General features: G+C 40.3%; 1 protein-coding gene, 1 non-coding gene and 1 pseudogene across 2 annotated transcripts; 2 read left to right on the top strand and 1 right to left on the bottom strand.

The window, feature by feature from the left end:
* The first annotated feature begins 18,116 nt into the window (after positions 1-18,116).
* Trnas-gga (transfer RNA serine (anticodon GGA)) lies at positions 18,117-18,200 on the top strand. The gene is given in 2 exon segments: positions 18,117-18,156; positions 18,166-18,200. It is a non-coding gene; the product is annotated as a tRNA-Ser (tRNA).
* A 24,858-nt stretch (positions 18,201-43,058) lies between these two features.
* LOC126185091 (SH3 domain-containing protein 19) lies at positions 43,059-143,087 on the top strand. Its single transcript, XM_049927891.1, has 7 exons — positions 43,059-43,308; positions 43,543-43,630; positions 57,069-57,192; positions 90,152-90,940; positions 112,824-112,901; positions 133,413-133,601; positions 140,374-143,087. The coding sequence occupies exons 2-7, from the start codon at positions 43,545-43,547 to the stop codon at positions 140,506-140,508; spliced, it is 1,401 nt and encodes a 466-aa protein (XP_049783848.1). The 5' UTR covers positions 43,059-43,308; positions 43,543-43,544; the 3' UTR covers positions 140,509-143,087.
* Positions 81,910-82,027, bottom strand: LOC126185785 (5S ribosomal RNA; annotated as a pseudogene).
* Positions 143,088-144,179: the final 1,092 nt, after the last annotated feature.

The raw sequence follows: 144,179 nt of genomic DNA, 5'->3' as shown, positions 1-144,179 counted from the left end.
TCAGAAACGGCTTCCTTACATTTAAATCAATACTCGATGTTAACAAATTTCTCTTCTTCAGGAATGCTTTCCTTGCCATTGCCAGTCTACATTTTATGTCCTCTCTACTTCGACCATCATCAGTTATTTTGCTCCCCAAATAGCAAAACTCCTTTACTACTTTAAGTGTCTCATTTCCTAATCTAATTCCTTCAGCATCACCCGACTTTATTCGACTACATTCCATTATCCTCGCTTTGCTTTTGTTGATGTTCATCTTATATCCGCTTTTCAAGACACTGTCCATTCCGTTCAACTGCTCTTCCAAGTCCTTTGCTGTCTCTGACAGAAGTACAATGTTCATCGGCGAACCTCAAAGCTTTTATTTCTTCTCCATGGATTTTAATACCTACTCCGAATTTTCCTTTTGTTTCCTTCACTGTTAGCTCAATATAGAGATTGAATAACATCAGGGAGAGGCTACAACCCTGTCTCACTCCCTTCCCAACCACTGTTTCCCTTTCATGTCCCTCGACTCTTATAACTGCCATCTGGTTTCTGTACAAATTGTAAATAGCTTTTCGCTGCCTGTATTTTACCCCTGCCACCTTCAGAATTTGAAAGAGAGTGTTCCAGTCAACATTGTCAAAAGCTTTCTCTAAGTCTACAAATGCTAGAAACGTAGGTTCGCTACTATGTACAACATTTTCGTGCAGCAACAAACAGTCGATGACTTTATACGGTTTACGCTAGTGATGTACAACGCGGACCAACGTGCTTCGTCAGTGGTATCGGATATAATTGTGCAACCCGCACCACAACAAGCTTACGTCACCCTCAAGACGGCGTTAATTTCGCGTTGCACAAAACCTGTGGATCAGCGGATAACACAGCTGCTGTACCCCGAGAAACGCGGTGACAGGTCGCCTTCAGACTCTTACCGGCATTTACGTGCTATGGTGGACCTTCTGTGTTCTCAAACACATTACCTGTGCACATCTGGCAACATCTACATATATACACCGCTAGCCACCAAGCGGTGTGTGGCGGAGGGCACAATTCGCGCCAAAGTCATATTCCCCCGCCGGCCTGTGTGCCCGAGTGGTTCTAGGTGCTACAGTCTGGAACCGCGCGACCGCCACGGTCGCAGGTTCGAATCCTGTCTCGGGCATGGGTGTGTGTGATGTCCTTACGTTAGTTAGGTTTAAGTAGTTCTAAGTTCTAGGGGACTGATGACCTCAGAAGTTAAGTCCCATAGTGCTCAGAGTCATTTGAACTATATTCGCCCGCTCCTCCCCCGCCCCCTCCCCCCCTTTCTGTTCCACTCGCGGATCGGGCGAGGGAAAGACTACTGTCTGACCGTCTCAGTACGAGCTCTTATTTCCCTTACCTTTGAATGGTGATCATTGCGCGATTTGGATGTTGGTGGTAATTATATATGCTCTACATCCTCGGTGAAGATCGGATTTCGGAATTTAGTGAGCAACCCCTTCTGTTTAGCGCGCCGTCTATCTGCAAATGTGTCCCACTTCAAACCTTCTAATGGATCTGTAACGCTCTCGCGATGGCTAAATGTACATCACGAATCTTGCCGCTCTTCCTTGGTCCTTCTCAATCTCTTGAATCAGACTCAACTTGTAAGGGTCCCATACAGACAAACAATACTCCAAGACTAGATGAACTAACGTATTGTAAGCTATTTCCTTTGTTGAAGGACTGCATTGCTTCAGGATTCTACCAATAAACCGCAATCTAGAGTTCGCCTTACCGTTACTTGTGTAATCTGATCATTCTATTTGAGATCATTTCGAATAGTCACACCCAGACACTTGACGGACGTTACCGCTTCCAAAGACTGGGCATTTATTCTGTACTAGTACATTAATGGGGATTTTCGCCTTGTTATACGCAGTAGGTTACACTTACTAATATTGAGAGATAAATGCCAGTCATTACACCACGCATTTATTTTCTGCAAATCCTCATTGATTTGTTCATAACTTTCGTGTGATACTACTTTCCTGTAGACTACAACACCATCGGTAAACAGTCTAAGGCCGCTGTCAATACCATCAACCAGATCGTTTATGTAAATCGTACAAAGCAGAGGACTTATTACGCTGCCCTTGAGGACACCTGAAGTTACGCTTGTTTCTGTTGAACACCCCGTTCAGGACGACATACTGCTCCCTGTCTGTTAGAAAACTTTCTACCCAACCGCATGTGTCATCGGATAGACCGTGAGCGCGCACTTTTTGTAGCAAGCGAGAGTGCGGAGCTGAGTCGAACGCCTTTCGAAAGTCGAGAAATATGGCATCAACCTGGGAACCGGTATCTAGATCCTGTTCTATATCATGCACGCGTGACGGCTGTTTCCTAAAACCGTGCTGGTTTCTGCAGACGAGCTTCTCAGAGTCTAGAAAGGTAATTATGTATGAACACAAAATATGTTCCATGATTCTACAACAAATCTATGTCAGTGAAATTGGCCGGTAATTATGTGCATCCGATTTTCTACCCTTTTTATAGATTGCTATGAACTGGGCCTTCTTCCAGTCCCGTGGAACTTTCCGCCGTTCCAGTTATCTCTGATAGATGACGGATAAGAATGGTGCTATATTTGTAGAATAGTCAACAAAAAATCTTATGGGGATACCGTCTGGGCCAGATGCTTTCCTGGCGTCTAAGGATCTTAACAGTTTTACAATCCCAGATACACTAAACACTATGTCAGCCACGCTTTCGTTTGTTCGACAGTTGAAAGGGGGAATGGTGCTGCAGGCCTCTACCGTAAACGAGTTTTTGAAAGCTAGGTTTAGAATTTCGGCCTTCTATTTATCATCATCAGTTACATTACCTGCACTGTCTGCAAGAGAAGGTATTGAATTATTTGTAGCGTTCACACATTTTATGTACGACCAAAATTTTTTGGGGTTATTTTTAGAATCTGCAAATAAAATATTGCTTTCAAATTCGTTAAAAAGATCTCTGATTGTCCTTCTGACAGCTGCTTTCATTTCGCATAATTTCTGTTTGTCAGCGGGGCAGTGACTTCGTTTAAAACGACTGTGCAAAATTCTCTGCTTTCTCAGGAACTTCCTAATATGTTTGTTGTACCAAGATGGATCCTTTCCCTCCCATATACTTTTGCTAGGTGCATACTTCTCTAGTACATGGCAGTGATGGGATGGCGCGGCGCGGCGACTCGAGCACACCGAGAATTCAAATGGCTCTGAGCACTATGCGACTTGACTTCTGAGGTCATGTGTCGCCTAGAACGTAGAACTAATTAAACCTAACTAACCTAAGGACATCACATACATCCATGCCCGAGGCAGGATTCGAACCTGCGACCGTAGCGGTCGCCTGGCTCCAGACTGTAGCGCCTAGAACCGCACGGCCACGCCGGCCGGCCACCGAGAATTCCTGGAGCCTCTAGTTCTCAAGCAATTCTCGAGAAGCTCACGAGAAACGGCTCGGCGGCGTGTGCCGCTGCGCGCCAGTTGGCCGCGACAACATACGCCACGCCACTGTTTTATGAATTGAATGCCGCCGCTAGACAAACACGCTAGCTGCTCGCTGTGCTCGTAACTAGTATGTCTCAGGTTTCATTCGAGTAAAGTTGTTATTCAGATCAATATGGACACTCGAAAACGAACATCGTGCTGCTGGCAATACTTTACGGAGGATGGAGATAACGTTACTTGCAACATTTGTCATAAAAATCTCCGTAATGTATCAAATAATACAACGGGCATAATTAGACATCTTAAATTGCACAATTTATCGAGCAATAAAACAGCGACGTTCGTGGATATAGAGGCTCATTCTTCCAATAGTGCGAGGCAGACAAAATATCCAGGTATGTATGATACAAAAGATGAATTCCGTGCAAAAGTTCGGATAGTGTCCGAAGCGGTCCGCCACGCTTAAAAAACATTGATTTTTTAATCGTACTCCGATAACATACAACATACCCCAAAATCAAACCTATACTATCCTAGCTTTTGCATGATACGATATTTAATTTTATTGGACTAGCTGTCGAGCATAAAGTATCCCCTTGCAGGAGTACTGATCTAAATCTTACGTTTCTCTTCATAGAGGGAAGTAAACAGCAACAACAGCTAGATGAAGCACTAGAGGTCATGATAACAGACGATTTTCAACCGCTTTCAATTGTCGAGGACACTGGTTTTCGACGTTTTGTTTCACTGTTGCACCCACAATACTCGATACCAAATCGAAAAAGTTGCGCCTCATGATTGGGGACGATTACCATAAACAGAAAGAGGCTGTAAACCTGGCCGTGGAAGACTCTACTTGTGTTTCTTTAACGACCGATATTTGGACCTCACTCAATAGTGAGGCATATATTGCTGTAACTGGTCATTTCATTAACACTAATTGGTGCCTGAAAGCTTTAGCTCTCGAGACATTCCGTTTCCCGGAAAAGCATACAGCGCTAAATATTACTGAGGCGTTAGATAACGTGATTTCGAAATGGAACATTGAAAACAATGTTGTAAGCATCACAACTGACAACGCCAGTAACATGACGGCAGCCGTACAACTTATTCACAGTGGCAACATAGATATGCAACATGTGCCTTGTTTAGCACACACCATCAATTTAGTTGTGAGAAGTTCTTTGAACAGCAACAGTGAGCTCTGCATAATGCGGGAAAAGGCCAGAAAAATCGTTAGCTATTTTAAAACAAGTTGCAATGCTAATGAAAAACTCCACGAGATCCAGGATCTAACGAAAAAACATGTTCATAAATTGATTCAGGAAACCGAAACCCAATGGAACAGTACGTTTTATACGCTACAATGTTTAGTGGAGCAAAAGGAATGCATTGCAGCCTGTTTATCATCTTTGTATTCAGGTGTAGAGGACCTCACAGCTGACGAGTGGCGAATTTTGAGCGAATGTTTATGTGTACTGGAGCCATTTGAAGTGGTAACAAGTGAAACCTCAACTGAAAACTATACCTCTCTTTCGAAAACTATTCCAGTAATCAGACAGCTAATCCTAACCGTATGCAATGTGAAGTGGGCTACTACGACAGTGCAAGAGCTACAGCAACATTTACACAACTCTCTAATAGCCTGGCTAGGATTAGTAGAAACAAACAAAGTACCGTACATGCCGTTGCCCCAGTTCTCGACCCAAGATTCAAAACGTTACCATTTACGAATCCCATTCATCCAAAACATACCGTTGCAATCCTAATTGCAGAGTGCACAAACGTGGTAGAGACCATACGATCTACTCATTCGGCTGCTAACGACACTAGCCACGAGTACCATTTCGTACAAAACGCCAGTAGTTCCTTATGGGCTTCTTTTGATGAAGAGGTTTCCAATAAAAATCTAATGAAAAGCGTTTGTGATAGCATAGACCTGGAGGTACAATGATATTCGGAAGAACAGTGCCTACAACACACGGATAATCCTTTACACTACTGTAAAAAAATTAAAACAGTTACCCAAGTCTAGCTGTCGTGGCAAAAAAAAAAAATCGTGCAATAACTGCAACTTCTGTTCCCAGTGAAAGAATATTTTCTAAAACAGGACTACTTATAAACAAACAAAGAAACAGACTAAAAGGCCAGTTGGTTAACAAAATCATATTTCTAAACAAAAATCGACGACAGTCCAGCAATGGCATGTAAAAATGCCGTCTGCTGAACAACTTTTGTTTCCTTTCTTTGCGGGCTGGAGTGGCCGAGCGGTTCTAGGCGCATCAGGCTGGAACCGCGCGACCGCCACGGTCGCAGGTTCGAATCCTGCCTCGGGCATGGATGTGTGTGATGTCCTTAGGTTAGTTAGGTTTATGTTGTTCTAAGTTCTAGGGGACTGATGACCTCCAATGTTAAGTCCCATAGTGCTCAGAACCATTTGAACCATTTTTTCCTTTCTTTCTTCAGTAAGTAAACGCATGTACGCAGTTTCTGTATATAAAAGGCTATAGCACTTCTCTTTTGCATTTAAGCATGCATGCATACATGCAGAATGTAGAAGGTAATTTATTTTGTAAGAATAAAGCTTCTGTATCATGCGAGTTCTGTGCTTTGTTTTAAACAACAGTTCTATGATTTTTGTCTTATGAGACATATACTAATACTTCAGTACACATTAATAACGGTAGTACAGTTGATATCAATCATAGAATTTCAAAGTTTTCCGTGTACGTACGTACGACTGCTGCGGCTTAGTGCTTCGTGTACTGAAGGTTTGCGCAGTTTCTCAGAGAGCGCAGCACTGTCAACTTCTCGAGCGTACCCGAGACATTCTCGAGAAATTGCCTTCGCGTCACGCGTTTCTCGAGCGCGATCATAGCCCATCCCTAGTACATGGTGGACAATACCTTTAAATTTCGACCAAAGATGCTCAATATCTTTGTGTCCCGCGGTGAATGCTTGGAGCTGACTATGCAGATATTCATTAATGACACTTTTATTTGCTTTCCCAAACAATGAAACTCTACACTGTATCTTTGGTTTTTTGCAAATTCCACTGACATAGAAGCCACAACGGCATTATGGTCGCTAAAGCCTTCTTCTAGATTAACTTCCTCAAAAACATCAGGTCTGTTTGTCGCCAAGATATCTAATATGTTCCCATCTCGAGTTGGTTTTCTAACCAATTGCTCAAGGTTGTATGTTGAGAGCGCTCCTAGAATAACTTCACACGAATCTTTGCTTCTGTCCCCTGTGATAAACGTGTAATTTTCCCAGTCAATGGATGCCAGATTAAAGTCTCCACCTGTAACTAATGGATAATTTGGATATTTATTTCCTGTGTACTCAAGACTTTTCCTGAAACGTTCTGCGACGTTTGTTGCGGATACTGGTGGTCTGTAAAAACATCCTAATACAAAGTCAGTCCTTGTCTGATTGACAGCTTTATCCAGACTATTTCACAGTCCGACCCAGTATCGATCTCAACTAGGTTTAAACAGCTTTTAACTGCAATGAACACACCACCTCCCATAGCATCAGTCCTATCCTTCCTAAACATTGTCCAATTCGAGTTCAAAATTTCACTGCTTTTTATGTCTGGTTTCAACCAGCTTTCGGTACCTAATAAAATATTGGCACTGCTACTGTTTATTTCGGAGAGTAACTCGGGGATCTTGCTACAGACTCTTCGACAATTTACTAACATGAGATTAAGCATAATTAAATCTTTTGGAATGACCTGTTTACGCGAACAAACCATTTTTATAGTTGGCACACCCACACCAGTGTCATGAAATGGCAACAGCAGTTAACTTCGCGGGTGCACTTAACCTAATTGTGTACGAGGAACGGCCATTAGACGAGTTGCTGCGCATGGCCGATAGAGCACACTCCCTGCTCGACTCGCACGCCACAGTGACCGCCGCCGCAGCCACCCTCGGCTAACGACTCCCGCTGAGCTCTGCCGGAGCCAACTGAGTACTGACGCGTCGCCTCCAGCTTGTGACGCCACGACTGCACGACGATCGCCGGACACGACCGAAGATTTCCGATCTCTCCGCGCTGCCATCGATCAACTGACCGCCCAGCTACAGCGGTTACCATGCGACTTTGTGGCGGCTGACACACACACACACACACACACACACACACACACACGCGTCCTCGACAGCTGACGCACGCGCTGCGTCACGTAAACAACGGTACCAGTTATTGCTGGTTCCACCAGCGCTTCGGCGCTCAAGCTACGAAGTGTAAGGCGCCGTGCTCGCACCCAAACATGCCCCACGGCCGACTTTAGGTGCAGCCGACCGTAACAACGAGCAACTGCGCCTATACTCACAGATGCATGGGAGGAGGACACCTCCGTTTCAGTACGAGCCTACGTTATGCAGATCGACTTCTCCCACAGCTGTCAGGCACGCAGCTTTACAAAGACTTTTTGTTCCTGATCGCTCTGCGGGATGGATGTTTTTGGTTGACACCGGCTCACGTGTCAGCACTCTGCTGTAAATTCCTTTCCTTCAAACAAGCGTGCTGAAGAGACCACTTTGAAAGCAGTCAACGATTCAGTCATCCACACATATGGACAGAAAATACTGGCAGTGGACATTGGGCTACGGTCCATTCTGCCAATGGATGGACTATCCCGGGAATACAAGGACATCTGACCTCTACAAAATGGCTCTGAGCACTATGGGACTTAACAGCTGAGGTCATCAATCCCCTAGAACTTAGAACTACTTAAACCTAACTAACCTAAGGACATCACACACATCCATGCCTGTGGCAGGATTAGAGCCTGCGACCGTAGCGGTCGCGTGGTTCCAGACTGAAGCGCCTAGAACCGCTTGGCCACCACGGCCGGTTCTGACCTCTCATGCATGCCCAAGAGTAGACAACTTAAGCGCGCCCACCTGGTTTGGCCCTGAGCACTATGGGACTTAACTTCTGAGGTCATCAGTCCCCTAGGACTTAGAACTACTTAAACCTAACTAACCTAGGGACATCACACACATCCATGCCCGGGGCAGGATTCGAACCTGCGACCGCAGCGGTCGCGCCATTCCAGACTCTAGCGCCTAGAACCTCTCGGCCATTCCGGCTTGCGCGCCCACCTGGGAGGAGACCATAGCGACGAAGGAATCTGACCTGGAATTGGCCCAAATGACATCAAAACAGTTGATGGCACAACAACAGGCTCCCACTGCTTCAACCCCAAAGGCAACACCCAAGCCATGACATGTAACAAGAAAGAACAGGGCAAAGCATGAGACGGTGCACCACATCCGTACAACTCCAGGCCCACCAGTTTCCTCACGTGTTCACAGGCTTGCACCTGATTGTTTGTGAGAAACCAAGACCATTTTCAAAGAGATGCTACAAGAAGGAACTATACGGACATCTGGCAGTCCATGGTCCTCTCCTCTGCACCTTGCCCATAAAAAAGAATGGGTCATGGCGCCTGTGCGCTGATTATCGAGCTTTGAATGCCCAAATTGTTCCAGACAGATACCCTGTGCCACATATGCAGGATTTCACCCATTCACTGGCAGGGGCGACCATATTCAGTGTTTTAGATTGCCGTAAAGCTTATAATCAGATCCCAATGGCAGAGCAGGACACACCAAAGACTGCAGTCACAACCCCATTCAGGCTGTTTGGATTTTTGGTGATGCCATTTGGGCTGAAAAATGCTGCCCAAACATGGCAACGGTTTCTGGACAGCGTGGTAAGAGGGCTACCTATTGTTTTGCTTATCTAGACGATATTCTGGTGTTTTATGAGAACATTTCTGACCATCAGAAACACGTAAACGAGGTGCAAAGCAGGCTTAGTGCTCATGGAATAAAACTTAACAGGGACAAGTGTGTGTTTGGGGAACCCGTGGTGATATTCCTGGGTTATAAAGTGTCAGCTCAGGGCATTTTCCCACTGCCAGAGAAGCTTGAGTTGTTGCGTACCCTACCACGGCCTCAAAACTACCACAATCTCTGACGATTCCTAGGAATGATAAATTTCTATCGTCGCCACCTCCCCGGAACAGCAGCTATCCAGACACCATTGAACAATGCCTTGACCGGACACAACAAAATTGGCAAGCGCCCACTCCCTAGGACACCTGAAGTGGACTCTGCTTTTGTGGCTCTGCAAAACAGCCTGCATGACACAGTGGGGCTTGCACATTCCACACCAGGAGCTCAGCTAGCCCTGGTAGTGGATGCAAGCCAAGTTGCAATAGGTGCAGCAATTCACCAGAGAGGGAAGTGTCATTGGCAGCCACTAAGTTTTTTCTCACAAAAGCTACAGATGGGTCAAACTCGTTGGAGTGCATACGACAGGGAACTACGTGCAATGTATGAAAGTCTCAGGCACTTCCACCCTTTCATTGAGGGCAGGCCGTTCAACATATACACTGACCATAAACCTCCCATGGCAGCTTTCTAGAAAATCAGTGATTCATGTTCCCCCCCGCCAGGTCCACCATATCGAGTTTACATACCAGTTTTCGACAGATGTGTGTCACATCCATGGGGCTGACAACATTGTGGCAGACTATTTCTCGCGCATTAAAAGGATAAGTCCAATGTTGGATTATTCTGAATTGGCAAGGGCTCAGGCTTCAGATGCGCAGCTGCTGTCCTTGTTGGTGGACTCATCCACTGGCCTATGCTTACAACTTGTGGATGCCCCCTGCAGTCCATTTGCAGTATGGTGCGACACCTCTATGTTTAGACCACGCCCATACACCACTCCCAGGTTCCGACGAAAGGTATTCGATGGCATTTAAAACCTGGCTCACCCAGGAACCAATGTCTCAGTGAAGTTAGTAACGGACCATTTCGTGCGGCCTTCAATCAAGAAAGATACACAGAAGTGGGCCTGCAGCTGCTATCAGTGTCAATGTAGCAAAGTGGGACGTCATGTTCACAACTCCAACAGCATGTTTTGGGCATGTACACATTGACTTGGTCGGATCTCTCCCTCCTTCAGAAGGTTACAGCTACTTGTTTACAGTATTGGATCATTGCACACAGTGGGCACAGGCTACACCAATGAGGGACATTTCTGCAGAGACTACTGTGTGGGCATTCTTGGAAACTTGGGTAGCTCGTTTTGGATGTCCATTTTTCGTTACCACCGACCAAGGACGCCAATTCGAGTCCACACTGTTCCAACAGCTGTTGAAGCTCTGCGGCTTCCAATGAAACCGGACAACTAGCTACCACCCGGCCAGAAACGGTTTGGTGGAAAGGTGGCACCAGACTTTAAAGACTTCCCTGATGTGCCACAAGGACTTATGGACTCAAGTGTTACCATTGCTTTTGCTGGGATTACAGACTGCATTAAAAACAGACATCAGGTGTTCCTCAGCAGAGTTGGTATATGGAGAACCACTATGTGTTTCAGTGAAATTCCTTACACCAGTTCCTCTCCCAGATGAGATACAACTACCCCACCTCTTGCAACAAATGAGGAAACAGGCAGAGATGCTATGTGCAGCCCCCAAGTGTCAGCATGGCAGGCACCCAGTGTTCATGCACAAGTCCCTCGATACTTGTTCTCACATCATGCTCCGCACAGACCTGGTATGTCATTCTTTACAGCAGTTGTACTCTGGACCATACTAAATGCTAGGATGGGGCACACACACAATGGATATCCTCCTCCAGGGAAAGCCGATCAAGGTTTCCATTGATCAGGTAAAACCCACTTGGGCAATGACAGCACCGACTACAATCACACAGACAACTTCAGACACACCTCACAACGAACCCACACCCTTCGCAGAGTTTGTAGCTGGAATTATATGTACCAGAAAGGTGAACCACATCCAAGGTGCTTGCAGCAGAGAGGGATGGAGAGCCGACCTCTCTCGAACGTCACCCTGCCCTAGACCGCTTAACCCCGTAACCGCATTCGAGTATGGCGCTACAGTATATTGTGCACATTATGTGATGTATCATCGCGTCTGAAACCACATCTGGCTACAGCGCTATAGTCTACTGCCCAGCAAGTCCACTGTATCATCCTGTCCAAAACTATTCTCGGATACTGTCTGGACACACATTTGGGTACAGCACTGTATTGTACTGTCTGGTTAATATGCTGTACCATCCATCAAAACCCATGTTCAAGTGCAGCACTATGCTCTACCATCAGGCTAATGTGCTGTACTATCACACCTGAAGCCATATTCGAGTACAGCACCAGATTACCTTCTGTCTATTGTGCCGTATTACCCATATATAAGGGTGATGCTAATGAGGGATAGTCTCTCCCTCCTTCCCTGCCAAAAACACCTTGTGTCTGGTTCATCTGTGTGATACATATAATTCCTGTTACACATTATTGTGTATCATTATATCTGCTTTAAAAGTGAGGAAAGTAATAAAGATGATTTGTGTGTCATAATTTGTTTTTGATGTGCAAAACAAATTACGCTTTGGACAGTGATATTTATTTACTGGATTATTCTAGTCTCAATAAGTGTACTTGATCTGGTGAAGGTGAACAAAATGATCCCATAATGTCTGGCAGAGAAGAAGAGAATGATACCAAAGATATAGGAGCTACAACAGTTACAGGTGACTTGTCACTTCCAACCAAAAATTATATGTGTGTGGCGACCATTGGCCGCCAGTAACTGTCACCTACGAAGTGCAGTGTAAACAGTCTTTGAGACTCATTGTTCTTTGGATTCGTCTTGTTGACTTGGGTTATGATGTTCATGTTGTGATTTTCTGTATTGTTTTCCTTGTGTTTTGTGTAATTATAAGAACATTAATAAAAGTGCCTGATCTTAATAAGTTGGACTTTTCTGTGCACGGTCAGTCGCTATAGCCAGAAATCCCACATTGGTGACCCCGAGTCGTGAAAATACTTTGCATTCGCTCGCTGTGGATCACCAGTTACGCGCCAATAGACAATGTCGCGACTTCCAGTTTTTCCGGCAGTGCAGTACGCTACGGCCACAGAATGACCCTTAGACTCTGAAGTGCAGTGCTTTACCCCATGTGCTACTAATACACCGGTAATGTGCTTGTCTCCAGTGTTTGCTTCGACTGGCCAGACAATCCTAACCTCTGCCAGCACACCACACCGGTCGCTGTACACATCGGTGCGGTCGCCTCCTATGGCATTCTATGCTTGACAGAATGCTCCTCCAGCACAAAATTCCGGAAACCCCTCGTCCGAGTTTTTACCGCACAACATGGACCACACAGCTGTCCAGTTTCTGGGTCCACATGCATGGCCACCCCCTCCTCAGAGCGGTCCACCATTTAATGTGGCCCCCTCCGCACCAGTCGTGGAGACATTCGCATCAACCACGCCTCGCATCAACCAGGCCGCTGCCCCGCGCACACCTCGAGCGACGCACCTGCCGTGGTTCCGCCCTGTCACTCGGCACTCAATCGCGATTTCGCGCCTCTGCTCGATGTTTCTTCTGCATCGTCCATTGATCCTTCCATGCCTTCTGCGCCATGCTCGTCGTGTGACCATACAGATTTCCTGCCTACAAGAAATGGATATCACATCTTGCCCACAGTTACTGGACATTCAGTGAACCACATCACCTGTCACTGAGACACAGTTCGCATCAGTGAACACTGTGCAAAATCCTCGTATGATTAGTACCTTTCCTACACTCCCACAAGCACTGGCCACTGGCCGATTTCTGAAGCTGCTGCTGTTACAACTGGACAACCCAGTGACGTGGTTTACCTTGGTGGACAACATATTGGACATACACAGCATTGCGGACGACAGCACTCGTTTTGTGTATTTAGTGAACCACCTGCATGACCACTCTGACCTCATCAGTGACTTGTTGCTGAACCCACCCAGGACAACAAATATGCCTCTGCACGTGCACTACTCATCGAATGCCTTTCTCGTCCGCCAGCTGATACTATTCACAACATTATTTATGAGGAGGCTTTAGGTGACAGAACCCCCCACAGCCGTGGCGATGCCTGCGTGCACAGGCCAGTACCAAGATCTTGCCAAACTTAGCACTCTGGACATTGTGGTTGGTGAAGCTGCCGCAAGAACTACAATTACATTTGCTTCCACACACCGCAGCATCACTAGAGGATAAACTACAGCTGGCAGACCAGGAATACGCCATTATTCGGCACCGCCACCTCCCTCCGCGCAGCATAGTGCCTAATACTGTCAAGGTTGTTAATCCTGTGGTTATACAGGGCCATTACAAATGATTGAAGCGATTTCATAAATTCACTGTAGCTCCATTCATTGACATATGGTCACGACACATTACAGATACGTAGAAAAACTCATAAAGTTTTGTTCAGCTGAAGCCGCACTTCAGGTTTCTGCCGTCAGAGCGCTAGAGAGCGCAGTGAGCAAAATGGCGACAGGAGCCGAGAAAGCGTATGTCGTGCTTGAAATGCACTCACATCAGTCAGTCATAACAGTGCAACGACACTTCAGGAAGAATTTCAACAAAGATCCACCAACTGCTAACTCCATTCGGCGATGGTATGCGCAGTTTAAAGCTTCTGGATGCCTCTGTAAGGGCAAATCAACGGGTCGGCCTGCAGTGAGCGAAGAAACGGTTGAACGCGTGCGGGCAAGTTTCACGCGTAGCCCGCGGAAAATTGGCTCATGCCACAACTGTAGACCGACAGCGCCGACTTCATCTTTCAACAGGATGGTGCTACACCGCACTTCCATAATGATGTTCGGCATTTCTTAAACAGGAGATTGGAAAACCGATGGATCGGTCGTGGTGGAGATCATGATCAGCAATTCATGTCATGGCCTCCACGCTCTCCCGACTTAACCCCGTGCGATTTCTTTCTGTGGGGTTATGTGAAAGATTCAGTGTTTAAACCTCCTCTACCAAGAAACGTGCCAGAACTGCGAGCTCGCATCAACGATGCTTTCGAACTCATTGATGGGGACATGCTGCGCCGAGTGTCGGAGGAACTTGATTATCGGCTTGATGTCTGCCGAATCACTAAAGGGGCACATATCGAACATTTGTGAATGCCTAAAAAAACTTTTTGAGTTTTTGTATGTGTGTGCAAAGCATTGTGAAAATATCTGAAATAATAAAGTTATTGTAGAGCTGTGAAATCGCTTCAATCATTTGTAATAACCATGTACATCCACCGTCGGGCGTGTGCGTATCGCGGACAGGTTCCCCTTCACATCAGGTTAGTCACTCTTATGTGCTACCGATTCCCGTCCGCGATGCCCCCCGAGCGAGTTCGCCAGCCCAGCTGGATGCTATCACGAATGGCGAGACACACAGAATTGTCACAACAGGCGGGCCACCAGTGCATCATAAAGCGCGCCGATTGTCGCCACATAAACCAAGCCTTGCTAAGGCCGCAGTGGAGTAACTTGTTCGTCCGTCGGACAATAGCCAGTCTTCGCCCATACGTTTAGTTCCCGAAAAGGACGGCACTGTGCGCTTCTGCAGCGACTATCGCCGCCGCAACGTGTGGACCGTATTAGACAATTATCCAATACGTCATACACAAGACATCGGCCAAGTACTTAGCGGAGCACGCGTCTTCAGTTTTTTGGACTACCGCAAGGCATACTTACAGATACCCCTGGAACCGAGTGACATACCAAAGACAGCGTTGATCACACCTTTCGGTCTCTACGAATTTTGTTATATACCTTATTGTCTCAAAAACGTGGCCCAAACTTATCAACGTTTTATAGCCTCACTTCTGTTTCACTGCACATATTGTTACGCATACCTCTACGACATACTCATTTTTTCCTCCTCTGACAGAGAACACGAATTCCACCTGGCCACGATACAGGACTTATTGACACGTAGTGGAGTCAAGATCAGTAACGAGAAGTCACAACTTCGATGCACCGCTGTCACTTTTCTGGGGTACACCATCTCCTCAGAGGGTATACGTCCCCCGCAGGAGCGAGTTAACTGCATTTGTGATCTACCTCTCTCAGTGTCATTTCGCGAATTACGCCGGTTTTTAGGAATTATCAGTTTCTACCGTCGTAACCTGCCGATGGCGGCAGCAATTCAAGCCCCACACACTGACGCCTTGGCCGGTAAACAAACCTCAGGCAATCACCGGGGACAGTGGTCTGACAACATGGTGAGAGCTATCGAAGACCTTAAAGCATCATTAGCACGTGGTGTCACTTTCTCCCACACTTTGCCAGATGCCTGCATCTCTATTACAGCGGATGCAAGCGATTTTGCAATCGGTGCAGTCCTCCAACAGTGTGTCAGTGACACAACGCAGCCACTTTGTTCTTTTTTTTTCAGAAAACTATCTATGGCTCAACGTAAATGTGAGCATTTGACAGAGAATAGCTTGTGGCTTATGAAGTTGCAAAATATTTCTGCACAGACATTGAAGGAAGGAACATAACAATTTTCACAGATCGTTTACCCCTCGCGGAGGCTATTTGTAACCCCGCTGTTGACTTTCCTTCACATAGGTTTCGGCAGATGGACTTAATTTGCCAATACACAACAGACATCCATTACATCTGAGGTTCAGAAAATGTGGTGGCTGACTACCTATCACATATCAATGTAATTTCGTCCCCCATTAATTTCGATGAATTGTCCCACTTACAGGGCAGTGATACCGAATTGCACAAGCTCTTACAGGACCCAGATACTTCCCTCCACATCGTTTCCTACAACCTACCAGGCTCGGTCAGGCCACTGTGGTGCGATACGTCCATGGGCGCTGCCCGGCCTATTGTTCCCCCTGTGCTGTGTCTCCAAGTATTCACTACGTTACATAACCTTTTACATCCTGGCGCTAAGGCTACTACATGCCTTGTTACAGAATGTTTGGTAGCCGGGTGTGAAGAGGGGTTGTCGTACTTGGGCTCGTGTTGTTTACAGTACCAGTGCAGTAAAGTCGGCAGGCACACACAACCCGGTCTAGGTAAATTCGACATCCCGAAAGGCCGCTTCCAGCGTGTGCATCTGGACCTCGTAGGATGTTACCCCTGTCTGATGGTTTCAGGTATATCCTGTCTGTCATTTCCTGCGTTACACATTGGGTGGAAGCGATACAGCTGCAGGACATTACAGGGGATTCCATAGCACGCACATTCTATGCTCCCGGATAGATCTATTTGGCTGCCCTACATTCATCACCACCGACCAGGGAAGGCAGTTTGAATCCCTGCTGTTCAACAAACTCCTCGTACTGTGTGGGATGGAAAGAGTCTGCTCTGCTGCCATCACCCACGGAGCAACGGACTGGCCGAGTGGTGGAACAGGACTCTGAAAGTGGCCCTCATATGCCACGGTGGTGAAAGGTTCAACGCCCTTTCCTGGGTTACATTAGGAATATGCAGGGCTTACAAGACAGACCTCCAGGCCTCACTTGCGGAGCTACTACACGGCGAGACCCAAGTTCTCCCCGCAGGGTTCATCAATGATGAAGCAATCGTCGACCTATCTGACCTCCACACTCTAGTTGAGCGTGTCCGAATGCACATAGCTGTGATCTGCACTCCCTCTCCACGACCACACGCCTGTCCTCGGGTCTTTCTGCATTCCGCACTGGACTCTTGCGAGTTCGTTATGTTACAGGATGACACAGTCATACCGCCATTACAGCCACCTTACCCTGGCTCGCATCGAGTAGTGGCTTGCGTAGACAATACTCTGGACATTCTCATCAATGGCCATCAGCAGACGGTTTCCCTTCCACGCGTGAAACGAGCCTGGACGATCAAGGAATCTGTACCACACCCTCTTGAACCGAGTGTTCCTCTGTCAGGTGACCACCCAGATCTCACACAGACCGCCCACTCCCCTGGGGCCCCACCATGATCATATGTGGACCGATCCTACACCTGTGGGCAGCTCAGTTGTTGTATGTGACAATCCTCTACCCTCGTTACACTCAGGCACTGCATGTGACAATCCACAACCTCAGGCCCAACCACATGTTGCGTGTCACATTACCCCATCACAAGTTTTGGCACCCAATACCCCCACAAAGTGTTCTAGTGTTTCTCTTGAATTATGGTATTTCCCGCCCCCTCCATCACCACCACCCCAAGTGCCCCCTATGTCCACTGTCAACGAAATTTGCATCTCAATCAAAGCCTCTGAGTGTCCACATGACGAGCTTTCCTTGCAGCTCCATGAGAGATCCATCTTTGACCTCCACATAGTGGACACTTCACATGAGTCCACACCCACATCACATATCACCATACGGCGCACAGTCCCTATCCCAAATGGGATGGATACAGCTGGCATACCTGCAATGTTCAGCACCGACGGGATGCTCAAGATTTGCATCCCCCCTCTGCCTGTACTGCAGTGCCGACCTCTTCTGTGCCAGTCCAGTTAACGCATACAGGTCGATCATTCCCTCCCCCCCCCCCCCCTATCCCACTGGATGGTGGACTATACCAGCGCTAGTCCACCCTGCACAGACAGCATGGACTCTTCGCACATGCCTCTATCAGCCAAAAAGCATCCTACAACACCACTACACAGCAAGACACCAACGTCTATCGTCCAGTGCTCTGCACTCTCGGGTGGGGGGCGGGTCTCTGTGGGGACCATTGACCGCCAGTAACTGCCATTACCGAATTGCAGTATAATGGTCTTTGGGACTCATTGTTCTTTGGATTGGTCTTGTTGATTTGGGTTGTGATGTTTGGCCGGCCTGAGTGGCCGAGCGGTTAAAGGCGCTACAGTCTGGAACCGCACAACCACTACGGTCGCAGGTTCGAATCCTGCCTCGGGCATGGATGTGTGTAATGTCCTTAGGTTAGTTAGGTTTAAGTAGTTCTAAGTTCTAGGGGACTTATGACCACAGCAGTTGAGTCCCATAGTGCTCAGAGCCATTTTTTTGTGATGTTTGTGTTGTGATTTTCTGTATTGTTTTCTTTGATATGAACCTTAATAAAAGTGCCTGATTGTAATAAGTTGGAGTTTTCTGTGCGTCATCAGTCGCTAATGCCAGAAACCCCACATGTCTTATATTGTTGGAGCTACTGTGAATGCTATTTTGAAGCAGAAAATATGTGCATCCTGCATGGATGCTATTAATTGTGTCAAAGATCCAGGAATACCTAAAATAAATGAAAATATCGCATATCTCACAAAATACTTAGATTTAGGAGGACTTAAGGAGCCATCATCTGGTATTTACAGGTTATGTAAAGAAGATGAAGTTTTTTTGCAAGACTCTAAGGAATCCGTTTTAGAAGAAGAATTTCGTGTAAATGAACACTTTGTTGAAAAAACTCTTCAAAGGTGCCTAATATAATTTTTAAATAGTGTTGCTGTGTAAAACAGTAAATTATAAGCTATTATTTGAGTGTAATATGTAGGGGCACTGCAAAACATGTCTGTAGTAAAGGAACGAAATGAGTCTTTTGGATCTGCCTCAGTATATAAGAAGCAGAAAATGGCATAAGTTGTATATTTCATAATTAATGTTCATGTGCAGAGTTTTATTATATGTTACCTATGCTGTATACCATGTTTAATTTTGAGAAGGAACGTTATTATGAAATGTCAAATAATGTAAACTTTTTCATGAAAATAGCTTTATAATATATCTTATGCTACCATAGTTCAAGATGTGTACTACATAAGTGCTTATAGGTGCCTGGTCCATGATTTAATAAACGTCATTATCGAATATTTAATTTGAATTCCGCTTACAAAATAAAACATAAACATAGTACGCGATTCTATCATAGAAATATACGTTTCTTACACCTTTATTCTTCATTTGGGCAGCAAAGAAAAGCAGCAATAAGCAAATAAAACGCGAGATTTTTGAAATAAACATGTTTCTTGTACCCTTATTCTTCATTCGGACAGCAAAGAAACACAGCAATAAGCAAATAAAACGCGAGATCGATGTAAACATGAGCGGAATGAAAGCTCAAAATAGCAGGATCTAAGGCTCTATGCAGGACACTTCTAAAATATTTCAGAAAACTTGAACAAAACAACTCAGTTCACATAAGCTACGTGCTGTGTTTAGCATTTGTTGCGAAACAAAATGGCAGATGCGCAGATTGTGTTTTTAGGAGCTCTAGGAAGGCTGCACCAGTACTCCAAGTCTTGGGTTGTGACATTATACTAAGACTGCAACAGAATTCCATGTCAGCCACGCTTTATCCAGGTCGTCCATCTTGTGCCAGCCATATTTTATCTAGGTCTGTCATCTTCCACGAACATCTTGTATTCTGATGTCATAGCAAGGCTTTACCAGTATTTGAAGTCCTTGGTTGTGACATCATACTGAGACTGCACCAGAATTCGAGGTTGACCATCTTGTGTCGGCCATATTTTCTCCAGGTCAGCCATCTTGTATTCTGATATCATATCAAGATGCACCAGTATTCCAAGTCTCAGATTCCCTGCCACAGTATTCCAAGTCAACTAGTATGACAATGCACCAATTTGTTTTTCTCACGAATTTATGCTTACGACGATAGTCCTACTTTCACACTAACACAACTGTTTTTTTTTTTAATTTTCCGTCAATTTCTTGAATTTATCACCAAAATTTGAATTCACACCATTTTATACTGGAGCAATTGGCCTTTCTCAAACAGCAGTGGGAAAAGCTGATGACATCATCGATGACGCCAACATGCCAGAACTCTCCTGCTATACTATTGATCGTTTCTCATTACAATAAGAGGGTTGAGTGGGTGTGGCCAATAGCAGTCAGAGGTAGTACTATACATGGCGATGTCGTGGCCTATGAAGTCCTCCAAAACTAGAATGAAGACTGGTGTTGATGAGTGGTGGAGGCTGAGGTAAGAGCTGCGGTGAGCTGATGCAGTGGATGGTCTTGATCTGATAGAGGAAGTTGGGACTAACACTGTCTTCTAGTAGCTGTGTCTGTGTGAAACCTGTTTGCAGAAAATCTACATCTACATCTACATCCATACTCCGCAAGCTACCTGACGGTGTGTGGCGGAGGGTACCCTGAGTACCTCTATCGGTTGTCCCTTCTATTCCAGTCTCGTATTGTTCGTGGAAAGAAGGATTATCGGTATGCTTCTGTGTGGCCTCTAATCTCTCTGATTTTATCCTCATGGTCTCTTCGCGAGATATACGTAGGAGGGAGCAATATACTCCTTTACTCCTCGGTGAAGGTATGTTCTCGAAACTTCGACAAAAGCCCATACCGAGCTACTGAGCGTCTCTCCTGCAGAGTCTTCCACTGGAGTCAATCTATCATCTCCATAACGCTTTCGCGATTACTAAATGATCCTGTAACGAAGCGCGCTGCTCTCCGTTGGATCTTCTCTATGTCTTCTATCAAACATAGCTGGTACGAATCCCACACCGGCGAGCAGTATTCAAGCAATGGGGGAACAAGTGTACTGAAACCTATTTTCTTTGTTTTAGGACTGCATTTCATTAGGATTCTTCCAATGAATCTCAGTCTGGCATCTGCTTTCCCGACGACTAATTTTATATGGTTATTCCATTTTAAGTCACTCCTAATGCCTAGTCCCAGATAATTTATGGAATTAACTGCTTCCAGTTGCTGACCTGCTATTTTGTAGCTAAATTATAAGGGATCTATCTTTATATGTATTCGCAGCACATTACACTTGTCTACATTGAGATTCAATTGCCATTCCCTGCACCATGCATCAACTCGCTGCAGATCCTCCTGCATTTCAGTACAATTTTCCATTGTCACAACCTCTCGATACACCACAGCATCATCTGCAAAAAGCCTCAGTGAACTTCCGATGTCATCCACCAGGTCATTTATGTATATTGTGAATAGCAACGGTCCTATGACACTCCCATGCGGCACACCTGAAATCACTCTTACTTCGGAAGACTTCTCTCCATTGAGAATGACATGCTGCGTTCTGTTATCGAGGAACTCTTCAATCCAATCACACAATTGGTCTGATAGTCCATATGCTCTTACTTTGCTCATTAAACGACTGTGGGGAACTGTATCGAACGCCTTGCGGAAGTGAAGAAACACGGCATCTACCTGGGAACCCGTGTCTATGGCCCTCTGAGTCTCGTGGACGAATAGCGCGAGCTGAGTTTCACACGACCGTCTTTTTCGAAACCCATGCTGATTCCTACAGAGTAGATTTCTAGCCTCCAGAAAAGTCATTATACTCGAACATAATACGTGTTCCAAATATCTACAACTGATCGACGTTAGAGATATAGGTCTATAGTTCCGCACATCTGTTCGACGTCCCTTCTTGAAAACGGGGATGACCTGTGCCCTTTTCCAATCCTTTGGAACGCTACGCTCTTCTAGAGACCTACGGTACACCGCTGCAAGAAGGGGTGCAAGTTCCTTCGCATACTCTGCGTAAAATCGAACTGGTATCCCATCAGGTCCAGCGCCCTTTCCTCTTTTGAGCGATTTTAATTGTTTCTCTATCCCTCTGTCGTCTATGTCGATATCTACCATTTTGTCATCTGTGCGACAATCTAGCGAAGGAACTACAGTGTAGTCTTCCTCTGTGAAACAGCTTTGGGAAAAGACATTTAGTATTTCGGCCTTTAGTCTGTCATCCTCTGTTTCAGTACCATTTTGGTCACAGAGTGTCTGGACATTTTGTTTTGATCCACCTACCGCTTTGACATAAGACCAAAATTTCGTAGGATTTTCTGTCAAGTCAGTACATAGAACTTTACTTTCGAATTCATTGAACGCCTCTCGCATAGCCCTCCTCACACTACATTTCGCTTCGCGTAATTTTTGTTTGTCTGCAAGGCTTTGGCTATGTTTATGTTTGCTGTGAAGTTCCCTTTGCTTCCGCAGCAGTTTTCTAACTCGGTTGTTGTACCACGGTGGCTCTTTTCCATTTCTTACGATCTTGCTTGGCACATACTCAGCTAACGCACATTGTACGATGGTTTTGAACTTTGTCCATTGATCCTCAACACTATCTGTACTTGAGACAAAACTTTTGTGTTGAGCCGTCAGGTACTCTGAAATCTGCTTTTTGTCACTTTTGCTAAACAGAAGAGTCTTCCTACCTTTTTTAATATTTCTATTTACGGCTGAAATCATCGATGCAGTAACCGCTTTATGATCGCTGTTTCCCTGTTCTCCGTTAACTGTTTCAAATAGTTCGGGTATGTTTGTCACCAGAAGGTCTAATACGTTATTGCCACGAGTCGGTTCTCTGTTTAACTGCTCAAGGTAGTTTTAAGATAAAGCACTTAAAAAAATTTCAATGGATTCTTTGTCCCTGCCACCCGATATGAACGTTTGAGTCTCCCAGTTTATATCCGGCAAATTAAAATCTCCACCCAGAACTATAACATGGTGGGGAAATCTACTCGAAATATTTTCCAAATTTTCCTTCAGGTGCTCAGCCACAACAGCTGCTGAGCCAGGGGGCCTATAAAGACATCCAATTACCATGTCTGAGCCTGCTTTAACCGTGACCTTCACCCAAATTATTTCACATTTCGGATCTCCGTCAATTTCCTTCGATACTATTGCACTTGTTATAGCTATAAACACGCCTCCCCCTTCACTGTCCAGCCTGTCTCTGCGGTATACATTCCAATCTGAGTTTAGGATTTGATTACTGTTTACGTCTGGTTTCAGTCAACTTTCTGTCCCTAGTACTATATGGGCGTTGTGACCGTTTATTAATGAGAGCAGTTCTGGGACCTTTCTATAGCCGCTCCTGCAGTTGACTATTAGCACATTAATATTGTTATTCCCTGTTGCATTTTGCCTACTCCTACCTTGCCGCGTCTCAGGAGGCGTCTTGTCGGGCCTAGGGAGGGAATTCTCTAACCTAAAAAAACCCCCATGTGTACTCCACACGTACTCCGCTACCCTTGTAGCCGCTTCCGGCTCCATACCAGAGGATCGTGATCGGTTCTGGATACGATACTACAAATAGTTAGCTCTGATTCCACCCCGCGAGCGAGGCTTTCCGCCTTCACCAATTCCGCCAACCGCCTGTACGAACTGAGGATGACCTCTGAACCCAGGCGGCAGGAGTCATTGGTGCCGACATGAGCAACAATTTGCAGTTGGGTGCACCCAGTGATGGAATCCAGATTGACCCCTGATGAGAACTGATATTGTTAGAAGAACGTTTCTGGTGGTGTACTGTCATGGATGTAATGCTCATCTTGTTGCCCTTCCATGATGATAAATTCTTTGGTTAATTTGACTGATACCTCAGGTGGGACCTGATGTAAGTCCACTGCCATCATCCATGTAATTACCAGGTGCTGCTCGTAATTAACTGCTCTGAGGCGGAGTCACCCCAAAATATATATTAAAATAAGTGTCTCAGTAACGCATTACAGCATTTCATTTATCAGAACTCATTTCACATATTTCCACACCAATTTTAACAATGTTAGTTAACGTTTTTGGAACTGTTGATATGTGATATCAAGCGATGTTTTTCGAACAGGTCGTAGGTAGTCTTCAGCTGTGCCTTGAAATGTCGCTTAGCTCTATGTGGTGCAGGTTTGGAGGCATTGTTTCCTCGGAGTACAACTCTCATGGGTGTCCCAATAACTCTGGCCTTTCAGGGTGTTCTACCAACGTGCACACATTCTTCATGTTCCATTGCTTACGTCAAAAGGAAATGTACAGAGTTGCAGAAACATCACTGTCGAATCCCTGTCTCTGCATATCTCTGTTATGCTTTCATGCATCATTAATCGACATTTAGAATTGTTGTTTTGATAGTGTTTTAGCCAGTTTTTTTGTTTCTGCCATTGACTGGTTTGTACAACATTGGAATAAGTTTGCAAATGTCTCGCCAGAGTGCACTAAAGTGCGGTAACATAAGTATCACCACGTAGGGCGAGTTTCACGAATAATTAAAGGAAAAAGTGCACGATGCATATCCTGTGAGCAAAATATGTCCTGTTACTTTATTTTTGTTGCTTGCTAATAGTGGGTAACACGTGTTATTAGTAAGTTTCTTTGTCATTCAATTTAATTTCTACTGTAAATTTCCTAACTAGGGTGTACAAATGATCTGCCATTGATAATATCTTTGTAGGCAATTCTAGGCAACTACGCCACATTACAAAACCAGTAGTAAATAGGCTATCTGGCCATGACATGCAACACCTAACATTAAATTTTGAAAACATCTATCAGAACTGAGAACAGAAGGCCAATAAAACAGTCAAAAACTGAGAAATTTAGGAGATTCCTCAAAGAAATTAATTGGATGGATGTTTACAGCAACCAAGACACAAATGGAAGATAAAAAACATTCATAAATAAAGTTAGCACCTTATTTGAAAATTGTTTTCCCCTGAATGTAACTCAAATTAAGCAGAAGTCTAATAAGAAACCATGGATCACACAAGGGATAAAGATATCATGTGAGACAAAAAGGAAACTCTACCTGATACATAGGGACACCTTTGATTTTAGCATTATAGCTCATTACAAAAATTACTGCAAAATATTGAAGAAGGTTATCCAGAAATTTAGACACCTGAATTATGAGAAGAAGATAAATACATCCAGCAATAAAATAAAAACAATATGAGATATAGTTAAGTCAGAGACAGGTAGGACCAGAAATGAGGAGGAACAAATAGCTCTAAAAATAAATGAAACCCTGGTAACAAACGCATGTTGTGTTGCAAACCATTTAAACAAGTATTTTGTCTCTATGACTGATAGCACGCGGTTGTCAGTTTCAGTAAATAATGCAATGTATTATCTGAGACCTTTGCGCACAATCAATCTCAGTAAAATGGCACTTACTTCACCCAAAGAAACAGAATCAGTCATAAAGTCCTTGAAATCAAAGCATTATAGTGGTTATAACATATCAACAAAGTTAACAAAAGAATGTTCATGTGAGCTTAGTGATATCTTAAGTTATTTGTGTAATCAATCATTTATCACAGGAACATTCCTGGACTGGCTTAAATATGCTGAAGTTATACCTTTCCACAAGAAAGGGGACAAAGAAATGCCATCAAATTACCAACCGATCTCACTTTTGCCAGATTTTTCAAAAATCTATGAAAAGGTTATGTCCAAGCGTCTACTTAAGCACCTTAGTGAAAATAACATACCGACAAAGTGACAGTTTGTGTTTCTTAAGGGTTCTGATATTGAGAAGGCAATTTACACTTACAGTGAAAATGTCCTTAATTCATTAGACAACAAGTTAGAGGCAACTGGCATATTCTGTGACATGTCAAAGGTGTTTGACTGTATGAATCACAGCATTCTTTTAATAAAATTAAAGTAGTGTCACATCACTGGTAGTGCTGCAAAGTGGTTTCAGTCATATCTTACTAATAGAAAACAAAAGGTGTCATTATGTAACACTTCAGCAGTAGGCAATCAGACATCATCTGACTTGGAAGAAACTACATGTTGTGTTGGCCAAGGTTCCATACTAGGTCCATTACTTTTTCTTGTGTGTATTAATGACCTGTCAGCTGTTAAATTACCAGATGCCAAGTTTGTCTTATTTGCAGATAATACAAACACTGCAATAAATAGTAAATCAAATATAAATTTAGAAAGGGCAGCTAATCAAATTTTTACTGATATTAATAAGTGGTTCATAGCCAATTCACTGTCATTAAACTTTGAAACGACCCACTATATGCAGTTCAGAATTTCCAAGAGACTACCTTCTAGTGTGTGTCTGAAATAAGATGACATGGAAATAGGAGAAGTTGCGAGTGTAAAATTCTTGGAATTACAACTTGATAATAAATTCAGTTGGGCGCAACATACTAACGAACTCCTAAAGCGCCTAAACAAGTCTGTGTTTGCAATACAAATGATGTCAGACATAGGACATATAAATATAAAAAAATTGGCATATTTTGTTTACTTTCACTCCATTATGTCATATGGTATCATATTTTGGGGTTAGAGTACAGAAGCATACAATAAGAGTAATGGGTAGTGTAAATCCAAGAACATCATGTTGAAACATATTCAAAGAATTGGGCACACTAACCACAGCTTCTCAGTATATTTATTCCTTAATGAAGTTTGTTGTAAATAATACATCTCTTTTTCCAATAATTGCTTAGTACACAGTATCAATAGTGGGAATAAGAAGAATATACATAAAGATTTAAAATCGCTTACTCTTGCCCAGAAAGGAGTCCGGTATTCAGCAACACATATTTTCATTAAGTTACCAGCAACCATTAAGTGTTTAGTTTCAGACAATGCACAATGTAAACATAATTTAAAAGAATTTTTGGTGGCCAACTCCTTCTATTCCATCCATGAAGTCTCTAATGACCTCGTTGTCGACAGGATGTTAAACACTAATTTCCTCCTTCTCTTCCTCCATCCATGAATTTCTCAAGTGCAGTAGACAATTTCAATGAAAATTTATTATACTTTAATTTTTGACAACACTTGGTTGTGACAGCCAAGTAACTACCTACTGTGTGAATGCTGGATGCATGGAGAGCAGATGTAAGTCTTAACTCTGTAACTATTGGAAGTTTAATTTTAAATCTTGTACATAATTTGACTGTTCTTAACTGAGGATCATTGAAATGAATAAATAACTTTAATTTTTGACAATACTTGGTTGTAATAGCCAAGTAACTTGCTGCTATGTGAATGATGGATTTAATGAAAGTATTAGAAGTTTAATTTTAATTCATGTACATAATTTTAGTGTTTATTGACTGAGGATCATTAAAATTAATGAAACACAAGCTTTTCTAATTACATTTTTGTAATGAGTTTATCTGACATGTTCCACACCAAGGAGGATCCCATCTTTTGTAGGTCTATGGAATGAATAATTAATCTAATCTAATCTGTGGGTGTTTTATGCGGCGGTTTAGTAAGTTATACTTTCTTGCGAATAACAGTAGCATATCAAGCATTGAAAAACATAGTATGAATTCAGTGTGCAACTTATCAGGTAAAATTTTGGAACGTGCAGGTAGGATGAAAGTGATGAACTTGTTGCGCCCAGATCTGATGGATAACTCAACAAAAACAGTGTAAATCCACACAAGGATATACACGAAATTTTAACACAGTAATGTACATAGCAACTGACTTGTTGCGTGCATTATATCACTTCAGATGCATACCTTTGTAACACACATGTATTAGTACGATAAATACAGGGGGTAAATTATCATGGGAGTTGCTTGAGTTGCTCGTGTCAGCCAATCACAGCATAAGAACCGTGACGTAATGGAAACGTTACTGTTTCATCACATGAACACATAAACTTCGCTGTTTGAACGCACAATAGGTTAAAGTTTAGAAATGAAAATACCAAATACATTAACAAGCAGCGAAGCTAACATACATCGTATTAAAGACCTACCCAAAACATGTCTTTCAGTTCGATTCATTGTCGTAAACTGTCGGGAAATATGATATGGGGGATAAGCTACCTATAGATTTTATTTTGAAATTAACTTTTGCTGTTATTCGGTAGTTGATTATGAAATGGAAAGAAGATACAATACGTAAACGTTTCGATAGAGTGTGGTATTGCCCCCCCCCCCCCCCCTCTATCTCCTGAAAACTTGGTTGTGGTGACAGACTCATCTGTAGCGTAGCCTGAGGTCTAAGTTAGTTCCAACTGATAAATGTCGCAGTCTTTTCCATTGCAGAAACCACGAACCGTGCATGGTAATTACTGATACTACTTGGCATGTCAGTGGCGTCATACAGGGTCCAAACCAGTTGAAGTTTGTTGACTGTGACAGTGGTTAGTTTACTGTGCAGTGAAATGCCCAAGGTGTTGTCGCCCCATCTAATTATTGTGTGAGATCCTGAGTAGGGCTTGTGTAATGGCGGTTGGACAGCATCGTTGCAAACATTATATGGCCACAATCTCACAAAGCTTTAGAGATGAAAATTTTCTGTGGTCCACATGCTTGTGGGGGTATCTTTAGTGTGCATTTTGTTGCTTGAATTTGCAGACAAGCTGCAGCAGTCTGTAAACAGTGCGACAGTTCCACGAGTCCCACTGCAATGTGACGGTTTCTCCATAAATGAGTTCCACGATAGATGCACAGAGAGCTTTTTTATAAGCTGTACACACACTGAGAAGAATCCATGGAAGGGTATCAGTCCATTTCCCTTCACGGAACACAAGAGCGGTTTTTAGGGTGTGGGTCAGACTTCTAGGAGCCCATTACTTTGTTCATGGTAAGCTGTTGTTCGAAAGCACAGGACACTTTATACAAGATAGAGTTCAATAGAAGTGCTGACTCGAATTCCCTTCCTTGGTCCGTTATTATTGTGGCAGGGCAACTGAAACGAGAACTCTGTTGGCTGATAAATGTTTTTGCAGTTGTTTCAGTAGTAATGTCAGGAATTGGTGTAGCTTCAACGCTCAACGCAGTGTGTCAATTGCTGAAAGACTATATCTATACCCTTTTGAATGTGGAAGAGACCCAACGAGATCTAAATGGTTGTGCGGAAAACGACTCCTAGGAATAGAGTAATGGCTGAGTCATGGTTATGGAAACTCTCCTGTTTAGGAACACTGGCAGGTAGTGCCTACTTGCATCCAAGATTTACATACTTTCTTGACATATGGCCAGACGAAGTGGTCAGTGACAGACTTCGTTACTTGGTGAATCTCAGGGTGTAAAAGTCCATGTAGTTTATCTAAAATGGATTGTCTCATGGTGTGTGGTACCAGTGGATGAAGGTGGTTTTGGGAGACATGAGATAATACTTGTTTTGAAGAATGAGCCACGTTTCAGTCCCCTCTGTGTTTTTGTGCAACAGCACAAATAGAGGACCCACAGTTATCTGTAGGTCCTCTATTTGTGCTGTTACAAGTTTATCAAAATCAGTATGTACTGATAGAGCATTTACCCATGAAAGGAAATCAGCTACAACATTGTGTCAGACATCTGTTGTGAATGTGGGATGAAGTCCAAATGGCGAAAGCACTGAGGACAACAGACTTTTGTGGAAATTTATATGGAATCTGCTAGGGGGGATGGTTTGTATTAACTGTCAAAAGTCTGCCCTCAGTGTCATCATTAAAGGGCCCTATTGCTTTGTACACCACCAATAGTTCTCTGCCACACTTACATTGTGAGTATGTCAGCTCCCTGGAAAAGAAACATAGTGGTTGTTGCGTGCCTGGTATTGACTATTGGAGGACAGTGCCAACAGCAAACTCTCTCGCATCCGTGGTGATAGTGATCTGAGCCAGAGTTATAGCCTGGGAAAAGCAGTAGCATCCACGTCTACACCTAGTTGGTTACTCTGCGGTTTACAGTTAAATGCCTGGTAGAGGGTTCACTGGACCGTCTTCAAGTGGACAGTCCGCAAGATGGCGCCGAATGAAACTTTGTTCTGTATCGATGTCTCAGTTTCCTTAAAATGTGGTAGTGATGTGTGTAAAATCTGCGTAAACAAGGTAAAGAGAGGTATCCTATGCATCGACTGCAGGTAGTGGTATCATGATAAATGTGTTAAAGTGAATCTAAAATATATAAAAGACGAACAGGATTGGGCATGCCGTAAGTGCGTTGCGAGTATCACGAAAAAGAGGTACTAAACACGATAAAATCAAAACAAAAATAATAAGTGTGCTTACAGATGATTTAATGACTACAAATACGAAATATGAAGAACTTCGGCAGAAATATCAGGGACTGGAAATGAAATACAAAGAGATAGAATGAGATCATCGTCTAGCACAAGACAGTGTTGTTAACCGTCGTTCTGTGCAAAAAACGTGGCTCGTGCCGAAAACAACAAATAAACAGACAGTGAGTACAGTTCCGGCGATCAAATAAATTCACAGCACTAGACGAAGAATGTGATAAGACAATAAAGAATGACGAACTAAAATCAGTGACAAAATTTCCAATCGAGTGCGCAGTCAAGGAAACGTCTAATACGAAAAATTAACCAGTGAACATCAAACGACGAGTTGTTGTACTTGGTGATAGCCATGCCAAGAAAATTGCTGAAAAAATAAATGAATACAGTACGATATTCACGGCAACAGGTATGACGGAACCCAGTGCACCTTTGACTGAGATAATGAAGAACAGCAACTCACTTAATGAGCTATCTAAGACTGATGCCGTCATAATCATGGGTGGAAGTAATGATACATACAGAAATTAGGGTAAACATGCGACCCAGTGTTTAAAAACAACATTACTTGCTCTGAAAGTTCCGAACGTCATAGTTACTAGCTTGCCTCACAGATACGACCTGCAAGACAATTCCATTGTAAATCTAGAGCTTGCAAAAGTAAACAGACAATTCTACAAAATATGCAAGTCCCATCAAAATGTAAAATTTTTTATCTACCTGATGCAAGAGATTTGTTTACGAAACATGGACTACATTATAATAACGCTGACAAGTCATACGTTGGCAAAATGCTAGCAAAATTAATATAAAAAGATGATGACGTTGGAAGAAAACCAATTGCTATGCAACCAGTTTCGACCAAGGAAATGGATAAACAGGAATACAATTTCAAAATCGCAGCCACAGCGCCAGCTCAAACAGTAACTTGACGTCCAGGAGATGAGACGGTGCCAGAACCAGCCTCAGAAGATACAGCAGAGACTGCAATTATCGTCAACAAAAACTGCACCTACTCATCATCCAGACGCTCACACACACAGGGAAACTGATGAAAGGGGCCAATTCTTTCCGAATTTGGCCCAATACGACGAATCCAGAACAATCAGTCAACACTCAGGTGGACGCTCCATTACTTTACAGTCAAATTAGTTTTAAAGACCCTCTACCTAATAATATATGCAGCAGTAATTTCATTATGCACTTAAATATCAGACGTCTGTCTGAAGGAATGATCAGGAAGCTTTATGATATAGAAATTTTGCTAGAAAGTGTGAAACAATCTGTGAAAGTAATATGTCTTAATGAACATTGGCTAAAATCTTAAAATATCAGTCTCCTGAATAAACTTACAGGCTATAAACTGGCTACCAGTTTTTGTAGGGCCAATGGGTATGAAGGCTCTTGCATACTAGTTCATTCCTCGATAGACTATGATATCAGACAGAATTTTAGCCATCTGAATGAAGCAGGTACATTTGAAAGTTGTTATATAGAACTTAAAGAGCATAACATATTAATTATCAGCACATATGGCACCCCTGGGTACCATATAAGCTCTGTATTTTTAGATAAGCGTGATACATTGCTAAATAAATTAAAAAGTGAGAAACTGTACTACAAAGTAGTTATATGTGCAGACTTTAACATAGGTGTAAAGACTGATGACAAATTTTCTTCACACTTAAAGAACCTGGTAGCCACAAATGGGCTAAATCTCAATTTTGATCAGTATACAAGAATTACAACCCCTGCAACATGTATTGACAATATTGTAAGTAGTTACAATTATTATGTAAAAGAATACTTTCTTCTAGATTTAGGAGTATCAGACCATAAAGTGCTATTTGTATCACTACTGAAGCAAAATTCAGTCTGCACAACAAAAAGATGTAAGAATTTCAGTCAAGAAAATGTGGAAGTAGTTTCTAAAAAACTAAGCCAAACCAAGTGGACAGTCAGCAAACACACTTCCACAAGTGACAATTACAATAAATTTTTAACTGAATTCTTGGGTATATTCAATGAATGCTTCCTTTTTGTAACAGTGAGGACGAGGTCCCATAAAAGTAGATCATGGAGGCAAAAGTAAATCGAAGCCCTGAATTTCTTAAGTATGTAAGCACATACAAAAAAAACAGTCAACAAACTAGTTAAACTAGCAAAATGTACTGCAAATAATAACTTCACTTCAAATGCAAAAAACAAATCAAAAGCTGTTTGGTCTGTTATAAGAAGCAAAGTAGTCAGTTAGGCAGAGAGAAAATGCCCTTCTAAAATAGTGATAAATGGTAGAGCTGTTACAGAACCCAGTGCCATTTCTGAATCATTCAATGACTTTTTTATAAATGGTAACAAATTTGATGACTGTTCACCACTAAAAACAATGCCCACTATGACAGACAGTAATTGCCCATGTTTTAAGTTTTCTCATGTTTCCATCTCAGATGTCGTCAAAATCATAATGTGCCTAAAAAATTCAAAATCTGTGGGGTGGGATGAGGTCCCCACTGAAATAATAAAAATAGTCCATAACAGTATTGCATATCCACTCTCTTTCATATCAACCAATCTTTTGATGAGGGATGTTTCACAGATCGATTACAATATGCAGAAGTCGAGCCAGTACATAATAAAGGCAAACAAGATGAATTGGGCAACAATAGGCCAATCTCACTGTTACCAATTTTCTCAAAGATATTTGAAAGAGATGAATGTGATCAGATCGAAAATCACAATTCATCTAACAGCATTATCTTATGCAATCCATATGGTTTCAGAAAAGACCGCAGCACAATCCATGCAATAAATGAATTAGTCACAAAAGTCAGCAGATGTCTCAATGACAGAATGTGTGTGTCAGGCATCATTTGTGACCTGTCCAAAGTCTTCAACACAGTAAATCATGACCTGCTTCTCCAAAAATTGGCAAGACATATGTCATCATACTTGGCTAACAGAAAACAAAGAGTACTTATTAACTTCAATAGCAAGAAATTTCTCTCTGGCTGGAAACACACTCAATTAGGTGTTCCACAAGGTTCAATATTAGGGACACTACTTTTTCTGTATTATATTAAAGATATGCCGTACCAGGTCCAGTCTGATACTATCCCCTATGCAGATGACTCAACAGCTGTAGTCTGTTGTAAAAATGAGGTAGACCTAATTCGTCATATTGAACAAACATTTGGGGAAGTGGAGGCATGGGTCAAAAACAATAACTCGACATTAAATTTCATAAAAACAGAAATTGTTCATTTCACCACAAAACAATCTGCACAGTCTATAAGTCAAATAAGGTATATGGACAAAAAATTAGAGACTGCAGACTGTGTCAAATTCCTTGGCGTATTAGTCAATAAAAACCTGTTATGGAGTCACCATGTGGAGAACATACTGGGTCGACTGAGTAGCCTTGTATATATTATGAATATCTTGTATAGTATTACTGATTTAGCTGTAAGAAAAACTGTATATAATGCATATTTTGTTTCAATCATTAGGTATAGTATAATCTTCTGGGGGTCTGAAAAAACAAATTTACTTAGAGCTTTTAGACTACAAAAAAGTATCATCCGAGCAATGGTGGGATCAAAAACAAAGCAACATTATAAACCATTATTTGTAAAACTAGATCTAATGAACATTCCAAGCATATACATCTATGAAACTCTCACTTTCACAAAAAGAAACCCACAACTTTTTGAGGGCAACTGCTTCTTGCACCAGTATGATACTAGATATAGAACGAGGTACATGTTACCTACCCACCGATTAAAATCATATGAAAAAACCCCATACTATATGGGCATGAAATTTGTAAATAAAATATGGAAAGGTATGGATGACCGAAATGTAAAAGGTACCAAAAGAGACCTGGAAAAATATCTGAAAGATAAATGTTACTATAGTGTAGAAGATTTCTTGAATGGCAACAATGCATTATAATTGTAATTAAAATACCTCTTTGGAGATGTTACACCATATGTATTATTAGTTTATTGTCTATTTTTAGTATTATTATATATAGTGTAAAACTGACAAGTCGCCATGTCACAATCATTGATTGTATAAGGCATGTTATGTGAAAATAAAAATTGAAATGGAAATGGAAAAAGCTGCTTCTCTACCATTCCACTTTCGAACAGCACACAAGAAAAATGGACACTTAAATCTTTCTGTGCGATCTCTGATTTCTGTTATTTTATTATGATGATCATTTCTCCCTATGTAGGCTGTCACCAACAAAATATTTTCACACTCTGAGGAGAAAGTTGGTGGTCGAAATTTCATGAGAAGGTCCTGTGAAAAGCTCCTTTGTTTCAGTGACTGCCACCCCAATTTGTGTATCATATTAGTAGTATTTTCTCACCTATTTCACGGTAATACAAAGCGAGCTTCCCTTCTTTGAACTTTATCGATGATTTCAGTCAAACCTGTCTGAAGCAGATCACACACTACACAGCAATACACCAGAAGAGGACAGACAAGTGTAGTGTAAGCAATCTCTGGAGTCAAGTTAATAGTCTTTTTATCTGAGGTGTGTTTACTTGTTAGCGTATCTGTAAGAAATGTCTCTGGCAGCTGCATTAGAAAGGTATCTATGACAAAAATTTATCATGGTGAGGAACTGGAATATGTATTGAAAGATCAGTGGTTGTGGCAGATGATGAATTAATTCGACATGATGAAGTGAAGGCTGTCTGCCATCATGCGAAACGAGATGACCAAGGAAGCTAATCTGAGACTGTCTCAACTGACATCTATCATTATTGATTATATCGCCAAGTTTGTTTAAAGTACTGAAAACTACTCTGAGGTGCTCTTCGTGCTCCTCTCAGAAAGTAGAGAAAAGTAAAATGGCATTCAAGCATGTGTAGCAGAAGAGGAATTTAGAAAGAGCACTGTCTTCAGATCTTGGCCAGGTTTGTGCTGCATTTTTAGTCCATATTGCGTATAAAGAAATTCATACAGTCCAAAATAGGTGCTAATAGTGGTCTTTGGGACATCATCAGCTTCTTTAGGAATCTGTGAATATGGTTTATTACACTCTTATACACTGAAAACTGAGGCACCTGTTAAAGAATGCGCAAAGTCCAGAATATATGTGGACAGGGTGACTGTTCACTTTTGTGTGGGGACTGAGCAACCAATAGTCACTACATATTTTATTTTCACAAGTCTGTCTTGATCACATAGGTTTCTTTACACTTTACGACCGGTTTCGGCTTATCGCCATCTTCAGATTGTTAAAATATTCTGATATAAATCATCATCAAGTTAAACATGTTTAACTTGACGATAAGCCGAAACTGGTCATGAAGTGTAAAGTAATATATGTGATCAAGACGGACTTGTGAAAATAAAAATGCTAAAAATAAAATGATCGCAGACTTATATACAGACCTCATGTCTTCAATTGATAAGTCACCACGTAGTCTAAAAGTACATTCCTTCTTGGGTGCGAGCCAAATGGGTGAGGCCCAAGTGCTATCGGACAGTCTAACAATCCCAGCATGCAACAATTCCTCTATAACTAACGTGGCTGTGTAGAGTCTATAAGGAGCCAGTCTATGTGCTTTGTGTCCGATTGACAGGCCAAGCATAGTGTTTATTTTATGAACTGTACCATTACTGATACTGCATTGTTGGAAATGCACACGGGGATTAAGTGGGGTGGGGAAAACACATACAGCAGGTGCACGGGCACTAGTGGAGTAATACACTTGAATGATCTCTACAGATGCTGATGAAGCTGTTGCAAGCTGTTTTGGTGGTGTGTGAGTATCCGCTGGAGTCTGTCCCATGTCCTTTGATCCATTCACGAAGAGAGAAGTGGGATGTTGAGGCTGCTCCTGAGTGAGCTGTTCCAGGTGTGTACATGCAGTAGTGCGCTTGTCTGCTGGTGAGTTAATTTTGTCATGTATTTAGAGGTTTTCTTCCATAGGTGAAGTGTGTTCTGTTTTATGTCAAAGTATTGCTGGGTAGCATGTTGTATTTCCAACACTGATGATGTGCAGTCTAGACATGTCTGTCAGTAGTGTTTAGATGTGTCAACTGACTTGATGGTTTGCAAGCTGAGGTCAGTAGCCATTGGCTGCATAATGGACGGGGTAGTGCTGATAAATCCAGTGACAAAACATCCGCTGCTGTGATGCAAAAGAGTTGCAACAGATATATTGCGAGAGAAGTTAAAATGCCTCAGAAAGTCAGCCCTCAATACTGGTTCGCTGATACAGCAGTAAAAAATTTTCCAGAGAACCTCGCTTCTAAACCAAAGTCTAAGATTCGAGGTGTGGTTCCATACAATGTGATGCATGAATCGTTCACCACATGGCATTGGAAGGCAGATAAGGTTTCTCTTGCTGCTGGTAGATCATCTGCAACAACACTCATCTCAGACTCCTTGTTGATGAGAAAATACTGATTGGTAGAGTAGACCAAGACATAGAGTCTGTGGTAGAAAGGCAGTGTATGACGAAATTAACTCACATCTCGGGATGGTATTTGACTTGGTGTGACGATCTGGTGCGCCTTTTCGAATCATCCTTCCGGTTTGGGTATTGGAAGATGCTGTGCAATTGTGAGCTTTATTACAAAAGCATATGTGAAACCAGCAGAGGTATGGTCTCTTCCTTTTACTTGTCAGCAGGTGGAAGGTTGTCGTTGGCCAGCTGTCTGTTTGTTTTGGCTGGGTTAAGGTCGTTGCTCAGTGTGGGTGGGAGTGACATTATATTCAGAGCTGTTCATGAGCGCTTGATGCCTTTCAGCTGCAAGCTACCACAAGTCACAGCCTGTACTCTGATTAAGGTATGGCTCATTATTGTTGTCCATTGCATAATGCATTGTCGATGTTGCAATGCTGCAAAGACTCTTATCTGCCAAAATTAATCTCCTCTCAAACGGTTCACGCTCAAGTGAGATCACTTCATTGCTAAGTGTAACTGAGGAGGCAATTTTACAATCCATGGAGCCCACAAAAATGTGGTCTGGCACGAGTGTTACAGCAGCTAATTGTCGAAGATGTCTCCCGAGTTGAGAAGGTGGTTCTGTGCCTAAACGTTTAGCGTAGATAACTCGTAGTAGTTGCTGTTCTGGTGATTAGGTGAGACGTTTAATGAGAGCAGTCTTTGCCACATGGTATTTGTTGATAGCCTGGGGGACACTACAACAACACTAATAAGGTCTAAATGCTCACCAAGATGACGAAGTGACGAACTTTAAACTGTAATCAGCAATGCCATGAGTCCGGAAAATGCACTCATTGCTGGTGAAACCCAAGTTTGGTTGATCAGGATGGAAGGGTGGCAGCTTGGCTGATGAATTAAGATGCGCTACACTGCTGTGTAGTTTCTGAGGCCCATGTATCACTGTATTTGGTTGGAGAACGACAATGGACGAGCTCTCATGAGGAAGCCATGGCAGAGATGTAAAATCCAGGAGTATCTGCATGGCCTGACCAGATGGGCTCATATTACTATACAAGCATGTTTGGCAACATCTTACACGATGTGGGAGGTGTGATATGGCTGAACAGCATCAGTTCGTCTCTGTCCATGGTCGTTTGTTGGGAAGTACCTTGTTTGGTTGTGGAAGAGCAGGAAATCATTAGTTACACAGACGGTCTGCCACTGGTACATACTATCTGGGTACAAGAAGGTCATTGTTGTTACCACTAACACAACATGAGAGAATGTCAGATTTATGATTAACCCAAGATAAGAGTTGTTGCTGCCGCTGTAAAGCAGTGAACTCAACACCAAATAAGTCACTGTCTCGTAACTGTTGTTTCCCAGCTGTAAAGTAGCGTGATGGGTCCATTGTTGTTGCAAACAAGACAAGCTGAAGCATGTAAAATAGCTCAGAGCTGGTAGTCTTGTTTTATGTGGGATCACCAGTGTAGTGTAGATGTAGGTAGAGATGCTCCATTTGGAATGAAAGATAACCTAAATATCATATATCTACACTTTATTTACTGACAAACACATACACAAAACATATGTGTGCACAACAGAAGTCTACAGATGACTGAGTCAGAGATTGCTGCTACAGCAGAGCTGCAGCACCACCCAAAGAATTTTTTCGTTTGAACACTCAATCGCTGATAGGTCGCCACAAGGCCAAGAAAATGGTGTGGCTGTAACATCTAATTTGTAAAATTAGGATGTGATTGATTAGTGAATAGTAATGAAATGCATACTTTATTTTTAATGTTGTAAATATTGTATCAGTAATATACTGCAATGTACAAGTTCACCCAGTGGTGGATACAGAAAAACCTCAAGGAGGGGGCGTTAAAGATATCTTGAGCTACCTTTACTTTTACCATAATAAAAAAAATAATCAAGTCACATGCAAAGTTTAAGAAAGTTTTATTTAAACTGATTATACACATATACAAGACAATGCCATTGTATGATACAAAAAAGTTACAGTTGTGGTTCTCTTCCTTAAATAATGAGTTCTATGCGCCTATTCTTCCTGGTAAATTGGTTAATTACACCGTCAATAGGACAATAAATGTTAGGATGAATGCTCAACAGAGCTAAGCCATTATATCGATCCTCCTTCATTGTCGACCTCAGCCACGTCTTTGTATGCCACAATCTTGAAAAACTTCTTTCTACTGCACCAATAGATGCAGGTAGACAAGCAAATATTTTGTACAGCGTGTTAGCTACTCTATGTGATCAAAAGTATCCGGACACCCCCAAAAACATACGTTTTTCATATTGGGTGCATTGTGGTGCCACCTACTGCCAGGTACTCCATATTGGCTACCTCAGTAGTCATTAGACATTGTGAGAGAGCAGAATGGGGCACTCCGCAGAACTCATGGGCTTCGAACATGATCAGGCGATTGGGTGTCACTTGTGTCATACATCTGTAGGCGAGATTTCCACACTCCTAAACATCCCTCGGTCCACTGTTTCCGATGTGGTAGTTAAGTGGAAATATGAAGGGACATGTACAGCACAAAAATGTACAGGCCAACCTCGTCTGTTGACTGACAGGAACTGCTGACAGTTGAAGAGGATCGTAATGTATAATAGGCAGACATCTATCCAGACAATCACACAGGAATTCCAAACTGCATCAGGATCCACTGAAAGTACTATGACAGTTAGGCGGGACGCGAGAAAACTTGGATTTCATGGTCGAGCGACTGCTTGTAAGCCACACATCACGCCGATAAATGCCAAACGAGCCTCGCTTGGTGTAAGGAGCGTAAACATTGGACGACTGAACAGTGGAAACACGTTGTGTGGAGTGACGAATCACAGTACACGATGTGGCGACCTGATGGCAGGATGTGGGTATGGCGAATGCCCGGTGAACGACATGTGTCAGCATATGTAGTGCCAGCAGTAAAATTCGGAGGCTGTGGTGTTGGAGGGAGCTTACACCTCTTGTTGTTATGCCTGGCACTATCACAGCACAGGCCTACATTGATGTTTTAAGCACCTTCCTGCTTCCCTCTGTTGAAGAGCAATTTTGGGATGGCTATTGCATCTTTCGACACAATCGAGCACCTGTTCATAATGCACGGCCTGTGGCGGAGTGGTTACACGACAATAACATCCCTGTAATGGACTGGCTTGCACAGAGTCCTGACTTGAACCCCATAGAACGCCTTTGAGATGTTTTGAAACGCTGACTTCGTGCCAGGCCTCACTGACCGACATCAATTTATTTATTTTATGTATTTATTTATTTTATTTATCCAACCATTGACAATAAATATTGTATGGATGTTGTCAAGGGTACATGTAAGCCATTTCAAAGAAATGGGACACACACAATATATACGTAGAAAAGTACAAAACAAAATAATACAATGAAGTTAATAATAATACAATGAAATTAATATAGCCTATATACATCCCTGCTTGTTATTTTAAAGGCATAGTCTGTTTTTCATAAGGCTTTTGTTTTGTCCTCCCTAAATGGAAAGTCCTTATATACACAACACTGCTTAAGTATATATTTACATCACACAGTAGCTGTCCTTTAAGTATGTAAATGCAATGAATGATTAGGTAATGAATGATTAGGTACAGATAGAGTATTTTCCATTTTGCCTTTATAAATATCATCAGAAAAAATTTATTGACCTACATAGTGATTTACAGAATAATAACATTGTTCTACTAGAAATTTTTTAAATTCTGTTTTAAATTTGTTATCATCTTCTAACTGCCTCATGTTGACTGACAGTGCTTTGTACAGTTTTGCACCGATATGGCTCACATGCCTTTGTGTATTCGTTCTTTTTGTTCACTGAGTATGGAGTGCTGCACTATTACGGGTATTGTAGTTATGAAAGTCGGCATTTGTCTGAAAATCTGAAATGTGGGTCCTGACATACAATACACATTTGTATATGTAAAATGATGGTATAGTAAGTATTCTAAGCTTTTTGACTATGGGTTTGCAGTGTGTCTGTGGATGACTGTGAATTATTATTCGGGTGGCCCTCTTCTGCAACAAGAAAATTTGTTTTAGGCGCCCTGTTGTGGAAGCCCAAAATATTATTCCATATGTGGCAAGAGATTGAAAATAGCCGAAATATGCCATTCTGGCACTCTCTGAGGTACAAACATTTGCAATAATTCTGAGGGCAAAGCAGGTTGAATTAAGTTTCTGTGCAAGTTTTATTATGTGGTCATTAAAATTTAAGTTTTCATCCACATGAATCCCCAGCAGTTTTGTGGATGTCACTCTGTCTAAGGCTTTGCCACCCCACACCAGATCGAAATTTACATTTTGACATCTTTTCCCAAACTGCATATGATTTGTTTTATTTACATTCAATGTCAACCTGTTTGCATTGAACCAAGAGTGGATGTAATTTAGTACTTTATCAGCAGTTGTTGGTAGCAATTGCTTTGGTGCAGTTATTGTCACACTAGTATCATCTGCAAATATTATTGCTTTGGCTGCATCATCTGAGGTGTGAAAATCATTTATACAGACAAGAAACAATATGAGCCCTATGATGCTGCCTTGTGGTACTCCTATTTCTACATTGCCTCTGATACTGAATTTATTTTGTGGTTGGAATAAGTTGATGTCAGTCCTACAACCTGTGTTCTGTTTTTTAGGTATGATTCAAACCATTTTTTTCCTATCCCATGTATACCCAACGCTTCCCATTTTTCTAAAAGAACGTCCTGTTTCACAGTGTCAAAAGCTTTGGAGAGCTCTAAATTTACTCCTACTACACTATAATCTTTTTCTAGACCTCTCCTTAGTGCAGCACTCCGTGAAGAATGGGCTTCCATTCCCCAAGAAACATCCAGTACCTGATTGAACGTATGCCTACGATGGTCCGCCCCGGTAGCTGAGTGGTCAGCGTGACAGACTGTCAATCCTAAGGGCCCGGGTTCGATTCCCGGCTGGGTCGGAGATTTTCTCCGCTCAGGGACTGGGTGTTGTGTTGTCCTAATCATCATCATTTCATCCCCATCGACGCGCAGGTCGCCGAAGTGGCGTCAAATCGAAAGACCTGCACCAGGCGAACGGTCTACCCAACGGGAGGCCCTAGCCACACGACATTTCCATTTCCAGTGGAAGCTGTCGTCAAGTATTATCGATGGAGGGCGCCAAGAAATTGTAAGTAATTTTCAGCCAGGTGTCTGGATACTTTTGATCACATAGTGTATCTATGTGCCAGACAGAGACGTATAAAATACGATGACCCAGATGCGCGTGCTACATAGAAAAGTACAACTACTCGATAACTCGATTCAGTCGAGTCGACTGACAAAAGAAACAAATGAATAGCGTGCAGGATGACTGGTGGGCTGGCGGAGCGGGTGGCAATGCGGGCGGCCCTGCGAGGGGGGTTGCCCTTCCCCATATGAGTCTGCCACTGATGCCACCACACTTAATAATGTGTGTGTGTGCTTTTTGAAGCCTTAAATCCCTCAGATGAACACTGAGGCATCAACAACAATAAGAAAGTCAATTCCGTATCTCAAAATCTCACTCTCACTATTCGATACTGGGCCTAAGCCTTCACCACCTTGAAAGCTTTGACTAAACGAAGTGTCGTTGTGTTGACATTTCATCTAGTGTGAACACACCACCATTTGATGGTGACGACGCCTGCTGTTAATCGACCTTGTCCCGAAAATAAAGGAAACAATAAAATAAAGATTAAGAAGAAGCCAAAGCAACACTCCACTACTGCAACATGCGTGAGTGCGCCATTAGCACACGATACCATCGTTATAGCCGACCAGTGTTAACCTCAAACCTTTCTTCCCCGGAAATGTTGTAGCCCAGTCTGTTCCGGTAACGGTCTGAATGAATGTTGTCATTTGAAATGCGTTGTGGAATGTTTTAACCTTTCATCATGTCCTTGAGCAAATTCCTTTTAATTTCTGTTTGTCTTGGGGTTACGTAAATTCACTACCTGATTTGTGGATGTTTATTCACATGTATACAGCCTGAAAATAGTAAAGCAGTCATATTCTCAATCAAAGAAAAAAAAACTTAAGATTTCCTCATATGCATTAATTGAGTGTTCCGTCGGTTCCTGGTAGAATATTTTATACATTGTGAATGAAAACACACACAACACTGGTGTAACATTCCACAATATTGTAGAATATTACACCAGTGTTGTGCGTGTTTTCATTCATAATTTCGTCATGTGTTCTCCTCCACAAAGGATTACCATGCAGAACCTCGTGAATTAAAAATAAAGCGTTTTTAGTATATACGCTACTTTCCCAAACTAATTGCGTTGAGCTACTGGCTTTATACTTGTTTAATTTTCATTCATTTACGATACAAACTTACAAAGTATGTGTTGGTCTTTTCCAGAGCCAATACCACATTACAGTAAATATTTAAAGGACTGAAAACTGAGTTCCTCTTAAGCATTGAAGCTACGTGGCTTTCTTACATGTATGTGTTGTGAAGCCTCTTTTTCTGTCCTATTGTTAAATGCGACGGTTCATTTTGCGTCGATGACCGGATGTCATCCTGAATGAAACTACAGTGAAGTTTGTCACTGATTGTGATGCAAAGAGATTGCTCATTGGAGAACAAGTGAACGATGCGGGTTGGGGGCAGGTGTGGTAGTTGTCTGTTTTTGTTGTAAAATCAGTATGCTGTTAAATTATAGTTTTACACGCAGAAAAGATCGTGTACAGATGTACGAAGTGTACATTGTTGATGTTTGTCAACGGAGGTGTTCAAGCGGAACGAGTCAACTGGATTCGAGGAGTGTTTAGTGCCTTTTTTAAAAACTGTAATTGGACGACAAGAAGGCGTCATTCAAAGTACGCACTTGTGTAATTTGTTGTGACGAATTAAATATCAGAATTGTCAGGTTTTGCTTGTGCTTCACTGTTCAGAACTTGTGATATTGAATTAATTTGACTTAAGAAAAGAAGTGTGTTAATACATTTATGTCGGAATGGATTTTGACATTTATATCTCATCTTGATGTAATAAAATATGTTTTTGCAGCGCTCTTCCTATTTACTAATAGTTTTCCCTTTCGAAATCTGTAGTAATGAATGTACCCGTGCGACCAGCACCTGCACCACCTGGCAAAGACAGACGAAAGATTCAGGGATCATTTTTCGACTGGGACGATGGGTAAGTGAAATATCATAACTTATTAGGAACTGTAAATAAAGTTTTTAATGGCGTCTCTGCATAATTTTTTTGTTTGTTTATTCTGTGCAAGTTTTTACCCGTGTGATCCCTCAATCTTGAACGTTAGGTCTCATACATAATTTTCATTTGGTAATTATCTATCTGAATAACAGAAACATTATGTAACATTATCAAGTCTAATGGCAGCATCCATTGTACTGTTCAAGTATGTAATGGATCAGAATGGATCAATAAATGATGATCATGACATTCAATATTGTCTACTCATTTGCATGCAGTCGCATTCCTACCAACGTTTGCTCTTTTGCTGAATAAAAGCAGTTGCTTATGAAAAGATGTTGAATGTTCCTAAGTTATATGTTTCCTCATTTGTTTAATGTTTGTGGCAGTTTGCTGTATACTCTTATAGCCTGCTAGTAGCTAGATACTTTTCAAACTTGTGATCTGATTTAGTTTTTCTTCCCCTGGTAATATGCATGTTTCCTCTAATTGTTAAAGTGTGGCTGAGGGTTAACTGAAGCCTTCGACACTGCTGCTCCAACTCGTAATAAAACTGTTACCTTTCAATGTGTTCAAGGCCGCAGGCTATGCTACAGATCAGTATGTCACCGCAACTAAGATTTTGTATTCACCTTAGTTGGCTCCTACTATATAACATACATGGAAAAAAAACCTGTGTTTTGTTCTCTTCGTGTTTGCACACGTAAGACATCACAGGCAACAGTCGTCATCATTGTCATTTCACAGAAGGGGGTTGACATGTGATATCTATAGACTGTTGACCTATGCAGTTTTTATCACAGATTCTCTCTTCCTCTTTGATTTATATTATGCTTCGAGAGGGGCAAGTTTAAGGAACTATTAGCATTGAAGCATCTTAAGCAGATAAGTAGAATGAGTTTCTATTTACATTTGTTATGCTTGATCATACAGCTTGAATGTTTTAAAAAAAAAAAAAAAGAGAATAATTGACCCTGCAGCCTTCCTGCCACTCAACTTGCTGAAACATCAATCGTAAAGTTACTTTAATCGAAGTATACATGTGTGGGTCAATCCAAGTGAAGTGATCCAATAAAAATTAAGTTGGTTGCTTTATCATTTTTAAATATTTTTTTTTATGTATGATTACCATATAACTGAGAAGTTCAAAACAGTTTTTTTTTTATTTACCTTGTAGCCTTACTGAATGTTGGCCATTTTTATTCGTAAGCACACAAATTTTCAGTTTGGAGACATTAGTGTTAATATGAATATCTCTGTACTGGTTTATGTTACAACATCGCAATTGACATGAAAAAGTCCCCGACAACATTGTTTATTACCTAAAATACTCTGAATTCAAAAATAACTGCTCAGAATGATCCCCAAAGTTTGGCACTGAAAATTTAGAAAATCCACTTTTAGACTCAAAAATAATAACCAACGGGTGATTTATCAGAGTGTATCTTTTTCTCTGTTAAGATATCATTAACCACTAGCCTTATATAGAGCAAGAACACTGGCAAATGTTTCCTTAATTTTTTTTTAATTTTTGACTTTGATATGACTTTTTGAGAATGGGCAAATAATTCACATTAAACTAGAATTGATCTTATGGCTATTGTCTAATTCGTGTGTGATATTGGGTGGATGTAATCAATTATTATTGAAGTTAAGGTGCTGAATTGTATGCAGAAAAAATGAAAAATTACTGAAATAAACACTTGTATTATCTTGACAAATTTAAAATAAATAATTTCAGTTAATGTACTTTTGAGATGTGGTGCTTCCTAATCCTAGAGGTGATTGTAAAGAACACTTATTTCTTCAGACAGCTTTTGTGATATAGAATAAGATCTTCCAGTTGCTGTGGTATGTTCAAGCCCTAAAATCTTCCTTAATACATTTTTCATTGGTCTCAAAACTGTCACTATTAGACTTCATGAATGACATTCTTGGGCCAGCTGGGTGATAAAAGTACATAGAAACATCATTATTTTCCCAAGTTATTCTTTCAATGTGGGCAAGCCACCATTGTCCATCATACACACATGCCGCTATGTCATTCAGTGTTAAAAGACTGAGAACTAATTTTACTGATGCAAATTTCGATTTCTGATGTTATGTAGAATCCAACTTAAGTTTTATGCAATGCCAAGGAGTTTGTGGAATTAGCTTGTTTATTGCTATACAGCTGTCAAATCTGGTTTGAAGTGTTGTTTTGATATGAAGAACTATCTCTTCTGTCTTGATGACAAAATAGGTGATGCCTGTAATATTATTCTTGCTAAAGGAATACATGTCCTCTATTGTAAGAATTTGGTCTGTGGTCATTCTTTGTAGACTGGTTTTACTCACTCCATATTTTGTTGTACCTCCTACTCCATCACATGCATTTTTACCTTGGCATGAGGCAAAAAAGTGCCATGTGGCCTCCAACCTGAAATCTACTTTGCGGTTGCAAAGACTTGAAAATTTTTTTTGTTCTTTTATTGACTTTAACTTCCACCTGAAAAGTATGAGCTTCTCAAACTTGAACAACTTTTCTTTTATGTAATTTGTTACATACTTTGAAACACATGGACAAGCGAAGTGTTGTGCGTGAAGTAGTCGTGTAGAATGCAAATTGAAGAACTGCAAACTTCATCTCATTTTTGAAGTACAGAATAAATGGATGTACTGTTGCCTCGTCATTGACCCAGTGGTACCCATGTATTTCATCCTGAACCACTAATAGAATTTTCTGCAAAATCAGCTAGAACTATGTATTGAGTTTCATAAAAGTTGTCTTTTTTGCCCTTCAAGAACTTGCTTTGGATTTTAGAAACATAGTGGTGACTTTTGAGATTTTCTAAATCATCAATTAAAGATTCAAAGTACTCTTCCTGAGATTTAGCCACTATTGTCATTTCAGCTGTATCGGTTGTGACCTAATGTTTGAAGGTAACATTTCGGGCATTTCCTCCTCAGATTTGTTAAACAATTCAAGAGTGGTTTTTTTAGCAGGGCATTTATCACACAAATTCATCATGCAGTTGTCATTGTTAGCATAAAAGGCCATTAAATCTGGCAACTCTTTGTGGTTAACATCAGTGAGTTTTGCACTCTGTCATCAATTTGACATTTTGATGATACAAACGCATACAGAGTTTGTTCCTGCGGAGCCCGAGTAAAGACACCACTTAGGGCAAAGATCACAAAATTTTGACCTTTCAGTTTTGCATTCAGGTTGAGCATTTCTTAAAGCTGCATAAAGTTAATTTAAATGTGACAGCACTAGTAGTTTATGTATTGTTGCTTTAACTCCATGCATAACAAATCTTTTGCTATCTTTTCTACCCGGACATGTTGTACTGTTTTCACAATCTTCAAAAAACTGCTTGATTTTTTTCCAGTGTTTCTTCAGTTATATCCACTCATTACCTCTTTCCTAAAACTGCCTTGCTGCTTCAGTAATGTTCAGGTTAGTCCAACCAAACTATCAGAAAAGTTGAACTCGTGAATAATTTTTTTCTCTTGACCATGTGTCAGGGAGCAAAAGTAAAATTTTAACGTTTTCTGCTTTAGGTATAACTAAACACTTACTTTTTAATTTTTTAATTAAGCTCAAATATTCAGTGTCAGATGATTCTGGATGTAAATTTTTTTCTTTCTTAGAAATACTGTTGGTATGTGCAGTATTAAAGCATGATCCTAAGTCTTTTGTAATTTTGTCTGAAATTCATTGTACCTTGCTTTCAGTAGCTGCTTTTCTTTTTCCAGCTAATCAATTTTCTTATTTTCCAAAGTAGGAGATACTTCTAAATTAGAACAAGCAAGATCCAATTTGCTAGTAGCTTCCTCATTAGTAATATAAATGTCATTAAGAAGGTTACATGATTCTGATTCTGAATTCACGATAAATATTTTCAAGTAATAATTTGGGCACATGGAATTTCCAGGAATCACATTAAGTGTCACCCTGGAAGCTGCTTTATTCGCGCTTAACAAGTACAAATGTTCAAATTTTATTTCCCTCAAACCTTTAATAACTGGCTTCTTATGAACTTTTAGTCAATCACAGCATTTTCTTCCAAAAATATGGCTGTACTTCAAAATATATTTTTTCTCATGATACAAACTGATCTAGAACAACTGTCTTGTAATATAAACAAAGTTCGTCTACATTCATCAAAGTCATTAACATTCTTTAAGTTTTTTTGAAACTGAACCATAAACTTTTTTGTGACACACTTCACAGACTCTGTCCAGTAAGTACTGTTCATTCACTTTATTGCATTCCAATTAGTCTTTCAAATTTATGTATTATTAAATTTTGAAATTATTTTAGGTAATTAAAAATCATATAACAAAAGCACATAAAACATTGTACACTCTCGGTGAAGTATGTACATCCACTCTAACAGAGGTTTGGGAACAGATTACAAAAATGCCACACCCAGCAAATGTAGTGGAAGTAAAAGTTCATGTACAGACTTGACACTGACTGCTGGGCTCCTGTACAGACTTTTTGCTTTATCCACTGAGTTTTTGTACGCACTTGTCTTGAGGACTACACTTACTCACAAAACTGTACCCTACTCAACAACAGAGAAATTTCACATGTTTATTATTTTAGTTTTGTCATTTTGATCTTGGTAATGTGCTACTTAATTGAGAATAAACCAAGATGTAAATAGGCAATTTTTAAAGATAGAACTAAAGCAAAAGCTCCTATTGATAAATATTTTATTATTGAAATAAATAATACTAACTAAATATAGGTTGATAGTGTCAACTAAATACAGGTCACAAGCAAATTTTGTTACAATGGAACATGCAAAAATCAATTTTTTATATTCAGTCACACCAGAGGTAACTAGCCCCAAACTTTACAAAAAGTTAAAATTTGTCACATTTCAAAAATTTATAAAAAATTAAGGAAACATTTGTCACTGTTCTTGCTCTATCTAATGCTATTAGTTTATGATATCTAACTAGAGAAAAAAAAATGCACTCTGGTAAATCACTCCTTTGTTGTTATTTTTGGGTCTAAAAAGTGGATATTCTAAATTTTCAGCACCAAATTTTGGAGGTCATTTTGACTAGGTACTTCTGAATTTAGGGTATTCTGGATAATAAACAGTGTTGTAGAGGAGACTTCTCTAAACTTAATGTTAATTGCAATGTTGTAACTTAACCCAGTCCAGAGATATTCTAATTAATGCTGATGTCTCCAAAATGAAAAACTGTCATGCACTTACAAATAAATATGGCCACAATTCAGTAATGGTGCAAGGTAAATTGTTTGAAACACTGTTTTGAACTTCTCAATTGTAGAGTAATCACATACAGAAAACTGAAATATTTGAAAATGGCAAGCAACCTTCATTGGATCACTTCATACAGATTGACCTGTGTGTTTTGTGGAGCAATGTTGGCAATACATGCATGAGATATGATGGAAATGCAAAATTGTGTCAACAGCTAGTTGTAAGTACTCTGTGAGAGCAGCTCACAAATAATGGATTTTTCCTCTCGCTGAGTTGAAGTTGTGTCAAATACTGACATGAATATAACCAGAGAATGTGAAATGTACTTAGATAAAATGGTCATTGTAATAACAAGAGTTCAAAAGATTTTTCCCATAACAATAAAAATGGTTTTTTGTAGCACGATACAGAGTCAAAAATAAAATGTGAAGTAATATGATACAAATGTGAATCATTACGTTCACTGACTGGCTGACCTTTCTTACAGGATCACATTTCTTGGCTATTCTATCTCACAATCAATCACCATCCAACCTAAACTCGACATATAACTGTGCTGTAGTGTAGTCTGTCCTACAAACTTCATTCCAAGAAAGAATGAAAGATATCGAAGCAGTGACTGTGAAAATTTAAGGCACACTTTCATAGTTGAATATAACTGAATAATCTGTGAAGAATTATGAAATAGTGTAGGCGTAATTTTCCTCATTTTCTCTGTTATTAAGTCCTGGTAAATGTCTAGATCAAGGCCAGTGGTATGCTTAGCCTACATGTTTCGTCAGCAATGTTGTCAACGCTTGCCATGTGGTATGATCGGAAGGAAAGGGCTGTGTGTGTCAGTTGCTGGATCTATGCAGCCAATGAGATAGCAGCAGAGCAGACATAGGACACGTTTAGAAGGAATTGTTGCATTCTCTTGTTAGTATATCATTACATCGAAAATCGTAACACATTTAGAAGCAATGGGAAGATCAGTAACACTGGCCAACAATAAAAATGTTTTGTGCTCAAAAATAGCGAATTCTTACAAATTTTCATCAGTTGAATTTAAAAATCACCAAAAAATGACAGATTAGCTTTTCCTTTGAAGATAGTGACATTTCATTTTTATAGCTAACATTTTCAGACCGAGCGAGGTGGCGCAGTGGTTAGACACTGGACTCGCATTCGGGAGGACGATGGTTCAATCCCGCGTCCTGCCATCCTGATTTAGGTTTTCCGTGATTTCCCTAAATCACTCCAGGCAAATGCCGGGATGGTTCCTCTGAAAGGGCACGGCTGACTTCCTTCCACATCCTTCCCTAATTCGATGAGACTGATGACCACGCTGTCTGGTCTCCTTCCACAAACAACCAACCAACCAACATTTTCAGTTTGGGGGAAATTTTGTTTTAGGATTGACACATCTGTCCAATAACAAAACACAAATGCTCTTAAGCTGTTTGACAAATACTAACAAAGAGATAGAGGGGCTGGCCAGTACTTACCTCAGCTCAGTACAGCCGATAGATACACACAAAACAAAACCGAAAATTTATGTTCCTAGCTTTCGAAACAAATGTTCCTTCATCAGGGAGGAGAGAGGGGAAAGAAGGGAAGAAGGGAAAGGAGATTCAGTTACTCACAACCCAGGTTATGAAGCAACAGGGAAAGGAAATTAGGGAGGGTAGCAAGGATGGAGGCATGGTTGTCAGAGGGAACATTTGTTTCGAAAGCTAGGAACATAAATTTTCGGTTTTGTTTTGTGTGTATCTATCGGCTGTACTGAGCTGAGGTAAGTACTGGCCAGCCCCTCTATCTCTTTGTTAGTATTTGTTTCACATTTCTATATGAGATTTTCCATTAATCATTTAGATCTCTTAAGCTGTTTGTAAGTCATAAACATAGAGTAGTTTCTGCTGTAATTAAAGCAGAATTTCTGGTTTGAGAGTGCTTTTGTTGTGTAAGGAGCAATTTGTCTGATGTCCAAAAGGGGATGATCATTGGCTTTCAACATAAGGGTGTAAGCATTTCTGAAATAGCTAAGTTTGTAAACTGTTAGTGTGTCACAGTAGTTAAACTATACCGTGCATGGAAAAAAGGCACTATCCAAAACCAGCACTGAGGCAACTGGGTGCACCAGATGCAGTAGATGACAGGAGTGAGTGGCGGTTGCGGCAATGTGTATGGGTGAATAGATGTGCTATTGTTGGGCAACTGGCCACCCAGATGGACCAAGGTGCTAACAATTTCTTCTCATGACCGTTCAGCAAATGTTGCTGTGTATGGGTTTCCACAAAAGTGGTCTGGGTCATGCACCAATGCTGACTGCTGTTCATCGGTGACAAAGGCTGGAATTTGTACTGCCAGTATGATAACTGGATGTGCATTGAGTGGTGACGGGTGGCTTTTTGAGATGACTCATGTTTTATGCTCCATCAGACATATGACCATTGGTGTGTACAGTGTAAAATGTCTGAAAGCAAACACCCTGCAACCAGGAGGGAGCGATATGGTCTGGGGAATGTTTTCCTGGCATTCCCTGGGTAATTTCAACATTTTGGAAGGCACAGTGGATCAACCCAGGTATCCAACTGACGTTGGGGGACCATTTTTCAGCCCTACATGCAGTTTGTTTTTCCTTGGCACAGTGATGTGTAGCAGCTGGGAAATGCAATGTGTGACATGGCTCACAGAGTGGGTGCATGGTTTAAAGAACAACAGAATGAGTTTACCATACTCCCCAGATTGAAACCTTATCAAGAATCTGTGAGAGAATCTCAGTCAGTCAGTTTGCACTATAGATCCTCAACCAAGAAACCTAGCACAGCTGGCCACAGCACTGTAGTCGGCAGGTCCCCACATCCCTGTTGGTAACTTCCAGACCCTCACTGATTTTCTTCCTGCACGTCTTGCAGCAGTCCACACTACAAAAGATGGGTATTCGGACTTTTGACAGGTGGTCACATTAGTGTGACTGGATAGTGTGTGTATGAAAAAGAAAATTCACTTGTGAAAACTGTAAGATAATCAGACAGAATTACTGGCAAGAACTTACCTTCAGGAGGCAAAATCTTGACCACTTCAGGGTGCTGAGAAAGCCTTTTGTCCTTCTACGAGGGTTGCCAAGAAAGTAATGCACCACATTTTTTTCCTTCAACAATTGTTTATTGAACGTAATGAGAATTACACACACGAAAGAATAGTGGTGTATCTCCACACCCTATTTTTCCACATAATCTCCATTCTGTTCTATGGCCTTCCTCCAGTGCGAAACAAGGGCATGTATGCCTTGTCGGTACCAATCCTTGTCCTGGTGGAGGAGCCAGTGCTTCACTATGTGAATCACCACCTTCCATGAATGGCATCCTTTAATGACCCAAACAAGTGGAAGTACGAGGGGGCTAGGTCAGGGTCGTGTGGTGGATGGGGTAACACTGTCCAACCTTGTTTTGCGATGTGTTCAGCAGTCCTCAGACTTGTGTGGGGCCGAGCGTTATTGTGTTGCAGCAAAACATCTTGTGGGTTACTGTGATTCCGAAGTCACTGGAAGTGCATCTTGAGTTTTGTTAATGTGTTGACATATGCTTTCGAATTAATGGTACTGACTCTTGGCATCACATGAATGAGAATTACAGCTTCACAGTCCCAGAATACGGTGATTGTGGCCTTGCCAGTTAAAGTAGTTGCTTTGAATTTTTTATTCTGTGGGTAATGGGAATGGTGCCATTCCATCAACTGTCGTTTTGTTCTGGGCTCAAAATGGTGAACCCACGTTTCATCACCTGTCACAAAGTGGGACAAGAAGACCTCCCCCTCAGCTTCAAAACATTGCAACAGATCAAGGCAAATGTATTTTCTGTGCAATTTTTGATCTACCGTTAGACACCACGGGACCCATCTTGCCCACACTTTAGAATATCCAAGAGTGCTGATAATTGCATCCACACTTCCTTTGCTGATTGACAGGTGCAGCACCAACTGCCGAGTGTTAATACATCTGTCCTTGTGAACGACATCATCAGCTCACTGCAACATGTCAGGTTTGACAGACATGGATGGTCTCTCCCCCAAACTGCCTTCCGATGACCTCATTGTCTGTGTCCAGCGACTAACTGTACTTCTGTTGACTGCAGATGCTCCATAGACTTCGCACAAGCATTTGTGAATGTTGCTCACAGTTTCTTTCTCTGCAGTGGAAAATTCAATGAAGGCGCATTGCTTGTAAAGAACATCACCTACAGACGCTATTTTGAAACCGTCCTGCAGGTACGCTACCTGTCAGAAGTGACGGAAAATTGACGTTCTCACTCAGGAGACTTCAGATAATACATATGTAACGTTTCACATTGGTAGCATTGTTTTCGGCTGTGAAAGAAATGCAGTGCATTACTTTGTGGGCAACCCTGGTGTAAAAAAAAAAAAAAAAAAAAAGGGGGGGGGGTTACTACTGAAATTTGTGAAGGCTGTTTCACAGCCACTTGTTTGTCATAAATTTGGACATTCTGACTGCCCTTATCTCAAACACCATTATACAAACCATACACACTAATTGTTGCTTTCATCAGTTTATGATGATGAGTATTCAAATATGGAAGCTGCAGTTAAAAGGAAGAGATGCAGTCTCTTACCTGTAAACAATAAATGAGTGACACGTGTAAAAGGTAAGAAAATCACACTAGCTTGTGAATACATTGCTATTGAATGTACATTAGGGTGCCTGGTGAGATGTGCATTGCTGATGAAATATTTTAATTTGAAGTAAAGAGGTTTTGGTGTATAAAGCAATTGACACATTCTACACTCTAAGAAGGTATTCTAATATTCATATGTGGAAGAAACGAATTACTATAACTGACAATTTTGACGTGCCCAAAGGACGATAAAAACACAGATGACACAAAAAATTTGCGAGTTATTTTGATGTTATGATGTATGCGCGAGGAAAATCTGATGGCATGTAACTGTGTGAAACTTGGTAAGGTAGTATTTTCCTCACAGCAAAATAAGTGTAACTAGATACTGTCTGAAATAGTTCTGTTGAATGCTGTCCTCCAGAAATGTCACTGTAAAGAAAAACTATGAGAACAGTGGCTTCATATTGGGTTTGAGCAATGAGAAATATACACTGGACTTGGGAAGTTCATTGCATTGCTTTTTCTATCATACAGGTACTGAAATAAATTTTCATCATATGGGGAAACAAGTGTATATTTGGTCCCCATAAAATGATGGCATTGCTGTGAAAGGAGGAGAGGAAAAAACAGAATAAGTCGTAGAATAAACAGAGACTAACCTGATAATGATTTGTATAGGAAACTGGATTTGCCAGCACTGAATTGGCTGTATGTTGAGGCCAAAAGTGATTGTTATGTTACAAATAATTTGTAATGTTGTGTAGTAAATAAGGCAGAAACTTCAAAATTTTTAGGTGTCCGTATTGATGAGCATTTAAATTGGAAAAGGTATGTTTTAGAACTCCTAAAGCAACTTAGTTCAACCACATTTGCACTTCAAATCATTGCAGATCTTTGGGAGAGGCAAATCAATAAGTTGACATGTTTTGTATATTTTCATTCAGTAATGTCATGTGGAATAATATTATGGGATAACTCATCTTTAAGAAAGAAAGTCAGTCTTCATTCCTCAAAAACATGCTGTAAGAGTATATGGTGCTCTTCAACAAACACCATGTAGACGTCTGTTTGAGGAGTTGGGCATTCTTACCACTGCTTCACAGTATACTTATTCCCTCATGAAGTTTGTTGTAAAGCAGTCACTGCAGTTAAAAAGGAACAGTGATGTATATAATTGCAATACCTGAGGGAATCCACATTAAGGCTGTCTTTAGCACAAAAGGGGTGCACAATGCTGCAATTAAATTTTTTATATCTTTCCCGGTGTCTGACAGACAGCAAAATAAAATTTGAAAACAAACTGAAAAAGTTTCTTATTGACAACTCTTTTTATTCCGTAGGAGAGTTTATGTTATTATAATGTTTAAAAGGTGGTGGGTATGAATTACTAACTCATATTTGTGTATTAAATAATAATAATAATATAGCAAAAAAAAAAAGAACTTATAAATATTCAGCATGTAGCTATTTTTACAACTTAATTTGTGATGTGAGTTTAAAATGACTTGTTCTGCATTATTATGATTTATTGTGCAAATGAGCCATACAACATGAAATGAAGCGAATAACTAACTACAATATTAATGCATGAGGATAAGGAAATACAGTCATAGAATGGTTTCCTGTATTTTATTTCCACTTGCTTGTCAACTGACAGTCTAAATCAGTTTCCAGCTGACATTTAAAAGAATACTAGTAGTCTAATTGCTTAAGACTCTGTTAACACAATAATGTTTGTTACTGAAAATGTATTATATACAAAAGATTTTAGTTAATGAGATGAAAATGACTTTATGAGCACTAAGGAAGTTAGTGTGTAACCATACAACTGAATGACAAGTGTACATTGACATTTACAATGAAAATCCCAATGATATGTGTTAAATTTATAAAAATCTAAGCTGATTGCATCTAACCTATTTGCAAATTGAATCACGACATAAAGAAATAAAATGTGAGTGAAAAATGGTTAAATATGAATTAAAAATTTGTTGTTAATGAGTTCTGTTTACACTAGTTGGAAACCAGTTATAGTTTTTAATTGTTATGCTTCTTTTTATACTCAGGGGAACATTATCACCGTACTGATGTTACAGTGAAACTGTTGCAATCAGTGACATGGAGGTGCACCAAATGACAGTGGGTAGTAAAAATTTTGTTGGAACATTTGGAAAGCAAAACTCCAGAAGAGTTACTCCTGAAGAATGGTTTTCTGACTAAAAAGCTGATTTGTTACAAATAAATGGTCAAATAACATCATATTAAAATGATTATGTTAGAGTGTGACAGAGACACATTAAAAATCTGGATCACTATCTGTTTTTATTAATGTTGCCTAGTTTCAATCTGACTAGCAGATCATCTTGAGGTCTAAGTTGGGAAAAGGAAAAATTAGGTGTAACAATATAAAAAATGACATAAGTGTAACACTATCAATAATACCAATCATTATAAATGAAAGACAAAATACAAAAGCAGGAAACAACTTCACAGTAAATTGTACATTGGACATTTTGGTGTTTGTTTCTACATTTTGTAATACAGGAAGTGCAAAATTAACAGGCATATCTAACTTGCATTATTTGAGTCATCTCTCTGTTAAAACACCACTTTAGGGACTTATCTTCCTGTGGAGAGGTCAATGGTTCAAATCCATGTTCAGCTATCCAGATTTAGGTTTTCTGTGTGCTTCCTAAATTGCTGTGGTTCAAATCCATGTTCACCTATCCAGATTTAGGTTTTCTGTGACTTCTGTAAATTGCTCCAGGCAAATGCCTGATAGTTCCTCAAAAGGGCATCGCTGATTTCCTCTCTCATCCTTGAAACAACTAGTGTGTGTGCTTCATTCTAATGATCTCGGTGTCAACTGACATTAAATCCTAATCTTCCTTCCTTCCTTGTCTTCATTAATCAAATAAAAGCATTCAGGACTCTCAGATTTAAGATAAAAATGAAAAAGAAATTAGGTTCCAAAAACAGCTGTATGAACTTTTAGCAAACAGTATTACTACATATTAACAAAGGAGTTGCATGATAATAGTGTGGGAAAACAGTGTGACCAGTTGGGTGCTGCTCCACATATTATAACATGTTGGGTGATGAGCAAGGCAATAGTGTGTATTTGCATATTGCAGGCTGTAATCAGTGCCAGTGACTGTGCATCTATAGCCAACTGTCATGATTTAATACATTCGCGTTAGCGGAAATGAGGGAGCACATTTCGCATTGTACATTTACTGGAGAATGTCATCGTAAATATTAAAATAAACATTGCACAAACATTCATTCCATTCATGAAGATTCTTGTCAGGTTCTTTTCTTTTGGCAGTACAAATTTCCAGTTCTTCAAGCACATGAAGATACTGTCCCTTTTTTACTGTTTGCAAAATTTCCATTTTACTCATTGGTCTCATCTTGTGATAAAAGCAGTCCTAAATCCTACTCAACGTTGAATGAAAATAGGCTTCCTTGTACCTATAGACTTTCGTTACTAGTGTAACTCTTATATAGTAGTTTCCTCTTGAGAAATTTACTTAAAACTCTAAATGATTAATCAAAATTCTGTTTCAGAAATGATCCCTTTTTTGGCAGTCAACCATCTACTTTTGTATCAAATCAGCTGACAACGGCCAAGAAGAAGCCACCACCTCGCCCACCACCACCGAAATTTGAAAATAAGAAGCAACAAAAACAGGTATCACTGGCTGTTTATTGCTATTACCTATTTTTTTCTTCTCATATTGGTACACAGAGGGTTTTGCCTCTTGTTATTTCTCTGGTTGTTCCCCTTTTGATGTAACTTTTGACTACTATGGATTATTAATGATTTTTCTTGCTTTAGAGAAAGCCACTTGATTTTCCATTGAGACTGACTGATTTTATTTTGACCATACCTTGTGAGTCACATAACATCTTAAAAATCTTTGTTTTTGATGCGGGGGAGTACAATAAATTAAAATGTGCAAGAGACAGAATTGTTTCAGGAACAGTTGGCAAATCGGATGATGCTGTAATATACAGAGAAGTTGCAGCATTAGAAAATTGTAGCGAAATGCAGGAAGATCTGCAGCGGATAGGCACTTGGTGCAGGGAGTGGCAACTGACCCTTAACATAGACAAATGTAATGTATTGCGAATACATAGAAAGAAGGATCCTTTATTGTATGATTATATGATAGCGGAACAAACACTGGTAGCAGTTACTTCTGTAAAATACCTGGGAGTATGCGTGCGGAGCGATTTGAAGTGGAATGATCATATAAAATTAATTGTTGGTAAGGCGGGTACCAGGTTGAGATTCATTGGGAGAGTCCTTAGAAAATGTAGTCCATCAACAAAGGAGGTGGCTTACAAAACACTCGTTCGACTTATACTTGAGTATTGCGCATCAGTGTGGGATCCGTACCAGATCGGGTTGACGGAGGAGATAGAGAAAATCCAAAGAAGAGCGACGCGTTTCGTCACAGGGTTATTTGGTAACCGTGATAGCGTTACGGAGATGTTTAACAAACTCAAGTGGCAGACACTGCAAGAGAGGCGCTCTGCATCGCGGTGTAGCTTGCTCGCCAGGTTTCGAGAGGGTTCGTTTCTGGATGAGGTATCGAATATATTGCTTCCCCCTACTTATACCTCCCGAGGAGATCACGAATGTAAAATTAGAGAGATTAGAGCACGCACGGAGGCTTTCAGACAGTCGTTCTTCCCGCGAACCATACGCGACTGGAACAGGAAAGGGAGATAATGACAGTGGCACGTAAAGTGCCCTCCGCCACACACCGTTGGGTGGCTTGCGGAGTATAAATGTAGATGTAGATGTAGAAATACATATAATGGTGAACATTACAATTAACTTCCATTTTGATATTGATAAACATCTGGATTCTAGTGTAAGATTGGATGCTACATATGTAGCATTCAGTGATATAAAAATACTCCTTGGATTGTTTCAGTTGTTAAGCATCTCAAGGAATGGGGGCAATCTGGGCTACACGTATGGATTTGGTGAACCCACAGTTTTCGACCTGAGGATGGTAAATGCCTATTACCATAAACTCTGTGCACATTTCAGAGAACACCATTCAGCATTACGGTGGATTGTTGTGTGTGACTGGGGACAGGTTTCTTTGCACAACTACCTGAGGCGAACAATTAATAAACAGACAAATTATCGTACACCTTCTGCTCCTCAGTTCTGTTAATCTTGTTCAGGTATGAGAGGCCCTTCCAGAGTATGCATATCCTTGGCTATTTGTCAGATCAAAATGGCATCTATCAGTTCCTAGAAAAATCCTCCCAGTGGTTCAGATAGGCCATTGGGCAGTACACCAAACCCAGCAAGTTTACTTGAGTGGAAAGTTGATGGAATCCTGTTCAAAATCGATCAAGTTAAAAGTTAATCTTTTATGAACAAATTTAACTAATATGTCATGGTAATTCATTTCATTGATTTCATCCTGGTTAATTCTACTAATTTCATTTCAGTTAATTTTATTCAATTGGGGATAATCTGTATGATAGGGTAAATCACACTAACCCATTGTATTGGTTTCACTGGTGGTGCTCTTCCTGAAGGGAAATGTGTGACGATTAATCTTTGTCTCAGTCTTGGATGTCCAGATTTGTTAAGATGATTACCCAGGTTAAGCAGAAGATTTCTGTTTGAATCTCAACATAACAGAATTTTTTATTTTTTATTTTTCATTATTCCAGGTGCAGCAGTTTGAAACAGGTTTCAGTGGTATCATTTATTGTCATTACAGTTTAATGGCATTGTCACCGTGCATTCTGTTCCAGTCATTTCAGTGCACTTAATTACTGGCAACTTTTGGGCTATGGTAGAGATATTTTCTCTTAACTATGGAGAAATGTTGTAAGTTGTTTTGTGCTCTGCTATTACAGATCTTTACAAAAACTGTATTTGCAGATAAGGTATGGGTTTAGTAAAAGGTGTGAAGTCTAATGTTAAAGATGTCACAGAAAACATAGACCTGCTACAAGTCACACTGAATACAATTTCTGAAACAGAGCTCTTCTAAAAGTGTCATTTTATTGTCGAGTGATTGTCATTGTAAAAAACAATAAGGCTTTCAGAGAAGAGCGAATTGCCGGAGAGCTAATAAAGAATTGGAGATTGGTACTGGTTAAAATAATTGCAGAACTGTTAAAGAATGTGTTGGAATATGAGAGCGCCTGAAGACTATAAAATGACTGTAATCTGACCTATACTAAAAAAGAATGACCCCTGCTCTGTGGTAATAGTAGAGGTATTGCATTCCTTAATGTAAGCTACAAAATTTTTGTACTGACGAGAATTATCCCATTTACAGAAGGACTTATAGGGGGACCGTCAATTTGGTTTCAGAAGGAACAGACAACTAGAGATCAGTTTTTTACACTCAGATAGGTAACCGAGAAAGGTTGGGAACATGATGTTGCTATTCACATGGTTTTTGTTGACTTCGAAAAAGCTTACGACAGCATACATAAGGGCACAATCACCAACATCTGGGAAGAGTTTGTTTCCACAAACGTTGATATGTGTAGTACGTACGTGTTTGAAGGTAATTTCTTGTAGAGTAAACATCAGTACAGGAGTGTCGGAGCATCTTGGAGTCAGAATTGGTCTTGGAGAAGGAGATGCATTATCTCCAATAGTTTTTAATATATTTTTAGAAAAGGTAGACACAGAACATCAAAAATTAAACCCATCTGGATTAAGACTGAGTAATAACAATAAATCAGCTTGCATAAGTGGGTGGTGGTGTTCTAATAAGTGACAGCAAAGACGACTGGCGGGTCATAACAAATTCTTACAGAAATATAGCAAGGAAAGCAGGATTACAGATTAATGAGGAGAAATCTGAGTACATTGTCATGAGCAACACACCAAATGATGGTACCCCCATTGATAGTAGATTAAGTCATTTTTAAAAGAAGACAGATTTAAATATTTGGGAAGTGTTTTTAGCAAGCAGAATAGAAAAGAATAGCAACGGAGATTAAATCAAAGATCACAATGGTGAAAGAGCATATTTTGGCATGAGGGACGTGCTGCACAGTAGAGCAATTTCGAGAAGTTTTAAAATCGGACTGTACCACAGTGGAATTCTCCTGGGAACTCTGTATGGGTCTGAAACCTTTACATCAAGGAAAACAGATGAACAAAAACTGCTAGTCTAAGAAAGAAAGAAAGAAATTAAGGAAAATATTTTCCCCCAAGGAGGACACCCAGTCACAGGAATGGAGGATATTAAAAAAAAAAAAAAAAGAAAAAAACAGGGACTCGCAGACCGATACCCACAAGTTGATATTGGTTGAAGGCTGAAGAAAAGAAGATTGATGTGGGCAGGACACCTAATTAGCCCTTTCCCTGCTATACATATGCTCTGCGCATTTCCTGCTAAGTGTGTCTTTGTTGTGGCTGTACTACTTGCCAAATGCTGATACCTATGTTGAGAGATGGAGTACCAGTTGCTATGAAATGCTTATCATCCGATTTTAAGAAAACTATTTGCTGAAAACATTTGGTTTTTGCATATCTTAAAGTCTGATATATTAATTTGCTGAAAGACTGAATGTCTTTTTGTTGTATGTCATAGTTACAGTGCTGCATCAGGTTGAGTAAAACATTGCAGGAAATTTTAAAGAGTTTTCAGAGGTGAAAACACATTGTGTAAACTTTATGTATGGTTGATTTTAGCTCATACATTTTGGTACACAAAATGTAGATTAGATACCAAAATTTTATTTAAAATTGAGAGCAGAACTATATCTCATTTCATACTCAAGTTCTTGATTTTTATATCTGATGGATGGTTGCACGTGAAGCGCTCATTTCCATCCATGTGAATTGGTGATTATGTGGTCATAACAGTCTCATATTTCATAAATGGTTCAAGATATCGAAACGAGGTTTTTTTTTCAAATGATGACAAGCAAAGAGGCACAAATGTTGTATGGTAAATAGTCAAAAGATTTTTTATTCACTGAGATATCGAAGTAACTTGTCCGCAGCTATGAGAGGTTGGCACCTCAGGACGCATCGAGACATCAGTAGGAATGAAGGAAAATCCAAGCAGTGTGCATATTATTCTCAGGATCCGTGGAGGGCAGATTTGGTAGAGAAAGTCTATGGACAAGATGGAAGGATGATATCAGCAGGGGTACAGAGATTATGGGCATGATGAAAGGAGAATGGACCACGAAAGCCAGAAACAGAAATGATTGGCAGACGAATGTAGAGAATGCATATGGTCTCCCAGGCCAAAGTGAAAATGAAGAAGTGATTATCAAATAATTATAAGCAGAGTATTTGAAATTTGTAGTACAGGGATAAAAAGTAAGCTATATTGGTTGTATTTAGTTCCGTATTTTATGCACAAACTTCTCTTCATTAAGGATAACCCCACTTTTGTGGATGATGAAACATGAAAGCTAGTTTCTTGTTGGGTCCTACAATACTATATTTTTCAGGAAACCCTTGTCATTTTGCAAAGGATACTCTTAGCTAGGAAAAGAACCAACAAAACCATCTGTAGTCTGTGTTCCCGATCTTCATTAACCCTTTACCTTATCATCCCTCTACCAGTACCCTTCTGAGATTTATGGTTAGTACTGTGGACTCATTCATAAGAGCTGTAGTGGTCACCAGGAAAAAAATATTTGCTGTTGGGTATCATTTCCTTTACAATTACACAGAAACACCAAAACTATTTTGCAGATTACATTTTCAGTAGGACTCGAATATATGTTTTTTTTTAATTGAGTGAGAACATCAAATTTTAAAAATAAGGGTTTCTTGCAGTGCTCCTTTCATTCTGTGCAGATGTTCTTTATATTAGCTGAGAACAATTTGCTGAAATATAATACTCATATGTATGTATAGTACTGGAGGTCTCTGTTTCTTTATTTTGGTTTGTTCATTAATCAGTGAGCCATATGTGTTGACATTGTCCTGATAGTAGCTTTGGGTAAGAAATTCCCACAAAATCAGAGAAACAAACAATAAATTAAAGTTGATAAGTAAAAGATTCTTGGAGCTTTGCCAATAAGCCTATAAGATCAATGATAGAATTTCTTGGCTTTATGGTGCAAAACCTTTTTAGGTAAATAATGCTCTTATTTTTCAATACAGTCAACTTTTAGAGACCCCTTCACTTCTAACGGCCACATAAAAAGTTCTCTGCCTGGCACAGATGGGACAGTTTAACACCAATAGAAATTCATCCACTACCCATAAAGGTTTACAAGCAGTCTGCTGCTTCATTTCAACAGTTCAGAAATGGGCACTCGAATTCAAATGTGGTCATACTTATCTAAAATATCAAATGAAAGGTGCCCCCCGCGTGGCCCTGCGCTGCACTTACGTCACTGTGACGGCATGCAAAGACGGCTGTGCTTGGGGTATGACTGGCAGCCCTCTGGGAGAAGTCGGACAATGGCTGGTGCTGTGGTGCAAAATCCAACTAGGAACTCTGCATCACTAGCTGCAGGAATGGATGGCAGGTCAGTGGGTCTGTGGCACAAAGTCCTGTGAAGGACTTTGTACTGGCTGCAGGTGCAGCCTGGTCTGGAACCCATGGCTGCTGCTGGTGATGTCCAGTCGTTCGTTGGTTGGCATAGAGCCCTGGCATTGTGGTGGTATCGTTGGTTTTTGGCGACAAGAAGAGATCCCCTGCCTCGAAATTCAGACTTATTTTTATGCCTCTAGTGTGCATTTGGTTATGTGGTTACCACTGTGTGATACAGTTTACTGCTGCACTTGGCTATCCCAGATTTTTAATCCCTTTGCATGTCTTTTATTGTGACCCTCATGTCACCATGCTGGCGGCTACTGACTGCTACTCAATAATCCACAGCAGCTACCACACTACTTATCCTTAGTTTTGATAAAGACTTACCATTTTTGCTCAAAGACTGTGTAGTGGCACTACCCAGCCCCTTCCACAGAGAAGACCTGGTCCCTCAGGTCTTGCTCCAACCCAGTTCTCTACTGTGATTACCATTAATTTGTAAAACAAGCACTTAACTACTCAACTCTCAACTTTTAACTCTTAAACATTACACAGTTGTTACATTAATCCTTAAAGTCTATGAACTTGTTTCTTGCTTGTACTGTGTGATCTCTTCACATTTGTATGGTCCCTTGCCCTGCTCATTATCTCAAATAGTACGAAACATATTTGATTACTAGGCCTCTCACCATTCTTAAACAAAAACAACTTCTAAATATCCATTCTACACTTATAAAATAAAAATGACACTCCTTTTTTTGTTAATAGATTATCCTTAATATGTCAACTTCAACAAACATGGCCCAGCTTCTCAGCTTATTCCTCCCACTGCAGCACTCCTTACATTCAAAACAACTTTCTGGTGCCTGGTGGCACTGTACGATGTGAATTACTTCTTAATGTATTTGTACATGGTTTAACTGGTTTATCTTATACACTAGATATACTTCTTGACAACTCTTAACTGGCAGTAGCTTTCTGTCACCAAAGGTTAACTTCGGCATGATGTTCAGTCAGAATGTTTACTTTCAGGCTTGCGTTGACCCCTTCACCCACTTCATACTCATCATATACACCAGACTGTGGCTGTGTTGTAAATAGCTTGCTGCACACATCAACTGCTTGCCCTACAGTGCTGTGACCCAGCACTTGTGCCATGTTCTTAACTTCTGGCATATACTCTACAACAAATACAGCCCTGTTGGCTTGATAATACACTCTGCGAACTTGTCTCCTCTTTCTTTTTCTCTGTTCGCCCTACTTCTAACTGTGTCTGTATTGTTTCTACCTCAACATCAGCAATATAACTATCAATAACTTTTTGTACATTCCCTGTAGCAATTGAAACAACAAAACCATTTGCAATTCCACTCTGCATGGGGCAAAAACCCTGGCATGTGCACTTCCCTGTGTATCTGCTCCTGGATCTTTGGCCTCAACACAACATTCATCACCACCCAGTGGGGCATATACCACTGCACTTAAATCACCCATGTTATTATCCCCACACTTAACCACTCTGTTACAGCCCACACTGATCCCCCAATACCTCAGACTCCACAATTCCAGTGGATATCGGAGCTGGTACTTTTACATTAGTCTCCTTAACATCAACAATATCATTACCATCTGTTTCACATAAATTCCCAGGAACTTGTATTTCGACACTGTCTACCACTAATTTAGTCTTGTCACTAAAAGAATTGGCCAACTACATGAAACATTCTGTCCTCCTCTTCACAGGATGGACAGGTTTATCTACATCGGTGGTAGTGGCTAATCTACAGGAACAGGTAAACTATCCACCAGCCTGCTCCTCCCTCTTTCGTCTTCCTCCTCCTCCTTCCTCTCTGCTTCCTCACGATTCTTTCTTCCTATTCTCTACGAACTCAAAATATTCCTCACATCCCGAGGCCTGCTTTCTATTATCCATTTGTCATACTCTATCCACATCTTCTCCGTATAATCTGGAGATTTGTGATAAGTTATTTCCCTTACCTCAGTGTTGAATATTTTCAATGCCTTATGCTAGGCGCAAATGGAGACGCGTATTGCACGTGTGGCGTGGCGCAGCACACATTTTTGTAACTTCACAGGTTCAAATAGGAATGCGCAAATTGAGACTTGACGTGACTGGGACATTACATGTGACTGCACCAGGTTGCACGGCGTTGTGGTTGCGGCGCAGTTTCTCGCGATGCGCACCACACAAGTACTGTGGAAGGGGTGAGGTGGGGAGCCTTGCTTCTAGATCACGTGATTTTGTGTTATTCCTTACTTCCTTATTCACTACCCTCACGATGAATCGTCTGTCCCTTCTTACGATCTGAAAACATTGTGGAGGCAGAAAATGTAATCCCAGTGGCTAATGGCTCACCAGTTACTGAACTGTGCATTGCTCTTGACAAAAGAATAAACAAAACAAAAGAACTGTACAAATATGTGTACCTGAAAACTATTACGTACTAATGAAAAGAGATGGAGCGCATGGCAAAAAAAAAAAAAAAAACACTACTCGGTTATTATAAAATTCAGTATACATTACAGGCCATATTTTTCAGATGGGCAATACTTCCATTACCCAAATACGCCATGCCGACAGCTGAAGTGAGCATATGGCAGGACTGCCTTCTCGCTCCCCACCTCACCCCTTCCACAGTACTTGTGTGGTGCGCATCGCGAGAAACTGCGCCGCAACCACAACGCCGTGCAACCTGGTGCAGTCACATGTAATGTCCCAGTCACGTCAAGTCTCAATTTGCGCATTCCTATTTGAACCTGTGAAGTTACAAAAATGTGTGCTGCGCCACGCCACACGTGCAATACGCGTCTCCATTTGCGCCTAGCATAAGGCATTGAAAATATTCAACACTGAGGTAAGGGAAATAACTTATCACAAATCTCCAGATTATACGGAGAAGATGTGGAGAGAGTATGACAAATGGATAATGGAAAGCAGGCCTCGGGATGTGAGGAATATTTTGAGTTCGTAGAGAATAGGAAGAAAGAATCGTGAGGAAGCAGAGAGGAAGGTTATTACTTCCTGCCTGTTACGCTGACGTATCTCTATGATCTGTTGCAAAACGTCGAAAAGGCGTAATTTCCACAGATATGACCCCTTCGTGCTTCAGGTAAAAAGCGTCCAAGAGATGAAGTACAGAAGTTTCACTATTGTTACTTGGATATGGATGCAATAAGACACATTATACTACGTACATGTGAACGTCACATTTCTACTGCAAGCTAGAAACAGCCGTGAAGCCCTTACAAATAACAATGTTTTAATTGGCTTGCCATGATGAGAAAAAGCGTACGCATTATCAGCATTCATAAACTAATTATACAACAAGGTACACAAATGAAAAAAATGGTTGGTATTATTACAGAAGTATGAGTATCCTGAAAGAGTGTGGTGATTAGATATATTTAATTTGTTGAAATTTATTGCTGTCAAAGGCAGATCTACTTTCATGACAGTGTCTTTCGAACGACGTGCACTCCTGCTCACAAGGCACATATGCCTAACTTCCGCACTCCTGTCACGTGCATTATTCTCAGCTGCTGACAATACACAGACCATTGTGTTGTGCGACAGATCAATTGGTTATTTTTCTCAATAACAACTATTTTATTCGGGAATCACACATTGTCAGTTTGTCAAACCGCAGGTGGGTAAGCAGCATCTGGCGTGTGCCTGTCATTCTGTCTGAAGGGAACATTTGTCATTATTTTAATACTGCTCAGATAAAGAGCAGGAATAAAATTCTTCGGTAAATTTCCATTCCAGTCTCTCAGTGTTATGGGGATTCAACCAAAATTCCAGCAGAATTGGCAATTTATTTTGTGTGAATTGTTAACCTTTTCTCATTCGAAGAAGCATCACCATTTATGAGTAACGGCCGCATTTCTCTTGGTGACAGGTTTAATTGTACTTCTTTTGCTAAAACACAGTGTAATTTGTACAAACTCATCCCAAAACAGCTATTGTGACAGTTTCCTCAAACAGAGTGCCTCATTAAACAAGTAATTGGCAGTCAGAGAGCTCAATAGGTTATGAGAAACCCCATAGTGTCGGTTTGCAGTAATATAAGAGCAGAAATTTCATATTTATTTTCACACTAGGAAACTCTTGTTTCACTAGCTGTCGATAACTCTTAAAAAATTACAGTCACTAGGGTGAAAAAAAAAAAAAATGAAGTATAACTACTGATGTATCGACATAGATAAGAAAGTTCTGTATGTTTACGAATTGGCAAAATACTCTTCTCCTTGTGTGCTATCATTCACCAAAATCTCAATTCGATGTCACAAGGGGTTTCGGAGATGTGAGGGCTGTTGTGAATATTTAATTCTCACAGTTGTGAGATGGGGAGTGAGTACACTACATAGGATCCATTTTCTCGAGATCAGAGGCAGATACAGACCTCCTCCCGAGTCTAAAGAAAAATTCAACATGTTAGCTAAATTTCATATGCAGCAACATATGGTGTAATACACACCAAATGCAAAATCATAGCAACCCTTATTTTTCATTGCAAACTTTTCAAATTTTGCTTAGTGTCTTACTAAGATGTGTACACCACAATAAGAATGACCATTAGCGAGATGATGGGCACTTCGCCATGAAGCTGACATATAGAACCATAAGCGAGGTAAAAATGAAATGTATTTACTGAATAGTTTCTGTAAAATTGTTTGAGAAAGATTACAGTGTGCGCTTGCTTCGTTTCTTTCAGCGCAGAGTGTTGCCAACCGACACGTGCGAATTATGTGGATACATTTCAATATGCGTTGGACCTGCATGACATGTGTGCAACATGTGCATCGCACTGTATTGTTGTGTCACGTCACACGTGCTATACGCCTCTCAATTTGCACTTACCGTATTTACTCGAATCTAAGCCGCACTCGAATCTAAGCCGCACCTGAAAAATGAGACTCGAAATAAAGGAAAAAAAAATTTCCCGAATCTAAGCCGCACCTGAAATTTGAGACTCGAAATTCAAGGGGAGAGAAAAGTTTTAGGCCGCACCTCCAAATCGAAACAAAGTTTGTCCATTGTAATATGAGACACAATTTAGGTCGAATGAATGACTATACAGCTACAGTAGCTTGGTTCGAGTCTAAGCTTAGCAGTTAAGCTTTACCACGTAGCCATTGCTACGCGTCAGGCGCTCCGTCTGTATTTATACGGGTGCCCTTCCTTTTTCACGTGCTTCGTCTGGTTTGAATCGATTGCTTATTTTGCTTTGATCTGATAATTGCCGTTTTCTTTGTTATAGGTGTTTGCGTCACTCTTAAGCTGAAAATGCATTACTGCACTGTGTCATGCATTGTTTGTCGCATTCTGATAGTGCGTGTTTACGACCTGTCGCGGCTCGCGGCACGGCTTGCTTTTGTGCGCGCTACCGCCGTGTACAATTAAAACAAAAAAAGAGGAATCGTCTCATTAGCGAAACAATGGCAAGAGACCGCAATTTGTTGTTACTTACACTGCTGCTTTCTTTGATAATGATCAACAAGAATCAAATAATAGACTGTGTATGATAGAACATGTTCTGAACTAAAGTTAGGCGAAAATTTTTCTCCGTTTGAAAATCTTTGCGGTCGCTTCTTTATTACATCAAATTCTGCACAGAAATTAGAGTCATTTTAGATTTAAAAATCTAGTCACTTGCCGTGCTTCATTTCTGACTGTATCACTATTAAGCATAAGAATAATACGAATATAAACATGACACTATACGTATATTCTTCCGCGTTTGCTGTTGTCTCACTCTAGTTTCGTAGTTGGATTTAAATGAGATAGCAGCAAACATGAAAGAATACATGGCAAAATGTTTATATTCGTATAATTCTTATGGTGAAGAGAATACTGTATATGATTCAAATTTCATCAGGTTCCTATTAGCAACCATCTTTTCTCACAGATAGGAAAAAATTCAGAACGTAGAGTTGGCCATATTGACAAACATCCCAAACAGTCTTGCCAGTCAGATTTTCGTAGTACACTGAAATTGTGCTACATTCGAAGATGAACAATACGGAATTTGTATTTACTTCATTGGATAATGTATGAAAATGCAGTGGTCGAAACTCGCGGCAGAGAAAAAAAAGCTCGTCTTCCACTTTTTTTTATTTACTGACGCTGAGATTTTGGCGCCAGTATTTATCCTTGTGCCTACAAAGCATGCCTGCGTAGCGCTACATATATTCGGCGGCAGAAGTTAGTTGTGGCGGCATGTACCGACATTTTTCGTAACTTCTGCTTGCTTTGCACTCGATTCTAAGCCGCAGGCGGTTTTTTGGATTACGAAAACCGGAAAAAAAGTGCGGCTTAGATTCGAGTAAATACGGTAGCCCTATCCTGCTCAACCTTTTCAACTTGCATCTTCTCTACTTAACCTCTCAAGACTCCCTGTACCCTATCCATGCTAGCACTGTGAAATGCAATTCCACAAACTTTCCTTTGGCAAAAATGTCTCCAATTTCTTCATGGGGTTTAAAATATTATTCAGGTTTTCGCCATACATTGTTTATGTCTTGAGCGCAAAGTCTGGGACACCGCATATCATGTCAAAGACCCTGCAATTATTCACATACAAATTAACAACATACTAACTGCCCCAAAAAGGAACAGTGAGAAGGGAAAGATGAGGAAGAGGATGGTGAGGTGAGCGGCAATCTTGTGATGGACCATTATGGCAGTGACAGTACAGGACACAGAGCTGTAGATGAAGTCGTGTGAGGCACTTGAACAATAGCAGAACTGTAACTGTTAGTAACAAACATTACAAATAAACACACACACTCAGGATTCAAATCGAACTGTTGACCTCTACTTAACTGTAATATGCCCGTCGTGCTAATTGTCAATGGATGACTGTAAATGAGGTGTTGTCAAAGGTGTTTATGATGTATGTCAGACAAAGTATCTTAATCCGATGATGATTTCTCTCTCGTCTTGCTGACGATGGCAAAGGGGTTTAAAGAAATTTTCTTTGACCTCACAGACTGTCCTCTGTTGTAAGTGTAGTAGCACGTGCAAGGGATTCAGCAAACATTTGCAGTGTGCAGATGAACTGACTTACCAGCCACGCCTGTTGCATATCTGGCACAGTCAGGAGTTCTTAGATATCTTGTATTCACACCACAACTATTAAATGGCTGTAACATGTATTGTTAAAGCCATACAAGTTCACCTCAAGGACAATTGTGGGAATGGAAGTTGTCTGTGTATTGGGAACTGTGAATTAAATATCAACCCATGTGATGAATGGAACCTCAGAATGTCAACAGTCTATCCTCCGCCACACACCGTCAGGTGGCTTGTGGAGTATGGATGTAGATGTATCACTAGACTTGATCTCTGGACCCAATAAGTGCATGGCTTCCAGGACAAACCAACAACAGCCTGACATACATTTCATATATGTTTGCTGTAACTATTTCCAGTACATCTGATTCTTTGTCCTTTTGCTTAAGAATTCAATGTTGGACATATTTGTGTTACAATGGTTCAGTCTTGGACCAAATTTGAACTAGCAGCCTCTGTCTTAGATCCATCTGCAACATGTGTTTGGCCAGATAGACTTTTCCCCCGTCAGACTCCAACACATGTCTGCTATAGCCACTAACTACTGGTATTTAGCACCTTTACAGCACAGTTACCAACTGTTTTCAAGCATGTTTCTTAAGAACTAGTTAACAAATTTTTATTCAGGGTCAAACACGGGTATGCATAAACGAACATAAACTCAAGAAAAACAGTCCATGTCATTGATGGGACTTAAACACTCGACGTCTGATAAAGTGCCTCTGTCTTGGCCTATGCAGCGTTCATAGGCTGGAGCCATACAGGTTTAAAGGCTGACTTAAAGCGGCAAGTCTGTAACCACTGTTGCTCTTTTTGATGGAAACACATGTACTTCCGCCCCAGGCATCTGAAAAGAGCAGAAGCAGAAATAACATCGCGGGCAGTCAGACACAATGGCTCTGCACAAGTGTTCCATTGGAGACAGAGTCATTGCTCTGATTGAAGAAGGCAAGTTTTTGATTGGATATGCCGGCAGGAGGTATCTTGTGCAACCTACTACTGCAAAGAGCTGGTGGAAAAATTATGTTGAAAGTCACTTGTAACACTACCATCCCTTTCAAAATTGGCAGTCACTGATAATATTAACCTTCTGTGAGTGGGTTAGCCTGACCCTGACTGTACCTAATGACAAGGTCTATAGTTTCGTAAGTGCAAAGTAAGTGAAACAATAACAACAGCAGAGCAGATGGGTATTGAACTGACATTCTACTAATATGAAAGTAAACTCTAATTATATTTACATGTGATCACCAGCCTAAGTAGGCAATGCAGTATCAAGTTTTATGGCAAAGCGGTAATAAACTGTGCCTAAGAAAACTAACCTCACTTGATACCCTAACTAATCTCTTCTAACAAAGTTACTCTCAATGTTATACAGCAACTTGCCTATGCAAACAACACAACAGCTAACTGTTACGTATAAGATAGAATGGCCAATAGATGCAGCAGTACCCACTGTCTCAGAATAATACTTACTATTGGCAAAAAGTACTATGCAGTATAATGAACAAATGCAGAAGGGCATATGAACCTACTAACAATGAGACTAGCAACTAGTCTTTCATTGGACTCAGTCAAACTGGCTCTGTAAATGACTGCACAACTTGAAAAACTACTTTAAAACAACATATACAAAGAAACAGACAATGACAAATTTACAAATCTGTTCAAAGTGAAGTAATACTGCTGTTTTCACAAATTTTACTTACATACGGCTACAAGCACTTTATATTTTTGCCATTGGTTATTTTAATGGCAGCTTCTTATTTAATGAAAAGCTTTCTTTAACAACACACTTTAGGAAACTTTAAGATGAAAAATTATGTAGCGTAAATCATTTTCTCCTATATAAAAAACTAACTGAACTTCATACATCACAAAGTTAATACAAATTGCAAATTGTTTTACTGCCAAAATTGTCAGTTTAATAAAAACAGGATACTTAGAGTTAATTCACTTGGAAAAGACCCTGTGTAGGAATGTGACAGGATAATCATGGGTGTGCACATGTAACTTAGAAGTTTCACAAAAAGTTATTATTCAATACGTAATATGTGGTCTGTTGGATGTACATATTTAGATAATAGTTCTGCTGAAGGTAGTGGCACTTGTGGAAAATTACAGTGGCTGTAAAACAGGCTGTAAAGCAACCATGGTACTTGATATTAACCACATCCTGATATAACTCTTCTTGATGTCATAAATGTAACCAAACAGGGCCAATAATGATACCATGGTCAGTAGGTCACTTTACATTCCATCTGAGGCTAATATACATGCTCACAAGCTCTTCTTGCCTTAATTTATACATGCAAATTAACCAAAATAGCTGACAAAGGTTGCCACTGACCATTCAGCATCGCAGTCGGAACTCATATTCCATTCAGCATCACAGTCAGAACTCGTATTCCACTCAGCATCATAGTTGAAATTCGAATTCCACTCAGTATCACAGTCAGAACTCAAACTGCGACTCGCCACAAATAAATCAAGCGCCTTGCGCACCAAGTCCACCTTTTCCAGTCCCACCAAACTACTTCCGTAGCAGTGGGGCTTTACTACAGGTTTTACATTTAGATTACCTGCTCATGGACCAGTAAAATATACCGAGCTTTTACAAATTATTACATTCACGGAGTATTACATGTAAAACCAGAGGTACAGTTTCAAAGTAATTTCTCAGAACACAAATATAATCAACATAATTATCACATATTTACATAACCAAAGATATTGACTATGCAGTTACACTAGTGTACAATGTTGGCATAGAAGTTATATGGAATATACATAAATCTGCTGATTATTGATGTTACACCCTGAAAGCATTTTATTTTCTTTACTTGTTCTTCTGCTCTATTTTCTGTCAGCGATAGCCAGTGGGAGTTCACTTGGTGACAGAAAAATATTGAGTACAAGATAAAAAAATAAGAGTTAGTTTTCTTTCATGGTACCCTTGTAAATGAGATAAATTTCCTTTAATTTTATGTTTCGAATATTAAATTATATTTACATGCTCTCTGCCTACATATGTAAAAAAAATATACCAAGACTGCCTTTTATAAGGCTATTTTTTATTATTTCAAATTCGTCTGTCTATTCCCTTGTATTGCCACCTGCTAGACCCTTCCAAAAATACATAAAGCATTTCTTCTAATAGTTATTCACCTTTAATTTCCCCTCCCAATGCCAACCCCCATCCCTCTCCCTCTCCAATTGTCATAGATCCCAAATAACTGTCTGGAGAAAACTGTATGCTACTAAAATAGTCAAAGTGTCGTACTCCCTCGCCCCCTCACAGTAACTTGACATCTACATATATACTCCACTAGCCACCAAGCGGTGTGTGGTGGAGGGCACAATTCGCGCCAAAGTCATATTCCCCCTCCGCACTCTGCTCCACTCATGGATCACCCAAGGGAAAAATGACTGTCTGAATGCCTCAGTACGAGCTCTTATTTCCCTTATTTTTGAAAGGTGATCATTGTGCGATTTGAAAGTTGGTGGTAATAATATATGTTCTACATCCTCGATGAAGATCGGATTTCGGAGTTTAGTGAGCAGCCCCTTCTGTTTAGTGCAGTGTCTATCTGCATGTGTGTCCCACTTTGAACTTTCTATGAGATTTGTATCGCTTTCGTGATGGCTAAATGTACCAGTCACGAATCTTGCCGCTCTTCTTTGGACCTTCTCAATCTCTTGAATCAGACCCAACTGGTAAGGGTCCCATACAGACTAACAATACTACAAGACTGGATGAACTAACGTATTGTAATCTATTTCCTTTGTTGAAGGACTGCATTGCTTCAGGATTCTACCAATAAACTGCAATCTAGAGTTCGCTTTATCCGTTACTTGTGTAATCTGATCATTTTGTAGCAAGTGACAGTGCGGAACTGAGTCAAACACCTTTTGAAAGTTGAGAAATATGGCATCAACCTGGGAACCGGTATCTAGAGCCTGCTGTATATCATGCACGCATGCCTGATGTTTCCTAAAACCGTGCTGGTTTCTGCAGATGAGCTTCTCAGAGTCTAGAAAGGTCATTATGTCTGAACACAAAATATGTTCCATGATTCTACAGCAAATCGATGTCAGTGAAATTGGCCGGTAATTATGTGCATCCGATTTTCTACCCTTTTTATAGATTGCTATGACCTTGGCCATCTTCCAGCCCCGTGGAACTTTCCACCGTTCCAATGATCACTGATAGATGACGGATAAGAATGGTGCTATATTTGAGGCATAGTCAACATAAAATCTTACGGGGATACCATCTGGGCCAGACGCCTTCCTAGCGTCTAAGGATCTTAACTGCTTTACAATCCCAGATACACTAAACACTATGTCAGCCATATTGCTTTCAAATTCGTTAAAAGAATCTCTGATTGTCCTTCTGACAGCTGCTTTCATTTCGCATAATTTCTGTTTGTCAGCGGGGCAGTGACTTTGTTTAAAACGACTGTGCAAAATTCTCTGTTTTCTCAGCAACTTTCTAATATGTTGGTTGTACCAAGATGGATCCCCTCCCTCCCTCCCCTATACTTTGGCTAGGCACATAATTCTCTAGTACATGGTGGACAATACCTTTAAAATTCCGACCAAAGATGCTCAATATCTTTGTGTCCCATGGTGAATGCTTGGAGCTGACTATGAAGATATTCGTTAATGACACTTATTTGCTTTCCCAAACAAGAAAACTCTATGCTGGTTTTTTTTTGCAACTTCCACTGACATAGAAGCCACAACAACATTATGGTCACTAATACCTTCTTCTAGATTAACTTCCTCAAAAAGATCAGGTCTGTTTGTCGCCAAGATATCTAATATATTCCCATCTCGAATTGCTTTTCTAACCAACTGCTCAAGGTTGTATGTTGAAAGTGCTTCTAGAATAACTTCACATGAATCTTTGCTTCTGCCCCTGTGATAAACGTGTAATTTTCCCAGTAAATGGATGCTGGATTAAAGTCTCCACCTATAACTAATGGATAATTTGGATATTTACTTCCTATGTGCTCAAGACTTTCCCTGAAACATTCTGCGACATTTGTTGCGGATGCTGGTGGTCTATAAAAACATCCTAATACATGGTCAATCCTTGTCTGATTGACAGCTTTTCCAGACTATTTCACAGTCTGACCCAGTATCAATCTCAATGAGTTCAAAATTTCACTGCTTTTTATGTCTGGTTTCAACTAGCTTTCGGTACCTAATACAATATTGGCATTACTACTGTTTATTTCGTAGATTAACTCGGGGATCTTGCTACAGATACTTCGACAATTTACTAACATGAGATTAAGCAAATTTAAATCCTTTGGAATGACCTGTTTAGGCTAACTAACAATTTTTACAGTTGGCGTGCCCACATTAGTGTCATGAACTGGTAATTTTTCAGGTCAGCGATTTGTTTCCCATGGGGAGGAACCTAATCTAAAAAAAAACCATGTCCATGCCTCAAGTACTGCGCTACCCATGTAGCTGCTTCCTGTGCGTAGTGCACCCCTGATGTATCGGGGGGGCATCCTACAACCTTCCACCCCATAGCGTAGGTCGAGGAATCTACAACCATTTTCGTCACAGTGTCGACATAGCCTCTGGTTTAGATTCTTCACTCGACTTCAAACCAGAGGACCCCGGTCCACCCTGGGTGCAGTGCTGCAGATTGTCAGCTCGGCTTCCACTCTTCGAGAGATGGAGGCCGCCTTCACCAATTTAGTCAGCCGTCGAAAGAACCCAAGGATTTCCTCGGAACCCTGACGACAGGCATTGTTGATGCGGACATGTGCAACAATCTGCAGCTAGCTCTGCACCCTGCACCCTGCACGCTCGATAGCCACTGGAAGAGCCTCTTCCATATCCTGGACAAGCCCCCCCCCCCCTGTCAAGCACACCGAGTGAACGTTGGACTTCTTCCCCACCCTAGCCGCTATGCTCCTGAAGGGCTCCATGACCTGCCTAACATTGGAGCTCCCAATAACTAACAAATGCCTACCCCCATGTGCCTGTCTGGACCTAGCTGAAGGAGCGGCCACCATCCTGGCAGAAGGTGCATTCTGATCATTCTGATCCGGCTCAGCCTTCCCCTCAGCATCAGATAGCACACTGAATCTATTAGCAAAGTGCATGGGATTTGGCAGGAGCCTGCGTCCCCCATGCAGCCTTCGCCTTGAGGCTCAAGACCTCGACACAGTCTGGCACCCACACTGAGGTGAGAGTGGGCCAGCCGGCTCAGTCGCACCTGAGGTCGGCTCAGTGACAGAGAGCTTTGACATCCCCCCCCCCCCCCCCCCCCCCTGCACATCTAGTACAGCAGAGGCTGCCCCAGGCACCTCATCCCCACCGCACCTCAAGGTGGCACTCTGGAGCTTGTTGACTGTGGCCAACAAAGCTTCCAGCTGCATTTGGACTGTGACCTACTCCTCCTGCATCCGCACACAACAGACACAGTCCCTATCCATCTAGCTAATAACTGATTTACTATAAAAAACTTAAGGAAACCTACTGTCACACAAGGTTAACAGCTACATTCTAGTTGGCAGAAAGGTCACTCTATAATGAAAATAAAAATTTATGGTAGAAGCGAGATCTGGTGCTTATTTTCCTGGTAGGGGCTATTTAGTGAATACTGAAGAATAAGACAGTGACCTACAGTAAACAGCTAGGGGCTATCTAGTGAATATTATAAACGAATTAAACAGTGACCTACGGTAAGCTGAACCTACTGATTATCCCTCGTATTTGTAATTTAAACAAGCATTTACGTACACGTGAAAGTGACCTAATAAAACTATAAAAACTGCTATCTTAAATGTACCGAGTCTAAATGGCACTAATAAACGTAAACACTGGGTATTGTACACTGACAGATATAGGTACAAAACAAAACCTTTAGCTAACAATTAGAGTTCAGAATGTAAAGCACAAATACAAATTCTACTTTATTAGAACTCATGGGCTTACAGTACACGATCACTAAAGCCCACAACAAGCTAAGGACTTTAAGCAGATGGCGAGGTGAGTTTTAGCTTTCTGCATATGTAAGAAGGGCTCAGAAGTTGTATTGTAACACTGATTTACTCAGATATTGTAGTGTAATACTAATTTACCACATATTTTACGTTTGCTTAACTGTTAACGGTCGCAGGTTGCGCTAGTCAAAAGTATAGAAGTGAGTTTATAAATCACTGTCAGTATCACTATTCCTAATAAATAGTATAAAAACTGCTACCTTCAATGTATCGAGTCTAAATGACACTAATAAACGTGAATACTGAGTATTGTACTCTAACTTAAACTGATTAACCCTCGTATTGATAATGTAAACAAATGTTTACGTTCACTCGAAAAATAACCTAATAAAACGTATAAAAACTGCTACCTTCAAAATTATCGAGCCTAAATGACACTAATAATCGCGAATACTGAGTATTGTGCACTGAATTAATTGATAATCCCCCGTATTTAACGTCAGTTAAGAATGTAAACAAACATTTGCGTACACCCGGAACTGTCCTAAGTAGAAACTTCGCTTATCTTATTCAGATGCAAATAAAAACTGAAACCTTTAATTTATCATGTGTATCTGACACTAATGCACGTAAATACTATAGAATAAACATCAAAAATGCTTAATTACTAGCTAAGTTACTTATTTTGTAACACAGCAAGCAAAAAGCACTCGTAATCGGCTTCAGGGCTGCCAATATAACGGAGTTGCCAGACATAATATGCGATGGTGCCCATCATACTAGCCACAGGAATAATATGTTTGCATGGCTGATGGCTACCCCTGAGCAGGCTTAAATGTGAGAAGTAGAGCTCATATATCAAAGATGCACCACAGAGTTGATCCAGGGCTAAAACATCAAAAGTATAAGCCAATGACTTTTACTCGCATTTCTATAAGTGGGCTTAGGGTTTAGAGCATAGATACTAATGACACTGAGATGCGCAAATTGCAAGCTCAAAATCATAAATCAATAGGTGTCACAGTAATTGTTTTCCTTTCTTAAGCATACCACAAACTGAAAATCACGTTCACCAGATGTGATTCACTTTCTTGCAGCACCTACAGTGGTTGTAGTGTAAGCGTTATGTGCACTGAAACATTGCTTGAGCTATATAGACTTACAAAGGGTATTTCTGGAGAATCCTATATTTGGCACTACCTCCAAAACAGAGGAACATAAGTCAGAAGACAATAACAGAGCACTGATTGCAAAAAATGGAGATCCACTGTGAAATTCCATAAGGTACAAGTACTATAATATCTCATATCATTGAAGTGAACTGTGCAAGTAAACCATGCCCCATCACCGAAAAAGTGGACTGCAAGTGCATGAAGGAAAGAAAACAGGGATTGTAAAATGAATCCAATACACTGACAGTACAGTTTTTAATATGTCGTTCTAAAGTAAAACTGTTATTCGGACCACACTGAGGTGACAAAAGTCAACTGATAGCAATATGCACATATACAGATGGCAGTAGTATCACGTACACAACGTATAAGATCTCTGTGCAGTGGTGGACCTGTCATTTGTACTCAAATGATTGATTTGAAAAGGATTATGATTTCATTATGGCCACATGACGGGAATTAACAGATTTTGAGTACAGAATGGTAATTGGAGCTATTGCATAAGTCGTTCCATTTTGGAAATTGGTAGGGAATTCAATATTCCGAGATCCACACTGACAAATGTGTGTGGAGACCACCAAATTTTAAACATTACATCTTACAATGAACACTGCATTGGCCAACAGCCTTCACTGAAAAACCGAGAGCAGTGGTGTTTGTGGAGATATATCATTGCTAACAGACAAGCAGCACTGCGTGAATTAACCACAGAAATCAATGTGGCATATATGACGAACATACCCGTTAGGGCAGTGCGGTAAAATTTGGTGTTAATGGGCTATGGCAACAGACAACCAACATGAGTACCTTTGCTTACAGCACGAAATTGCCTGCAGCACCTCTCCTGGGCTCGTGACCATATTGGTTGGATCCTAGACAACTGCAAAACTGTGGTTTGGTCAGATAAGTCCCGATTTCAGTTGGTAAGAGCTGATGGTTGGGTTTGAGTGTGGCTCGGAGCCCACAAAGCCACAAACCCAAGTTGTCAACAAGGAACTGTGCAAGCTGATGGTGACTCCATAATGGTGTTGGCTGTGTTTACACAGAATGATATGGATCCTCTGGTCCAACTGAACTGACCATCGACTAGAAATAGTTATGTTTGGGTACTTGGGAGACCATTTGCTGCCATTCATGGACTTCATGTTTCCAAATAATGATGGAATGTTTATGTCTGCCAGTGCGCCATGTTACCAGGCTGTCATTGTTCGTAGTTGATTTGAAGAACATTCTGTACCCAGTCACCCAATAGGAATGCCATCGAACATTTATGGGACGTAAAAAAGATGTTCGTTCATGCACAAAACATTGCACTGGCAACACTTTCACAATTATTGATGGCTATAGTGGCAGCATGGCTCAATATTTCTGCAGGGGACTTCCAACAACATGTTGAGTCCATGTCACGTCAAGTTGCTGCACTATGCTGGGCAAAAGGAGGTCTGACACGATATTAGGAGGTATCCCATGGTTTATATCACCTCAGTGTAAAATAATCAGAACAACGAAAAGTAGCTTCACCCCTGTTATGATTGCAAAACAGTCATTACTGATGTTTGTTGATAAAAGCAAAAATCTTCAGATGAATAAGCTCTTTAATTTTCACTACACTTATAACACACACACACACACACACACACACACACACACACACACACACACACACAGAGAGAGAGAGAGAGAGAGAGAGAGAGAGAGAGAGAGAGAGAGAGGGGGGGGAGGGGGGGGGACCAATAAGAGGTTCACCTAGCAGACCGTGGGACACAGTTGCAAAGCAGTGCCTCGCAGTTAGTGCAATTCTTCCATAATGTATTGCCCGATAGTTTCATATTAACGACTTCCCTAGGTCAGCGCTATATTTATATGAGACTTATGGGGGACTAATTGCTAGAATAGGCTACTGTGTTATGTGAAAATTTTAGTTAAATGAGGTGATGCTCATTGTTTGATCTGGACCACTGAAACATTCAGCATATCCCAAAACAGCCATAAAGTCTGTACACTAATGTCAAGATAACTCTTCAGCACATTTACTGTCTACAGATATTGATGTTTACCAGTCCTCTTTTAACTGAAAAAATTGGGTAGGCAACTAGTGCAAAACCAGAATGACCAATAAACATTAAAGCTAGCAACCTTCCAGGTAATATCATTATGAACAAACATGAAAAAGTCATTGGGAAATCTAAAACATGAAACAGAGACATTATTCACATGACCCCCATGTAACATCCTGCAATGTCATCGAAATTTCAGTAAAACACAGAAGCCAGTTAAACAGAGTGATATATTAGAAATAACAGCCAATCAGTAGCAAAATAATGGTCTATTAAACCTTGACCATGGTTTCGACTTTTTTAAAACCATCTTCTTCAGATGATGTAGGACTTGCTTTTACAATTTTCAGCTTAATGTCCATATATTTAGATGCAGCTTTGGATACTTGGGAAGGTGCAAATTTCAAGATTTTGAAAATTTAATATCTTCAAGGTTTAATAAACCTGTATTTTGCAACTGGTTGGCTGTTATTTCTAATCCATTGAAGCTCTTGCATGCACAGTTGCTATAGCACAGCCATGTTCAAAATCTCAAAATAATATGTTATTTTCCAAGTTTAATGACCCTCATGACAAAATTCAACTCCCATCACTAGTTATTTGCTGTACTGGTCTCCACTTAACTCTGAACTAGAATACTACAGGGGCATCAAAACTGAGAAGAAAAAAAAAAAAAAAAAAAAAAAAAATCTCTAGACCAATGTTCAAAGCACAAGAACAAGAAAGATCCAACAGTCACAGGAAATCAAGCACGTCAGCTCTCATGGAAACAATATAGTTCGTTCCTTTTTTTGAAGTTACCGACCGCTAATGATTTTCATGATGTGCTGCCTTCAATTAACAATGCCAGCTCCTTCTACATCTCCACATTCCATGTTACTACTTGAGACTACAAAACTGCTGACTAGCCATCACTACTGGGAGCTACTGCTGTAATGTCTTGCATCTCTGCAGTTACTCAAAACAAGCCATAAGAAGTCAGAAACTGCTGATGAACCTGTACGCTTGGGCGCAGAAACATAAGTCTTCTTTCAGTCATTCCGTACTCAACATGTAGCTTGTCCAATCACCATAGATCCCAAATAGCTGTCTGGAGAAAACTGTATGCTACTGAAATTGGTAACTGTGTTCTGCAACTCTATGGATGTTAAGACCATCTCTCTCTCTCTCTCTCTCTCTCTCTCTCTCTCTCTCTCTCTGTGTGTGTGTGTGTGTGTGTGTGTGTGTGTGTGTGTGTGTGTGTGTGTGTACATGAGAGAGCAGGTTGGGGGGAGGAGGGGTGGTAGGGGATATTGAATGTGAATAAATATTAGTAAATATTAGAAGAAATATTTTACATATTTTTCGGAGAATCAAGGATCAAGCGGGTAGCAATACAGGCTAATAAAACTAAACTAAACTCCACCCGAACAGGCCATGAAGGCCCAATGGTACCGACCAACCGCCGTATCATCCTCAGTCTACAGGTGTCACTGGATGTGGATATGGAGGGACATGTGGTCAGCACACTGCTCTCCTGGCCGTATTTCACTTTACGAGACCAGAACCACGACTTCTCAATCAAATAGCTCCTCAGTTTGTCTCACAAGGGCACTCCACTTGCCAACAGCGCTTGGCGGACGAGATGGTCACCCATCCAAGTGCTAGCCCAGCCTGACAGTGCTTAACTTCGGTGATCTGATAGGAACTGGTGTTACCACTGCAGCAAGGCCATTGGCAATACAGACTAATAGAGAGATGAATTTGAAATAACAAAAAATAGCCTTAAAAAAGGCCCTCTTGATGTATTCCTTTCAACATACGTAGGCTGAGAGCAATTACTGATAATTTAGTATTCAAAACATAAAATTAAAAGAAATTTATTTTAATTAAAAGGTGGTGACATAGAGGAAAACTAAATCATTTTTTTATCTTGTGTTTGATGTTTTTCCATTGCCAAATGATGTTCCACTGCCTCTCGCTGACAGAAAATTGACAGAAGAACAAGTAAAGAAAATAAAATGCTTTCAGTTCTCTAATATTTTGTCCAAAAACCCCCATTATTTCTGACATCATGCGATTTGGCATGGAATTAATGGGGTGTTGGATGTAATTGATAGAACAGGCAGCTTCCTCCCAGGCCTCAAGAGCACATAGTCCCAAAGGGCATCAGCTGTAACTGGTTGGTTTTGTGGCCAGTTCTCTGACATCGTTCCTGCTAACTGTACCCAAATATTTTCCATGGGATTTATATCAGCAGCCTTTGGTAGCCAGTTCATGTCATTAATATCCAAGTTGGACAGTTACTGCTGAATGAATGCGGACTTATGCACAGGTGAATGATCATCCTGTAGCGTGAATCCACCTTCACTATGTAGCGTTCACACCGAAGGCAACATCACATTCTTCAATATGTGGCCGTACTGCCTGCTATCAAGGGTTCCCCAAAATTCTATGAAGCTTTACTGCTACTCTCACAGAAATCCAACCCCAGCGGAGAACTGATATCTGGCCACTTCTTCTTATTGTAAATATGTATTCCTTGCGATGTCTTGTCCCTCGTGGTCTGTTAACTATGTTCCAGGCCATTGTGGCTCATCGAAAACATCTTGTCATCTGTAAAAATTACACTTTCCCACACCATATTCAGATGGCACTCTTACAACACCAGTCGGTACATTACATTTTCATATCTGAGTTCCTATTTTAAAGCAGATCTTTGTGTGTGCAGTCCAGCTTCCGTGTGTGCAGTCCAGCTTCTGCAGCCTTGCGCAAATTGTGTCACTGAAACCGGGAAGTTGGTCTCTTGCAGCAACAACTTCACATTTAGGAACGGAAGCTGTCACCTCTTACGCACAAGTTCTGTGTCGTCCTGCTGTGTACCTAGTCAGTCTCTTACTGCCAGAGTCTGCAGGTAGTGAATCTTTCAACACAATTCTTCCACCATCTCTTTGTGGTAGCGTGTGGCATGCCACACCCCCTTCCAGCATCTTTAATTGAATCGCTCAGATCATTGACTCTGTCTCCAATGGAATGCTTGTGCAGAGCCATTGTGTCTGACTGCCCGCAATGTTATTTCTGCTTGCTGCTCTTTTTCAGATGCCTGGGGCGGAAGTAAATGTGTTGCCATCAAAAAGAGCAACAGTGGTGACAGACTTGCCGCTTTAAGTCAGCCTTTAAACCTGTATGGCTCCAGCCTATGAACGCTGCATAGGCCAAGACAGAGGCACTTTATCAGACGTCGAGTGTTTAAGTCCCATCAATGACATGGACTGTTTTTCTTGAGTTTATGTTCGTTTATGCATACCCGTGTTTGACCCTGAATAAAAATTTGTTAACTAGTTCTTAAGAAACATGCTTGAAAACAGTTGGTAACTGTGCTGTAAAGGTGCTAAATACCAGTAGTTAGTGGCTATAGCAGACATGTGTTGGAGTCTGACGGGGGAAAAGTCTATCTGGCCAAACACATGTTGCAGATGGATCTAAGACAGAGGCTGCTAGTTCAAATTTGGTCCAAGACTGAACCATTGTAACACAAATATGTCCAACATTGAATTCTTAAGCAAAAGGACAAAGAATCAGATGTACTGGAAATAGTTACAGCAAACATATATGAAATGTATGTCAGGCTGTTGTTGGTTTGTCCTGGAAGCCATGCACTTATTGGGTCCAGAGATCAAGTCTAGTGATACATCTACATCCATACTCCACAAGCCACCTGACGGTGTGTGGCGGAGGATAGACTGTTGACATTCTGAGGTTCCATTCATCACATGGGTTGATATTTAATTCACAGTTCCCAATACACAGACAACTTCCATTCCCACAATTGTCCTTGAGGTGAACTTGTATGGCTTTAACAATACATGTTACAGCCATTTAATAGTTGTGGTGTGAATACAAGATATCTAAGAACTCCTGACTGTGCCAGATATGCAACAGGCGTGGCTGGTAAGTCAGTTCATCTGCACACTGCAAATGTTTGCTGAATCCCTTGCACGTGCTACTACACTTACAACAGAGGACAGTCTGTGAGGTCAAAGAAAATTTCTTTAAACCCCTTTGCCATCGTCAGCAAGACGAGAGAGAAATCATCATCGGATTAAGATACTTTGTCTGACATACATCATAAACACCTTTGACAACACCTCATTTACAGTCATCCATTGACAATTAGCACGACGGGCATATTACAGTTAAGTAGAGGTCAACAGTTCGATTTGAATCCTGAGTGTGTGTGTTTATTTGTAATGTTTGTTACTAACAGTTACAGTTCTGCTATTGTTCAAGTGCCTCACACGACTTCATCTACAGCTCTTTGTCCTGTGCTGTCACTGCCATAATGGTCCATCACAATATTTCCGCTCACCTCACCATCCTCTTCCTCATCTTTCCCTTCTCACTGTTCCTTTTTGGGGCAGTTAGTATGTTGTTGATTTGTATGTGAATAATTGCAGGGTCTTTGACATGATATGCGGTGTCCCAGACTTTGCGCTCAAGACATAAACAATGTATGGCGAAAACCTGAATAATATTTTAAACCCCATGAAGAAATTGGAGACATTTTTGCCAAAGAAAAGTTTGTGGAACTACATCTCACAGTGTCGACATTGTTCTGGATTGTATACAAGCATGGTAATGAGAAGTGAAATAATAGTTCCGTACATGTGACATGTGAGCTCTATTGGTATATAATCGAGCATTGTGATGTACCGTTTGGCTTAACTAGGCCAGCAACTGGAAGATACAGTGAATCATGAGTTTTACCATTTTCATTCTTTTCTACAGTGCTTGGTTTGTGCTGAACGAACTATACCGAGCTTTAAATTGATTAACTGCGCATGTCACTCCTCGAGATTCAAACATCTGAGTTCAAACTTCTCTGGAAGCATTTAATTGTGGGCATATTTTTCCTAGCAGTCTCTAAGGGACTGAATAGATTACAGTTAATATATTCAGACAGTTTGGAGATCCAATAACATTGTGTTACTAATATGATAATATTCTCCATTCTCGAGGGCTTTAGTGGCTGTATGTAGGCGCAGAAGTACTTGCTACATTCTTACTTGTTTGCTTTTGGTAGAAATATTCTATCATTAATTTGTTGGGAAATTGTAACCAGCACTTAAACAGTTAGGGATAGTAATGTAAATATTAGGTTAGCTGTACTAATTTATAACGTTTCTTATGCTGAACTTGTAATGGTTTGATGATCCATTCTATCTTTTAAGAACAGCTCCCCAAATGTTGCTTTTATTGTTTGATATTTTCTCTGCTGTAAGACACTGCATTGTTTGTCACTCTAGCTACTTGAAGAAAACTATGCAAATTATTGTGAAGCTGCTATGCAGTAAGCACAGCTATTTCAGTTTTCTCACAATAAACTTCATAATTTGGGTTAATATTGTTCAAAATATTGCCGTCTTTTTCTTTCTAGTGAGTTTGCATAAACGATAAAAATAATGGAAGCATGTAGCTTTGAACTCTGCAGCTTTATGTTACCATTCCACTCTTCTATCCATTGCGCCACAAGGAAGAAATGTGAGGGTAGTCTCATTGAACAAATGACTATATGGTGATAGAAGGTAATATGGTGATAGAAGGTAATAGGGTGATAGAAGGTAATTTTGTGGCTTTAATCATCATTTCAAAATGTGGAAACTTTTCATTTCAATTTGCAAAAGATGGATAGGTGTGGCTTTACAGAATAAAGTTCTGTCTTTTTCTTTGCTGATCATTGCTGGGGCCCCGTCATTTCAAAGAGACTCCATTTCATCATAACTAATGTTTGATTTTGTCATGAAGTCATCAAAAGTCTTGACTAAATCTTCTCTGTGAGTCTTGCCTTTCACTGGCAATTTTGTTAGCAATTATTCCGTACATTCTGTACTTTTTCTCCATAAACTGCTTGAAAATGGACATTTGTTTGTCGTCAAAAATGTCACACGATTCATCTAGAGCTATAATGTAGCAAGGGTGCCTTCTGCAGAAGTTCGAGCAAACTACTTTTATTGTCAGCAGCCAAAATTTCAGTTCTCCTTGTATTACTTCTTGCCAACAATGGAATACCTTCAACTGCAGCAACAACATCTTTTTCTCTTCAAAAAGTGGCATGGCTACTTCCAATATATATATTTTACTATCTCTCAATGTGAAAATGGCTTCTGGTGTTCAGTAAGCGCCCAACACAAATGCATCACTGATTCTGCAGATTTTTCTTCCTCGCTCATAGAGTAAACTAGGAAGGCCATCCTTTTTTTGTAATAAGCTAGATATGCTTGGAGTTTTTCTTGACAAGCTTCGCTACCTAAAGGAAAATTTTTATGGAACTCCAGATGAGTTGTTTTGTAGTGTTGCTTTAAACGGTTTCTTTCAACAAGAGCATATGAGGCAAATTGGAACAGCTCCAGGCCTATCAGGTAGCATAAAGCAATATTGTTCAGTCAACTTAATTAAAAACTTCCTATATCCAGTAACAACCTTATGCTTTTTAGGACGTGTATTAATGTTAAAGAAACGTTATAAGCCTCAGTAATAACAAAACACTCTGTATGAGATCGCAGCAACTACTGATGAAGTGGGAATAAAATTTGTGTACTTTATTTAGATTAATTTTTTATAAAAATAAAGGTGTCCGACGCAGCACATGCTGGCGCACAGCAAAGGAGCTACTTCTGTGTCAAAGTGAATGCTGCCACACACCAAAGGAGCAGCACCACAAAGGAGTCGCACTGCTTATGAAGCGCTTTGTTGTCAAATATAGCTGATGCCAAGTAAAACTCACTCAAAGTTTCATGAAGTAGCTTTAAGCTATTGTTCGAGTTACTACGTGCACAAAAAGTGGTGTTTAAATGAATATACCTTCTCCAATTTAATAGAGCTTTTAGAGGTTGATGGAGAAGTAGTGGCTCTGGTCTCGTAAACTGACATACAGCCGGTAGAGTGGTGTGCTGACCACATGTCCCTCCATATCCACATCCAGTGATGCCTGTGAGCTCAGGATGACATAGTGGCCAGTCGGTACCATTGGGTCTTGATGGCCTGTTTGGGCTGAGTTTAGTTTGATAACTAACGATTAAGAATTCTGATTATTCAGCAATTAACTTCATCCTAATAGAAAAAATTGTAAGGATGGCACTCAAATGGATTGTTATCTACAGAAAAATATTTTTTAAATACTTTGAGTATATAACTTATACTTTCAAAATATTTTTGGCAGGCCAGCTTTTGACCTTCCGTGGTCTGGACGTGGACTGCGTGGAAGACCAATCTTAGTGTGACTCTGAAAGAAGTATTGGACAGGCTGATCAAGCTGATTAATTTTATGAGGTCTCGTTCTGCTCTTCAGCACAGACAGTAAGGAATTTGAGGTTTTTCTTCTGGACCTTGATAAAAATTTTCAAAAGTATCCGGACCCCATCTAAAATTACTTGCCAACCCCTGGTATATAATGAGCCCTTATAAACATATTCTCTGTCTTTTTATAGCTTTTGTGCCACATATTTATTGACATCCAGGTGCTGTCACTGTGATTCAAACATTCAGTCAGGTCCACAATCTATGCTGTAAAGTAAGCAATCCTTGGCACTTCGAGCGTAGGTGGGTACAGAGTGAGTCTCGGATATCTCACGTTTACTGAATCAATGATCCACTTTGTCTTTCTGATGTCACACCCTGGCCCAGTTTTTTTGCTGCTATTGCCAAACCGCCCAATTTTTCTACCATTTTGTCTATAGTGGTCCACTTTTTTGCTGTTGAGTGTATGGTTTATGTAAATAATAAACCAAGAGATGTGTTTACCCCAGATTTCAGGCAAGGGCAGTACATGTCCCCTTACGGCCTTGTCAAGTAATGGGGTGTCGGTCGACATGCCAGAAGACATGGCTGAGGTTTTAGCTGAACACTTTTTTACTGTCATTATATCATCTAGATAAGCTCCTACTTGTCAGGTGTTCCATAGGACTGTGAAGATGAGGAGCTCAATTTCTTCTCATATAATGTGGAAGTCTACGACCTTCCGTTCTCGGTGTGGGAACTGGAATCAGCTTTATCTGTGGCCAGAGACACTGCTCCATGACCTGATGAGATCCATTAAGCCATAGTCAGTCATCTGTGCCTGAAGTGAAAGGACAGTTCGTCTCTTATTTCAGTCAGGTTGGGTTTGATGGCTTGGAATGTTAATTCCATTCTGGAAACCAGGCAAGGACAGTAGCGCTCCTAACACTTACTGGAGTTTGGCTCTTACCAGTTGTATAAGACTCTTGAACACAAGGGCAACTGCTGCCTCATCTGGCTGCTCGAATCCCGAGGTCACCTGAGCTGTTCCCGGTGCGGTTGCAGGCACTTCTGTTCCACCCTTGACAGCTTAATTCTGCTGGAGATACCAATACAGGAGTCCTTCTTACCCTGAAACCATTTGTCTAGTGTGTTTTCTGACCTCAAAAAAGCATACAACACTACTTGGAGATAAAACATTCTTTGCCAACTACATGAATGGGGACTACATGGATGCTTGCCACTTCTTATCCAATTCTTTCTTGAGGACAAGCGTTTTCGACATTACATTGGCGATGCCTTGTCTGACTGCTGTATTCAAGAGAATGGGATACCCCAAGGCAGGTCCTTAATGTCACATTGTTGGCCATTGCTATCAATGGCATTTCCTCCACAGTCAGGAGCCCTGTCAAATGCTCTGTTTGTGGATGGCTTTGCAATCTTCTACTGACAGGGTTTTTATAGTGCATCTTCTGGAACACTTTGAAAATTATGATGCGGAATTATGTAGCATTCTGATGGCACTGGAGAGGATTAACAGACATAACCATACAAGGTTTCTTGTCTGTTCCGACTTGCTTAGTGCACTAAAAGCTCTTTACGAAATGTAGCCAGTATACCAGCTGATTCAACTCATCAGTGATTCCTTACAGCAGCTCCAGCACCGTGGCAAGGAGATGATCTTTTGCTGGGTACCCGGTCACATACGGATACGAGGAAACAACATGACTGACAAAGCCACCAAGGAAGCATGTCGGGATGGTGCTGTCTGTCAATGTCCCATCCCATTGCAAGCCATCATCTCATTTTCTGACATATGCATCATGAATCAGTGGGAGACTGAATGGTTGCAGGTGACAAAAAACAAACTGCGGTCGCTCAAATCGACCACACAGGCATGGTGAACTTCATGTCAACCTCACTGCTGGAAGGAGGTTCTGCTTATCAGACTGTGCATTGGATATATCCCTTTAATACATAGCTTCTTCCCCTGGTGGGAGGATCCACCCCTCTGTGCAGGTCGTGGTGTGAGACTATCAGTTCAGCATATTTTGGAAACGTGTGTCTTATATACTGATATTAGGGCAACCCTGTCTCAATGGAGATCTGCCCACCATCCTGACTGATACTGATTCCAATGTTACAAGAGTGGTGAAATTTTGTGAACAGTCAGGCTTCATCCTAAATTGATGGGGAAGGGAGGCAGACTTTAGTATGTTATAAATTGCTCCGCATGTGGGGAAAGCCTTCGTTCCCTTCCACGAGATTGGCATGGGGAATTTTCGTCAGGGCTGATGACCATGATGTTGAGTGCCCCTCACCTCAAATCATTGTTTTAGTCATCATCCACCTGACACACTGCCGCAGCCCAGCCCACCTGCCTCACTGCAGTTCCAGCTTTTGTGTTCAGCCAGCACAATGTAGGTGCACATGTGTGTGTGTGTGTGTGTGTGTGTGTGTGTGTGTGTGTGTGTGTGTGTACCAGAACTTTCCTATCAATGTATCGTATTTTTAATTTTAAAGTATTAAAAAAATTACTGTAATTGTTGGTGATCCTGTTCATTAGCTTCAAAAAATTTTGATTTCAGGTGTCATCACAGGGACGTTTTGTCGGGTTGTTCACAAGATACCAACGTACGAATACCTCCAACAGGAGCAAGCCTAACAATCAAAAGAATCATGCAACATCATTATCGGGAAGCTGCCGACCATATTCTCCCTCGCCTACCAGCCGCTCAAGCAGTGATGGTGTTAGTGTTAATAGTTTCGGAAGTGATGGCTCATTTTCTAATAACACAGCAATTGGTGGTAATGCTTCAATATTTGAAAGTGGTTTTGAAGAGGACTTTGATTTCTGGCTTTCAACATCTACAAAGCCACAAGCAAATGAACAAAATGATCCTTGGAAAATAACACAGCAAGACCCATTCTCACCACCTCCACAGACACCGCAACAGATGGTACATAGTGCGAGTTTCCCTGTACAGAAGTTGAACACTACCTCCTGGTTTGATGAGCTTAGTAAGCCAATTCCACCAGCTCCTTCTACACTAAAAAGTGCACCCTTGTATGGGTCAGTGCCAACTATTATCCGTCCTAAACCAAATCGGTCTACACAGCCTCCAAAACTTGTACAAAATGGAGCACCAGAGAAAAAATTTCAAAGCCACTCACTGCAGCACGCATTTTCGGCACTCACATTGTCTGACACTTCTGTGAAGCTGAACACTCGAGAAACTGAAGAGACCAGTGATTATGAGGACCAAGATGACTGGGAACCACCGATGCCTTCCATTCCACCACCCCCGCCGCCACCTGAAGTTGTAGAAGAGCTGGCGAAAATTGCACCACCAATTCCACCTAAACCACTATCACAGGTACGTTCTTGAAAATTGCTATTTTTTCAAAACTGGTATTAACAAGTAGCCATTGTCTCCCATGATCTTGGAACTAAAGTTCTCTTTGCTGGCATTTTTGAAGGAAATGGAAAAGAAATGATAAGAGTAAACTAGAAGAATAAATCAAATAGAATTCATTCTAGAAATAACAGTGTTTTGGACCAGGAGGATTGTGTGACTGAAAGGCATGTTGTTGGGAGGTTCCTATTTCCACTACTCAGAGAAACTGGTGTTGGTGAATGGATTGAATGGATACAGCGGATAAGGGGTTGTGAAGTAGCCATTCATCTTGTAGTAAAAAAATTAAAAAAAACAAAAAAAAAATGATCTGCCATATTGTGGTTGAACTTATCTTTCGTGACAAGTTCTCAGTGCTCATTGATATGGATGGGCGGTAGGGACTACGTAACAAGTTTTGTAGAGATTCATTGATGTTTATGTATGATGCGTCTGCTTTTGCTAGTGGTCATATGTATGACAGTACGCAATAGACTGGTGACAATGCAAGCATCACAATCAGCTATGGCACCATGTTATGTTCCCTTTGGTTTGTTGCACTGACAGCTGCCGATTGGAGTGCCATTGCTTCGGATATGTGTTGCCACATCCAGTTTACAGAAAATTGGAATTAAAGACAAGTGATTTAAAAAATCAGCAGGGCCTAAAAATTGTGAAAGAAAAATGAAAATATATACATTTTGAAGCATTAGAAATGCGTTCCGCATATGATGAATAAAGTTGGTACACTGGTACCAAGATGTACTGTTTTGTTCATCAAAAGTACAAACATATCCAGTTAATAATTATTTCTCTCACTTACCAGGATAAATTTACAAGTTACTTAAACATTAATAATCAACTTTTAACATGCAGAATCAACAGTTAGGCTTTTCACTCATCCTCAGCCATCTTGCGGTTATTTTGATTGAACACATGCACAATAGAAATACAGCCATCAGTAAGAAATAGCTATGCATGCACAAGCAGGAAGAAAACTGGGTATCTGGCACTGTTATATTCAGGGTGGACCAGGAAAACTAGTACTTGCCAGCCCCTTGTGGCTTAATGCTGTACCAGAGGTCACAGGTTTGAAATCTGTCTTGGGCGTGAATGTTCATGTTTGTTTTTTATCTAGTGTAACATATCTTTCAAGTACTATAGGTGACTATTGTTCCCGGAACCAAGTTGCAGAAAATAAAGACAGGTGGATAAAAATGTCAGTACAAAGCCTTAAACAGCAGGACACCACGAAAACATAAATTTTCAATCATTAAGTGACTACATTAGCTTAGTCCTATTTAAAAAGTTGATACAGTGGCACATCTATGTGAAGTGACTTAATATCTATCGAAAGTAGGCCTAGGCAACAAATTTATCTAAAATTAAATCTACATACATACTCCAGAAGCCACTGTATGGTGCGTTATGGAGGGTATCCTGTACCATTACTAGTCACTTCCTTTTCTGTTCCACTCACAACTAGAGTGAGGGGGAAACACTTGTCTCTAGGCCTCCGTGCGAGCCCTGATCTCTCTGATCTTATATTAGTGGTCCTTACATGAAATGTATGTAGGTGGCAGTAGAATCTTCCTGGAGTCAGCCTCAAATGCTGGTTCTATAAATGTTCTCAATAGTGTTCCTCAAAAAGACTGTCGTCTTCTCTCCAGTGATTCCTATTTGAGTCCCTGAAGCATCTCCATAATACTTGTGTGTAGTTCAAACCTACTGGTAACAAATCTGGCAGCCCGCCTCTCAATTGCTTTGACATCTTTGTTTAAACTGACCTGGTGTGAATCCCAAATTTTCAAACAGTACTGCACAGTGAGGCACACTAGTGTCCTATGTGCTGTCTCCTTTACAGACGGACCATACTTTCCAAAAATTCTCGCAATAAACCAAAGTCAACCATTTGCCTTCCTTACTACAGTCCTTACACTGAGGTGACAAAAGTAACAGGATACCTCCTAATATTGTGTCGGACCTCCTTTTGCTCAGCATAGTGCAGCAACTCGATGTGGCATGTACTCGACAAGTCGTTGGAAGTCCTCTGAAGAAAAATTGAGCTGTGCTGCCTCTATAGCCATCCATAATCGCGAAAGTGTTGCCGGCACGATATTTTGTGCACGAATGGTCCTCCCGATTATGTTCACTGGGACTCACGTCGGGCAATGTGGGTGGCCATGTCATTCACTTGAATAGTCTAGAATGTTCTTCAGATCAATTGTAAACAATTGTGGCCTGGTGACATGGCACATTGTCATTCATAAAAATTCCATTGTTGTTTGGGAACGTGTCCATGAATGGGTGTAAATGGTCTCCAAGTAGCCGAACACATTCATTTCCAGTCAATGATCACTTCAGTTGAACCAGAGGACCCAGTCCATTCTGTGGAAATACAACCGACACCATTATGGAGCCACCACCAGCTTGCACAGTGCCTTGTTGACAACTTGGGTCCATGACTTTGTGGGGGCTGCACCACTCTTGAACCCTACCATCAGCTCTTACCAACTGAAATCTGGACTCATCTGACCGGGCCATAGTTTTCGAGCCTAATTCATGCAGTGTTGCTTACCTGTTAGCACTGACAACTCTACACAAATGCCACTGCTCTCAGTCGTTAAGTGAAGGCCGTTGGCCACTGCCGTTGTCTGTGGTGAGAGGTAATGCTTAAAATTTTGTATTTTCAGCACACTCTTGACGCTTTGTTTCTCGGAGTGTTGAATCCACCGACGATTTCTGAAATGGAATGTCCCATGTGTCTACCTCCAACTACCATTCCACATTCAGAGTCTGTTAATTCCTGTCGTGTGCCCATAATCATGCCAGCAACCTTTTCACGTGAATCGTCCGAGTAAAAATGACAGCTCTGCCAATTCACCATCCATTCATATCTTGTGTATGTGATATGAAGGTGGTTTGAAAAGTTCTCGGAATCACCATGAGAGGTCAGCGCTTGCGCGACAAGTTCTCTGTGTGATATTCATTGGACTGTTGCCTGTAAACACATGCCACATCAGTGCTCTTGGAAGAGAGCTGTGGCAGTGATGTGGCTGTGTTGTTGTTCCCGCATAGTGATTAGCGATGATGGAAAAATCGAGATTCGAGCAGTGATTAAGTACTTCGTAAAGAAAGGTATGAAAGCAAAGGACATTCTTGTCGTTTTCCAGAATACACTGGGGGACTCTGCTCCTTCATATTCAACTGTTGCCAAGTGGACAAATGAATTTAAATTTGGTCGGGAGAGTTTAGGTAATGATCCGCACAGTGGTCAGCCAAGATGTGTCACTACTCCAGAAATCACTGCTAAAGTGCACAAAATGGTCGTGGGCGATTGCTGATTGAAAGTGCGTGAAATTGCTCATGCTTGCCAGATGTCATCTGAAAGGTATCTCACATTTTAACTGAAGAATTAGAAATGAAAAAATTGTCTGCAAGACGAGTGTCGTGACTCTTGGTGTGTGTCCGCACACGTGTGCTGTCGCCATGGCAAAATTACACGAACTGAGGTATGCATTGTTGCCACATCTGCTTTATTGACCTGATATAGGTGCATCAGACTTCCATCTCTTCCCAAAACTGAAAATTTTCCTCGGTGGATGAAGATTCACTTCAAACGAAGAATTGATAGCCGAAGTTGACAACTATTTTGCAGGCCTGGAAGAAACTCATTTTTGAGGTGAGATCAAGGCCTTGGAACATCGTTGGACCAAGTGCATTAATCTACAAGGAGACTACATTGAAAAATTAAAAAAAAAGCTTCAGTGATGTAAGTACTTTTTTCCTATTCTGTTCCGAGAACTTTTCAAAGCACCCTCGTACTACCCCTATCTATGTAAGTGCATTTCACTATCCCATCACTTTCGTCATCTTGGTGTACATACTCATTCCATTTCATATTGCTCTGCTACGTTACTCCTATATTAATTGAGATGATTATGTCAAGCAGCACACTACTAATACTGTATTTGAGCATAGTAGGTTTGTTTTTCCTACTCATCTGCGTTAACTTACATTTCTCTACATTTAGAGCTAGCTGCCATTCGTCACTCCAGTTAGAATTTTTTTTTTTTTTTCCAAGTCCTCTTGTAGCCTTCTACAGTCACTAAATGATGACACCTTCCCATACATCACAGCATCATCAGCAAATAGCTGGAGACTGCTGCTTACCCTGCCTGCCAGATCATTTATGTATATAGAAAATAACAGTGGCCCTGTCACACATTCCTGGGACACTCTTGACGATACCTTTGTCTGTAATGAACACTTGCCGCCGAGGACAACATACTACTGTTACTTACAAAGCTTTTGAGTCACTCCCACACCTGGGAACTTATTCCATATGTTTGTACCTTCATTAACAGTCGGTTGTGTAGCACTGTGTGAAACGCTTTATGGGAATCTAGGAATATGGAATCTGCCTGTTGCCATTCATCCATAGTTCTCAGGATCTCATGTGAGAAAAGGGCGAGCTAAGTCTCTCACAAGTCACGCATTCTAAAACTGTACTGATTCGCAGTCAGAACCTTTTCCCACTCAAGGAAATTTATAATATTTGAAATGAGAATATGTTGAAGGATTCTGCAACAAACTGACATTAAAGATATCCGTCTATAATTTTGCGGGTCCATTCTTTTACCCTTCTGTATAGGAGTCACCTGCACTGTTTTTCAGTCTGTAGGGACTTTGTGCTGGGTGAGAGATTCACAATAAATGCAAGCTAAGTAAGGAACCAATTATGTAGATTATTCTTTGTAAAACCGAATTAGGATTGCATCAAGACCTGGAAGCTTATTTTCTTTCACCTCTTTCAGTTGTTTCTCTACACCAGCAATGCTTAATACTGTATCTTCCATACGGGAGTCTGTGTGGTGGTCAAACAGTGGCATATTTGTATCATTTTCCTGCATGAATGATTCCTTAAATGCGAAATTTAAAGCTTCATCTTTACTTTTACTGTCTTCTACTGCCACACTAGACTGACAGTAAGTGACTGGATAGAAGCCTTAGACCCACTTAGCAATTTTACTTAGCACCAGGATTTTCTCTGGTTCTGGCAAGATCTGTTACTAAGGTATGATAGTGGTAGTTGTTGTAAGCTTTGCACATCGATCTTCTTACAGAGACATGAGTTTCTAGTAGCTTTTGACCACCGTGATTTGCACTTTCTCTTTTGAAATGAGAGTGCAACAGCCTTTGCTTCCTCAGAATTTTTCGAATTTCGTTGTTAAACCGTGGTGGGTCTCTTCCGTCCTTAATCCACTTAGCACATACCTCTCCAGAGAATGATTTACAATCCATTTAACTTTTGGCCATAATTCCTCTATGTCCATCCTACTGGAAATAAATGATGCCAGTGCATTGTCTGAGTGGGATGCTAACTATCTATCTGCCCCTTCTATCAGAAATACTCTTCTAGCCCTCTTTATTGCTTTATTAACTGTAGTATCCAAAGTTGCTATGATGACATCATGGTCACTAGTCCCTGTGTGTGTACTGAAGCCATTGATTAGAACGGCCCTGTTTCTAGTTTGAGGTCTAAAATATTTCCATTGCTTGTGGCCTTTTGAACTATTGACCTTTCTTGAGGGCAGTACTAAAATGTTTGTGGCACAAATTACAGTGAGCTCTGTTTTAATTTTTCTCAGCTGGTTTTATGTTTTATCAAAGAATAATTTCTCACACTTCATGAAAACAGCACATTCATTTTGTTTTCTTAATAGGAGTTTGGCAGTTTGTAGCACTAGTAAGTTCATCTATAAAAAATCCTTAACACAAAAATGTTGCACACTAAATGGTTAAATATGAAGAAGAAACATATGCACAATAAAGAACAGCATGTGTTGTATTTTTTAGGAATGCTGATGGAACTCCGAATGTAAGACGGGCTGCTGTTTAGGCTGGTTGCTAAACATACTAATGTTTGAAGTAGTGCTGGAGGGATTGACATCATGAATCCTGCAGAGCTGTCCATAAATCCATCAGAGTATGAGTGGGAGGAGATGTCTTCTGAACAGCATGTTGCAAGTCATCCCAGATATGCCCAGAAATGTTCATGTTTGGGGAATTTGATGGCCAGCAGAAGTATTTGAACTCTGAAGATTGTTGCTGGAGCCACCCTGAAGCAGTTCTGGGCTTGAGGGGTATTGCATTGTCCTGCTGGCGTTGCCCAAGTCCATCGGAATGCACAATGGACATGAATAGATGCAGGTGCTCAGACAGGATACTTATGTACGTGTCACCTGTCAGAGTCTTGTCTAGATTTCAACTGTACATGCCCCACACCATTACAGAGCCTCCACCTGCTTGAACAGTCCCCTGCTGACATGCAGGGTGTGTGGATTCATAAGGTTGTCTCCATATGCATACATGTCCATCTGGTCAATACAATTAGAAACGAGACTCAGCCAACCATGCAACATCCTTCCAGTCATCAGCATCCCAATGTCGGTGTTGACAGGCCCAGGTGAGTGTAAAGCTATGTATCGTGCAGTCATCAAGGGTACACGAGTGGGCCTTCAACTCGGAAAGCCCATATTGATGATGTTTCGTTGAATGGTTCACACGCTGACACTTGTTGATGGCCCTGCATTGAAATCTGCAGCAATTTGCAGAAGGGCTGCACTTTTGCCACATTGGACGATTCTCTTCAGTTGTCATTGGTCCCATTCTTGCAGGATCTTCCTCTGGCTGCAGCAATGTCATAGATTTGATGTTTTACCAGATTTCTGATATGCATGATACACTCGTGAAATGATCTTACGGGAAAATTCCCACTTGATAGCTATCTCAGAGATGCTGTGTCTCATCCCTTGTGCGGCGACTATAACACCACGTTTAAACTCACGTAAATCTTGATAACTTGCCATTGTAGCAGCCATAACCGGTCAAGCAATTGCTCCAGACACTTGTTGTCTTATATAGGTGTTGCTGACTACTTTGCCGTATTCTGCCTTTTTACATCTCTCTGTATTTTAATACACATGTCTGTACCAGTTTCTTTGGTGCTGCAATGTAGATACATTATGCTTTAAATTACATACAAATCATATTTCCACTCACTGAATGAAATGAAAGAGAAGTTGCCCGTCAGTGGACTGTGGGAGGGGGGAAGGGGGGGGGGGGGAGGGGGTTGGCAAGGAAGGAGTCAAAACATTTCAGAATGAAGTTTCAGTTAAAACATTGTTTAGAAAAGTGGCATGGCGGTAGTAACACAACAGTGGAAGTCACACGGCTGTTTTCAAAACATACAGTTCAACATGCGCTGAGTTTTCCCTTTTGTTAATTGACTGACTGAGATGTGGTGCATCATGTTCATCTTTAGTGGTTATCATCACCAACATGTTCAGAAACTAATTTTGGAACTTCAATGTACTCATGTACTTGACCATTTTGAAGTGAATATGCGTTAAATTTTGAATTGTCAGGAGTTCCAAAAACTCAGGAACGAGTCATTACACACCTGACAATCTGAACACCCCACAGAAATACACACACCTGGTGTCTGGTATGCGTGGTTATGTTACTTAACTAAGATTACTTTTTGTAGCTGGTCTACATCTACATCTACATGCTGCAAGCCACCATATGTTGTGTGGCGGAGGTATTTTTTGTACCAGTGTCACACTTCCCCCTTTCTCTGTTGCAATCATGTATATATTTGCCTTAAGGTGAGTTTTTTTCATCAAAAACCTGAGAAGCTGCATCAAATGTGAGCAATATGTCCACACTACAGCGAAATTTAAAGGATAAAGAACTTGCTATAACTGTTGTAAAGTTGCCCACAATGAAATGAAAGCTCCTGTTCATCTCCTCCAGTATGCATTAATTATCCTAGAAGTAATACTGTCTATACTAATGACATTTTTTGTTACATTGAAGAATGAAATATAAATTACCTCAAGAAAATGACGTGATTTACATACACCAAAGAAAAAAGTTGTATACAGCTTGTAACATACCGTTTAAATAAGGAATAACTGTCTCATGATGTATCCATTTCCTGGATGTTCGTCAGTTCCATCTGATATTGAAAAACGTGCCCACATCAATGAATTTGATAGTACTTACAAGGGGGCCTTGCCTATTGCTTATCTCCAGTTTCGTCCAGAATGTAGCCAGGAATGAAAGTGACCAAACTGGGAGCTCCAAATTGCTCAGCATTTAGAAAGAATAGCATTTTTGACACAGTTTGGGCGAGGCATGAGCAATTTTTGTTAGTGTAGTTGCCAGGCAGCAGTTGGCACTGTGGAAAGAGTACTTGAAGGTAATTTGGGGTTCGTGGGGTTTAGTCCCTGATAATTTTTCTTTTTATTTTCAATTTTTACTTTACATACATTGCAAATAAACTGAAATAATACTCATTGTATTGTACAGGGGTGTGCTGAAGAATAATGTTTCTGATTTTTTATGTGAAAACTCTTCAGGCTTTTTAAATAAAACATATAGTATTAATGTTCTGCATCTTTATTCTTCATGCCTACATATTTGCAGCCCTCTGTCACTAGAGGGCTCTGAATTGTAATGTGTAACATGGCTTTATTAACGTAACTATATTGGTGTGTGTGAAACTGTGTGCTATAATTGAATTTCTAAGTACAGAAAGAGTTCGTCCACAAAAGGAGCACCCTCTTCTTTGGCATGACATCTAGGATTCACTATCATTGATCATCCTCCATGCAGTCCCGACTTAGCCAGACTCGATTTGTGTCTGTGTACAAAACTTAAAGAACACATCACGGACTTAACTTTGATAGTGATGAACTGATGCGAGTAAGTCAAACATTCTACAGTGAGAGCATAAACAAACTGGTCTTCTGTTGGGAGAAATGGCCTCGTCGCCAAGATAACTATGTTGAGAAGAATAAGGATGTAGAATGTTAATAATGTTCATTTTATTTTTAAAAAAAAGCTTTAAGAGTTTTCACATAAAATCTGAGACATTGCTTTTCAGCATGTCCTTGTGTTGGTTAATAGTTTCAATAAAGGCATGAGAAGAAAGACAAAGGAAAATTTGGGATTGCAAATAAATTTCCAAGAAAGGATTGTACTTACAGTGTCCATGTGGGCTGCCTAGATAACTTTCTAAGAAGGGATTGTTAGTAAATCATACAGGACTTCATATTCCATTAATTTCATTTTGACCTTTGAGCAGCCCTCAGCAGCTGCACACAAACAGTCTGTTCCCACTGCAGGTAAAATCAGCCTGTCAAGAAAGAAAAATAAATCCCAGCCCAAGAAGACTGCATCAATCTACAGTCAGTTGTACATCCATTAATGTCCTCCATCAGTATGTCGTGAAATGAAGCTTTAATTTTGGTTTGTTGCCAAATTATGAGATGAAACAGAACCTTTTATGAATGTAAGTCAAATTTATTTTTCTATAGAAACTTTTATATAATCATGTAATTGTAAAAATGCAAATATATACAATGTGTGCAAATTGCCGAGACAATTAGTGCTTGCCCTTTTTTTACTGTGTATTAGGTTGGCGCATAATTTTGTACAAGGGTGAGTCAAATGAAAACCATAAATTTGTAATAACAAAACGAAATTTCGCGCCGTTATCCTGTAGGCCTAAGTTGGTAAGCGTGCTACAAACAGCATAGGTGGCAGCGTAGTGCAGATGCACACATACCGTTGCAGTATCAGTATAAAGATGGCCGCCTCACTTGTGACTTGCACCAGGGAAGAACAGCATTCTATTATTCGTTTTTTGTGTAGTGAAGGTGTGAAACCTATTGAAATTCATCAACGAATGAAGATTCAGTACTGTGATGCATGTTTGTCAGAGCAGCAAGTCTACGAATGGAGTAGGAAGTTCGCAAATGGTGTGACTTCAGTGGAAAATGCTCCTCGTCCAGGTCAGGCACAATGAGTTGTGACTCCATAGAACATTGCAGCAGCTGAAGCCATAGTGAAGGAAAACTGCTGAGTGACACTGAATGACATTGCAGCATGTTTACAGATTAGTCATGGGTCAGCACAACACATTGTGCATTATGTGCTCCAGTTTCACAAAGTGTCTGCAAGATGAGTGCCACGGCAGCTGACTCCTGAAATGAGAGAATGACGTGTTGATGCTTGTGAAGAACTTCTTCGGCACTTTGAACGAGAAGGTGATGGCTTCCTTGCAAGAATTACTGTGGACGAAACCTGAGTTCACATCCACCAACTGGAAACGAAGAGAGCGAGCAAGGAATGGCACCATTCTTCATCACCAAAACCAATGAAGTTTTGAACAGAACCATCAGCAGGGAAGGTTATGCTGACTATCTTTTGGGATGAAAAATGTGTCATTTTGAAGCATTACATGCCTAGAGGGACCACTGTCACCAGTGAATCATACACAGATCTCCTAAAAAATCATCTGCGACCTGCAATCAAGTCAAAGCTACGTTGATTGCTGTGAGCAGGTATCCTTTTGCAACATGACAATGCAAGGTCCCACGCTGCCCGTACAACAGTTGCAACAATCACAGACCTGCATTTTGAGTGTCTTCCTCATCCACCATACTCACCAGACCTTGCCCCAAGTGATTTCCATATGTTTGGACCACTCAAAGACGCAATGGGAGGAAAGAAGTTCTGTTCTGATGAAGAAGTATGCCACACGGTGCATGAGTGGTTGCACAGACTACCAAAAGAATTTTTTTGTAAAGGAATTTATGCACTTTGTAAGTGCTGGAGGACTTGCATTGAGCGTGGGTGAGATTATGTTGAAAAGTGATACAGCTTTGTACCACTTCTGCACAGTAAATAATATTTAAAAAAATATTTAAGTTTTTCATTTGACTTGCCCTCGTAGCATTTTTGTTTTGTATGTTGGTACACCGGTGGCTATGGGTTTATTTATGTATTGATTGTAATTTTTTATTTGTAGTTCACTGTTGCTGTTTGAGTTTACATATTGTCATTTGGAGATAGTGAGGAGAGCTTTGGGCACTAGAAGATGGAGTGCCAAGAGAAAACGAGACAAGTATTAATTTGTAATAAAATCTTAAGAAAACATTCTGTTTTTGTCATTTGTGTCCGTACTGTCGTAATGCCAGAATATCACATTGCTCGGCTTTCTCTTGGGAATGGTTACAGGTATCGACACGAAATTGGTGTCACGTACTAATGTATTCGGTCTCTTCATTCTGTACAGAAAAGAAGCTTCTAAGTCAATAAAATCTAGAAGTACAGCGTGTGATACGTCTCATATTTTTGTTATTGAAAACTCACTTATTCTGCTTTAGTCTAGTAGAGGGATGACAGCAGTGGAGACATTCAGAAACATTTGTGCCATGTATGGGAATAATGTCATTGGACAGAGCATGGCGAGAAAATAGTTTCCTCATTTTAAGGAGAATTGTTTTGAGATTAGTGACTCTCCGCATTCAGGAAGACCTCTGGGTTTTGCTGATGATCATTGAAACACATTAATTCACAATGATCCACATCAGTGTACTCGAGAACTGGCAAGTGTGATGAACTCTGATCATTCCACCATCGTGCAACACTTGCATGGGGAAGGTTCAAAAATTGGTTGTATGCTGTAAGTCAAAATCACCAAAATTAGCTGGTGTGCATCTCTGCTTGCTTGTCATCAATTGGGTCATGAATAACACTGATCATTCCTATCCTGCATCATTACTGCTGAGGAGAGATGGTGTCTTTATGCTAACGTAAGGAAAAGAAAGTTATGGCAGACCCAAAACAAGGCAGCAATGCCACATAAAAAAAAAAGAAAAAACCACGCGTCCACAAAAGATAACGTTATGCGTTTAGTGGAACACCAACTGTGTATGTTGCTCCATGATGATGCCCACTTGCATTGTGCTAGACTAACAAAAAACACTACACAGGAGTTGGGTTGGGAAGTCATTCCACATCCATTCACCTCATCTATGCCCTCAGATTTTCGCCTTTTCCGCTCTTTGTTCAACAGCCTTCAAGGAACTTCCTTTCCAGATGAAAATGCACTCCAAACATGGTGTGACAAGTTCTTCACCTTGAAATCATGTGATTTCTAGAGTTATAGATTGAAAAGTTACCCAGCATTGGCAGACAGTTGTACATAGTGAAGGAGAATATATTATTAATGACTAAGTCACAGATAGGCACAACAAGAAGACTGTCGAACAAATCATTCGGACAAACAGACCTTCATCAAAACAGACAAAACATACTCTCTCTCTCTCTCTCTCTCTCAAATGCAACTCACACACACAAGTGCAGTCTCTGGCTGCCAAGACCAGACTGCAAGCGGTAGCACACGACAGGAGAAGCAACTGGGTGGTGTGGGTAAGGAGGAGGCTGTAGCAGGAAGAGGGAGGGATAACAGGACAGGGGTCAGGGACAGTAAACTGCTGCTTGTCGGAGCATACAGATACGAGGTGGGGAGAGGGTAGAGCAACTAGATGCAGTTGGGAACTTAGATGGAAGGCGGGGGGGGGGGGGGGGGGACAGAAAAGGAGAGAAGTAAAAAGACTGTAGGTGTGTTGGTGGAATAGAAGGCTGTGTAATGCTTGAATGGGAACAGGGAAAGGGATAGGCTGGTAAGGACAATGACTAACAAAGGTTGAGGCCAGGAGGGTTATGGGAACATAGGATATATTGCAGGGAGAGTTCCTATCTGCACATTTCAGATAAGCTCATGTTGATGGGGAGGATCCATATGTCACAGGCTGTGAAGCAGTCATTGAAATGAAGAATGTCGTGTTGGACAGCTTGCTCAGCAACTGGGTGGTCCAGCTTTTTCTTGGCTACAGTTTGTTGGTGACAATTCATATGGACAGACAGCTTGTTGGTTGTCATGTCCACATAGAATGCAGCACAGTGGTTGCAGCTTAGCTTGTCGACCACAGGACTGGTTTCACAGGTAGCTCTGCCTTTGTGGAATAGATGATGCTTGTTACTGGACTGGAGTAGGTGTTGGGAGGATGTAGGGGATGGGTTTTGCATCTAGGTCCATTGCAAGAATATGAGCCTTGAGGCAAGGGTTTGGGAGCACGGGTTGTGTGGGGATGAATAAGGATATTGTGTAGGTTCGGTGGGACAACAGAATACCACTGTGGGACAGGTGGGAAGGGTGGTGGATAAGACATGCCTGATTTCAGGGCATGATGAGAGATAGTCAAAACCCTGGCAGAGAATATGATTCAGTTGCTCCAGTCCAGGTTGTATTAAGTCATGACAGTAATGCTTCTCTGTGGCTGGTCAGTGGGACTTTGGGAGGTGGTGGTTGACTGAAGAGATAAGGCATGGGAGATCTATTTTTGTACAAGGTTGGGAGGGTAATTAGATTAGATTAGCTTAGTTTTTTGTTCCATAGCTCCATGCTGAGGAGATCCTAGTGGATGTGGAACATGTCAACTTTTTTAGCTGAAATAACAATACTAATAGTATGAATATATACAATACATCATTTGTTTCTATTAAAAAATTCGTCAATGGAGTAGAAGGAGTTGGCCACTAGTAAGTCTTTCAGGCTCCTTTTAAATTGATCTTTATTTGTAACTAATTTTTTTATGTTTGCTGGCAAATTATTGAAGATGAGTGTTCCTGAGTAGTGGACCCTTTTTTGAACTAAAGTAAGTGCTTTTAAGTCTTTGTGCAGATCATTTTTGTTCCTGGTATTGTATGAATGAACTGAGCTGTTTGTTGGAAAAAGAGATATATTATTTAGGACAAATTTCATTAAGAAGTAAATATACTGAGAGGCAGTGGTTAGTATACCCAGTTCTTTGAAGAGGTTTCTACATGACGTCCGTGAATTTACTCCACAAATAATACGTATTACACGTTTTTGGACTCTGAAAACTTTTGTTTGACTTGAAGAGTTACCCCAAAATATTGTGCCATATGACATTATGGAATGAAAGTAGGCAAAGTATGCAAGCTTTTTCATTTTTATGTCGCCTATGTCTGCTAACACTCGAATTGCAAATACAGATTTGTTAAGGCGTTTCTGCAGTTCTGTGGTGTGCTCCTCCCAACTGAATTTATTATCAAGTTGTAATCCCAGCAATTTAAGACTGTCAACCTCTTCTATCTGCTCTTCTTCATACTTTATGCATATGCTGGGTGGAAACCTCTTACAGGTTCTGAATTGCATATAGTGAGTCTTTTCAAAGTTTAATGTCAATGAGTTGGCTTTAAACCATTTATTAATATCCATGAAAATATCATTAGCAGATCTTTCTAAAACTACACTCGAAATACTATTTATTGCAATACTTGTGTCATCTGCAAACAAAACGAACTCTGCTTCTGGCAGTGTAACTGATGAGAGTTCATTAATGTACACAAGAAAAAGCAATGGCCCTAAGATGGATCATCGTGGGACACCACATGTAATTTCTTCCCATTCTGATGATGACTGATGACTTAATTCACTAGTCCCTTGTACTGACACCCTTTGTTTTCTGTTAGCTAGGTATGACTTGAACCATTTTGCAGCACTGCCCGTGACACCATAGAATTCTAATTTATTTAAAAGGATGTTGTGGTTCACACAATCAAATGCCTTTGACAAATCACAGAAAATACCTGCTGCTTGTAATTTGTTATTTGATGAATTAAGTACATTTTCACTGTAGGTGTAAATAGCCTTCTCGATATCAGAACCCTTCAGAAATCCAAACTGTGTTCTTGATAATATGTTATTTGTGGTCAGATGGTTGAGAAACTGCCTGTACATTACTTTTTCTAAAATTTTTGAGAATGCTGGCAAAAGTGAAATCGGTCTGTAGTTTGATGGTATCTCTTTATCCCCTTTCTTGAATAGAGGCTTAACATCTGCATATTTTAGCCAGTCAGGAAATGTCCCAGTTATAAGTAACTGGTTACACAAGTAACTTAGAATTGTACTAAACTCACAAGAACATGCCTTAATTAACTTTGTTGATATTTCATCGTAACCACTAGAATGCTTTGTTTTTGTTTTCAAAGATTTTATTGTGGAAGTTATTTCTTTTGGTGAAGTGAGTGACATATTCATGTAGCTGAAGCTATTTGTAAAGGCTAGTTTCAGATATTTGAGGGCATTGTTTACTGATCCTGACAATCCCATTTTGTTCCTTTGATTTGTCTATAAAAATGTTATCAATGGCTGTCCTTGAGGATTTAGTGATCCTAGTTGGAAAGTTCACAGTGTGAGTTAGATTGAAAGACAACATTACTAACTACAGTAAATGTTTACATCTACATCTACATCCATACTCCGCAAGCCACCTGACGGTGTGTGGCGGTGGGTACCCTGAGTACCTCTATCGGTTCTTCCTTCTATTCCAGTCTCGTATTGTTCGTGGAAAGAAGGATTGTCGGTATGCCTCTGTGTGGGCTCTAATCTCTCTGATTTTATCCTCATGGTCTCTTGCGAGATATACATAGGAGGGAGCAATATACTGCTTGACTCTTCGGTGAAGGTATGTTCTCGAAACTTTGACAAAAGCCCGTACCGAGCTACTGAGCGTCTCTCCTGCAGAGTCTTCCACTGGAGTTTATCTATCATCTCCGTAAGGCTTACGCGATTACTAAATGATCCTGTAACGAAGCGCGCTGCTCTCAGTTGGATCTTCTCTCTGTCTTGTATCAACCCTATCTGGTACGGATCCCACACTGCTGAGCAGTATTCAAGCAGTGGGCGAACAAGCGTACTGTAACCTACTTCCTTTGTTTTCGGATTGCATTTCCTTAGGATTCTTCCAATGAATCTCAGTTTGGCATCTGCTTTACGGACGATCAACATTATATGATCATTCCATTTTAAATCACTCCTAATGCGTACTCCCAGATAATTTATGGTATTAACTGCTTCCAGTTGCTGACCTGCTATTTTGTAGCTAAATGATAAAGGATCTATCTTTCTGTGTATTCGCAGCACATTACACTTGTCTACATTGAGATTCAATTGCCATTCCCTGCACCATGCGTCAATTCGCTGCAGATCCTCCTGCATTTCAGTACAATTTTCCATTGTTACAACCTCTCGATACACCACAGCATCATCTGCAAAAAGCCTCAGTGAACTTCCGATGTCATCCACCAGGTCATTATGTATATTGTGAATAGCAACGGTCCTATGACACTCCCCTGCGGCACACCTGAAATCACTCTTACTTCGGAAGACTTCTCTCCATTGAGAATGACATGCTGCATCCTGTTATCTAGGAACTCCTCAATCCAATCACACAATTGGTCTGATAGTCCATATGCTTTTACTTTGTTCATTAAACGGCTGTGGGGAACTGTATCGAACGCCTTGCGGAAGTCAAGAAACACGGCATCTACCTGTGAACCCATGTCTATGGCCCTCTGAGTCTCGTGGACGAATAGCACGAGCTGGGTTTCACATGACCGTCTTTTTCGAAACCCATGCTGATTCTTATGGAGTAGATTTCTAGTCTCCAGAAAAGTCATTATACTCGAACACAATACGTGTTCCAAAATTCTACAACTGATCGACGTTAGAGATATAGGTCTATAGTTCTGCACATCTGTTCGACGTCCCTTCTTGAAAACGGGGATGACCTGTGCCCTTTTCCAATCCTTTGGAACGCTACGCTCTTCTAGAGACCTACGGTACACCGCTGCAAGAAGGGGAGCAAGTTCCTTCGCGTACTCTGTGTAAAATTGAACTGGTATCCCATCAGGTCCAGAGGCCTTTCCTCTTTTGAGCGATTTTAATTGTTTCTCTATCCCTCTGTTGTGTATTTCGATATCTACCCTTTTGTCAACTGTGCGACAATCTAGAGAAGGAACTACAGTGCAATCTTCCTCTGTGAAACAGCTTTGGAAAAAGACATTTAGTATTTTGGCCTTTAGTCTGTCATCCTCTGTTTCAGTACCATTTTGGTCACAGAGTGTCTGGACATTTTGTTTTGATCCACCTACCGCTTTGACATAAGACCAAAATTTCTTAGGATTTTCTGCCAAGTTAGTACATAGAACTTTACTTTCGAATTCATTGAACGCCTCTCGCATAGCCCTCCTCACACTACATTTCGCTTCGCGTAATTTTTGTTTGTCTGCAAGGCTTTGGCTATGTTTATGTTTGCTGTGAAGTTCCCTTTGCTTCCGCAGCAGTTTTCTAATTCGGTTGTTGTACCACGGTGGCTCTTTTCCATCTCTTACGATCTTGCTTGGCACATACTCATCTAACGCATTATGTAAGACGGTTTTGAACTTTGTCCACTGATCCTCAACACTATCTGTACTTGAGACAAAACTTTTGTGTTGAGCCAACAGGTACTCTGAAATCTGCTTTTTGTCACTTTTTCTAAACAGAAAAATCTTCCTACCCTTTTTAATATTTCTATTTACGGCTGAAATCATCGATGCCGTAACCGCTTTATGATCGCTGATTCCCTGTTGTGCATTAACTTTACTGGAAGATTGCATTAGAAAATCTGTATTGAAGTCACCAGCAGTTTGTGAAGGTCTCAGTGAGGCCCTTGGTGTATTTTGAGAGGGACTGCTTGTCACTACAGATGCAGCAGCCATGGGTGACTAGGCTGTATGGAAGGGACTTCTTGGTGTGGAATGGGTGGCAGCTGCCAAAGTGGAGGTATTGCTGGTGATTAGTAGGTTTGATATGGGGGAAGGTACAGATGTAGCCATATTTGAGGTGGAGGTCAACATTGAGAAAAGGTGGCTTGGTTGGTTTGGGAGAGGGGATAAAACAGCGAGGTCATCAGTCCCATCAAATTAGGGAAGGATGGGGAAGGAAGTTGGCCATGCCCTTTTAAAGGAACCATTTTGGCATTTGTGTGAAGCGATTTAGCGAAATCACAGAGAACCTAAATCAGGATCCCCAGACACATGTTTGAATCGTTGTCGTCCTGAATGTGAGTCAAGTGTGCTAACCACTGCACCACCTCACTTGGTAAGGTAGCTTGTTGGATTGAGTAGGACCAGGTGAAGCGAATGGGGGAGAAAGTGTTGAGGTTCTGGAGGAATGTGGATAAGGTCTCCTCATCGTCGATCCAGATCACGAAGATGTCATCAGTGAATCTGAAGCAGGTGAGGGGTTTGGGATGCTGGGTGGTTAGAAAGGATTCCCCTAGATGGCCCATGAATTCGTTGGCATAAAATGGTCCCATGTGGGTGTCCATAGCTGTACCCCGGATTTGTTTGTAGGTGATGCTTTCACAGGAGTGGTATTGGGAAAGGTAGCGTTCAGTAGTGGCAAGGCCACGTGCATTAGGAATGTTATATAAAGGGATGTGGCATCAATAGTGACAAGCAAGACACCACGGGGTAAATGAAAAGAAACTGTGGAGACTCAGTGGAGGAAATAGTTGGTATCTTTTATATATGTGGGTAGGTTGCGGGTAATAGGCTGGTCTATGGGAGCAGAGATTCTCTCAGTGGGGACACAGTAAGCGGCCACAGTGGGGCGTCTATTGTGGATTTGTGGGCTTTAGGAAGCATGTCGGAGGTAGGTGTGTGGGGAGAGGTAGGAGTGAGGAGAGAGATGGACTCTGGGAAGAGGTTCTGGGATGGGCCTAAGGATTTAATGAGAGGCTGGAAATCTTGGTGGATTTCCAAAATTGAGTCACTGTGGCAGGGTTTGTAAGTGGATGAATTTGACAGCTGGCAGAGTCTGCCTGCCGGGCAGTCCTTGTGGTTCAAAACAACAGTGATGCAGGCTTTGTCAGTAGGTGGGATTATAAGATTGGGATCAGTTTTTAGATGGTGGATTGCAGTTATTTCTGTGGATGTAAGATTAGCTCACATATTGAGGGATTCGGGGAATGATAGTGACACAAGGTTCGAGGTTAAGAAATTCAGGAAAGTTAATGGGGTGATTTGAGGGCAGTGGTGGTGGATCATGGTTGGATGGAGCAATGAACTGAGTCAGGCAGGATTCAGCATTGGTCTTTAATTGAGTCTGATTGGGAGGGTTGTTGGCGAAGAGGTGTTTCCACTGTAGGGACCGGGAGGAGAGAAGGTCTTTAACAAGTCCTGCTTTATTGAATTTGGGAGTGAAGCAATAGGTGAGGCTTTTGGAGAGGACTGATACTTTTGTAAGGCTAAGGCTTTTGTAGGAAAGGTTCATGACTGTGTTTAAGAGTCTGTTTAGGTTCCGCATACTGTATGATGTTGGGAGGGAATTTTTGAGCTCAGGGTAAATGTTGTAGATCTGCAAGGCAGGAATTGTCAGCTGTCAGGGTATGTGGGGAGGTTGGGAGGTTGTTGTATAGGTGGTGGATAGTTGTAGTCCAAATCGGGAATAGGTAGTTAACAGGGTGGAGAGATTTTTGAGGTGGTGTTGTGCATGCTGTTCTCATTCCTGGAGGGCAAGAATTTCAATGTGCGGTATGGGATCCAGGAATTTCGGATCCCAAATGGTTGGAGACACAACATCGTTGTTACAGTGTACAGAAACCAGGTCATAGATGTTGGCCACTGATAGAATCATGTATATGATTGGAGTTAACCCGCTCAGCAGCAGTTACGGCCTGAAGATGGTGCACTGAATCACCGAAACTGGCAGCCATACAAAAATAACATCAAAAGGACAGCTGATGGTGTCACCCGTTGAGGGTGAAGAGACTTCTCGATCGTGAAATGTGGATGCTCAGTCCCCCAAATGCGCCAATTTTGCTTATTGACGAACCCATCCCAATGTAAGTGGACGTTGTTGCTGAGCCAATCCATAATAATTCCCATCATGCCTTGCTACCAACCATGCAGTTTGAATATCCTAATGCAAAATGCAGTTTGAATGTCCTAACGCAAACTGTTCAGAAGTTATGGTGATTTTATTTCATATAGTTCAATAATTGTCACCCTGTATCTTATGCAGCATAGTTCGAAATACCCTCACCCTAAACTGCCACCTTAAAGTGTCTGCATACTACTACTACTACTACTACTACTCCCTATGCAAGTTATATGCAGTGCTGTGACAAGAAATGCGAGTGGGATTTCATGGGGAGAGAGAATAGCAACTGGAGCCATAGACTGCGACTGAGTAATTTCTGCTGTCATTAGAGGCAGACCCAGCATTAGGAAAGGGGAAGAACATGGATACAATGATGACACTTGAGTTAAAGCATAATTGCTTCATTTTATTGTACCATCTAATACAGGTATGTACCACATCAACATAAGTGAAATTAGACAAAATGCATTACTAAGCAATAATTTTTCATGCCTGTCTCTATCCTTGAACTGTATTGTATGCTGAGACAATTTTCAGCTTCCCAACCAACCCTATGATAATGGATGAGCTGTTTATTATTTATGTGTTCTAGTATTACAACAGAGCTTCTGTGCAGTGTCATGAAAAATGAGATTCAGAAATGTGTTGCAAGCTGTTCTCCATTCCTGTTGTGTTGATAGATGTAGATACAAATTTTCGGACTGTTAGGATGCAGACCAGTCCCAAAGAGCCATAAACAGTCGGGCACTAATATGCCACAACAGATTGTTCCTTAGTAATGGAAGCAGTCTCATTTCTCATGTGTAGAGGCTGTATGTTGCACCAAGGGCATGCATGCTGGTCAGAGAGAGAGAGAGAGAGAGAAACAACTTTAAATATGTCAATGGAAGTTGCCGAAGATGACTGATAATGCCTCGCATGATGACATTTGCAGATTGGCAGGTATGGCCATGCAGCTGAGCCCATTTACGCATAGCAGAGCACTGCCTTTACTCACCATTATACTTCACACTGCATTGTCATATTTTTCACTGCCATGTTTCCTTAGCCACATGGTATGGCCAAGCACCACTTGGCTTGCACTCGACAATTGTTTGTCCACGTGATGGTGTGTGTGTGTGTGGGGGGGGGGGGGGGGGGAGGGAGGGGGAACTTCTGTCCATGTGGAGTGGAGCTATATGGAAAAGCGAGATATGAGGAATGAGTGCCATGTACGTGGTTTCACCACATGGAAGCACTGCTGTAGTATTTTAGTGAGACACAAGGATGATTGTCAGATAATGGTAACAGCTTATGTTATTTATCCTAAATGACTGGCATCACCAACCAATACAGTGACTTCACACTGTACCCTCTCCTGAGTCTGGTAGTTTTTGGCACTATCATTCTTCTAACTCCTTTTCAGTGACACCTACAGGCTGCCTTGAGCCCAGATAATAACTATATGGCATTGCTCTGTGGGGATAAGCATTTAAAGGAGTTTTGCCCCCTTTTACTGATGAGGGAATGTGGTTTCTTGGAGGAAATTAGTGTGTTGAACATGCAGTGCTGCTGGGTAATTTGGTGGTGTCCAGTAGTCAGCTTTAAAGCGTCTTACCTGATTGATGTGGGATGGTGTGTGTCTACCTCTACAACCTGCCATTATTAACTCTTTCGACACCTTTAGCTTTTCTACATATTTCAGATAGATGTGAACTCACTCTGTCTATTGCATCTGGCAGTGTGGTAGCCCACAGCTGGCTAACATATATACTGGTGTCAGGCTGTTTTTTATACTATGATGTTATTTTTCTTGGATTCTGTAAGCTGAAACTTTTGTTAACTCATTCTTTACTCTGTAATTTTGGGCCCACACATTTTGCACTGGTAATGAACTTGCTACTTGAAAGTAACTAAACCATTTCACTAATGCTATTAAATTATAACCTAGTGTGACTCACAAAACTACTTGGAGTTTCTGACACTATTGTAGCCTGAAAGTGGTCTAACAAGCCAAAAACTAGTTTAATGAAACAAATACTTATTGAACAGTAGATACAGTAAAGCACACATTATCAGATTGCTTATGACTTTTGTTTTTAGTGTGTGTCATGATATTTCCTCTCTTTGATATATCTTGTTATTCATTTGCAGCATTGCTGTTATATTTGGATTTAGAGAAATTTTGGCTGCAGAAAAGTATTAACATCTGTTTGTGTATTTCAGATTGACAATCAAAACAAACCACATGGAGTAGCTTTGTTTGACTATGACTCTCCCCATCCAGATGATTTATCATTCAAGGTAAGACTTCCATTTTTTGTACATTTTATATCCTAAACTATGAAAAGTAATGTATTGATGTTTATATACAGAGAGATTTTCGTAGTATTGTCAGTACTACCTGCTGTAGGTTTTGTGCTTCGCAAATGATGGCCCAAAGCAGTCTTTCTTGTTTGGTCTTATATGTTCCTTGTATCTAGTTATAAAATTCTGACTAGAAGTGTGAATTGTGATTTATTAGTCTCATAACATACACTTACAAATCATGTGATTATGGTACAGGAGACACATCTAAAATTACAAACTAGAATCTAATAATAATTTTTAAAACTATATTTAGTCAATGTAGCAGTATCTATATTTTCTTATTTTCCAGCATAGGTAAATATCTTTCTTGATAGTGATCTTTTTTTCCCACAATATAATGCTAATTTGGGGTTGGATTCTGCTCAAATTATCAGTTCATCTTCCATGAACTCTTCTAATGAGTAATAACATTTGTGTATAAGAATATCATGTAACTTTTTTAGTATCCCTAGTTCCATGTTTAGAATGTTTTTGCCTTTAAGTTTGTTGTAGACCTTCATGCCCATATATTCAATCTATGGGCAGGAAGCATAAAATTATCTTTATTTCTTGTACTGTATGGATGATCAAATTGGTTTTTAATGAACAGTTCCACTTTGTTGTGTAAAAATATCATTAGCTTGTATATGTATAGGGAGGGGACAGTCAAAATTTTTAGTTTCTGTAATAATGGATGGCATGATTCTCTTTGCTGTGCAGTGCACATATTTCTGATAATTTTCTTCTGGAGCTTCAGTACACGAGATATATTATTGGAGCTCCCCCAGAAAATAATGCCGTATCTTATCACTGATTCAAAGTAACTTAGATATGCTACTTTTTCCGAGTGGACATGTTAGTAGCACTTGATAATATATGCAGGGCATATGCAAAGCTACCCAGTTTGTTGCACAAGTACTCAATATGTGTGTTCCAGTTTAAATTCTTATCGAGGTGTAGACCTAGAAATTTGGCAGAATTCACTTCTGTTAATTCTTCACTTTTATGATTTATACTAATTTCCTGGTCTTTTGACTGTTTGGTTCTGAATTGAATCAAGTTTGTTTTTGATATGTTAAGCTTCAGACCATTTAACTGGAACCATGACTCTAGCCTGTCTAATGTACCAGTGAATCTATCAGGAATCGTTTCTGTTTCTTCGCTTTCTATCAAGACAGACGTGTCATCAGTAAACAGAATGGATGGTGAATTTATGTTTAATGGTAAGTCGTTGACATACTATAGAAAGAGAATTGGACCGAGGATTGAACCTTGTGGGACACCCTGTGCTATTGTTTTCTAGTCTGAATGGTAGTTTACACCATTTGAAGAGATGATCGTTCTTTGTTTTCTATTAGATAACTAAGAAGTAAGCCATTGAAGTACTGTACCCTTAATACCATAGTTTTCTAGTTTGTGGATTAGTAAGGAATGGTTTATGGACTCGAAAGCCTTTGTCAGGCCACAGAAAATTCTGGCTACTTTACTGTTTTTGTCTAGAGCTGTGCTAATTTTTTCTATTAAATTATTTATGGCATCTGTGTATTTTTCCCTTGCTGGAAGCCAAACTGATTGCACGAAATAATCCCCTGTGATACAATAAAGTTTTGGATTTGGATAGCAGCTACTTCCTCGAAAATTTTTGACAGCACAGGACAATAATTCCCCGTATCTTCTCTTGACCCTTTCTTAAAAAGTGGTTTTATTTCTCCGTATTTTAATGATTCTGGAAAACAACTTCTTCAAATGATTTGTTGATTAATTCAGCTAGTGGAGGACTTACTATTTTGTACACTGATTTAATTACTTTCGCAGGTATCCCATCCCAACCCACCGAATTTTTATTTTTTAGTGATAATATAATGTCTTCTATTTCTTTCATTGTAATATTTCTAAATTAATTTTTTTACTTCTTTATGTGATGGTGTTGGTATTTTTTATTTATTTATTTAAATATAGAATGTGTGTAACAAAGCTTCTCTTAAAACTATTTGCTACTGCTACTTGTTTGAGGTTTCATCTTATGGAAACTTACATAGGTAAGCTACCATAGCAAAGAAATTCTTCTTCTTCTTCTTCTTCTTCTTCTTCTTCTTTTTTTAAATACTGTGGTGGATGGTTCGAGCCATCCGTTATTACATTGAAATATAGTGGCAGTGTTATGGAGAAGTTAGTACACACTTTTCCTAAGCAGTACAAAAAAGCTTTTCAAACTGCAGGTCAGTTTAGGCTTAAACTAAGACATAAAACTGGAAAAAGTATTATGCGTCTGCTGTGTATAGATTACAATGTGGAACATGTGATTGTTTTTATACAGGCCAAACTGGTTGGAATTTTATATCCGGATACAGGGAACATGGCGACCCAAACAACAAGACTGCTTTAGACAGTCATTTGCGAAGACAAAACATACAGCGGTTAGTGTTAAAAATACTATGAACATTTTGCATGTAGAACCCAGAGGAATGAGGTAAGACATACTTGAAGAATGGGAAATATATAAATGGAAGATAAAGGAGACAGACATATTGATGAATGAACAGTCCAAATTGAAATTCAATAATTTTTTTGCCCTTCTACGTCTACATTTACATGATTACTCTGCAATTCACATTTAAGTGCTTGGCAGAGGGTTTATCGAACCACAATCATACTATCTCTCTACCATTCCACTCCCAAACAGCGTGCGGGAATAACGAACACCTAAACCTTTCTGTTCGAGCTCTGATTTCTCTTATTTTATTTTGATGATCATTCCTACCTATGTAGGTTGGGCTCAACAAAATATTTTCGCATTCGGAAGAGAAAGTTGGTGACTGAAATTTCGTAAATAGATCTCGCTGCGACGAAAAACGTCTTTGCTTTAATGACTTCTATCCCAACTCGCGTATCATATCTGCCACACTCTCTCCCCTATTACATGATAATACAAAACGAGCTGCCCTTTTTTGCACCCTTTCGATGTCCTCCGTCAACCCCACCTGATAAGGATCCCACACCGCGCAGCAATATTCTAACAAAGGACGAACAAGTGTAGTGTAAGCTGTCTCTTTAGTGGACTTGTTGCATCTTCTAAGTATCCTGCCAATGAAACGCAACCTTTGGCTCGCCTTCTCCACAATATTATCTATGTAGTCTTTCCAACTGAAGTTGTTCGTAATTTTAACACCCAGGTACCTAGTTGAATTGACAGCCTTGAGAATTGTACTATTTATCGAGTAATCGAATTCCAACAGATTTCTTTTGGAACTCGTGTGGATCACCTCACACTTTTCGTTATTTAGCGTCAACTGCCACCTGCCACACCATACAGCAATCTTTTCTAAATCACTTTGCAACTGATACTTGTCTTCGGATGACCTTACTAGACGGTAAATTACAGCATCATCTGCGAACAACCTAAGAGAACTGCTCAGATTGTCACCCAGGTCATTTATATAGATCAGGAACAGTAGAGGTCCCAGGACGCTTCCCTGGGGGACACCTGATATCACTTCAGTTTTACTCGATGATTTGCCGTCTATTACTACAAACTGTGACCTTCCTGACAGGAAATCACGAATCCAGTTGCACAACTGAGACGATACCCCATAGGCCCGCAGTTTTATTAGAAGTCGCTTGTGAGGAATGGTGTCAAAAGCTTTCCGGAAATCTAGAAATACGGAATCAACTTGAGATCCCCTGTCAATAGCGGCCATTACGTTGTGCGAATAAAGAGCTAGCTGCGTTGCACAAGAACGATGTTTTCTGAAACCATGCTGATTACATATCAATAGATTGTTCCCTTTGAGGTGATTCATAATGTTTGAATACAGTATATGCTCCAAAACCCTACTGCAAACCGATGTCAATGATATAGGTCTGTAGTTTGATGGATTACTCCTACTACCCTTCTTAAACACTGGTGCGACCTGCGCAATTTTCCAATCTGTAAATACAGATCTATCGGTGAGCGAGCGGTTGTATATGATTGCTAAGTAGGGAGCTATTGTATCAGTGTAATCTGAAAGGAACCTAATCGGTATACAATCTGGACCTGAAGACTTGCCCGTATCAAGCGATTTGAGTTGCTTCGCAACCCCTAAGGTATCTATTTCTAAGAAACTCATGCTAGCAGCTGTTCATGTTTCAAATTCTGGAATATTCCATTCGTCTACCCTGGTGAAGAAATTTCGGAAAACTGCGTTCAATAACTTTAGCGGCACAGTTGTCGGTAACAGTACCATCGGCACTGCACAGCGAAGGTATTGACTGCGTCTTGCTGCTTGTGTACTTTACATATGACCAGTATTTCTTCGGATTTTCTACCAAATTTCGAGACAATGTTTCGTTGTGGAACCTATTAAAGGCATCTCGCATTGAAGTCCATGCCAAATTTCGCGCGTCTGTAAATTTTAGCCAATCTTCGGGATTTCACGTTCTTCTGAACTTCGCATGCTTTTTCCGTTGCCTCTGCAACAGCGTTCAGACCTGTTTTGTGTACCATGGGGGATCAGTTCCATCTCTTACCAATTTATGAGGTATGAGTCTCTCAATTGCTGTTGCTACTATATCTTTGAATTTGAGCCACATCTCGTCTACATTTGCATAGTCAGTTCGGAAGGAATGGAGATTGTCTCTTAGGAAGGCTTTTAGTGACACTTTATCCACTTTTTTAAATAAAATTATTTTGCGTTTGTTTTTGATGGATTTGGAAGAAACGGTATTGAGCCTAGCTACAACGACAGTCTCTTTGTATTTATTTGTAACATTATGATCTCTTGAGAGCCAGAGCATATGACACAAAATAAACAACTGATGGCACCTGTCAAATTTTCAGGTATAAACAACTCAAGATGCCTTCTGAATTTTGAATGTACCAGTACAATTGTAATGCAGTCAAACTACATTTGTCATGTTGTTCTGATGTAAAAATGTAGGCATCCCGTCATAAAATATTGTTGCACTATTGTAATCTGTATGTACAAAATTGTATTTCATGTATTGTTAGTAAAATTCTATTTTTTAACAGAGATAATGGTTTGAAAATGAAAGACAATTTTCGAAAATATTCACTTACAAAAATATTATATGCAACCCTGATGGAAACCTTAGTTGATAAATCATTATTTGGTTTTTTAACATCTAATGGCAGTCCTGTTTGCAGGTTAAATGGGGGGAATGCAGGCCTGCTTATTATGTAGACTACTAGTTTCTTTTTATGCCCAAACATGTTTAAGCACCTTTATGCCATAGGCAGTGGGTACTTCTATGCAGGTCTGTGAAATGCAAATTGCAGGTCTGTGAAATGCAAATACGTTTGAGTAATAACTACTGTAACAAAAATCAGGTATAAAACATTTTATGTCTTATGTGATTATTACTGTATTCTCTGTAGTGCTAGGTGCTGTAAGACCACTCTTTAATTATTCAGTAGTTAATGATTTGCAAGTTCCACAGATTATAATTGTGATATCATGTTATGATACAGATAGTCACTTTTACAATTATAATACATTTCTGTAATTGAAGATGTGGCAACATGCTGACCATTTGCATGATATCTTAAGGGTTCTTACTTAATACAGAGAAACTATGAAAATCTAGTATGTGGTATGTGAAGGCCAGATATAACATTGTGGGTTGCATAAAACAATAGTGGTAGATGCAGCTGAATCACCCTATATAATGCAATGTCTCTAACATTGCCAGTATGTATATAAAATTTATAAAAATCATTTTCAGTATTTATATGAAATAGTCTCACAATATTGCAGCTGAACATATATGAAGAAACAATGAAAATAATCAAAATATCCACGGGTATGCTGCCGGTCTATAGTGTCCAACGGGCACAATATTTCGGCGATCAAACATGTCGCCATCATCAGGTGAACTGACGGACTGAGCTCCTGTGAACGTGCCGGCACGGAGATCCGTACGCTATGGCTGCTCAGAGGGAACTGGGTTCGGTCGCGGCCGATTTAAATACCCTCCACCCGCGGCGCACTCCCTCCGCCGTCCGCGCCCAGCGCCACGGTCGCGCGGTGGAACAGATTGCGACGGCGTCTGAGATGACGTCGGTGTGATGGCTCTGTCCGCCGTGGTCGTCACAACTATACGTCTGCTCGATTTACTCTTGATTAACCCGATCGCTGGTTCCCAAGCCTTGCTAAGATTATAGCCACAGTCCCGGTTTATGAGGTCGTCATTGGTGCGAATTTCGATGGCCTCTCTAACAACGCTGTCCCAGTATCTCGACGTCTGTACCAGAATCCTCGTGCGGTCATACTCCATGGCGTGATTTTCCGACAAACAATGTTCAGCGACCGCCGACTTGCTCGGATACATCAGTCGAGTGTGCCTCTGGTGTTCACGGCATCGATCCTCGACGGTACGCATCGTCTGACCAATATACGACTTGCCACATTGACACGGAATCTGGTACACGCCGGCCTTCCTCAAACCGAGGTCATCTTTGGCGCTCCCCACCAGTGCACGAGTTTTATTTGGAGGACAAAACACAGTTCCGACCCGGTGTTTCTTCAGAATGCGGGCGATTTTCCCCGAGAGTGCGCCTGTGTATGGAATAAATGCAGTGCCTACCTCCTCCCTCGTGACTTCATCCATCTCAACAAGTTGTGCTGCAGTGGTTGGGCGGAGAGCACGTTGAATCTGCCACTCTGAGTACCCATTTTTTCGAAATACAGTTCTCAGATGTTCCAATTCCTGGGGTAGACTCTCTGCGTCAGAGATAGTGCGCGCCCTATGTACTAGAGTTTTAAGTACCCCATTCCTCTGTGAAGGGTGGTGGCAGCTGTCTGCATGCAAATACAGATCAGTGTGCGTAGCCTTCCGATACACCCCATGACCTAGGGTGCCGTCAGCCCTTCTCTTGACCAAGACGTCAAGGAAAGGTAATTTACCCTCCGTTTCAGTCTCCATAGTGAATTTGATGTTGGGGTGTATGGAGTTTAGATGTGTAAGGAAGTCAAGGAGTTTATCCATACCATGTGGCCAGATGACGAACGTGTCGTCCACGTAACAGAAAAAGCAAGTAGGTTTCCATACGGATGACGACAGGGCTTCCTCCTCGAAGTTCTCCATGTACAAATTCGCTACCACCGGTGAGAGTGGGCTACCCATGGCGACTCCCTCCGTTTGTTCGTAGTATTCTCCATTAAAAAGAAAAATACGTGGAAGTATTGTACATGGAGAACTTCGAGGAGGAAGCCCTGTCGTCATCCGTATGGAAACCTACTTGCTTTTTCCGTTACGTGGACGACACGTTCGTTATCTGGCCACATGGTATGGATAAACTCCTTGACTTCCTTACACATCTAAACTCCATACACCCCAACATCAAATTCACTATGGAGACTGAAACGGAGGGTAAATTACCTTTCCTTGACGTCTTGGTCAAGAGAAGGGCTGACGGCACCCTAGGTCATGGGGTGTATCGGAAGGCTACGCACACTGATCTGTATTTGCATGCAGACAGCTGCCACCACCCTTCACAGAGGAATGGGGTACTTAAAACTCTAGTACATAGGGCGCGCACTATCTCTGACGCAGAGAGTCTACCCCAGGAATTGGAACATCTGAGAACTGTATTTCGAAAAAATGGGTACTCAGAGTGGCAGATTCAACGTGCTCTCCGCCCAACCACTGCAGCACAACTTGTTGAGATGGATGAAGTCACGAGGGAGGAGGTAGGCACTGCATTTATTCCATACACAGGCGCACTCTCGGGGAAAATCGCCCGCATTCTGAAGAAACACCGGGTCGGAACTGTGTTTTGTCCTCCAAATAAAACTCGTGCACTGGTGGGGAGCGCCAAAGATGACCTCGGTTTGAGGAAGGCCGGCGTGTACCAGATTCCGTGTCAATGTGGCAAGTCGTATATTGGTCAGACGATGCGTACCGTCGAGGATCGATGCCGTGAACACCAGAGGCACACTCGACTGATGTATCCGAGCAAGTCGGCGGTCGCTGAACATTGTTTGTCGGAAAATCACGCCATGGAGTATGACCGCACGAGGATTCTGGTACAGACGTCGAGATACTGGGACAGCGTTGTTAGAGAGGCCATCGAAATTCGCACCAATGACGACCTCATAAACCGGGACTGTGGCTATAATCTTAGCAAGGCTTGGGAACCAGCGATCGGGTTAATCAAGAGTAAATCGAGCAGACGTATAGTTGTGACGACCACGGCGGACAGAGCCATCACACCGACGTCATCTCAGACGCCGTCGCAATCTGTTCCACCGCGCGACCGTGGCGCTGGGCGCGGACGGCGGAGGGAGCGCGCCGCGGGCGGAGGGTATTTAAATCGGCCGCCGCCGCGACCGAACCCAGTTCCCTCTGAGCAGCCATAGCGTACGGATCTCCGTGCCGGCACGTTCACAGGAGCTCAGTCCGTCAGTTCACCTGATGATGGCGACATGTTTGATCGCCGAAATATTGTGCCCGTTGGACACTATAGACCGGCAGCATACCCGTGGATATTTTGATTATCAAATACGCCGGGAGAAACTCAAGAATCACAACAATGAAAATATTTACATATTTTTCAGAGTGCTTTGATATGTACTTAGTGAGGTCACTCAGTGGTTAAGACAATAAATAGACTTGGATACATGAGGAATGGCTTCAGGTACCCATCTGACCACCCTGCTTTAGGTTTTTCATTATTTTCTTAAATCATTTTAACCCATTAAGTCCCAAATTAATTTTTTTTTAAATTGAATTTTTTATTCCTTAATTATAATGTACATACTGTATGAACCACAATAAGTACAAAAATAGCCAAAAAATATTTATACATGCTGATATAATGGCCGTCCTCAAAATAGGACGCTGGGATCTAACAGTATCGTATAGCATGCTAAACTGTATTCAAGTCTGAACTATTTATTTCTTGTGAAATGGTACAGAACACTTCATACACAGTGTTACACGGCATCTCACACAATATGTTTTTGGTTTCCCATTGCATTTAGCTCTTACACATCTTCTTTTGTCAATCATATGACCAATTCCATCAAACCTGATGTCTGGTATCACTCTCAACTGACTTGATGGGTATTCCATTGGACGTCCAATATTCGGTCTTCTAGTGTCCAATTTCAGGTATGTAACTGTAACAGCACGTCTGAAATCCAATAAATCCAGTGCATTTTTCCCATGTACTAGTCTGCAGAAGAGCCAGGCATTACGAGGGCCATTTCCAGCATACGTGTAAATGGGACCCAGTACCATTTTCTCCCTCTAATTATGGTTGCATGTTTTCCAACTAACCAGTCATGGTGGTCAACACCTCCCATGTACGCGTTATACGACTTCAAAATGGCAAGTTGTTGCACTTGTGTCTTCTTACTTGCTTGTCTACTGTACCGCGTAGCTGCTCCCAAAGGTTCAACTTTGTCAAAATTTGTACCAATTGTAACGCATCTGTTGTCGTACCATCAAACACCATCGATCACCATTCCTGTCGCACTGATAGTCATAGTTTCCTCGAACTGTCTTTTTCAGTTCATTGCTGCTCAGTAGTGGTATCATTGTCACCAACTCGATTCTCTCTGATAGTCCCAGCTGCTCGAAAACCCAAATTTCTCAGGTGAATCGGAAGATCTCTACTAGTGAAGAAATTGTCAAAGTGTACACAATGATTCTCGGGTTTTTCAATGCAGTCCAGCATGTTTAGGGCTACTCGGTTCCAGTAATGTCATCTGGACCTTCTTCTTCGTTGGTCATACAGTCTACTTCAGGAGGACATATGGTGATATCAATATGGTCCTGATCATCTGACACCGCATTATAGAATGTGTCACATTTTATTATTTCTTCTATTTCTTTGTTAGTGAGGTATCTATCTCGTCTGAAGGCCATTATAATCTATATAAAATGAAATGAAATAAAATAAAGTGAAATGAAAGAATAATACATTAGCACAGACTACAGAAAAGGGAATGTGTAAATATCTCTGTCCATTTGGAACTGTATTATTTACTAATGGGTAACATCAAAGAGGGGTCGTTACTTACCTCAGCAACAAAATCTGATAAAATTACCATGTTCTAAAAAGAAAATACATCAGCAGTAGCAGAGTTTCATATTCGAACATGCAGCAATACAAATAACTGGAATGATAACACCAAGTCCCAGTGTCCTATTTCAAGTACACCAAATTTTATAACACTGGAAAACAATGAAAATAACTGCAATTGTGCTAACAATGCAAGTAGTTTAAAAGACACATTGTGGACTATAAATAATCACAAAAAGATCTTTGCCACATATTTCAAATATTACTAAATTGTCGATAAAGTAAATACCTGTAATAATGAAAAGTGTGCCTTAGTATTCAATAATCAATTAATGGTAGGATTTATTGCTTTCAATTTCCTGTAAGCATACATTTGTTATAAAAAGCATTAACAAATGACGTAGAACAGTAATAGTTACAAATTAATAATTTATTGTGTATTTATACATAAATATGTGCTCTGTCCTCAAAAGAGGACACTGGTACTTCATGGGTTAAGCAAGTGACTAGATACTTTCTTGAATAAAGCCATAGTTTATTCCTTACTCTTAAGTGTTTCATCTGAACTAGTGCTCTGCCTGTAATGACTGCAATCTCAATGTGGCATTGAAACTTGACGGTCCTGTCTTACTGTTCTTCTTTTTTTGTTCTATCTAATTTCTGCACTGTTTCTTTCACACACTGTGTGGCACCTTCTTTCCTTCATTCAGTATGCCATGACATCCATACATGGATCTGACATTTAACAAAGCAGTTCTTGATTGGTGACATAATAGAACTAGTTTCCTCAGTAGTGCATGGTGGTGGGAATTTACTACTGCCCAAAATTTTTAGAAGTTAAAGAAATGCTGTTTTAAAAACATGTAAGCAAGCTAGTTAGTTAGTTTGTAGTAGTAGTAGTAGTAGTAGTAGTAGTAAAAAGGGCACAGTTAACAGTTTGAATAAGTTGGCTAGAAGAAGTTGTATGCACATGCTGCAGTACCCTCTGTTTCACTAGCCCAGTCAGGATAATTGTTTATCTAGTCTGTTTTTGATGCTATGATAATCAAAAGGACCTCAGCCTGTTTAAAGTACATACACTGTTTGGTACTAGGTAGTAATGATAACTGAGTAGGCATTACAGTCCAACATAGTAAAAAGTGAAAGGAAAGATAACAGAAAAATGAAGATAAGAGAGCATAATATTTAAACACTGCAAGATTGTAAATCCACAGAAAAGGTAGCAAGACTACAATATTGGCCCAGGAAGTAGCTTGATATGGTTTGCATATCATGACCCTGAGGATAGTTCACTTTGCAGACCAAGGACAGCATACTGAAATGGAAAAAAGCTTTACTTGGAGGCAGATCAATGATAGAACGTAGACAGAGTGGTGAAATATTCGAAATAACCAATAAACTGTCTTGAAACCTGAATACAATACCAGTGAGGGTATCTGATTGTTTTTTCTAGGTCCATAGTCATTTGAAATTTATTGAAAGACAACAATTTTCTGCTGAGACTGTCTATTTTTGTAGAGCAGTGTTCATTTAAACCACTGTTGGCCAGTTGAGGCTTGCAGCCATTTTCAAGTGAACACATGACCTCTGAAATCCAAATAATAAACTGAGCATCCAGTTGTGCAAACATATCTATATATAAGTGTATTATACAATCATTAAGTGTGAGAGTACAATGTAAAGTGTGTGTCAAATAATAAAACAATAGTAGCCTGACAGTTGGTAACCACCAGATGGTTGTTAACTTTATAAGCATGTATCCTGCAAAACTGAGCATAATATTACTTTTCACTTGTAGTGATGAGTATAGCAATATATACAATACTTCTTTATGAAAATACAGGGTGTATCAAAAAGAATCGTCCAATTAAAAAAAAAATCATAACCATTATGTTGTTTGAGATAAGTGCATGAACAATGTGCTGTTGGAAAGAGAAAACTCTCGTGTTTTACGTGGTTCTCACTAGGTAGCAGCAGTGTCCACCACTTCAGTTCTAGTAAAAATGATGTCGGGACAACAGAAAGCGTTTTGTGTTCTACGTTTTGAGCAGTGCAGGTCAGTAATAACTGTTTAGTGTGACTTTTGTACTAGGTATACTGTGGATCCTCCTACAGCACAGAGCATTCATTACACAGCGGCATGAACAATTCCTAGAAACAGGTTGTATGTGTAAAGGCAAATTACCAGGTCATCTCAGAGTGTCTGACACACTCGTCGAATGCATCCGCCATAGTTTCACAAGGAGTCCACAAAAATCAGTGTGCCATGCAGCTAGACAGCAGCCGCCGATGTCCATCTCGCACATGTTGCGTCGATGTGTACATATAAAACCATACAAAATTCAGCTGCTGCAAGCTCTTTGTGAATGTGAAAAATTTCATTCTGGGCAAGATGGAGGATGACAGTTTTCTCCCACGCTTAGTGTTTAATGACAAGGCAACATTCCATTTAAACGGAAAGGTGAAAACTGTCATAATGTGGGTTACAGAACAACTACATGAAGTTATACAACATGAGAGACTCTCCAAAATTTAATGTGTTTTGCACAGTTTTACAGGAAAAGGTGTATGGTCCATTTTTCTTTGCTGAGAACACTGTTACAGGAAGCACATATCTTGATGTGCTTGAGAACTTTATTTTTCCACAGTTAGGGACTGATTTAAAAGACTTCATTTACCAACAGGACGGAGCACTGCCACACTGGCATATAGAATTGCGGGAATTTTTAAATCAAAGGATTACTGACTCTGTCACCCTGCACCAAATGATTCTCATTACATTACTGGCCTCCAGTGTCACCGAACCTGACTGTGTGTGATTCTTTCATGTGGGGGATTATAAAAGACTGTTTATATGCATCCGTTACCAACAACAATGAATGAACTGAGACATCGCATAACAGCAGCTATAAAAGCTGTAACTCAGGATATTCTCACTGTAGTGTGGGAACAATTTGAATAGCACATTGACATATGCTGTGCAAGAGAGGCATATTGAATCCTTATGAAAAGGTATGGGGGGGAAAAAAAGAAACTTTTTTGAGTTTGCCGTTTATCAAAAAACAAAATTCGTTGTACATGTCTATTAGTTTCATAAATATAGGCATGCCAAATCAGATAATTCTTTTTGATAAATCCTGTATAGGCTTGGTGGAAATAGTGTGGTCTCTCAAGAAATATCTCGTTATGCTGTGACATTCCATTTGAACCTGAGAACAAAAGTTTCATGACCCTTCTAAATTTGTGCCTGCCAACAGTAATCAGCACTGAAAAGGAAAAGGTCCACTTTTATTCAGATCTTGGTACTGTCATTCTGAAAGTTCCCAAAAATGATAAAATCCTGCTTCCTGTTGATTAGGGTGGGGAAAGATTATGAAATATCATAAGAGTGGTTGGAAGATGTGACAGGCTCAGTAAATGACAATGGACCAATTCACTATCCAGTTGTTGCATTACAGACACTCGGTTTAGGCAGTCTGAAAGTATACACTGCTGTGCAAAACTTAAGAATGGGGTGGATAAAATAAAATAAAATGACATATTAACAATTTAGGTGAAAAGGAATGCAAGTGCAAGAGCATGTTGCCACAGGTCTCCCTGTTCACAGAAAGCTGGACATGATGTGGCATGAAGTCAGCAGTGCCAAATGGTACTGGCCTCATAAAGTGAAGTTGTTGAAGGGACAGGAAAATATAGTGTTTGTCAATTAGCCAACGGTTATGGTGTACTGTAGTGACGTTCTTTGTTACAATTTGCTCTGGAAACAATGTTTGGATGAGTTCACACAAAGAAGAATTATTGGGAAACTGGGAGGAGGTAGAAGTGTGATAAGTGTAGCCCATGTGCATGAGAGCATTCTGAACCACAGGTACTGCTGCCCAAAGGAGAAGAGATGGTTGGCAACTGTCAACTACACCAGCGAATGACCACTACATTGTGCAACAGACAAGAAGGGATGCACATCAAACTGTGGGTGCAGTTGCAGCCACATTGAACAGGACTGCAAGACACACAATATCATGCTCCACAGTGGCACAGTGACTGCAGGTGGTTGGTCTCTCTCCTTGACAACCCGTATGTTGTGTCCTGTTGACACCCACAGGGCACTGTTTGGGATGAGAACAGATTCAGTCTGAGTAGTGATTCTGGACAAACCCTTTCATGGGCTTACTGACCTCCAGACCTTTAAATGTGGTACACTCACTGGTCAGAGTTATTGTGACAGTGTACTCCTTCCCCATTTACATCTTTTCGTGGTTGTGTGTGCCTCTGATGTAATTTTATGGATGAAAATGCGGGACTGCATCAAACAGTGCCGGTGGAGCAGCTCTTGCAATGAGAGGATATTGCGCAGATGGACTGGTTAGCCATTTTCTGTGACTTAAATCCCATTGTGCACGTGTAGGTTGCGTTGGTGAGATGTGTTGAAGTACGTCCACACATGCCGACCGTCCTGCAGTTGTCGGCAACAGCCGTGGAGGAATGGAATTCCCTATTAGAACAACTCCTTACCAATCTCGTAGCCAGCATGGGATCACATTGCAGAGCATGCATTGCCATCCTTGGTGATCTCACAACCTATCTGGAGCTATGTTTTGCCTTTTGTAATGTCCAGGAAGCCATCGTAAATCGTGGTGGTTTCTTTGTAATCATTTTCTTTGAATAAAAGTTTCATTTTTGTTCATCTCATAGTGTATTTCTTTGTTACTTTGTGTACTATACCATAGCAGTTCTTTCTGTGTGTGGTCCAGATGTGAAAGTCTTTTTCACTTCCAAGTTTTGCACACCAATGTAAAACAGCCTAACAGCATCCATATATACTACTGGAAAAAATAGTCAACCCTTTTAGAGGTTTCCAGTTCACTCAAGATTCATTGTTGCAACCTTGGATATAGAGTACATGCAATGATTACAAAAACAGATCAATAACCCAAGCAGTTCTGAGGCACCAGGTATCAACCCTTGCTGAAACACCCATATTGTACGTGGTCTATCCTCCATGGGTGGCAATGCAGGCACCGACACTGGCATCCAGTTGATCCTACAGATGGCGAATACTGTCCTGGTATACATTATACCACACCTGCTTGACTGTTCACATAATTCTGTAAGAGTTGTTGGTTCCCAAGCCGCACAAGTCATGGCTTGTCCCATCATATCCCACATGATCTCAACTGGAGGCAAGTTCAAAGATTGTGCTAGCCAGGGATGTTGCTGCACGTCTTGCACAGCACGTTGAGTTTCACAGGCAGTTTGTGTGCAAGCTTTATCCTGTTGGAACAGCACGGCACCTTCCTGTTGCAAGAACGGCAAAAAGCTTTCATCGCTGAAGACCAGGGTGCACCATTCCATTTTCAAAGTGATCATCTGAGGGCATCATTCGAGCTGTGCACGTTGATGCTGTGGCGTGAGTTGAAGATGGACTAGAAGTGTGCATGCCCATAGCTGCACTGGTAATAACAGGTTCACTGCACTGGGCTCACATGCTCTGTTATCTGTGCTGTGGTTGCTGTACGATCTGCCACAGCTGCCCTTAATTACGATACGCCAATCCTGGTGGGCATCTGTGCTGCATAGGTGTCCAGAACCTTGTCTGTAGCTGTGACAATGTTCATGTGACCACTGATACCAGTGCAACTGACTTGGCACATCCATCTTGTGTGGCAATTCTCCAAAAGGACCATCCCACCACTTGGAAGGCCACAGTTTGACCCTTCTCATATGCATTCAGTTGGCTATAGGAAGCAAGTGTGAGTCTCTGGGACATGGTTGCCTACTTACTTCACACATTTGCACCACGCTGAGCCTTCAGGCTGTGAGCCTTCTCTTTTAAAGGGTAAACACATATGGAGCTCTGGTTGCAATGCCACTACGCTATCTGTTGACAGATGATGTTGAAACCATTGTCACTACATCTACTGTCCCCCAGGTGCCATGTGCCATCATCAGATCAATATCAACATCGTGCTTCCAGGTCTACTAATTTTTCTTGCCAGCAATGTATGTGATTAAGACGTCTCATAGACTATGCACTTGTTAGGCATATGTAAATAGGTTGTATGAATATCACATGAGCTGTGTATGGTGGCCGATGTTGGACAAATCTTTGTAGTTAAGTTGAACATCTGAATGTGCTGAGAGAGTTGATTACCTCCAAAGAAACCAGTCAGGATCATGCGGTGGGAGAGGTAGGGGATACAGGAAGAGTTGTGTACTCGTAGCTGCTGCAGACTATCAGTGTCAGCAGCTTGAGCCATGGTAGTTAAATTGTAACCAGCAAGAACTGAAGCACAAGTTAGCACCAAACAGTGAGAAACTCTGAATGTTGACCTGAAACAAGAAAAACAAATGGGGGGGGGGGGGGGGAAGAGTGAGGTAAATAGGATTCAGATTCTTGCAAACCAAGTTGGTGTTGGCCCATTCTTGCACGCAGTTGGGAGATTACAAGGTCCAAGTGATCCAGTGCAGCACCTCTCAAATCACAAGATGGAGCAGTGTGATTGACAGAGCCAAATGAAATCCTCAGTAGATGGACAGTACACTTTACTAAGCTTCATAATACAGAAAATAATGCTAATATAGACTACATAATGACTGCCTGATCTTGTAGTGGTTGAAAGTACAAATTAGTTACCAACACTGCACATAGTTGTGAAAAAGACCTTGGTGAAAATGGATATCCTGGAGAAACTTTGAAATGTAATGGGGATGAACACTGTACCATCATATGGCAGGCATCTTAGTATGTGGATGAGAAAGCTAATTCCTGATTATTTTATATTTTGGTTGGTCTATTTCCGTGAGAAAAATGATTCTTTGGATGGTAGTCTAACTGTGGAAAATCTCAGCTTGGCATAAGCAGAAAAGTCTTTTCAAGAGTGCAACTTAAACATTGTATTTATTTAACATGTGGTTAGTATCACATCACATAAGAAAACTTTTTCCATTAACTGAATTTTCTGTTGGTACGTGGCAGAACATGATGATAATATTAAAAAAGAAAACGCTGCCTAATGTTGTGTAAAATTCTATTTAATTGGTCACAAACCAGCTTTTGGCTTCTCAGACAATCTTTAGGTAACAAGTGAATGTCGCAAACACAAGATAAACATAATGTGTGAGTGACTTGTATATTATTTGTACAGAAGATACAAAAATGACAAAAGTGTTGACACAGGAAAACATTACAGTAATTACACTAACTAAAAAGGGGATAAAGAAAGTTTTTATGTGGAGATACATTTAACAAATGACAAGAGATAAGATGAATTTACAGTTTGAACCTAGTATTTGTAATAAAAACTTAATTTAACAAAGAGGAAAATGGAAATTGTGTCTGATAATTTAATACTAGGCTGGCACTCTGTGTCATGTTTTTTCTTGGCAGAATGTAAAACTTTGCAGCTGATCAGGAAAGGTCAAATCTATCTTCCTTAATTGCAAGCTTCTCTCATGTTCACATAGCCTAATTGCCACTGCTGTGCCTGACTGGCCAATACACAATTTTTCACACTGCTTGCAAGTGATTTTATATACACCACTCTGTGCCAAGGGTTGCAGTTTGTCTCTGCTATTGAATAGAAATTTTGATGTCTTATTGGTACTATAAAATGCGGGTCTATTAGTCACAAGACTTTAAATTTTTTGCAAGATTGTCTGAAATGTTGCAGTATATAGAATTTTGCACCAGGCTTTGTAATTACTCAGTGATCGCTGCTGGCTAGTGTACAGAAGTGGTGTAATTTAAATCATTTTCTTTTTTTCATTGAATATTATCGATCAGGGAAGAGCTATAACCATTGCTGGAAGTTATTTGTTTGATGATTTGTAGTTTTGTTTGAAAGACTGATTTGGATAATGGAACCAGTGAGACAGAAGGATTCATGATTGCAATATAGGATCAAACAATAAACACCAGATATTACAGCAAGCATATTATTAAAGATTCCAATACCACAACAGATAAATGCAGACTTTGCAAACAACAAATAGAAACAGTAGATCACATCACAAGCGGATGTACAATACTAGCAAATACAGAATACCCCAGAAGACATGACAATGTAGCAAAAGTAATACATCAACAACTTGCCATACAACATAAACTAGTAAAACAACATGTTCCCACATACAAGTATGCACCACAAAATGTACTGGAGAATGATAAATACAAATTATACTGGAACAGAACTATTATAACAATAAAACAACACCACGTAACAAACCTGACGTCATACTCACCAATGAAAAGAAGAAATTAACACTACTAATCGAAGTATGCATACCCAATACAACAAATATACAGAAGAAAACAGGAGAAAAAATTGAAAAATATATCCAACTGGCTGAGGAAGTCAAGGACATGTGGCATCAGGATAAAGTTGACATTATACCAATTATACTATCAACTACAGGAGTCATACCACACAATATCCACCAGTACATCAACGCTATACAGCTACATCCAAACGTATATATACAACTACAGAAATCTGTAATTATTGATACATGTTCAATTACCCGAAAATTCCTAAATGCAATGTAACATATCATACATTTAAAAGGAAGATATGCTTGATCAAGGTCCGCGTCACTTTCCATTTTTAACCAGACATAACGTCTGAGAAAGGAAAGAAATAATAATAATGTGTAATGCAATTGAGACAATATATAGAACATTTTTTGAGAGTTTTAAAAAGTTTTACAGAGAGTTTTCAAATTTTTTTAAATTTTACATTTGACTGTTTTTAACTCAGTTAGAGCAACTGTCATCAAAGTAAGAAGACCATGTATGAATGCTTTCCTGCATGTTTATTTGCAGATGTGGACAGCATTAAAATATTGAGCAACTTCTGTGTACACCCCTCCCTCTTCCCATAACTTGCCAAGGTGCATTTGTATGTAATAACTTCGCTAGAGCAACAAAGAAGCATACATTTGCATGTTACATCATGTGTAGATTTGTCACATGTCCTGTAAACTATAAGATTCATCAGCTATGTAATATGTAACAACACAATATCGGAGTGACTGTATGTAATCAGTTGAAACTGTGTGCCAAACCAGGCCTTCAACCCAGATCCCTACCATTTGCAGGCAGTGTGCTCCAGTTATGCCCTCCAAGCATTCCTCACTGACATACTCAAAGCTTCAACTCATCACTGGCTCCTTCTCTTTTGGTAGTGAATTACTCATAAAAGGTGGAGACCCTGATTTGTATCTTGGTCTAGTACACAATTTCAACATATCGGCTACGATTAGCACAACATATAATCTGCTTAGAAAATACTCAGTAATACTGGGACCTTTATTAGACACAGAAAACAAATCATTATTGTGTTAGTTAATTTGCATCTTCTTATGTACTTAAGCGCATACACAGCTTGGATGTTGATAACAGCCTCCTCCTTTGCCAAAATGGTCCCGTGCTCAATTTGTAATAAAACTTTAAGTAGAATATAAAATTATGGCAGAAATGTAAAAAAAGGGAATAAGAAAGAACTTCAAAAGTATTCACAAATTGTAAAAGTTGCATTCAGTCAGAAAATCTTGGAAGTTAGCTGCAATTTATTTTTTATTAGTTTTATTTTTATGAGAATTTTATTGATAGATAGGTTGAAGAAGCTTGTGTTTATAAATTCTCATTTTTGGTTCAGTTGACACTTCTGGAATTGAGATACCATTAAGAAAGTGATAGTTCCACATAAAAATGTTACTTCAATCCTTCAAGCTGGTAGTTTCTGTCCTCATGGCTAACATACTGATGGCAGTTTATTCAGCTGACTGGTACAGGATCCAGCATTTCATTCAAATTGTTATAGTACTCCAATTACACGTCAAAAACAAGTCCTGCACAATAGTCTCTTCCCACAAGTTTTCAACAGTGCTGTTATTAGACAAAGCCTGAAATTTATATTTGCATCTATCTTAGCTTTTTCATTGACTTCATAAACAATGAAAACATGATGCAGTGTAACATTTTAATAACATTCTAAATATATTCATGCAGCACTTTATGCGTTTTTGTTTCTTTCCTCAGAAACAGCAGGTAATTCCTGAATTACTTTGACTCATTCACTTCCCAACAAAGATCTTGTGGTGTGTCAGCACAGATATAGCTACACGTAGCTGACAAAATAGTTTTGCTCATCATCATCATCATCATCATCATCATCATCAGATGATAAAGCGATACAGTTTTGCTGTTAAGACTGCACTGAGTATGTGGTCAAATTGCTGCCAGTATAGACAATAATGGCACATATTTAAGTACTCGGGCTCTTATCTTGCAGCATTAACATGCATTACAGCATTATAAAATATTATATTACATGTAAAATATTAAAAAATGGCATATGCTGTCCAAGTGAAACAATGAGGTATACAGTATTTATGATGGTAATACATCCAATTTAATTTTTATCCCTCTGTTCTAGGAAAATGATGTTATCATATTAAAGAGACGTATAAATGCTGACTGGTTGTATGGACAACTTGGACAAAAGGAAGGCATGTTTCCATCAAATTTCATCAATGTAATTGTTCCACTGGATAATGAGGGTGACTTTCTAGTGAAAGCATTGTACCAATTCATAGGGGAGACATCATCTGACTTGGAGTTTCCGGTAAGAGAAGTTTAAAATATGTGTTATTAGTGTGGAATGTATGTTTTTTTAGTATTAAAGAAGAACCAATGTAAAATATAGTTGCATTTGGGAGCAGCCTATTATTAGTTTAGGTAAAATAAATGCTGAAGATTAGTATATGTTTTTCTCATTTGTTAAAAGTACATTGACATCATAAACTGAGGAACAGATGAGAGCAGGGAGATAATGTCAGCCTTAAACAATGATGATATTGGTATTGATGGAATTTTATTTTTATTGCATGTACGGTGGTATGTTTCACAATAATGTAATCATGTGCCAACTTCATTTCCAGGGTAGTTTTGTTTGTGTGGCATCTTAAAACAATAGTATTCTGTATTTTTTATTCAAATGTACAAAAAGGTATACCATATAAAAAAATTATTTGTTTTGGGCAGATTATCATCGACATAAGTTAATCCAAAGTAGATGAATGTTTCTAAGGAGTCTGCTTCTTCATTTGCAACAGCTAGGAATATAAATGTGGCTGTACTTTTGTTGAAGGTGATCCACATCAGGGGCATGTCAAAACTGCAACCACAGGTGAAAATGTATAGAAATGTGGTACACATCGTGTTTATAAAACACAGTGCCCAAGAACACTTTACAGAAAGTAAAATCCAGTGTACAGAAAAAGTCCAGCCATTGTTATCAGTGAGACACCACTTTGGAGCAAATTCTGCCTAGACATGGAGAAAGGAGTGCTACCTCAGGTGCTGTGGGTTGAAGTTCACCGATCTAGGTAAAGTAGGAAGCTGCCGAGCTACTGTTCCATGTCCCAGCTTGGTGATGACATCACCAGGAACAGTGGTGTGGGAGTGGTGTGGACTTCTTAACCGATGATACGAGCCAGTGTGTCGTCTGACTCTGCTACTGCTTCCTGTGGGGAAGGTGTGATGAGCCAATCTGTGATACTGACAGAGTACTGTCGGCTGTAATGTTCTCGCTGGTATTGCTGGTGAGGAGAGGATGGTGTTCATAGGGGATGAGTCATTTGTGTTCTGACTCAAAGATTATATGGACCTGTAGGTCCTGATGACTGCATCCTGTGCCACTGCTGATTTTTGGTAATGCTGTCATTGGCAGCTATGCACTTCCGTGTAGTATAGGCAGTGTCTCTGATTTCTGGTCACGTTTGCGCTAGTGCACTCTGTGTGTTGACAATATGTTTGCATCCACACCCTGGAAACCAGGTGGCAGTAATGGCATGATGGTCCTTGTGATATTGCGTTGCCTGTTTATAAGAATAATGATGCAATTGTCTTTTGGACATGGATGCATGTGTACTTTAACCATGGCAGCACACAAACAGTTTACAAACTTAGCTGTTTTAGAAATGCTTCCACTGTCAGTACCAAAGCCAATGATTCATTCCTTCTTGGACATCAGATAAACCACTCCATTTCCACATTATGACAATGTCTGTACTGTTTCCTCATCCTACAGACACACTTTATGTACCCTCCATTGCTAGTGCTACCACCTGCCATCTGCAAGTGGCTATTGCATGCTGACGTTGAACGTAGGCAATGGTCACATCAATGTGACTGGGCCATGTACGTGTCATACAATGGTATATTTTTGTATGCACATTCAGTGATGTATGGATACTGTCTGCAGAATGTGTTCTGAATAGAATTAGTAGCAAAGAAGTAATAAATTAGAACTTCATGCTTCAAGAGGCATGGCTGGTCATATTAGATGTGAACTTACTGTGGTCTATACTCGGTAAAGCTCCATTATTGAATCGACTATGTTAAAAGTATTGTAATGCCATTAATTTGTTAAAATATTGGCTTTGTCTGTAAGTTCGTGGCATTTTTCCGTAAGTTTAATAAACACAACAGATACACATAACAGAGACTTCAGTCATCATTAGTAATACTCCTTCAATATTTACAACAGTCTGCTAATGCTGGGGTAACTTTTCAATTCTGTGACTGTAGAAATAACATGCTTTTGAGGCAAAGAACTTGTTGAGCCATGTTTGGAGCACATTTTCATTCAGAGAGGAAGTTTCTTGAAGATTGTTTGATAGAGAGTAGAAAAGGAGAAAATATGAGGGCACAAGATCAGGTGAATAAGAAGGGTGCAGTACAACTTTTTTGTCAGTCTAGCAGCCTGCAGGCAGGCGTTATTGTGGTGTAGCATCACTTCGCAGTCTTACTGATTATTGCTCTCAGAGTGTGTCTGCAAGACGTCTCAGTTGTTCAAAATAAATGTGAGCAGTGATGGTTACATCTCAGGGAAGCAACTCATAGTACACTATACCGCTGTTCCACCAGAGCACAACATTATCTTTTGTGGAAGTGTGCAGGTCTTTGTATGTGATCAGTAATAGTACAAAATAGGAATTATTGGTGTTGTTCATGAGCCAATTCATGATGAGCAAGGGGAAATGCACACATGGTCACCAGCTGATTTTTGTGATTTTGGCTTAGAGTATGAGTTACCCATACACCCAGTTTTTGAACCTCCCCATTGCATGCAAAAGCTGCACAATAGTGGAATGATCACAGTTCATCACATTTGCTAGTTTTCAAGTACATTCACCCAGATCATTGTGGATTAATGTGTTTAAACACTCATTGTCAGACCCTAAAGATCTTCCTGAATGTAGAGAGTCACTAATATCAAGTGACCCTCCTTACAGTGAGAAAACAATTTTCTTGCTATGCTTTGTCCAACTTACACATCAACTTAATAAAACACTACAGGAAGGTCCTTGAAATGTGTTACTGTAAGGTGCAGTGTTATTACTTATTACTAATGAAGTCTAGAGGGCATGTTTTACATTTTACTAATATATGGAGAGCATGAATGAACTTTTATTATATAAAGCTCAGTAGATCAGGAAGTGTGAAGTAATACAATGATGAAAGCAGCAGCTAAGTCAGATAAAACCACACTGCTGGACACACCTAAACATTTTCACTTACCTAACTCCTACACGCTTGTCGCTGTATGACTGTAACTCCACAGTGGAGCATTTCTAACCTACGATTATCTGGGAAGCAATGGTCGAACTGGGGTCCCCTTTTTACCAGGTTGTGTTTCTCCACTTCTGTAATGCTCCACTGAAATTGTCCTCACACCGACCTTAAATTGCGGTTTAGAAAATTTCTGTCAGGCTGAAAAATTGCATTTGTAAGTTGACAGCTCTTTGACTTGTCATGCCTCTGTTAGCTCATTCAATTTGTATTTGGGGCACCGTGATTTATGAAGAGAAACTAATTCCATAATCTCCGACATTTTAAGATTCTCAGAACTAAACTAAACTCTGTCCTAAGAGGCTTTGGAAATGCCAATGACCTTGTCACAGTGGTAGCTCTGGTTCCTGTCATATAACAGAAGCTAAGGACTGTTGGGCTCAGTTAGCACTTGGATGGGTGGCCGTCTGGATCTGTCAAGTGCTGTTTCAAGCAGGATGCACTCAGCCCTTGTGAGAACAAGTGAGGAGCTACTCGATTGAGAAGTGGTGGCTCTGGTCACGAAGGCTTACAACAGCCAGGAGAGCTCTGTGCTGCTCCATATCTGCATTCAGTGATACGTACAGGCTGAGGATGACATGGTGGTTGGTCGGTACCATTTAAGATTCTTAGCTTCATTATGCAACAAATTATGAGCATTGTCAGTTACTTCCATTCTTAGTATGGACGAATATGAATCATTTTGTGGATATATCGTGATTTATTTCTACATAATAATCTCCTGTCATCTGTTATTTTAGAAAGCAGGAAACCATTTGGGAAAGAATCCTGTGATGCACCTGCATCGAGAAGTATGTGTCTGCCTCCCTTGCTGTTGTTCCTTTGGTTGTGGTCTACCCAGTCTTGCTTGTGAAAGTGGCTAAGACTCATCAGTTTGTTGATATTCACTTTAGGGATTTGCTGTAAAAATCAATATCACCATGTATCTATTTCTTCTGTCTCCAACAACAGTTTATAGCCACAGAAGTTTCCATAGTGAAAGCCCAGAATATAAATAACTATAAGTGATGCTATGTGACTACCTTGAAAAAGTCCTGCTTGGCTTAGTGGTTGTTAAATTTTCTGAGTGTCTAATGTTCCTTTCTGTAATGATAATCATGAACATGGCTATGTATTTATCGCATCCTCAACAAATGCATTCTTATTTCCTAACTTCCTGTTCTTTTCATTGCCAGTCTTTACTATTATGTTTTTAATTACATTTAAACTGTAGCAGTTCTTTTTATCACTCCGCTAATGAACAACATTTTCTTTCTCAAAGAAGGTATGTATTGCACAACTGTTTCAGCACACCCTTCTCGTATGGCAATCCAATGGCAAGGAGAGGGTTTTTTTTCAGTATTTGGAAAAACATAAGAATTAAGTTCCCATACCTAAGAAATGAAAACAGATTAAAGGGTGCAATGTGAAAATGGGGTCTAGATGAAGGAAAAAAAAATCAAAGGAAGTTACCAAATTGCAGAAAAAAATCACACACGCAATCAGGAAATGGCAATTACAGTTTTATGGTTATTTGCATGGAATGAATAACAACAGGCTCAGAAAGAAAATTCTGAATTTACCTTCATCATTGAAGAACGGGAACAATTGACTCACAGAAATTTGTTAGGACATAAAGAAAATGGACATAAATGGAATTTAAAAAAAAAAAAAGGAATTGTAAACTCTAATTAGTAATCGCTAATTTCCTGTCAAGCCTCCTCAACAAGCCCCAGGACGGACAGAAGAATGGAAGTAGGATTGCAGCAAATGAATGGAAAGATACTGGAAGGAAAAGAATTATTACATCAATTCAAATGTGCTCCTCAGTTGAGCACTATGGTAAAAAAAGGGGTACAATGCCTGAAACTTAAATATGATGCAAGGGGAAACAATTGTAATAGTGGACTTTAACATTTGGCAGTGGCAGGTGGTTTCTGTGATGTGCCCATGACAGATTCATCTTACTATTTTCTTCATAGCTGTCAGTCCTTAAAGTAATTTTCAGTGCAAGTATAGTGTGCATTTCAACTTCTGTTAAAGATGTAAGTATTTGCGTGAAATGTACATGTCAATTTTGATACAATTTTCCTCTTTTTGGTGCTGTACAGGTATGTGTTTTGTCATCAGTCACTAAATTCAACAGTTGTTGGTTTTTATTTAAAATTGTGTGTGCAACGTATAGAATTTTTTTAAAGAAAAATCCTCTCGTACTTTTAAAAATATAATGGTCTGTTTACTTAATAGTGAGTGGACTAGAAATAAATAAATGTGATGCAACTGGGTAAACCTCTTTTGAAGCAGTACCTTACTCTGAGTTTGTTACCTAGTGTATCGTTTGAATTTTATTGCCTTACTTTCACTGTCTGTCAGTTTTGAAGTGGTGGTTTCATATTGTATTGGTTCGTATCAAGCCAGATGACATCATTCAGCAGTTCTTTATGTAAGGGAACATTAATTTGTGAATGCAGGGAACATCATTCAAAACTAAAGAGGATGTTCATGCTGGTATAATAGCGGTTTGTATGTACATCAGAAAACAGCAGTTTTTGAGAAAGTGAAGCAACATTTTGTGTGCGTGATAGCCATTATTACTTACAGTTACCTAGTTGTATGTTTCTGTGATTATCAATGTGTTCTGCAGTGCTTTTGTTGATAGCACATACATTCTCCGCATCTAGTAAAGCTGTCTTCATGAGTATAGCATAGACTCAGTTTGGAATTGTGTTAGTTATGCAAGAGACGACAGTGTTTGTATTTTATATAAAAAATAAAATGGTATCTTGTTACGAGCAGTATAGTCATTCTGCTATGCTATTGTGCTCCCCACTCCCATCCTGCCGTGGCTAAATGGGATGCCTTGAACAATGGGTTTCCTCAGTAAAAAATATTTTGTTTTGACACAGAGTGCATAAAACATAGTGTTGATGTGTGATTTACTCCACTCAGATATAAATTTTGACTTCTGTTGTGGAAAAGGTGTCTTTCAATCCACTATACAGTCCATATGCCAAGAAAAAAAGCCTGGACAGTTAAAGTGGGCTTCGTGCATCAGTCACAACCAATAACATGCAATTCTATTAAGCCTCTGTGCCAATGCCTTGGTGTTACTGCAGCTGTATGGATGACTATTGTTTTCAGTTACATAGTTGCAGTACAATCAGCAGCCTTTCATGCTTCACAGTTGAAAGGTGGCAGTGGCACTGTCAGCTGTCAGGGCTCTTATTTCTCTGTACGAAGTATAGCATTAAGATTTTTGGGGAAAGAACAATAACTTAAAGTATGAAACCAGAAAAATGATGAAGAAATTGTCAGAAGAACCCTTCCTTGCTTGACTAGACTAGGCTGAATTCAGCCATCTGTGCTTGCTTCAAGTGCTGTTTCAAAGTTTTGACCTGCTACTATGTTTCCTTTTCCAAACCTAAATCCTACTGAGGCAATGCTGTGAGTTATTGGACTAACAGATGTTACTGGGATGAATTCTGAATAGTCCTGGAGCTTGAAAGGTGAATAGCCCTGGTGTATTTCTTTGCACTGCCATGAATGTTCGGTGCAGAATCCTGCTAAAAGTAACTAACTTTAAAGGCTGCCTCATTAAAAATTTTTCGGGTCTTGTGATGATCTGTTCAGGTGTTTTGTATTTCTGATTGTGTAATTTTTGTTTTGTTTTTTTGAGTGCTCTAGAAATTTTCCCTTGTTAGTGTCAAGCTCATTCTATTTTTGCAGTAACTTTTTTTCCCCTCTCTTTTATATATAACCCCACGTGTGGTCTCTGATTGCAGGAAGGTGCTTTCATTAAAGTCCTAAGCCGGATATCAGCAGACTGGTTGTATGGTGAATACGAGGGAAGGAGAGGTCAATTTCCAGCAACATATGTTGATCACATTCCATCTGGCCTGCCAGACTATTTTAACTAATGATATTTTTGCTATTTTATGTAATATACACCACTGAATTTCAACTTCCATTTAGAATGATCTCATGTAAGCACTTTGATAATCTTCTATCAAAATTTATAGCTTAATTTTTTGATGCAGTATTTGTGATGAATGTCACAGGATCAAAGCTTTATAGTATATGAAGATCTTCGATAGTATTGAGATCTTAAGACAACGAAGTGATTTATGTTAGGACTTTTTAGTAGTGTTGCTAAAAATATTTAGCTAATGATGAGTCTTTAACGTTTTTACAAGGCTCATAGAGTAATTTGCAGGAGATCTTGATGGTAAACAGTAACCAATGGTGCTAAAGAACATTATCATATCATGTATAGTTTCTTTGTTTTGTTATGATTAATATATTCTACTAAATTTATTTTTAAATTATCCTTATTACTGTATTGCTGTCATACAAGTTTTCAATATTACTTACTATATGCATTTGGAATATACCAGGAAAGCAAGAACTTTACCGTTATATCCATTTTACATCTTTCACCAAAACTACAGTTGTCGAACAATTTGAGAGCTTTACATCATGTGTATGATATATCAGTATTTCAGTTCAAGGTCATTCATGCAGTTAATTTTGTTAGTGAAACTAAGAGACTGTCTGGCCATAACAGGGATAAATATGTTATTTTTGTACACACATCCCTTAAAATTATTATATTAAAATATTTATCAACTTTTTTTAAACAATATAAAACTTGTAACAGTGCATTATCAAATTGTGATAACTTCATTTGGTAAAATTATCTGTAGATTAATTAAAACTCCAGAAAAAGAAATATATTTATGAATTGTAATATATTTTTGAAAATTATTGATATTTTTTAGTGTTATCATGGCACTTTTGCTACATAAAGTTTTTGATTAATTGTATGTTTGCCTGATGATTGCTGTGAATTGAGTGACTGTACAAAAGTGTAAAAATGTGCTATATTGATCCTTACATGTGGATGAATGTACGTTTCAGACGTGTAGAATCTATACATGTATATTTCAGCAATATTGGTGATATTGTAAGATGAATTAAAGGAAATGTGTTTTGCAAATTATTTGGTGAAGGTTATTAACCAACGAGGCTGTGCAGTTGATCTGGGGCTGCTAAACTACTCAACGTTTGCTATCAAACAAGTCACATCAGTCATGTAGTAGAAATCTATTCCAGTGACAGTTTTTTTTGCTGTTTCTGTTGTGTATAGTAGCAGTTTTAGCTTTTTTGTAAAGTATTACTAATCATTAAATTATTCTATTGTATATAACATGGTTAGTTGCTCAGTGTCATATGTTTGTTATTATGATGATCATTAATGTAATTCACCTATCAAACAGTGGAAAGTCCAGTATAGAATAACAGTGTTATGAAAAGGATAGATTGCTACTCAGCACATAGAGGAAGTGTTGAGTTGCAGGCAGGGACAATGAAAATACTGCTGAACATTTAAACTTTTGGACCAAAAAGCCATTCTTCAGAAATAAAATATATACATGTTTTATAAGCACAACTCATACACACAAGGCCACTGTCTCTGACCGGCAGTCATGCCACAGTGTCTGTGTGTGTGTGTGTGTGTGTGTGTGTGTGTGTGTGTTTTCTGTTTCCAAAGGACTTCTTTGTCCAAAAGCTTAAATGTTTAAAGTCTTTGCATTGTGCCTGTCTGCAACTCAATGCCTCCTCTATGTGGTGAGTAGCAATCTGTTCCTTTCATAATTCATCTGTCATTTAGTGAGAATTCTGATTTTGTTAAAAAAAAAACTTAGTTCTTTATTTGTGATTTACAGAAATTTTATTCACAATGCAATAGTTTTTGAAAATATTATTGGCTCTTGCAACATCATCAACTATATCTGATTCTTTAATGGTAACTGACATATAAAATTAAGCAATGTTCCATTTTATGGGTATTTTAAATGTTATTTAGTTTGCTGCTGTGTGTTATAATTTTATGTTTTCATAAGAGGAGAAAGGAATCTTAAATCCTTCTTAAATTTGAACTTTATTCATACCTTTGACTATTTAGCAACAGGGCATCAAATATTTGTTTTATTGTTGTGCAGCATGAGCCATTGCTTGTGGTCCCTTGAAGGGATATCACATTACATGCTATGTTCCTTACAGCAAACATTAATGTTTATATGTACATTTATTTAGATTGATTGTACAGGTGTATATTTATTCTGTATTTCATATAGAGCAATAATATTACTTGTTGGTGCATTATTATAGATAATTGAAGCTGTTTCTTACTGTACCTTTTGTAAAAAGATGTGATAGCAGAAATTGTTTGTTCACTTGTGTAAGTGTGACCATTACAAATGTTTTACCAGTGTTTTCATAATGAACTTGCCTTCAGTGCAATGTTATCATTATCAAAGAGCTGTCTGTGAAGTCCACGTAGTAAAATGTCTGGCCCTTTATGCTAATTGCACTGCTGTGGTAGTGTGTCGAATACAAAGTAAATTTTGTGTTTTAGTGGGCTGTGTCAGCTTCAACTTTCACTATGTGCATGAAAAGTTAAATATTTCTGCCAAATATATGGAGTGAAGTGGTACACATACCAAATGCTAAATTTTTATGATAATTTATGTTATTCAGATCCTGCCCCTTCAGTTTTAATGTAGGAATACCACACTTTCGTACAAAATGCTGTCACTACCGTCCGGAGGTTATACTTTAAGAAGAATGAATGACTATGTTATTAGAAAATCTTTGGTAGAATATAAATAATGCAGTCCGAAAAGACAACTATTAACTGTATAGACCAGGCTTTTTCATTCTCCCCCTGTGAATCACAGTCACTCACAACACCACCTGCTGATCAGGTGTAGGTGATACGCTGCCCACCAGGTTGGCCCTATTGCAGCAGTTTCACACCTGTACATCTACATTTGCATATACATGACTACTCTGCAATTCATGCTTAAATGTTTGGTATGTGGTTCATAGAATGTAGGTTGGAGATAACAAAATGTTTTCATATTCAAAGAAGGAAGTTGGTGATTGAAATTTTGTAAAAAGCTCTCACCATGGCAAAAAATGCTCTTGTATTATGTCTGTGACACTGTCTCACCTGTTTTGCAATAATGCAAAATGAGCTGCCCTCAAAAAATTTTTTGAAATCCTCTTTCAGTACTATCTGGTAACACTACACAACTCCAGAAGAGGAAGGACAAGCATAGTGTAGGCAGTCTCTTCAGTAGAGTTGTTGCATCTTCTGAGGGCCAATTGTATAAAGCATTTAATCTTACACTATCACTAAAGAACAACTTTAACCAAGCTGAACTGTGAAATCTACATTAATAAATGTAGATTATTTGTGGTGGACAAGGATCAACTTTGACTAGAAAAATTTCACAGACAAAATTGTTCTGTTAAAATCATTAATTAATTACCAAGTGACACAATAAAAGAACTGATTTCATTTTGAGCAAATAAAAGTTGAAAATAAGTAAATAGCAAAGAAGTTTTAACACTTCAACACTGCTAGATTTTGAAATAACTTTTTCAATGTGTAAGGTTAGTTTCAGTGTAATATCAGTGATATAAATGAGGGCAGGCAATAATTACTCCCATAAGAATTCTTGGAGTCGACTTGTAATTAATGTTTAAAGGTATTTCATGGACACTTAGCAGCAGAGTAAGA

The sequence above is a fragment of the Schistocerca cancellata genome, chromosome 4 (genome assembly GCF_023864275.1).
Source record: "Schistocerca cancellata isolate TAMUIC-IGC-003103 chromosome 4, iqSchCanc2.1, whole genome shotgun sequence".
Lineage (NCBI taxonomy): Eukaryota > Metazoa > Arthropoda > Insecta > Orthoptera > Acrididae > Schistocerca > Schistocerca cancellata.
Note: the sequence above shows the minus strand (reverse complement) of the source record. Positions and strands in the feature narration are given on the sequence as shown.

Coding starts and splice junctions, on each gene's coding strand:
- LOC126185091 (XM_049927891.1), top strand. CDS start 43,545: ATGAATGTACCCGTGCGACCAGCACCTGCACCACCTGGCAAAGACAGA. Junction 57,193..90,151: donor ATAAGAAGCAACAAAAACAG/GTATCACTGGCT, acceptor TTTTGATTTCAG/GTGTCATCACAGGGACGTTT. Junction 112,902..133,412: donor CAGATGATTTATCATTCAAG/GTAAGACTTCCA, acceptor CCTCTGTTCTAG/GAAAATGATGTTATCATATT.